This window comes from Pelobates fuscus, chromosome 10, assembly GCF_036172605.1.
Source record: "Pelobates fuscus isolate aPelFus1 chromosome 10, aPelFus1.pri, whole genome shotgun sequence".
NCBI lineage: Eukaryota > Metazoa > Chordata > Amphibia > Anura > Pelobatidae > Pelobates > Pelobates fuscus.
In genome coordinates, this window is record NC_086326.1 from 112376936 (window position 1) to 112521114 (window position 144179).

At 43.7% G+C, this 144179-nt stretch overlaps 1 protein-coding gene across 1 annotated transcript; it reads right to left on the reverse strand.

The window, feature by feature from the left end:
• Positions 1-15245: 15245 nt before the first annotated feature.
• Positions 15246-113902, reverse strand: CARNS1 (carnosine synthase 1). Its single transcript, XM_063434900.1, has 10 exons — positions 113853-113902; positions 113421-113436; positions 112830-113091; positions 55574-55663; positions 54928-55391; positions 20250-20454; positions 19517-19602; positions 19020-19251; positions 17711-17994; positions 15246-17038 (listed from the first exon to the last, which is right to left on the reverse strand). The coding sequence occupies exons 2-10, from the start codon at positions 113421-113423 to the stop codon at positions 15626-15628; spliced, it is 3039 nt and encodes a 1012-aa protein (XP_063290970.1). The 5' UTR covers positions 113424-113436; positions 113853-113902; the 3' UTR covers positions 15246-15625.
• Positions 113903-144179: the final 30277 nt, after the last annotated feature.

Genomic DNA, 144179 nt, shown 5'->3' on the forward strand with positions numbered 1-144179 from the left:
TATCATGGTCTCTGTGGACAGGGAACAGTCTCTATTCTGCTCTGTGTCAGTGTGTATCAGGGGCTTTGAGGACAGGTGTCAATCCATACCTGCCAAGTGACCCTATGTAGGGGGAACAGTCTCTATTCTGCTCTGTGTCAGTGTGTATCATGGTCTCTGTGGACAGGGAACAGTCTCTATTCTGCTCTGTGTCAGTGTATATAAGGGGCTTTGAGGACAGGTGTCAATCCATACCTGCCAAGTGACCCTATGTAGGGGGAACAGTCTCTATTCTGCTCTGTGTCACTGTGTTTAATGGTCTCTGTGGACGGGGAACAGTCTCTATTCTGCTCTGTGTCAGTGTGTATCATGGTCTCTGTGGACAGGGAACAGTCTCTATTCTGCTCTGTGTCAGTGTGTATCAGGGGCTTTGAGGACAGGTGTCAATCCATATCTGCCAAGTGACCCTATGTAGGGGGAACAGTCCCTATTCTGCTCTGTGTCAGTGTGTATCAGGGGTTTTGAGGACAGGTGTCAATCCATATCTGCCAAGTGACCCTATGTAGGGGGAACAGTCCCTATTCTGCTCTGTGTCAGTGTGTATCAGGGGCTTTGAGGACAGGTGTCAATCCATACCTGCCAAGTGACCCTATGTAGGGGGAACAGTCTCTATTCTGCTCTGTGTCAGTGTGTATCATGGTCTCTGTGGACGGGGAACAGTCTCTGTTCTGCTCTGTGTCAGTGTGTATCATGGTCTCTGTGGACGGGGAACAGTCTCTATTCTGCTCTGTGTCAGTGTGTATCATGGTCTCTGTGGACAGGGAACAGTCTCTATTCTGCTCTGTGTCAGTGTGTATAATGGTCTCTGTGGACAGGGAACAGTCTCTATTCTGCTCTGTGTCAGTGTGTATCAGGGGCTTTGAGGACAGGTGTCAATCCATATCTGCCAAGTGACCCTATGTAGGGGGAACAGTCCCTATTCTGCTCTGTGTCAGTGTGTATCAGGGGTTTTAAGGACAGGTGTCAATCCATATCTGCCAAGTGACCCTATGTAGGGGGAACAGTCTCTATTCTGCTCTGTGTCAGTGTGTATCAGGGGTTTTGAGGACAGGTGTCAATCCATATCTGCCAAGTGACCCTATGTAGGGGGAACAGTCCCTATTCTGCTCTGTGTCAGTGTGTATCAGGGGCTTTGAGGACAGGTGTCAATCCATACCTGCCAAGTGACCCTATGTAGGGGGAACAGTCTCTATTCTGCTCTGTGTCAGTGTGTATCATGGTCTCTGTGGACGGGGAACAGTCTCTGTTCTGCTCTGTGTCAGTGTGTATCATGGTCTCTGTGGACAGGGAACAGTCTCTATTCTGCTCTGTGTCAGTGTGTATCAGGGGTTTTGAGGACAGGTGTCAATCCATATCTGCCAAGTGACCCTATGTAGGAGGAACAGTCCCTATTCTGGTCTGTGTCAGTGTGTATCAGGGGCTTTGAGGACAGGTGTCAATCCATGCCTGCCAAGTGACCCTATGTAGGGGGAACAGTCTCTATTCTGCTCTGTGTCAGTGTGTATCATGGTCTCTGTGGACAGGGAACAGTCTCTATTCTGCTCCGTGTCAGTGTGTATCAGGGGTTTTGAGGACAGGTGTCAATCCATACCTGCCAAGTGACCCTATGTAGGGGGAACAGTCTCTATTCTGCTCTGTGTCAGTGTGTATCAGGGGTTTTGAGGACAGGTGTCAATCCATATCTGCCAAGTGACCCTATGTAGGAGGAACAGTCCCTATTCTGGTCTGTGTCAGTGTGTATCAGGGGCTTTGAGGACAGGTGTCAATCCATGCCTGCCAAGTGACCCTATGTAGGGGGAACAGTCTCTATTCTGCTCTGTGTCAGTGTGTATCATGGTCTCTGTGGACGGGGAACAGTCTCTATTCTGCTCCGTGTCAGTGTGTATCAGGGGTTTTGAGGACAGGTGTCAATCCATACCTGCCAAGTGACCCTATGTAGGGGGAACAGTCTCTATTCTGCTCTGTGTCAGTGTGTATCATGGTCTCTGTGGACAGGGAACAGTCTCTATTCTGCTCTGTGTCACTGTGTATCATGGTCTCTGTGGACGGGGAACAGTCTCTATTCTGCTCTGTGTCAGTGTGTATCATGGTCTCTGTGGACAGGGAACAGTCTCTATTCTGCTCTGTGTCAGTGTGTATCAGGGGCTTTGAGGACAGGTGTCAATCCATACCTGCCAAGTGACCCTATGTAGGGGGAACAGTCTCTATTCTGCTCTGTGTCAGTGTGTATCATGGTCTCTGTGGACGGGGAACAGTCTCTATTCTGCTCTGTGTCAGTGTGTATCAGGGGTTTTGAGGACAGGTGTCAATCCATACCTGCCAAGTGACCCTATGTAGGGGGAACAGTCTCTATTCTGCTCTGTGTCAGTGTGTATCAGGGGTTTTGAGGACAGGTGTCAATCCATATCTGCCAAGTGACCCTATGTAGGAGGAACAGTCCCTATTCTGGTCTGTGTCAGTGTGTATCAGGGGCTTTGAGGACAGGTGTCAATCCATGCCTGCCAAGTGACCCTATGTAGGGGGAACAGTCTCTATTCTGCTCTGTGTCAGTGTGTATCATGGTCTCTGTGGACAGGGAACAGTCTCTATTCTGCTCTGTGTCACTGTGTATCATGGTCTCTGTGGACGGGGAACAGTCTCTATTCTGCTCTGTGTCAGTGTGTATCATGGTCTCTGTGGACAGGGAACAGTCTCTATTCTGCTCCGTGTCAGTGTGTATCAGGGGTTTTGAGGACAGGTGTCAATCCATACCTGCCAAGTGACCCTATGTAGGGGGAACAGTCTCTATTCTGCTCTGTGTCAGTGTGTATCAGGGGTTTTGAGGACAGGTGTCAATCCATATCTGCCAAGTGACCCTATGTAGGGGGAACAGTCTCTATTCCGCTCTGTGTCAGTGTGTATCAGGGATTTGACTATCTTTATTCAGATTCAAAAATTACAATTCCAGGAAAAATTGAACAAACATTTACAAGAACATGTTATGCACATCATAGAAACAACGTGAACCTCTTTAAAGCCACAAACTTAAGACAAAAAGTACGTACACACAATGTGTAAGGGTTTGAAAGAATATTCTGAATCCTTACATGTTTACTTTATCGTTTGTTTGATTTTTGTGAACCATATATAAACTACAAGCAGCGTGAAAACTCAAGTGGCCATGCTGATCAAATTAAATAGTATGCTTTACACAGCGTATAAGGGTGATGTCACAGCACAACGGGAATCTAACAGGGGAAGAGGTGAAAGTCATCCTCCCCCTCCCACGACCCCGCCATATCTGCCAAGTGACCCTATGTAGGGGTAACAGTCTCTATTCTGCTCTGTGTCAGTGTGTATCATGGTCTCTGAGGACGGGGAACAGTCTCTATTCTGCTCTGTGTCAGTGTGTATCAGGGGCTTTGAGGACAGGTGTCAATGTTAGGTGATTTCTGCCTTTTATGGATTAAAAGCAGACTCTGCATCAACTGTGTAATTTTCCATGGGAGTTTTGCCATGGATCCCCCTCCGGCATGCCACAGTCCAGTTGTTAGTCCCCTTGAAACAACGTTTCCATCACTTTTGTGGCCAGAAAGAGTCCCTGTTGGTTTTAAAATTCGCCTGCCCATTGAAGTCAAAAATTTCGGGTTCGCGACAACACTAATGCCTAATATATCCAACCCCTTGTCAGGTGCCATTGTAACAATATAATCAATGTCAGTGGTTTAAATGTTGTAGCTGATCAGTGTATAGGGGGTAAGTCTTTAAGAATCCAAGAAAGTGACAATTCCCTTTGAAAGTACTTAACCCCTTAAGGACACAGCTTCAAAAGCTTGACTTGCACTTAAGGACACAAACAACATTTGCTGTTTGCGTTCAACTGCAATTTGCATTTTACTAATTTATGGCACCAACACATATTCTATACTGTTTTTTAAAGGACAAAAAAGGGCTTTAATTTGATGTCAAATATACATATATAAATGCTTATTTATTATAAAAAAAATGCAAAAAAAAATGAAAAATATTGCCACACAAAAGTATATATTTATATAAAGTAGAAATCACAGGCTATTTACCTAAGGTTGTTTTGACACTTTTTACGTAGCCATTTCAATGCCAATCTCTGCTAAATATTGGAGTAGAATTGCGTTTCTTTTGTTTTTTGACACATAAACTTATAGCAAAGATCTTCTCATGTGTATTTCGTAAAGTTGCTGTGTGCTACTTCTGTACAAAACTTTATCTTGTGTTCAGCTTCATCTGCTGAGTACAACGATACCCCCATTGTATGTCTTTGGCACTATTTTGTGAAGTTACAGTGCCATATAGGAGACCTGTCCATTCAGTATTTACAGTAGAATTTTGAGAGACAGATTTAATGGGTCTATGTTTCAATTTGGGGTATTATAGCAGATTGACTGTTCAAAAAAACCCACAAAGGCCTACCATTTGTAAAAGCAGATACCCCAGGGTATCTCATATCGTGCATTCTATGCCTTAACATGCCCCCATTTTTTCACCAATATATGTCAAAGTATGAGGTAAAAATTAATTTTTGGCATTTTTTACATATGGATTACATTTTTGCTGGGCATTTTGTATATTTGATATGTGCCACGAAGATCAAAGCCCCAAAATTATGCTCAACTAAGTCTTTTGAGTAAAATTATACCCCCAATGAATGTCTTTGGCACTATTTTGTGAAGCTACAGTGTCATATAGTAGACCTGTCCATTTCAGTATTTACAGTAGAATTTTGAGAGACGGATTTGATGGGCCTATGTTTCCATTTGGGGTATTATAGCAGTTTGACTGTTCAAACACCCCCCACAAAGGCCTAACATTTGTAAACGTAGACACTCCAGGGTATCTCATATGGTGCATATTGTGCCTTGACATGCCCCCATTTTTTCACCAATATATGTAAAAATATGTGGTAAAAAAAATAATTTGGGGCATTTTTTACATACGAATTACATTTCTGCTGGGCATTTTGTATATTTGATATGTGCCACTAAGATCAAAGCCCCAAATTATGCTCAGCTAAGTCTTCTGAGTAAAATGATGCCCCCAATGAATGTATTTGGCACTATTTTGTGAAGCTACAGTGCCATATAGGAGACATGTCCATTTCAGTATTTACAGTAGAATTTTGAGAGACGGATTTGATGGGCCTATGTTTCAATTTGGGGTATAGTAGTTTGACTTTTCAAAAAACCCACAAGGCCTACAATTTGTAAAAGTAGACACCCCAGGGTATTTCAAAAGGCATATTTTAAACCTTAGTGTAGGATCATTTTTTTGCTAGTTTGTACCAAGTCTAGTTGCAATTAACATTTTGTCTGCCTTTTTAACACACACTTGGAGATGTTATTGTATATTTTGCAATCCTTATATGTGCTACGGTAGTATAACACCTAATATGTTGCTTAGCTATGTCGTCTTAGTACAACAATACCCCCATGTTAACCTTTTTTCAGGGATATGTGGATGTTGAAGGGGCACATTGGAGACCAAGCCATATCAGTTTTTACCAAACTTTGAATTTTGACGCTGGGCCCATATGCAATTTTCGAGCATCTTAGCAGGTTTTTAATTCAAACTACCCTACAATGGCCTACCATTTCTTAAAGTATGTCAAGATGTTGAAGGGGCACATTTGAGACACACCAATTTAATATTTTTCAAAAGTGGATGCTGGGCCTAAGTCTCATTTTAGCAGATTGCAATGATTGCAAATTACCTCTCAAAGGCCACATCTATTTTTAACTACAAGCAGCTCATCAATTAAAATTAGGAACAAGTGCATACTATTTGCTGTCAAATGGGGAATATTTGGAGTAAACTTATCAGGGGGTAGTACCCAGTCATTTGTGTCAACGGGCAACGCTAGCATGGATTCCGTAACCAAAATACACAGACAAACCACAAAGAGAGAGAATCCAGAGAGAGAAACTTTTAATACCGGTCCTTAGAATGGCCAGGCTATACAAGCAGAGAACAGTCAAATTACAAGCCGAGTTTGAAGGAGTAAAGAGAAACGGAACAACGATAGGACAAGCCGAGGTCAAGGATCAGAGAAGACAGGATAAACAAGAGACAAAGCCAAGATTCGGTAACCAAACAATCAGACAGATGACTAGAATCACACCGCAAAACCGGTCTACTTATTCGGCCTTGGTGTGGAAAATTTTAAAACAGTGGTCAATATATAGGCCAGGCTGAGAGGGGCAATAAGGGCAGCAATAACTGGTCTCAGCTCTTACTTCCCTCTTGTAACACACCTTGCACCTTTTTTTTGCAGGGAGGGGGTCTTTTTGGGGGTTGATGGAATCCTGAAGCAGAAGTGCCCAGCCTCCATTCTTCTGCTAGGCTCCACTGATGGTCCCCCTCTGTGGAATTCAAGCAGCCCAGAAATGAGCTGAAACTAAAATGAAAGAAACGTGCATTTCAGCTCAGCATTTGCCTTTTTGAAACTTACAAAGGCATTGTGGATTGCCATTTTTTGTACCATCTTTCGTATGATCAACTATGGCTACATCAGTTGATCGGACAGGTCAACTCCCCCCATATGCCGATTGTAATGTTTTATGCAGACTGGCACCAGTTTAATTTCCCCTCTGTCACGAACTGCGACCCTGCGAGTGCATTCATCATGGATGGAGGTTAGGATGAACACCTCCTTTTTTATTGCGGTACTTTAGTCTTCCCTTAAACTTTATGAGGGATTCGTCAATAGAAATATGTTTTTGGGTGGTATAATTAGTGGCAATTTTTTTGTTAAAGTGGGAAATTAGAGGGCGTATTTTATATAGAAGATCATACTGAGGATTACCTTTTGGGGGACACTTCGTATTATCACTAAAGTGCATACATCGCAGTATGTCTTCATATCTGGGCTTACTCATTGTCTGGGAAAAAATGGGTGTATTGCAAATGGTGTTTTTAGACCAATACATTCTAATAGTGGGCTTTTTAATTATCCCTATTAGCATTGTCAGTGCCCAGAATTGTTTCAATTCTGGCCCACAAGTGGGGTACCATCTCTCTTTCCTGGCAATGAGAGACCCTTGATTGTGTGCCAGATACTGCTCAGCCTACAGATTAGTCTGGGTGACTATCTCCCCAAAATTCTCATCCAACCAAGAACAGCTGCATACAATCCAGCGCATTATAGCCAGACAGGTATGCCAGGATTGGCAGTAAACTTTGAAATGTCTGGTGAAAAATTATTAGGGGGTACCCAGTCATCTGCGCCATGTTCAGCATCAGGGGAATCAGGGATTTCTCTTGATGGTCCTGCAATATCTGGCACATAATCCCTGTCCCCTGCATCCCCTGCGTCCCCTGCGTCACTCCCTGCGTCACTCTCTGAGGCAGTGTCTGTCGCCTCTGGGTCGGCCACTAACAGGGCATAAGTCTCCTCTGCGCTACACTTCCTAAACATAATAAACTTTAACTAAACTTTAATTTTAAAAATGTTTTCTTTTTTTTTTACTTTTCACCCCTAACTAGCTTATCACTAAATTCACCAATTCCCACTAAAGTCCACCCACCCCAACTAACTAAAAACCACATTTATAAAATTACTAAAAAATCTCATTTAACACCTGAGGGTAAAAAAACCCACTAGATCACAGTAAAGTACTGTGATCTGTATTTTGATCACTGCTGGTAGTGATCAATCAGCAGAGAAAGGGTACATTTAGTTAACAGAACAAAGGATTAGTGAATTTGGAACCTCTTCAGACAACTCATTCTCTTCAGGGACACAATGTAACAACGACTCGTCTCTCTCCACTTCAAAAACCTACAAGAGGTGGAGGGAGGCGGATCTGATATCACAGCAGCATTGTTACCGCTGTGACTGGCTGGGACATCGTGATTTGCTGTTGCTGGTCTCCAACTGACTCGGAGGCACCCAGCAACAGCGTTAACCCTGTGATCGACTGCACCACGGCTATCTCGGGTTAATTTTAGCACATGACGGACCCAGTCCGTCATGCGGTGTTAAGTGCTTCCCCAGCATGACGGACTGGGTCCGTCATGCGTCCTTAAGGGGTTAAAATATAAAAGCGATCTAACACTCCTACATTTAAAAATGCACTACAGATCTGTGGTTAAAATGTAGCTTAAACATTTTGCAGTTTCTCCTATGCATAAATATATATGTATGTTTATTTTTCTTTGGGCTCAGTTGCTTATATCCCCCCCCCCCCCCATCTTGATGATGCTCTTCTCTAAGCTCACTTATGTTTGACACCGTATTCTAAGATGGGGTATTTAACTCCTATGTGTTGCATGCCCTTATAGGTTACTGGTTTGCCAGTATATATATTATACTTATATTCTTTCCTCCTTAATTATGAGTACCATTTACAAATTGTCAATGTGCTAACCGACCTGAAGCCTTTACCAAGTGTTTTATGTTTTACAGCAGTCAATAATAAGTCAGGATAGACCTGGTATATCATCATTTGATCCCTTTTGAGTGTCAGTATCTGCAAATGTCAGTATCGGCAAACATACACTGTATTTGCTTTTAGTCAGCATAAAGGAATTTTATAACATGACAGGAGGCTTCGTATTTGCCTAAGTCTCTCTTTACTAGAACTCCACAGCAGCACAGAAAAACAACCAATCAGAAAAAAAGTTGGGTCCTATAAAACTCCCCTCCCCATGCATATTTTCCTCTTTCTTTGCTTCTCCGCATCAGTACAGGTCAGAGAACCACTGCCTCCTGCTTCTAGTTGGTGGCTTTGGGATTTTATTGCTTATATATTCAGTTTTTTATTAGTCCTTGTAGGATTCTATTTTTATTATGCAGTATTATAATAGCCCTTGTAGGATTTTATGCTTCTTAATGCAGTATTATAATAGTCCTTGTAGGATTTTATGCTTATAAAGGCAGTATTGTAATAGCCCTCGTAGGATTCTATTCTTATCTATACAGTCTTGTAATAGCCCATGTCAGATTTTGTTCTTATAATGCAATATTCAGGGCCGGATTTTCCTATAGGCTAACTAGGCTTCAGCCTAGGGCCTCAAGATCAAGAGGGGCCTACATTTAAATTGTTAGCAAAATTAAAATTACACTATTCTAAAAACAGTGAACCGAAAATAAGGAGAAATTCTACGCATATGATATGACCAGTGGCATACTAAGGGGGGGCAGGGGGCCTGTTCGCCCCAGGAGCCACTTACTAGGCAGGTGCCCGGGGCAGCCTAGTAAGCGGGTGCCCCTCCTGCCGCGATCGCCGAGACCAGCGGTCTGCAGCTCCGCAATGTGCAGAGCTGCAGACCATGGATCTCGTGTGCACTGCCCAATCAGAGCGTTGCCGCGGGTTACCACGGCAACGCTCTGATTGGGTCTCGCGAGATCCATGGTCTGCAGCTCTGCGGAACTGAAGACCGGAAATGAGGGCCACTGGACCACCAGGCAGCCCCCACTGGACCACCAGGGATTTAAGGTAATTGTTTTAGTCACCCCCCCTCTCCTCATCACCCCCCTCCCTCTCACAATCACTTCCCCTCTCCTCATCACCTCCTCCCTCTCACAATCAACCCCCTCTCCTCATCAACCCCTCCCTCTCACAATCACCCCCCCCCTCTCCTCATCTCGACTTTTTTTTAATTTATTATCCGTGCCACATTTTTTATAAAGGTTAGTACCAATCACAACATGTTTATTTAACATATTGATATATATCATAGTAATTATGTATTTTATTGTCTCTCATGTAATTTACAAACTTAAAAATGGGAGGTGAAAGGGCCTCATAAGTGGAATAGCCTAGGGCCTCTTTTCATCTAAATCCAGCCCTGGCAATATTGTAATGTCCTTGTGGGATTTTATGCTTATAATGCAGTTTTGTATAGTCCATGGATTTGTGCGGGGCCTTGGGGTCCTTTATCACCTCTATCCCCTTGATCTTGTCCCCCTAGCCGTTATCACTCTGTGTATACCCCATTTTATTTTACTTTCTCCGCCTTGGTGGTTTTTGTGGCGGTGTAGGTGCTGCTTGGGGGCATCAGGAGGCTGACTACTTTTGCCTCCTCCGTTCCCCGAGCTCCAGGAATGCGGAGTTAAGCTCCGGTGGTCCTATGCATTTTTTACCGGTCGCGGGAGCACGAGATCCCGGCGGCTGGATCTCTTTTCTCCATGTGGCTGCTTCTCCGCAGTCCGAGTGGGTCCTGCGTGTTCTACCCGGTCGCAGGGGTACTTGCGGGCGAGCGCGAGTAACCGGCGGCCGGATCTCTTTTCTCCATGTGGCTGCTTTGCAGCGGCTGCAAATGTGTGTCCGACCAGGCAGGGGATGGTGCGCCTGCGTGCGGGCCCTCCCCCCCCGCGCCAGTACATTCACGGTTGAGGTCTTTTGGTAGGGCTTTCCCCTCCCTCCCCCCTGAGTCAGGGCTTAACTCAGACAACGGTCAAGTTTGCTGGTGGTCTGTGAGGGCCCCTCCACCCTGCTCAGTGTAGAGATATGGCTGCTAAGACGTCAAAGGATCAAACATTTTACACATACTTTAAGGTCAATATTGCTAAATATATAGTAATCTCATATATTATTTTCTGAGTTACCATATATTCTTATTATAGATACATATATTTTTTTACTGGGCTCGAGAGCAGCCTGTAGACAGTACTCCCTGTACTGCTCTGAGCTTAATGCAGCTTGAGAACTCAAGCCACAAACATTGAGGTCTACCAGTTTCCTGTATAACCTATAGGCACATTACTACTCTTTCTAGGGCTACTCCCTGTACTGCTCTGAGCTTAATGCAGCTTGAGATCTCAAGCCACAAACATTGAGGTCTACCAGTTTCCTGTATAACCTATAGGCACATTACTACTCTTTCTTTTTACGTATGGAAGTTATTTTACCCTTGGTTCCCATGTTTTCACATATAGGGGACTTTACACACGCAGATTGATTCCCTACGGCCGTCGGAACACAACACTGGCGTATGGCCTGCTATGTCTGTGCCCCATTGATTGGCCTGCTATGTCTGTGCCCTATTGATTGGCCTGCTAGGTCTGTGCCCATTTGATTGGCCTGCTATGTCCATGCCCTTCTGACTGGCCTGATCTACCTGTGCCCTTTGTTTGGCCTGAGCTATCTGGGCCCAAAACCCCCTTTTGGCCGCAGGCCTGGGAGGATATCACTGAGAAAAGCCCAGTGCCCACTATTGACAGGGACATAGGTGGGTGTCCAGGCAGGCACCACTGCCTTACTATCCAAGAGGACACCAGTATACGGGCACCTCAATATGATTGGAAGGGTGAAGGCCCTAAACCTCAGGCCCTGAGGGGTAAAGGTTTTTTATGAGGACCCCTGGTTTACACCAACCCGGTGGCGGCACATCTCCAAAGAGAATTTCACACAAGCAGGGACCAGTGCTCAGACACCAACAGGGAAGCACGGTTGCCTTACCTTCAGCAACTAACCATTTAGCTGCCTTCCCGGTATCCATCTTAGGTATTGGTAGTAAGTCCTACGTCAGGTTTAGGCTCCTGACCCTTTCAGTTTGAAGACCCTTTACTTGGCTTGCTGTTCTGATCTGCTATTTACCTTCTCTCTGAGGTTCGTATTTACCATTATCTACATTATTTGTAATTTCTTGGTTTTTGAACCTTCCAATTGTTCTATTGCTCAGGTCATCGAGAGGCCTGACTTGACCTCCTCCAACCTCCCGGGCTTTCATGGATTGTGGAGAACGTCTCCAGCTTTCCTCAGGCTACCGACGGTCATCCTGGACCCCACGCGCGTGCACGGGATCCGGGCGGTCAGTTGGTAGCTTCCCATCATTGTTTCCGAAGGTTGCATTTTCTTACCATCCCTTTCTGTTATTAAGGATGGACACGGCCCAAGGGGGTATACTATTCCATGTGCCCTGACTCCTACACGGACATCAAAGTCGGGCCACAACCTACCGCTGGAGTACGGCTCAGGATGTGTAATAGACTCGGATAGGGCTGCCGACATTCTCAAGCAGGACAACACATGATTCTGACGGTTGAAGCTAGACCCTTGTTTTTTTTTTTTTTTTTTTTTATATATCTGCTCTCTGGAGTCACCTGTCGTGAGCGAAGGGACTTTATGCCTTGCCTGCGTATTGGAGAATGTGTTCGCGGGACTCCAAGCTAAGAAGGGAGGTATCCCTCTATATCAGGGGTTCTCAACCCAGTCCTCAGGACCCCCTACCAGTCCAGGATTTGGGGATTACCTGGGTGTGCCTAAGGTGTTTAGAAAAAGGGAAAGAAAACACCTTAGACTCTAAGGTGTTTTTTTTTTCTTTTTCTAAACACCTTAGACACACCCAGGTAATCTCTAAACCCTGGACTGGTAGGGGGTCATTGAGGACAAGGTTGAGAACCCCTGCTCTATATGGAGACCTTGACTTCGGTTATCGAACCCACATTCCTGGGTCTCTTGACATAGGGCCTACTCTGGGAGATACTTGCCCGGACAGTCAGGGGTACAGGGACCTAGGGGTCTCACTATATTTTACCCTATCTTGTAGGTGGCGTGTAGACCAGGAACCCCTACACAAATTTTGACGGGTCGCGCTGGTACAGGATCGTACTACGGGTAATCAGATTATTTCACTCTATCGCTACAACATGTGAGGACTCTTCGTGGTTTTACAGGTCCCAATCACTATTGGATCCGTACATCTTATCACTCTTAGACGATGTCATCTCTGGATGGAAATCTAAACTCCGGTTTACGTTTCCCATCCCTTTGAATATTTCTGGGATTCACTATACCCAGAATAGTCGATCACCGTTCCACCACACAAGTTTGGGACCCTGGTTGGACGTCCTTTTGGAGTCTTTTCTCTACCGCAGCCGAGGATTACACAATCCATTTGGAATATTGGAATCACTTAGGATACGGCTAGTTTGAACACACTCTTGCCTACATAATAAATTTAGTCTCGGAAGAGACATCTCACCAGGTAGGCCAGGAGGTAACAAAACCTACTCGGTTCTATTACGGAATTGGTGGTAGACTTAGGCACATTACTTGAGATCTACCTGCAAGGCAACATCATCGGATGACCCTGGCACGATCGGAGGAGCCAACCTATACATCAAGAGTTGAGACATGGTGGCAGTTTCTTCTCGTGGCCCTAAGTCCGCAAATGACCTTCGACATTTTACAACTACAGGAAAAGGGCTAATAGGTCAGCTTGTCAGCTCACGGACCGACTGCTAGGAGACACGTACAATAGATCTATTAGTGGATGGTGTTTTTTTCCGTATTTGGGATGCTTCATCAGCTGGCATCTTCATCGATCCGTCTACTGTCATTTATCGCAGTTGGAAAGTCCATTTAGGATTGCTCTGATATCTCCCGGAATAGGTACCAGCGAAACAAACAGCGTTGAATTTGTTGACTGAACGTTGAAACAGCAAATATGAAGCCTCCTGTCATGTTATAAAATTGTAGATTATGCTAGCTTTAGTGTACCTATAATCTTAATTTTATTAATGACAGGAGGCAGGTTTTTCCCACCCATTCTTATCCCTCCCTTGTTTCATTTTAATAGTTTGGATTAATCAGATACGTATGCAACTCTGCTTGTTGTCTCTGCTACCTGTCACTTGTGTCTTATATCTGTTTTTCATAAGTAGGGTTGGGATATCTACCTATTAAGGTAATTTTGGTTGCTACATTGGGTACCTACATGTTTATTAAGAGTACATTTCATTGGATAATCAACCTGTTCGATTCTGTTTTTCTCTCGTTTCAGCTTACAGTCAATCAACACTACCTGGTGAGGCAGTTCTTCTTGGAGGGTGGACATTGTTGTATTCATCATATCTAGGACTTTGTTTCTTCCCCATTATGTTTTTCTGCCTTTATTCTGTTTTTGTCACAGCTTGAAAGAGGAAATGATGCATGGGGAGGGGAGTTTTATAGTACCTAACTTTTTTCTGATTGGTTGTTTTTCTGTGCTGCTGTGGAGTAAAGAGAGACTTAAGCAAATACTCACCTCCTGTCATTAATAAAATTAAGATTATAGCTACACTAAAGCTAGCATAATCTACAATTATCACTACATACTGTCATATGAATTTTATTATTTGTTTCCATGAATATGACGTACTTCTGTCGTTTGTAGATTGAGATGTTTGTAATTCACTGAAATATAAGTGACAAATGTGGGTAAACTGACATGTCCCTTATTTCCTGTATAATTTGCACTTTTAATTGTTGGACTAGAATTCATAAACACCTCTGGTAGACTAAATTGTTTCCACTATTATGTAAGGACTAATAAAAGAATGCTATTTTTTTTTGGATGACAGCTTAACAGACACATGCAATTTGTTTTGTATAAAAACTTTGAATTGTCAGAAACCAAAAATGACACTCGACTTCCCAAACACCTGCTTCCTTTTCCCGAACAGCCAGAAGAGCGCTGTTCTGTAGTTTTGTTCCCACGAACCAGGAGAACAATCGCTACTATGAGCCAGGGGGTGCAGTTCATGCATTTGTTCGTTTTTAAGACTTGTCGAAATAGACCGGCCGCACAGCCTAAACTCATGGAACTGTTTCTGGGCAGGAGCCTCGTATGCGGTCGGTTAAAATTGGACTTCCATAAAATTCCAAAACCCTTGACCTGATATGGGTGATTTTTGGATATGTTTGTCACCAAGATCACGGCTACCAGGGGATATGACATTTATGGGGATTTTGTGTGTTTTGGGGTACTTTTCAAGTTTTGTGGAAATGTTGTTGTTTCTGCCTGGAGATAATTAAGTTATTACAGTATCTGACTCAATTATCTCCAGGCAGAGAGGAGGGAATTATCTGTTTGCAATGGGAGTGTCACAGTTTGTCACTGTATTGTTATTGGCTGTACGCTTTGTGTCCCTGTCCCCCACAAGGGACACAAGGGAGTGCCCCTTGCATGAGGACTTGCATAAAAACCAGTGTTGCACCCATTAAAATCCTGTTACACCCTTTATCTAGTTTCGGCTGATGTTTTGGTACCTGTCTACTTTACTGGGAGAATCTACTTGGGAGACTGTCATTCGTATGGAGAATCGTTTGACTCAGCACCCGAACTGCGAGCTATAATTAGGCTCAGGCAGTTCGGGAGGAAATAGACGAACGGGTAGCTGTTATACCAGCGTTCGTTACAGTCAGCATTGCTCTTTCATACTATACTGCATTGCTATCAATGATGTCCACACAGTTATTATATATTATATTAATCCTTTATTACTTGATCAAAAAGTTCTTTTGCACTAAGCATTTATAATTGCATGAATGATATTGCAAACAATTGGTACCATTTACAATTAATGAAGACTGATAGTGTTAACATTGCTAAATTCTCAGTAAGTTCTATTCATATTTTGCATGTACAGTAACAGAGGTATCTACAATTGATAGGTATTTAAGGATATGTATTGATTACACCTCCTACTCTATGATTTACTATACTGCCTGCCTTACCAAAATATTTAATTCTGATTCTTTGCTCTCGAATTGCTGATACCCTTACATTTTTTTCCCATTACATTTCACACTGGAATATATATTCCTCTAAACAATTGCTAGCAATGTCTCCCAATGATATTCCATCACTGGAACTCCCCTGTTAGATAACGCACTGGATATGCTTCTGTGTCAAGTCCCAATACAGCACAGATTCCAAGCAGCTTTTCTCTGGCTTCTCTCTGGCCACTTCCTTCACAGGCAACACTTCCATATGGTTCCTGGTCTGGGCCACGCTCCCTGCTACCATCAAGTTGGTTGAATCTTATATATCCTGCATGGTGCAGTTCCGCCAATCTCTGTGGCTTTGCTGTGCTGTGCAACGCATCCTCATGATTTTCCCCAGTGCACATTACTCCAACTAGTACTGTCCGCTCCTGGACTCCTGTTGCAGGTAATGCAGGGTCTACGCCACAAAACAACGCCAAAGCCACAAGAACAAGGTCAGTGCCATACACATGGCGGATCCAGTCACGAAGATAGAATCCCCCCATTCGTGGGTTGATCTCCAGCAGACGTGGACCAGTTTCTGTCAGCTTCAGCTCTACATTGAAGACTCCTGGGTACAGTCCCAGTGATCGACAGCTGAATGCAGCAGCTTGAATAAGCTGGCAACGCTGTTCTGTGCCTAAGCGGGAAGGGAGAGCTGCTGCTGTTTCAGTAAAACCTGGCAGCAATGTTGGCCCATTGTCGGACACATAAGCAGCCAGAATTTGACCACTGGGACTCATAACCAAATCCACGTCATGTTCAGTACCCGTTATATATTCTGCCAGAAGAAGCAGAGGCCTGACATTGTTATTGCACAACTGGTTTTGTTCATTATCAGCATATGCATTCAATTGTATTGTTTTATTACAACCCTTTCCATCAATTTCTGACTTACTGGCTTCACCTTTACAGGTTTCTTCTAATCCTGTTTTACGATATACACCACTCTGAGAAATTCCTTCAATCTGCATAGCACAGTTTTCTCCATTTGGGTGTGTGTATAGTTCAGACCCTATCCCAATTTTTCTGATCACCCTTCTGCATTCTTCTGCATCTTGTATAAGTCGTACACCGACTGCCCCTGCTCCAGATTCTGGCTTCACAACAAGTGGGTAGGAAATAGTAGATTCAGCTTTCTCTATTCCTTCATCAGCAAGGCCTAAGGGGCAACAGGGCACTGCAAATGCTCCAGCATATGGGAAGGGTGGTGATGTTGAAGACATTGAAAGGAGAGATAGCTGTGTCTTGGTCTTTTGCTTGGCAAGTCTCACAGCACTAGCAGGTGGGCCAGGGAGCCCAAGGTAACTGCTCAACACAGCGGCAAGGATAGTGCACTCATCCCAAAATGCCATGCACCCAGAGAGGCAAAGGCCTCTGCCCTTGATTAACGTTAGCAAGTTCTGAGCATGCTTCTCTACATCACAGGATTGATCATCATAGTCATAATGGATAAATGAGGTCACAAGCGATGAGGCAAAATGTTTCGGGTCTGATTCAACCAAGTGGATCTAAGGAGGACATATATACATTAATGCAAGCATGGTAACAGTAATTTAGGCTATGAAAAATACTAATTCTATCAAATTCATCATCTTAGAAAAATTGTCATTGCTATTCATCCTAAAGACGGTAAAATTAAATTTACAGTTGTTTCAAAAAGCTAGAAAATTGTATTTTTCTTTCTTTTTCTTTATTTATTTAAATATATTGTTATTGTCTGTATAGCTCACTCTGCCTTTTAATGAATTCTACTGAATATGAAGACTCAACTTTGGGTAGGGAATTCCATAATTATTATTATTATTATTTTTTTTTAAAGTGGACCAACCAAATGTATTTGCATACAATGAAAACACATAATCATTAAAGTATGCTTTTTTGTTTTTACATACATAGACATGCATTTTAGTAAATAAATATGTAGTGTTATTGAGAATTTATATGGGAAATAATTCCTGAACTATTTAGCTGCAGTTATAACATATTTAGATTGGTTAAATCTATTTAATTTTGGCTCAGTTTGGTTTGATATGGTTTCTTTTTATGTAAATAAACTAAAATGGAAACCAATTGAAATAACTAAATTTCTTTCAATGCGTATATATTTACTATTTCTTTTTCACTTTTAAAGTTTTATAATCTCCAAGACAGCATTACACACAACATAAAATTACAGGCACCTTTATCCCATAGCTTTTTGCGGCCTCCCAGATGAATGCTTTGCTGATACCTCCAGATCCAACTACAAGTACTTCCTTTTTTTCCATTACATAGATAAGGGACCTTTGAAGCATTGTTTCCAACAATGGTGTTGATGCAGAAATAATGGCATTGGATCCACCAGCAACAAGACTCCCCTGCAGACACTCGTGAATCCCACAACTTTCCAAACAATAGTTGGATGTGAGACCAAGAATCACCGGGGTCACCATGTAGTTCACAACAGTTAGCAGGAAATCCACACCTAAAAACTCAGAAAAACAAGGAAATCATATCTTCATTTCTGCTTTGCTTCTCCCCATACAACTGACATATATAGAAGCAAGTTGTGGGTGCATAATAGGTTACTTTGGTAGGCACATACATTGTATGCATGTCAAAATAGTGTCCCAGCAAAAAATTATAACATGTGTTATGTGTGTGGTGCAACCATCATTTGTAAAATTATACTAGGGGCATACATAGACTGTTGGACTGGTTTTAATAGGTGGAAGTATTGCAAAAAATGTTATACTGACTAGGTGTAGCTGATATGGCTACTTGATATTAGTATATGATACTGTGTGCACGTACACAGAATAGTAATTTGCATGTTAAAGGGACACTGCCAAAATAACACATTCAATAAAAAGAACTGTTTAGTAGATATACCCCTAATGAAAACTTGCATGCATTTAATTATGTATTTCTTCAATGGAGTTATATATGAAAAGTTTGCAAAAACGGCAGATCTCTTGTCTGCTGCCTTTGCGAGCCTACTTCTTTTAGCCCCGCCCATACTTTATGTGTTCAATTACAGACTTCACAATGCAGCTCAATGAGAAGTCTTCACAAGGCAGGTGCTCTGGGCAATTGCTGCCTCTTGAGTTCAGTGCAAATAAGCTAACCAAACCAGGAAGTAACAGGAACTGTTGCCTGCTTGAAGAGCCAGGGGGTGTAACCATTTATAAAAGTGTCAATTTCTATTGAAATCTGCACTTTTTGCAGAATGAAAAAATACACACTCTTCACACATAAAGTTTTTCAGCAAGAGAAATTGTTTTAGGGAGTCTGAAATGTCCCTTTAACCCCTTAAGGACACATGACATGTGTGACATGTCATGATTCCCTTTTATTCCAGAAGTTTGGTCTTTAAGGGGTTAAACTGGAGTTGTTGAATTGTGTGGATGTCATTGAATTGTAATACTTTTCTATTGTATGAAAGTTTACAAAATCTATCTACTGAATCTTTATTTAAAAGTTCGTCTCTTTCCATAAAATATATCTTACCCAATAGGTCAGTTTGAGCTTTATATCCTCCACGTTCCTTTTGAGTCAGTTTTTTTTCCTCCTCCATAACTATTTTCATGACATTTTCTGCAGTCTTTTTAAGCTGGGCTAAAATGTTCTCCTTTTGATATTTGTCCCTCACTCCCCACAATTCCAATGTGGTTTCCAGGGACTGGGGCAAAGCAAAGCGGTGACAGAGAGGTTTCTCTGCCCGGCCAACAGAACATACCACCTGTGAGGTGGACAACACAGATGTTATGGGTGACACAATGCACTCAGCACAAAAACATAAATAAATATTAGGTAATCAAAAACATATTGTAACATCCTTTTTGGTAGTGAGAAAGCGGAGGACCAATAGTCCATGACACACATCTGAGAGAGCGAGAATTCATCATGAGAGATAGAACTATAGGGCTCATCTCTCCAGGGGACTTAGTACAAAGGGTTTGTAGATTGGGGTAACTGCCCCCGGAGGATGGGGCCAGCCCTGTTACCTTGCTTAGGATTGGTTGGTCTCCGCGAGATCGGCAGACAACGGCACAGAGACGGATCGTCAGCTCAGGGGGGCACACGGAGCAGCCTGGGGGGTTGGGCAGAGACAGTAATATAGGAAGAGAGAGGAAGGGAAAGAAAAGATGGAAGCAGAAGTCGAAGAGAGTGGAGAATGGAATAGACAAGATTATGGAGAAACAGGGAGAAATAAAGTAACTGCTTTCCCTCTGCTCTTTCAATATAGTGAAAATTGCATCTCACAATACTGAAAATATTTTGCAAAGGCATCTATTAAACAGTCTGATAAGTAAATCACCATGCTTTACAACTGAACACACATTGTTCAAATGATCAGCATAGGGTGAATCGTGTATTGTTTAAGAGTAATAGAGACAGAAAGGAGAGGAAAAATAGAACAAAGGAAACAGAGAGAGTGATATTTCAGGCAGAACATGAAAAATCTATATTGAAAAATTGTTATGTGTAGAGAATATGCGACTGTGTGTATTGTGGACTATGTTTCCCATCAAAGGAGCCATAGTCCATCTAAACTGTAATGCCAAAAGTTATAAATTGCTGGCACAGATGGTAGATGGACAGAGAAATTAGAATAGTCATATGAAACAGAGTTAAAGAAGATAAATTGAAGGAAGAGACAGCTAGGAAGACATTTTACATAAATGATGATCCTTTAGAGGAGAAGAACATCATTCTTTTAAGACCTTGTCTACTTACTTGCTATCACAGCTGGAGGTTTGGGTGGGTGTATCCTGCGTGGGGGCAAAGAATTTATAAAGCATTCCAGAAGAATTGCTTCTTTATCATGGAGATTTGAAATGAGGCCAAAGACAGTTTCATATACACTGCGAGGGTCACAGACAGAATAGAAGGTTGTAGGAAAGGAATGTCTTTTTTGTGGCCCACAGGCCTTAACCACAACCTAAAGAGAAAAATAAATTGTTAAGAAAGGGGAACATACACCAAGATAGCATTTTCATGTTGTAAACAAAGGCAGATGAAATATATAAACTAGAGACTGGGATTTAATCTAACATGCATAATATGTGAAAGAAAGGATTAGTGTATGCATAACTCCAATATAAACAACAGAGGAAATGATCAGATTTAACCCTAAGTTAGGATTGACTAGATCAAGAATTACATGCTGTCAATTTCTGAGCTATCTTAAAAATAAATAAACTAGTAATAGTTTGGCCAGTCAACTGTCTGAGCATTCAGCATGCAAAGCATTGAAAATAAAATCAATTCAATTTATTTATTTTTCTAAATTTTTATTTTTATCTTTATTGTGTTTTGATTTTTTTATTTGATTATATATTGTATTATTTGTGGAATCATATTATTAGTCCTTAAAAGTTAAGTTTGAATTTCATGTCCCAATCCCCTCCTCTTCATACACTGAACAAAATTATAAATGCAACACTTTTGTTTTTCCCCTATTTTTCATGAGCTGAACTCCACATTCCAAACATCACATTCACATAAAAAATACATATTCACAATCAATCCATTCAGGGGAACAACATATTAAAAATGGCATGAATCAGACCAAGGGTTCAAAAGTTAGTAAAATATCTTTTAGGCCCTATATCACATGGCTATCTGGCTCAGAACGGTTTTACAGAGCCCTCTTTCCTGGAGACAATGGGAAAATAATCCAATTATATCCAGGGATAGAGGCAGACTCCATTGAGCACATGGTTGCAAAAAGACATAAAATACAATAAAATACACAAGGTTACATTTACTACATAAAACATATACATGCAACATATCCCCAGATAGCTTAGGTCTGAGCGCATATTATTGAATGGCGCTCAGACCACACACATACAGTTCAATTGCCATGGAGCTAAAGTCTTTCCCATAGTCTTTCATTATATGAATGGGCTCCATGGCATAGCTATCTGGGGTATCACCGCTCACACAGGGCAAGTACCGAATGACCCCACTGTATTTAAAGGGCCAGAATGAGTGACATGCACTCTGTTAGGGCCGAATACGGTTTTTAAAGGGCCAATCTCCCAGGGCCATAGTCCAAAGGCAGCAGGCAGGCAACCAGGCTTCTCCAATGCAATGTGGCGAGATTGCTCTTGTCACAGCCAGCATACACACCGGACATGTCACCCATTGAGCATGTTTGGGATGCTCTGGATCGGCGTATACGATAGCGTGCTCCAGGCCCTGCCATTATCCAGCAACTTCGCACAGCCATTGAAGAGGAGTGAACCAACATTCCACAGGTCACAATCAACCACCTGATAAACTCTTTGTGAAGGAGATGTGTTGCACTGTGTAAGGCAAATAGTGGTAACACCAGATACTAACTGTTTTTTGCCCCCCCCCCCCCCAATACAGTAAAACTGCACATTTTAGAGTGGCTTTTTCTTGTGGCCAGCCTAAGGCACACCTGTGCAATAATCATGCTGTCTAATCTGCATCTTGATATGCCACACCTGTGAGGTGGATGAATTATCTCGGCAAAGGAGAAGTGCTCACTAATATAGATTTAGGCAGATTTGTGAACAATATTTGAGAGAAATAGGCCTTTTGTGTACATAGAAAAAGTACTAGATCGTTGAGTTCGGCTCAGGAAAAATGGGGGCAAAAACAAAAGTGTTGTGTTTATAGTTTTGTTCAGTGTATTTACACATGTTTTTAACATATATCTATAGATGTTAAATAGAGATGTCCCGAACAGTTCGCTGGCGAATAGTTCCTGGCGAACATAGCGTGTTCGCTTTCGCCACGGCGAGCGAACATATGCGATGTTCGGTCCGCCCCCTATTCGTCATCATTGAGTAAACTTTGACCCTGTACTTCACAGTCAGCAGACACATTCCAGCCAATCAGCAGCAGACCCTCCCTCCCAGACCCTCCAACCTCCTGGACAGCATCCATTATAGATTCATTCAGAAGCTGCATACATTTTTTTTTTTTTTAATTCTTTATTTTTGTAGTGCATGGAGGTATAACAAATGAGCATGTGGTACCCCAACGGCATTCTTCATGCTTTTCAAGTAACAATTGTAACAATAGGGTATATGTTAATACGTGCACATTTTATATGTTAAATTATTATGAGATTTGTCAGTCAGATTCAACAACCTGGTAGTGTTTAGACAGGCTTAGACAATTTAAGATCATCTTTGAATTTAAACAGGCTTAAGCTTATGTCATAGTGAATACGTTATATTAAGCAGTGCGTGAGTATATAAATCTACATACTGAGAACCAGGGTGAGGCTATGTCTGAGGTGGTTAACTATGATTGCCCCCGGCATGTTTGTTAGTCTGGCCTGCATGGTTGTCTGGCATGAATAAAAGTAGCATGTTTCAACTATATTAGTAGTTAGACTAGTTTGCACTAAAACATGGAAGACATCCTAGTATGAATCGTGATCAACCGCTCTCAGAGACTATGCATTCCGACATGTATATGATGTGGAAAGGTTAACTGTTGCCGTCTAGAGGCTGAGGAGTTGGCCTAACAGACCAGGACGCGGCCGCCATTTTATTTGTCTCGGTGCCGTTCCCATCGGCTCCCCGGGGGGATGGCAGGATGCGGTATAGTCGTGTGCTCTTGGTCGGTGGGGACCTGGATGACCCCCGCTGGTCCATGGGGGGGGGTGAACGGGGTTCCACACTGGCATGTTCAGCTTGGTGTGCTGGTCGGGGAGCGTCCGTCTCCCTCACACCATCCCTGCTGGTAGGCAGCGGCTTCCAAGTTCGTGGGTCCGGTGAGTAACACCACATGTTTGGTATCTACATATAGATCATCCCGGTCATCTGTCATTTGGGCTGCAATTTGAGTCCGGTTTTGGCCTTTGTCAGTGCGGATTACACAAGATTGGGCTTAGCAGTGCTGGAGCCCCAGACAAGCACGTCTGTTCAGCTCTGCAGTTAGGCCCCGCCCCCCGGAAGCTGCATTCTTAGTGAGAGGAGGGACAGTGTAGCTGCTGCTGATTTAATAGGGAAATCGATAGCTAGGCTAGTGTATTCAGTGTCCACTACAGTCCTGAAGGACTCATCTGATCTCTGCTGTAAGGACAGCACCCCAAAAAGCCCTTTTTAGGGCTAGAACATCAGTCTGGTTTTTTTTCTGTGTAATCTAATTGCAGTTGCCTGCCTGCCAGCGTGTGTGTCAGGCTCACAGCGTATACTGTGCCCACTTGTCCAGTGCCACCACTCATATCTGGTGTCACAATAGCTTGCATTTAAAAAAAAAAAAAACTTTTTTGAGTGTAATATAAAAGCAGTCCGTTTCCTTCACACGTGTGCGTTTCAGGGCCTGCCAGGGCACAGTGTCACACCAGTGCAACTCATATCTGGTGTAACAGTAGTGTACATTTAAAAAAACAACACTTTTTTGACTGTGAAATAATAGCAGTCAGTTTCCTTCACGCGTGTGCGTTTCAGGGCCTGCCAGGGCACAGTGTCACACCAGTGCAACTCATATCTGGTGTAACAGTAGTGTACATTTACAAAAAAAATACAATTTTGACTTTGTAATAGATTGAATAGCAGTTAGTTGTCTGCAAGCGTGTGTGTCAGGCCTACAGCGTCTACTCTGCCAACTTCTGCCAGTGCACAGTGCCACTCATATCTGTTGTCACAGTAGCTTGCACGCATAGTACCACTAATCGAAAAAAAAATGACAGGCAGAAGCAGGCCACCCCGCAGGGGCCGTCGTGGTCGTGGTGCTGTGATTCCCTTTGGCCCTAGAATAATGCCCAGTGTTTAGAGGCCACGTACCCTGAACTCGAAAAGTTCTGAGGACATAGTTGACTGGCTAACACAGGACACCCAATCTTCTACAGCTTCCGCTCGGAACCTTGACGCACCATCCTCCTCCAGCTTAGCTTCGGGCACCTCTCAAGATACCACTCACCTGCCTGCCGCCACCACCAACACTAGCACCACAGCCGCTACACTTGATCTGTCAGAGGAGTTATTTACACATCAGTTGGAAGAAATGAGTGATGCGCAACCATTATTGCCAGAGGATGTAGATAACAGGGATATGTCTCAGTCAGGCAGCATTAGACACATGGACCTATGGTGTGATGATGATGATGTTGGACCCGCTGCTGCTTCCTTTGCTGAGTTGTCAGATACAAGTGAAGCGGTTGATGATGACGATGCGTCCGTGGATGTCACGTGGGTGCCCGCTAGAAGAGAAGAAGAACAGGGGGAAAGTTCAGATGGGGAGACAGAGAGGAGGAGGAAACGAGTTGGAAGCAGGGGGAGGTCGTCGCAAGGAGCTAGTGGCACAGTCAGACAGCATGCATCGGCACCCGGGGTCAGCCAGACAGCACGCCAATCAACGCATGCTGTTGCCACCACCAGAATGCCGTCATTGCAGAGCTCAGCAGTGTGGCATGTGTTTTGTGTGACAACAGCTATGCCATTTGCAACCTGTGCCAAAAGAAACTGAGTCGTGTGAAGTCCGACACCCACCTTGGTACAATTGCTTCTATTTAACATTTTTATAAATGATCTTGAAGACAGCATTGAAAGTCATGTTTCAGTGTTTGCAGATGACACAAAACTTTGTAAAATAATACAATGTGAGCAAGATATTACTTTGCTGCAGAAGGATTTAGATAGACTGGAGGACTGGGCACTCAAATGGCAGATGAAATTGAATGTTGAAAAATGCAAAGTTATGCACTTCGGCGTAAAGAATACACAAGCAACGTACCCTTAATGGAAGTGAATTAGGGATAACAACACACGAAAAGGACTTGGGAATTGTTATAGACAACAAACTATGCAACAATGTGCAATGTCAATCAGCAGTGGCCAAGGCCAGTAAGGTATTGTCATGCATGAAAAAGGGCATTCATTCTCGGGACGAGAATATCATTTTGCCTCTCTATAAATCACTGGTAAGACCACATATTGAATATGCTGTGCAATTTTGGGCACCTGTTCTAAAGAAGGATATTATGGCACTAGAAAAAGTGCAGAGGCGGGCTACAAAATTAATAAAAGGAATGGAACATATCAGCTATGAAGAAAGGTTAACAAATTTAAACCTATTTAGTTTAGAAAAACGTCGCCTGAGAAGGGATATGATAACATTATACAAATATATTCGGGGCCAATACAAACCATTGTGTGGAAATCTATTCACAAACCGGACTTTACATAGGACACGAGGCCATGCGTTTAGACTGGAAGAAAGAAGATTTCGTCTAAGGCAAAGGAAAGGTTTTTTTACTGTAAGAACAATCAGGATGTGGAATTCTCTGCCTGAAGAAGTGGTTTTATCAGAGTCCATACAGATGTTCAAACAGCTACTAGATGCATACTTGCAAAGACAGAATATTCAAGGATATAATCTTTCAATGTAGGGTAATAACTGCTGGATTCAAGGATAAATCTGACTGCCATTCTGGGGTCAAGAAGGAATTTTTTGTCCTAGCTTGTTGCAAAATTGTGCTTCAAACTGGGTTTTTTTTTTATTTTTTTTGCCTTTTGGATCAACAGCAAAAAAACAAATGTGAGGAAGGCTGAACTTGATGGACGCAAGTCTCTTTTCAGCTATCTAACTATGTAACTGTGTAACTATGTAACTATGATCGCACATCACAAACGCCTATGGGATCAACACATGAGTACAAGCAGCACACAAACTCAAAGCCGCCATCCTCCTCCTGGTCCAGCATCTTCAGCCACGTCAACCACTGCTGTCCTCCTTGCCCCCTCTCAACCATCCGCCACTCCGTCTCTCGCCTTGAGCAGTTCCTGCTCATCTGCCCACAGTCAGGTGTCTGTCAAGGACATGTTTGAGCGTAAGAAACCAACGTCACAAAGTCACCCCCTTGCCCGGCATCTGACAGCTGGCTTGTCTGAACTCTTAGCCCGCCAGCTTTTACCATACAAGCTGGTGGAGTCTGAGGCGTTCCAAAAATTTGTGAGAGGCAACGCAGAGAGAGGAGTCTGAAGAAGAGGAGTCAGAGGAGGAAGGTGGCTTTGAGGAGGTGGAAGACCAAACACAGCAGGCTTCCCAGGGATCTTGTTGTCACCTTTCGGGGACCCTTGGTGTTGTATGTGGCTGGGTGGAGGAAGAGACCTTCAATGACATCAGTGAGGTCAAGGAACGGGACATGGCTAGCTTGGTATCCAACCTTGTGCAAATGGGGAGTTTGCGTTGTGCAAATGGACTGTTTGCGGTTGTTTGCGGTGCATTAAACGGTGAGTTTGGTTTGTCACTGTGAAGCGGGCGTAACCCTTACACTACCTGATCGATACAACATCATACCTGATGTTTTAAAGCACATTATTCCAAACAATTTAGGAATGTTAGGTGATTTATGCCCTTTATGGATTAAAACCAGACTCTGCATCAACTATGTAATTTTCCATGGGAGTTTTGCCATGCATCCCCCTCCGGCATGCCACAGTCCAGGTGTTAGTCCCCTTGAAACAACTTTTCCATCACTATTGTGGCCAGAAGGAGTCCCTGTGGGTTTTAAAATTTGCCTGCCTATTGAAGTCTATGGCAGTTCGCCCGGTTCGCCCGTTCGCGAACATTTGCAGAAGTTCGCGTTCGCCATTCGCGAACGGAAAATTTTATGTTCGCGACATCTCTAATGTTAAACAATAATCTGCACTCCAGTCAAGCCATAAGACTTGCTTTTCCCACCGGAATCACAAATTTGCAGTAATGTTACTACTGCAAAGGATTCTGGGTGGGCATATGCAAATTAGTTCAACAAAGAATCACATTTTTGCCTCATTCAATTTTAAACATGGATTCCTTTGAGTCTGTGTTTGCTGTATACAACAGCTTTGAAACACAACTTAGGAAAAGATGCAAAGCCAGTGAACCATTAACTAATCTATCTTTATCTAATTATCTATTCTAAATGTAAAAGTTGCAATGATTTTGTCCTTCTTTTTTTCACATTTGTGAAAATGTATCTGGTAATGCTTTTTTTATTTGTAGTGCCCAGATTGCCCTGAAAGCCTCTCCACTGCAAGTGATCAGTCTGTTTTAGAATGATTTGCTGGGTGCCGCTCTCCACCTCCACTACAGCTTAGTGAGAGCCAGAATATCTCTGCTTAAACTAAGCCTGGCTCACGACATACATTAATGAAACCAAACACATGCCCATAGTTGTATATATATAGATACATTCATACAGTGTCCATTAAATATATGCAGTGCCCATATCAGTTGATGTCAATTAATGCATCCCAGAATGGGCTTGCTTTTCTCTAAATGGCAATTCAGCTTTTCCTGCAGAAGACCAGATGTGACCACAGGTGCCTGGCAGGAACAAGGTAAGTTGTCAAACCTTACCAAAATGCTTTGATATCATACAGTGGGGCAGCAAAAAGGTAATACGGGTAACATAACTAATTAATACAACAGGCTGTCTATATTATGGCAATGTAAGTTGCCATAATACAGACATTGACTCAAGTATAAGTCGAGTTGGGTTTTTTCAGCACAAAAAATGTGCCGAAAAACTCGACTTATACTCGAGTATATACGGTATATGTTTTTACAGTGTGAATTAACCTGTCTAGTGTCCGCATGCCTTGGCCTCTCATGCTGCACTAGATCACCCACTTAAAACGGGCTACTTTGAGGACTGGCATACATGCACAATTAAGCTAAGGAAGGTAAGGGGACTGACATTACATGTCTAGTGAAACCTTTTTTTGTGCCATTAGACATAGGATTTATGTAAATAAATAATGATTTTAATTGGTGCTACCGTTCCCATGGTTTCCTTTAAAGCAATTTGTGAATGAATACCAGCTGGAGTAAGTCAAGCCTGAACTGTGGACACCCAAGAAGATACACAAGCTCATAAGACCCTGGGATGTTCCAAAAACTATACCAGGACTCCCTACAGTAAAAAAAAAAACAGTGACTGTGTGAAGAAATGTGGCATCAAGCAGGATGATCAAGAGACATGCCTTGGCATCCATGTCTTTTCAAGGAGCTCTCCTCCTTAGACAATTCATAAATGCAAAGGCACTGTGCAGATGAAGATATTGCTTGCAATGTATTGTTGAAGTAGAGACATCTTTGTACTTGTTTTGGCAGTGTCCGTTTGAAAAGGCTTTGCTTTCAACCTTGGAAAAGGAACTTTGTTCAATAGACATGATGATCCTGCCTTAGAAGCCAATTATGTATGACCTGTTTCCAGGCAGACACACACAATGGGCATGATTGAGGATGTTTGGCATGTGATGTACTGTGTACTTTATGTTGTGCCAGAAATCGTCTGGGTTTCGGAAGAAACAAGTCACTATTCAAGAGTGTCGTAGGCTGATTCACAGCACAATCAGGGTCTATTTCATAATCAACAGTCTAAGAGAAGACCCAGAGAATTAAGGGGTTCCCTCTGTCTCAGGAGAGCAATGTAATTGCCCACCCCTTTTTGCTGTCTCATTAATGTTTAACTACTGTGAAAATGCAATAAGGTCTGTATTAAGTCTATGTTAAGGCATTAATAAATATATTTTTACCCAGAAGAGTGCCATAGTAAGCAAGATGTTATTACACACTATTGATGGAATTTTACTCCCGCTTGTATAAACCCCACCTCCTGGTCTTTTGGACTTATTTGAAATATCAAAATAAAAATAATTTGTTCAACCCGTTCAGTGTCAAAGATATGACCAACAATATTGCAATATAAGTTTTGCTCATTATGTATGAAACTATTTACTATCCCTGCTCTGATAAACTAAATTATGCTGTAATAGGACATTATTATGGCTATCAGCACCGAACAGGTAAATTCAAAATTAGGCTTGAGAATACAGGACAATAATTATATGAAATGTACTGAGAAAACTTGTTTACTTGGGCAGCACACACAATCATGTTATTGGGGGAATATTTTCAACAGACACAGCTGGTATTGTAGCTAAACTTTGAAAATATATGACTAAGGATTTTGCTTTTAGCCCATGTAGCCAGTGTTCAATTCCTTGTATGTGTGTAAAAACAAATATTGGGATTTTTGTTAAATCAGACAAAACAAAATTTTTGAGGCATAACATATAGTGAATATATTATTTACATGGGCCAACAAATACATAGTAAAACTAATTCTAAATTCTTCTAAAGAAAGATATCATGGCACTAGAAAAAGTGCAGAGACGAGCTACAAAATTGATAAAAGGAATGGAGCATTTTAGTTATGGAGAAAGGTTAAAAAATGTAAATCTCTTCAGTTTGGAAAAACGGCGCCTGAGAGGGGATATGATGACATTATACAAATATATTCGGGGCCAATACAAACCATTGTGTGGAAATCTATTCACAAACCGGACTTTACATAGGACACGAGGCCATGCGTTTAGACTGGAAGAAAGAAGATTTCGTCTAAGGCAAAGGAAAGGTTTTTTTTACTGTAAGAACAATCAGGATGTGGAATTCTCTGCCTGAAGAAGTGGTTTTATCAGAGTCCATACAGATGTTCAAACAGCTACTAGATGCATACTTGCAAAGACAGAATATTCAAGGATATAATCTTTCAATGTAGGGTAATAACTGCTTGATTCAAGGATAAATCTGACTGCCATTCTGGGGTCAAGAAGGAATTTTTTGTCCTAGCTTGTTGCAAAATTGTGCTTCAAACTGGGTTTTTTTTTTATTTTTTTGCCTTTTGGATGGCACTAGAAAAAGTGCAGAGACGAGCTACAAAATTGATAAAAGGAATGGAGCATTTTAGTTATGGAGAAAGGTTAAAAAATTTAAATCTCTTCAGTTTGGAAAAACGGCGCCTGAGAGGGGATATGATGACATTATACAAATATATTCGGGGCCAGTACAAACCATTATCTGGAAATCTATTCAAAAACAGGGCTATACATAGGACACGAGGTCACACATTTAGGCTTGAAGAGGTGGTTTTGTCAGAGTCTATACAGATGTTTAAACTGCAATTGGATAAATACTTGCAAAAACATAACATACAGGGATATAATTTCTAATTAGTGGGGTAATAGCTGCTTGATCCAAGGAGACATCTGACTGCTATTTTGGGGTCAAGAAGGATTTTTTTCCTAGTTTGTTGCAAAATGGTAAGCGCTTCAGACTGGGTTTTTTGCCTTCTTTTGGATCAACAGCAAAAGCATATCTCTTTTCAGCTATGTAACTATGTAATTACTATTGCATACTCAAATGCCACTTTAATCTACAAAGCAACTACTTAGGAAAGTGAGAGAACTTTATTTTAAAATTGATTGTAATATTTTGCCTTTTGTTATCTTGTATTTATGAAAAAAATGGGGAGCAAGAGTAATTTCAAGTTAAAAATAGGGGATTTATCCAAAAAAGGAAAATAAAAAGTCAGTGCGAGATTGCCCACATGCTAACCCTTCCCATCTTGACAAGTACAAAGCTGTCCCACACATCTAGTCTGCATAAGCAAAAGGAGCAGGCTCTGCAAGACTCAGTTAGACAGGGCAAAATCACTACGGTGAAAGACATTTGAAAAAAGGAGGAACTGCAGCAACAGGAGAAACTTAATTCAAAATGTTATAATTCAACACCAGATTTTAAAATATTTTTACAAGTTTAGAAACAACTTTAAATAAAGAGGTGAATGACCAGTTAGATTTCAGCTAGCAGATGATGACACCTCAGATATCAAAGTGAAAAACGGGGGAACCCAACTTGGCAAGGTTGAACTTGAAGAAGGCTATTTTCTCCATCAATAGCGAGGACTTTTTAATCGTTGGAGATTTAGAATGTTCCCTATAACAGACAACACTCACATTCACTTTGGACAATGGTGGGTAGACATAAAAATAGTTGCTGAACAACCAGACAAAGAGTAGGCCACTCGCTCTTCTCATCCCAGTAACTCAGAGGCTCCTCAGTAGGATGCAAGTTAGGTCCAGACAGGTAAGCTCCAACCATTTTAGAGGCACTACTCTCCTTTTAGCTACTTCCTGCATCTCTTGCTCCCACAAAACTGCCAACAATATTAATTCAGCTGTCTTGGGGTTATGCTACTGCTGCTTTAAGTGGTAGACAATGGCAAAATGGTAGGTTCAATCTTCCTCAACCAGCATGCTTCTCTAACTGCAAATCACAGACCATGGCAATAAATCTGGCCTTCCTTTATGTCAGTGCCACTTTTCTCTTTATCCTAGGATCACACAGGGAATCAAGCATAATTTCAGAGCAAATAGCATCTCATTCGCTCAGACGATCATTGAGTAGATCTTTCAGCTTTCTGACCACTGTTACTATATCAGACAGGCATCCATCATACTTATGAGGTGGGTGAACATAGAGATGACCTGTCCCAAATTGGCATTACTCTATCTTGTAATGTAGCTTTATGTCTGTCGTGTTCATAAATGAAGTTAGAAGTGACACTAGCTGCCTTATTGTACAATCCCCACACACCAGTGGGAAGTCAACGTCAAGGGAGTGGTGGGAAGTTAGACTATGGATTGCCTTCTGATGTACCAAATTTATTTCCAGCAGGTCTAAAATGGAGTTCTAGAACATGCTGAAATCCTGTTGTAGACAGTTTGCGGAAAGCCCTCTTTTCTCTTGCTCCATGCAGCAAGAGTTTGTTAGCCCTCACATTACGGTGGAAATGTCCAGCAAACCTACAGCAATGCTTAAATATGGTTTGCCCCTTTTTACTGGCTTACTTAATTGCACCCTTCACTGCTTGATGTAGGGTGTGTGCAGAACAGCACACAACCAACAAAGAGCTTTGACCATGTTAATAGCTACATCAGAGGACGTGAACTCAGCATGCACATTGGTGCATACTTTCTAGAGGTGTAGAGAAATAATTTTTGCTTTTCGGTCAGTAATTTTTTTCTTTTAGGGTTGACTGACAGTTCGGCATAAATAAACTATTTTGGGGCATAATTTTGCTTCTTTTTTTTCACGTCATTTACTGACATCTGACCAACCATAGATACCCATGGAAATTGAATGAATAAAAAATAAATATATTACTTTCAAACCCTTTGCATGTATGCCCAAGTAAATAAGTGGCAGAGTAACAGGATGGCAGAAATGGGGGTTCACTCGCAGCAGCAGCACAGCCATTGCACTGGGGCCCAAGGAACGAACTGGCAGTGGCAATCACTTTTCTATTAGGTCCCTTCAAAAAACAAATTAATAGAAAAGCTGGACTCAAGGGCTTCTCTTGGTTCTGGAACACAGTTGCAGTAACAGCACTTCCTTACATACACAACCCACAAATATCCTGAGGTTGAGAACAGGATTATGTCAGGTTGGTGATGGCACTGGGGCTTTAAGAGCAAAAAGTAAAAGAAAACAAGAAAGTCCAAGGCAAGGTATCAGAGCAAGGGTCATGCAGTAATCAGGGTCAAAAAGTCCAGAGGCAGCTACAAACAGCAATGTCAGAAGGTAAGCAAACGTCTGGATACAAGCAAAGACAGGGAGCACTGAGTAAAAAATATTAAGAGTTCTGAGCCAGGGAACAAAACAACCAAGCACTGCTTGGTATGTGTGCTCTACTTATAAAGGGCAGCTGGATCACATGACCAGGTCTCACCTACAGGCAGGGGTCAATAAATTAGAATGTGGGACTCAGCTCCATTTTGGCCATATCATTGTTCTTGTTCCTCCTCCAGTTACGTCTCCTCCATCCTTTGACACGCTGGTTGGTTTCCCCACTTTGCAGCCACTATTTTGCTTAACAGAGCAACTCCTGCGAGTTCCCCAGTCTCAAATTGAGGGGCAGAGGCTGCTGACTGGTGTAAAGGAGCAACAGGCACCATAACCGCCACAGAACAACCTCTAGGGCATCGCGGCCACCTTAAGACAGGTAAGTAGCCATTTATGCAACAGGAGAAGGCTGTGACCTCTGGGGATTGAGGATGTTGCCAGCAACTAATTAGACGCTCTCACTTTGAACACTTGTGGGTGGGCATAACAACAGCAAGAACCTAAGGCCTGGCCACACCACTGTTTTTTCTCATTGCCAACTGCTGCCAACCCTCCCTTATCATACACCTCTTTCTCTGCATCTCATTACTAATTAGTTCAAGTTCAAGATGACCAAAATGAGCCGAATGATATTATGATGAAAAACTACATTTTCTGTCAGTTCTTTCAAAGATGAATGCACATATCCACTGCTTTCCCAATTTGACATTTTTTTTATTTTTTTATATTCTTTATTTTTGGAGTGCAGTGGTAAGTACATTTTCAAGACTTTAGATAAGTGTAACGGACCGTTTTGCTCACCAGAGGTTAAAAACCGTTTAGGCGATAATCCCCTTCCAGATAGACAAGCAGCTACTGCAATCACCAATCTCCCGAACTGCAAACTGCACGAATTCACCAACTCCCGAACAAGAGACACATGAACACTGGAAGCAGCCGAACAGGAAAAGCCCTATGAACAGCTTACACTCCTGGCAATTGGCATACAATCAAATCCCCCCCCCCCACCCCATGAATGAGACGACACTTCACTTTGAGGGTTAAGCAGGAACTGACTGTCCTAGCACATACAGTCTCTTTTATTCCCAATCCACAACCACAGTACAGCCCACAGGGTATTACAGAACAACCAATCAATACGTACAATACACACAGACACTCCCACACAAAATCCTCCCCTCTGCCTGTGATATGATTACTGAACACAATGGGTAATCTCATTACCACAGGCAGAGGAATACAGTTTTTACACAATATTTATAACTTCTAAAATATACATGTCACAAACATAAAACATACATTTTCATAAGCAGCATACTCCAAATACAAACATATGCCAAAATCATCCAAATTGGTCCATTGGTTCAAAAGATAGATCGAAGTCCTTTGTGACCAAATGAAGCATGGCTTTTCTGCCCAAAATCAGTTCCACAGAGTCTTCTATCCTGGAGATAATTGAGAAGTAATCCAATTATCTCCAAGGACAGAGGCAAAACTCCATTAGCCACATGGCAGACAAAGGACAATAAAAGACATAAAAAATACATACTGTTGCCCTCACTTTGTAATCCCAGGAATGGTGTTGCCCTGTAGCTGTCCTTATGGGCTGTGGAAATGATCCCGCCGCTTGCCACCAATTGTTGCGGACCGTTTCGCTCACAAGGGGATAAAAACCGTTTAGGCGATAATCCCCTTTCCAGACAGACCAGCAGCTACTGCAATCACCAACCTCCCGAACCCAAAACTGCACGTATTCACCAACTCTCAAACAAGAGACACACAAACCCTGGAAGCAGCCGAACAGGAAAAGCAATACAAACAGCTTACACTCCTGGCAATCAGCATACAGTCAAATTCCCCCCAAGAATGAGACAACACTTCACTTTGAGGGTTAAACAGGAACTCAGGTGCTGGGACACCCAGCCTGGTTTTTATTACAGTTGTTGCAAATACAGGACCGCCCACAGGGAGGGATAAAACAACCAATCATATCACAGTTACATCCCACATATTCCCTCCCCTTATCCTGAGAGGAAACTCAATTACACATACAGTTAAAACATACTTTCTACCCAACTTTCATAACTCTAAAACCATACACCCAATCTCCATAAAAATAACATATTCAGACTCAGCATAATTTAAACATAAACACTCTCAAAAATCATACCAATACCTTCAGTGGATAAAAAGTTAGACGGAAGTTCTTTTATGACCGACCGCAAGCACATTTTCTTGCCCAAAACAGTTCCATGGATTTGGGCTGTGCGGTCGGTCAATTTCCTGCATAAAAACGGCTAAGTCCCGTTCGAAGTGTTGCCGGTACTTAGACTTTAGTCGAAGTGTCGAAGTGGAGTCGATGGTAAGGGTCGGGGTATTCGAAGTTAAAATGGCCGCCGCCACGTGGTCCTTTGTCCGATGCCGGTCACTTCGACGACTTCGACAAGTTCGGTAACTTCGGCACTTCGGCAACTTCGACAACTGCGGCTGCATCCGAAGTGCCATATAAAAAGTGCCAATCCTTCTCCCACAATATTTAAGGGGCCAGAATGAGTGACATGCACTCTGTTAGGGCCGAACACTGTTTTTAAAGGGCCCAATCTCCCAGGGCCATAGTCCAAAGGCAGCAGGCAGGCAACCAGACTTCTCCAGTTCACAGTGGCGAGGTTGGTTTCGCCACAGTGACCTAATATACTGCACCATATATTCGTTTTTATTTAAGTCCCTTATCCCTGAGCTTGGTGTTAAGCTCAGGAGAATGTGAGTGTATTGTCTTATACTTATATAATAATATGTAATATAATACGGTATCACACTATTGGAGGTTTTGATTTATTCTATAGGTATATTCCTGAAAAAATATATTCACTCTGAAATTGTCATTGGGACGAGTATTCTCTGGTCTGGCTCAACAGAACCTTGCATATGTATGTAGCGCTACACCTTTCTTTGTATTAGGGTTAAATATAGTGCTAGCAAATTAAATTCCCTGAACTTTCGGCTTGGGTTGCCAGGCAGGTCCTGCAAATTGTAATTAATAAAATTACCTAATTATGTAAAATTATTACATAAATATATACGTAGAATTATTATATATATACATGTGTATATATATATATATATATATATATATATATATATATATATATATATATATATGTGTATATATATATGTATATAAATTTTTAAAATTATTTTTATTTATATATAGGTATATATATATAGTGATATATATGTATATACTTATGTATATAGATATATATATATTATTTTGTTCTACGTGTATTTTGATATCAATATATATATTAATTTTAAAATACTGTTAGAACAAAATTACAAATGTTAAATGTATATATATTTTTTATTTATTTATTTTTTTATTATTTTTTTATTTTATTTTTTAACGTATTTACATATATATTTATTTTATATTATATATAAATATATATATCATGATAATTATATATATATTTAGTCAATAACATTGTACGTGTACTTTGATATGAATATATATATAATTATATATACAATAATATTAATATACACTTAGACAATGTATGTATATTTATGTGTATGTGTGTGTATATATATATATATATATATATATATATACTTAGATCATATATATAATAAATATATATATGATCTAAGTATATATTATTTAATTTTACACTGTTTTAAAATGTTTTTTTTTAAGACAGCAGGAGGAGTACCTGTCATAACAGGCACTTCCCCTGCTGGCAATGCCTTGGACGGCTATGCCGTCCATGTGATCGCGAGGTCCTTGGCCCAGAGGGGCTGAAGAGGAAGGAGGGGGGACTCCCTGTGATTGCGAGATCACATGGCCCAGAGGGGCTGAAGAGGAAGGAGGGGGACTCCCTGGGCTCCCAGGTAAGTCCCCATACCGCGATCGACGGCGGGGGATTGCCGGTGACCGGGTTAGTACATAGGATGCCGGGGACATTCTATGCCGCTCTCCGGCGTTTAGAGCCGGTTCCTTAAAGATGGGGTCATGGTGTGTAGGAGGGGGAATACTGGAAGAGAAGGGGGTGATAGTGTGAGGGAGGGGGTAATACTGTGAGGGAGGTAATACTGTGAGACAGGGGGGTAATACTGTGGGGAGGGGGTGGGATACTGTGAGGGAGAGGGCAATACTGTAAGGGGGAAACTGGGAGGGAGGGTGTGATAGTGTGAGGGAGGGGAATACTCGGAGGGAGGGGTATACTGGGAGGGAGTGGGGTGATAGTGTGAGGGAGGGGGATACTGGGAGGTAGGGTGTGTTAGTGCAAGGGAGAGGGGAATAATGAAAAGGAGGCAGTAATACTGTAAGGGGGGAATACTGGTAGGGAGGGAATACTGGATGGGACTGTAAATGAACGGGGAATACTGGGAGGAAGGGAGGTGATAGTGTGAGGGAGGGGGGTACTGGGAGGGGGGATACTGAGAGGGAGGGGGTCATGGTGTAAGGGAGGGGGATACACGGAGGGAAGGGGTTTACTGGGAGGGGGTGATAGTGAAGGGGTTACTGGGGGGTTACTGGGAAGGGGTATACTGGGAGGGGGTTATAGTGAAGGGGGTTTACTGGGAGGGATGGGTTAATGGTGTGAGGGAGGGGTATACTGGGAGAAGGTGATAGTGAGGGGGTGATGGTGTGAGGGGGGGGGTATACAGAGAGGGGGATTGAGTGAGGGTGTATACTGGGAGGGGGAAAATAGTGAGGAGGTATACTGGGAGGGGGTGATAGTGAGGGGGATACTGGGAGGGAGGGGGTCATGGTGTGATGGAAGGGGGATACTGAGAGGGAGGGGTGATAGTGTGAGGGAGGGGGTATACTGTGAGGGGGTGATGGTGTGAGAGAGGAGGTATACTGTATGGGGGGATACTAGGAAGGAGGGTGTCATGGTGTGAGGGAGGGGGATACTGGGAGGGAGATACCTGTTTAAATTGCCAAACAGGAAAAGGGAATGGCAATTAGAATACGACGAAAGAACCGAACCCAGAAGTGAATGGATACGGATTATTCTACATTAAAGCGGCAGACATTAAAAGAACTGCTAGAAGCCAGGGGTAAGATAGCCAGCAACAAATCCAAAGCTGTGCTGATTGCCAAACTGATGGAGGGAGACAGAGCTCGCAGCGCTACACCCCCATCAGCCATGGAAGAGACCCTATACCAATGGGAAATGAGGACCAGGCTGGAATTTTTACCCCAGCCCGTACCACAGGACATGCTGTCCGTGGTGATGGCGGATGTGCAGGAGTACGTGATGGCACACAGTCCGTGGAATTCGCTCTCCCGAGCAGAATCCATTACTGCTTCGCTCAGCACCCAGGTAAAACCCCAAATCCCATACCATGCCTTTAAGATGTGTTGCGAGGAGAAGGATGAGATTGATGGGTATTTACAAGACTTTCAGAGGCTATGTGATTTACATGATTTGGAACAGACAGTATGGGTGCCGTTACTGGCAGGCAAGCTAGCCAGTCGGGCAGCAGAAGCCTATCGCGCTGTACCCAGAGAGGACAGCAAGGATTAAGCCAAAGTAAAACGGGCGATACTAGAGAGATATGCCATTACTCCGGAGGCATACCGGCGCAAGTTTAGAGGCTTGCGCAAACCGGAGAAAGATTTGCATGCCGAGTGGGCGCACAAGCTAGATCAAGCATCACAAGGGTGGATACAAACCAGCCAAGCTACTACTATGGAGGAGTTGCGACAACGGATGCTATTGGAGCAATTCTTTAACGGCTTGTCCCCAGAGGCACAAGAATGGGTGAGAGACCGAAAACCCCTCACCCTAACTAAAGCAGCCAGATTAGCTGACCAGCATTTTGATGCGAGAAGGCATCACCGGCACCTAACTAGGAGTTACCCTCGACCCACGGGGCAACCCAGTACTCTTCAGCCTACCGCTCCCACCGCAACTCAGTTTGGTCCATCTCAGGGGAATCCACCACCACCACCATCCCGATATAACAGCAGGGCTAACATACAATGCCACACCTGCAAACAGTAGGGACATTTATCACGTGAGTGCACCCAGAACAGGAGCAGGCAAGCATGGAACCAAGTCCGACAGAATCTGGCACCAAGGGCCGCTGCCCACCATTATCAAATGGAGCCAACCGCTCAAGAGATACTGCTCAAGCAGAAGAACCACTAGGAATCCTGCATGAGGTGACGTCGGTTCGAGCCACTGACAACCGACAGCATCATTGCCAGCTAGTGACACTGGAGGGGAAAGAAGTACAGGGGCTCAGGGATTCAGGAGCTACTTTAACCCTGATAGCACCCCATTTGGTTCCTGATTCAGCACACACCGGTGGATCAGTGGCAGTGCGAGTTGCAGGGGGTGTACAGACTACCCACTGCAAAAGTGCATTTGGATTGGGGTGCGGGGGAGGGGATGGTAGAGGTGGGCCTGATGCAGAAATTACCAGCGGATGTTGTGCTGGGGAATGACTTGGGCCAGATGACTTCTGCTTTTATACCCCAGGCTCCCCACCAGGAAGCCCACCCAGTGACCACCCGGCAGCAGGCTCCACAAGCACACTCTGAGGCTCAGGTAAGAGACCATGACACCCCCTTGACACGTATGACCTGGGATACCCCCACCAAATTTGAGGCGGAGGTGAAGTTAGACCCCAAACTGCAGGTGTATAGGGATAGAGTAAGCACAGATCAGGCCGGGCTAGAGGGGGAGCGGTATACTTGGGAGAAAGGGTTATTGTATCGCATTGCAGAAAGAGGAGTGGGGGGGTCAGTCACGGTAACAACTAAACAGTTGGTAGTGCCCCAAAAGTATAGACAGGAACTGCTTATCCCACTTGTTGCAATCGGTACTTAAGGGCTCTCCTAGGTGGCCGTTGTTCAACTGCCGACCACGTGGCGGTCGGCCATCTTGGATCCTTTGTCCCACCAGCGGTGTTTGGTCGTTGAGCGCCTGGAACTGAAAACGGCTACTCGACGACACGAACACCGCTGGACTTCCAGGCCGCTCGGGAGTTCCGCCCGTGTCTCATCAAGGTTCCCCATCGGTGTTCGGTAGTTTTAAACCGAACTCGATAACAAAGTGTATTTTGTGCGGCGTTCGGTAGTTTTAGCTGGGATCTGAGCGGTATTCCCACGAAATGTAACCCCAGACCCCAGCTATCTACCGAACATCCATTCGTGCCAATCAGGTGAATTATGTGGAAGTTACAGATTTAAATGTGAAATGCCGGTTCTGCTGCACAGAGGGATAATCCACTTAACGGTGTATTTCAGTGGGTATTCCCACGAAATGTAACCCCAGACCCCAGCTATCTACCGAACATCCATTCGTGCCAATCAGGTGAATTATGTGGAAGTTACAGATTTAAATGTGAAATGCCGGTTCTGCTGCACAGAGGGATAATCCACTTAACGGTGTATTTCAGTGGGAGTATCCCTCTCGTGCAGCAGTGCCTGATGGGAGAAATGCCCAGAATGTGAAGTCCCCCATGTAGTCCCCCACTGTATTACCCCTGTTATGTCTGTCTGGAAACCCCTTGCATGGGGACTTGCATAAATACTGGAAGCCTGTGAATAAAGCCTCAGTTGACTCCCAGAACTGTGTTTCGTCCGGTTACTGGGGGATTTGGGATATTGCCTTACTTTTCAGCGCTGACTGTGGATTACCTTCTTTACTAGCGGAGATCGTGGGATTTAATATTGCCGCTCCGCTACATTTTATAAAAACGTTTATTGTAAATTATATGATATGATGAAAATAATGGTATCTTTAGAAAAAACATTTAATGGCGAGAAAAACGGTATATAATATGTGTGGGTACAGTAAATTAGTAAGAGGAAAATTACAGCTAAATACAAACACCACAGAAATGTAAAAAGAGCCCTGGTCCTTAAAGGGACACTCCAGGCACCCAGACCACTTCTGCCCATTGGAGTGGTCTGGGTGCCAATTCCCACTACTCCTAACCCTGTAAGTGTAATTATTGCAGGTTTCTATAAACTGCAATAATTACCTTGCAGTGTTAACTCCACCTCTAGTGGCTGTCTACTAGACAGCCACTAGAGGGAACTTCCTGGATTATAGCACAGATTATCTGTGCTAGAGCGTCACTGGACCTCCAGCGTCGCTCATTTCCTCATAGGAAAGCATTGAAAATATTTTTCAATGCTTTCCTATGGGGAGCGCTTTGCCGCGCATGCGCATTAGGTTTCCCCGGCCGGTGGGCGGGATCAGTCTCCGGCCGACGGAGTCAGTAGGAGGAGCGGTGCAGAGGAGGAGACAGCGACGAGGGAGATCGTCGCTGCCTCAGGTAAGTGACTGAAGGGGTTTTCACCCCTTCAGTAACTGGGGATTGGGGGGGGTGAGGGAGAGTGAACCTGCAGTGCCAGGAAAACGGATTGTTTTCCTGGCACTGGAGATTCCCTTTAACGATAAGAACATTTAAAAATGGTCTGGTCACTAAAGGGTTAATAGTGGTTTTGGTCATAAGAAACATGTCCGGCAACCTTGTGCGCTGAGATGGAAGCAACCAAAAAATATATTGAATTACATGCGGAGAGAGTTTGCTAGCCTCCATCTCAAGCGAAGGGGGGCCGTCATGCTCTTGGTTGAACTTCAGCACCATTAGTTGCATGATAATAATGAATAAAATCTGGAAAACCTACACCCCCACTAACCCTGAGCTTTTGGAGTATGGATAATTTAATCCTAGATGTTTGTTTTTATTACAGATACATTTCAAGAGAGCTACTCTTCTGATATACTTCCAGCCAGACATACACATAAGGTTGTACCTCCTACACTGCCAACACCCTGCCCAGGCACTGGGGTCTGTTGCCTGTGCATCCAGGGCCAGATTAAGAGCCCAGTGGGCCTGGTGCTGACAATTATGACGGGCCTAATTACAGAATCATATCAACCAAAAACAGTAAAACACTCCCAAGCGTCATGTATCTGATGGAGATGGTGCTGGAGAGAAAGAAAACAGCAGATATAAGAAAACACATACCCTATGCTAATCTCTCTCTAATTTATGTTTTCATCTTTCAAGTAAATCCATAACCCCTAACAGCAGTGTCCAGTCAAGCAGGAAGTCAATGGGCGGAGTAAAAGGGTGTGCCACTGACGCAAATCACGTAATTTGCCAAAAGGGGCGAACATGCCCAAAAAGAGGACATGTCTGCCCAAAGAATTAGAAGGCCAGTCTGGCATGAATGCATATATGCAGACAGCACCCTGAGCTTCGTATAAATGCATCTAATGATGCGCTCGCTCAATGCTTTCTAAGGACTGTCCCCTAGCACTCGCTGGTCCACTTGTCTCCTTACCTTCTTACTAGCAGACTCCTGGTATATAGTCAGAGAAAAGCTGTATGTAGTGAGTGTAGAAGAACACAGAAGAAGGGAACATGCCACAGTGTTAGAGAGACCAAAGTCAGCATTACCTTAAAGGATCACTATAGGGTCAGGAACACAAACATGAATTCCTGACCCTATAGTGTTAACACCAACTAGCCCCCCTGGGCCCCTCATGCCTCCATAAATATAGTAAAAATCTTACTGTATTCAAGCCTGAAGCTGTAACTCTGCATGCTGTTAAACGTGTTAAAAACAAGCAGTCTGCTGACATCATTAGAAGTGGTAGCCTGATCCAATCACATTGCTTCCCCATAGGATTGGCTGAGACTGACAAAGAGGCAGATCAGGGGCAGAGCCAGCATGATTCAAACACAGCCCTGGTCAATCAGCATTTCCTCATAGAGATGAATTGAATCAATGAATCTCTATGAGGAAAGTTCAGTGTCTGCATGCAGAGGGAGGAGACACTGAATGTTTGGATGCATTTTAAGCAGCCATGACCCAGGAAGGATCTCTAACAGCCATCTGAGGAGTGGCCAGTGAAGTTATCACTAGGCTGTAATGTAAAGACTGCATTTTCTCTGAAAATACAGTGTTTACAGCAAAAAGCCTGAAGGTAATGATTCTACTCACAGGAACAAATTCAATAAGCTGTTGTTGTTCTGGTGACTATAGTGTCCCTTTAACTATATTCCTTGTCAGCCAGTCCACACAAGTTTTGTTCCCATACATCCCTCTTAAGTTTCCATACTTAAGTAAGAGTATGTGAAAAGTAGTTAGGGTTGCCACCTTTCTTGGAAAACATACCTTACTAATTTGCATAATTAAATATGTATAGATGACATCACATGATGTAAATCACAAGCAGTGACATAAGAGAAAATGCTGTAAAATCACCAAAAAACTACTTAGGTTGATTCTGCTGTATAGATGGATTCCTCCCAGTGCCCCCATGTCTCCCAGTGCCCTCATGACTCAGTGCCCCCATGTGTCAATTACTCCAGGTCTCAGTTTTCCTATGTATCAGTGTCTCAGTGCCCCATGTCTCCCAGTGTCCCCTAGTGTCGTGTCCCTGATGTAGATTAATTTAGAAATAAACAAATATGTTTGAATGACTATCTGTTCCTGTCCAAATCTGAGATGATTAAATTGCGTATACGCAGAAGCAAATTCACACTGACACATGGAGTTCAGGTTAAAAGCACTTCGAGAAAATTTAATGGCATCTGCTAAAAAACAGGCTTGCAAGCCCTTATAAGAGCAAAATTACATCATCATTGAATATCAAGATATCAGTAAATAAACATCATTAATTGGATTAAGTGTCAAGTGGTAGGTTAAATGCCCTCCCATCTGTATTAGTAATTGGCTCAGGGATTTGAGTGACTAGTGGGGCATCCTCCCATCATGGGATGTCGTAATTTCTGACCAGGATTCAGTCGCCATTGCTCTTTAGCACAAGGCTTTACTCGATGGGAGGGGGAATCTGGCAGCTAGCCATTTTGAGTACTTGGCACCGTTTTTGGGTAGTTAGTGATGTCAGACTCGTGGTCAGATTCAGTGTTCTTTTTATGAATAAGACATTTCATTAGGCCGGCTTTCCCATGGCCTTGACTATACTTTGTTGCATGTTACAGGAGCTTCAATAATTCCGGTGTTAGTCATATCTTTCTAGAAAATACAGTCTCTATTCATTATACTAAATGCTGTTAGGAAATTCTGTCATATAATGTAGTTAAAATGGAGAATCTGTCATGACATGAAGTTAAAATGGAGTTAGTACAACAATTCAATACATGTTTTAATATAGGTTTTTAATAATTCTACATCATCCCCAGGTCTCCCATTGACCCTATGTATCACAGTGTCTCAATGCCCCATGTCTCCCTGTGTCCTCCAGTATTCCCATGTGTCTATGTCCCCATGTATCCCAGGGTCCCCATGTCATTAGGAAGACGGGGAGACCTAGGGACACGGAGACACTGCGAGACTAGGGGACACTGGTTGGGACACATGGGGACACTGGGAAAATAGGGGACACTTGAAAACATGGGGACACAGACACCAGGGGCACAAACACTAGAGACACTGGCTGGGTACATTGAGACATGGGGGCACTGGGAGACATGGGGACACAGACACTAGGGACACTAGCTTGGAGACATTGAGACACTTGAGGCACTGGGAGACATGGAAGCACTAGGAGACATGGGGACAGTGAGACACTGGCAGACTGGGGGCACTGGGAGACTAGGGGTCACTGGGAGACTAGGGGGCATTGAGACACCAGGGACACTGTGTCCCCATGTGTCTGTGTTATAATGTCTCCCAATGTCTCAGTGTCTGCCATAATGTCTCACAGTGTCCCTCCTGATTGGTGGCTGTCTGGTGAAGCTTCGTAGAGAGCAATTAGGCACAACAAAAATGTAAAAAAATACTTCAGTGTTCAGGTAATATGTCCCCGCACACCAAACTCTCTAAAGTGCGAAGTGCAGCTCTAATAATTAATTGTAAAAGGACACTTACCCCATAATTCTTCTTTTTGGGGTTTGGTTCATATATAAATAGAAAATAGAAAAAAAAACACATGCAATATAGTATGTATAAATATAGTATGTCTCCTTGCAGCCTTTCCCCCCATCCCTCACTTCCCTGAGCTGTAGGGCGTCTCTGCAGGGTGGGAGTTGCTGTCTGGACTCTCTGTAGCTGCTCCCTTGTGGATCAGTGAGTAGAGCTGCACTATCCCTCCCTGTCTCCACACACAGCGACCCCTACTGGCCAGTGCTGGTATTGCATAGTAATCTCTTGTTTATACTGAGAAAAATACCAGCATTTGTATTGCCAGTATCACTGCAATATTGGCACCAGCCAGGCAGCCTCAAATACTGGCTGTGCCAATAAAATAAAAGCCAGGTGGAATCTCTAAGAGTAGTGAGTGAAAAAAAAAATGTAAAAAAAAAAAAATGTAAAAAAAAAAAAATTTTTTTTTTTTTTTTTTTAAATCAATGGGCCTATTCCATGGGCCTGGGCCTGGAGCTGCAGCTCCATCAGCCCCTATGTTAATCCGGCCCTGTGTGCATCCCCAAGGAGAAAAATGCATGTTGGCTACTCCATAAATCTATGATGAATAGCACTCATTGTGCATGCAGGAACTGTACAGTGATTGAACTATCTTACTGCTGAAAGTGAATAACAAGGGACATTTTGCAGAGCAAGGACCTGCATCAGCTTCTTCGAGGGCACCTCTTCTATCATGGAAAAAAAAATTGCAGGGCAATCAGGCATGAGCCTGCTGTTTTTAGATTCCAGTGGCATAAAATCCATCAACATGTTCAAATGAGGGCTGGCAGACATACCCCTAGGATAAAGTGAACTGGAAGTCTGTCTGTCCCTGTTGCCTAGTGGCACTAGGCTCAACACCCCCTGTTTTGCCTTTTGGTGGTAGTAGTAAAGACCGTACTGGTTATGGTAGTTGGTTGTGGCGAATCAGACACTGCACCAGTGGATCGGCTTCCTGCCCTAGTAGCTTCTATCTCTGCTTCTTCGTTCAGTAACACAGACAAGTGGTGCATTTACAGATGTTAATTCATAACAGCATTAATAAGATGGCACATTGCTGCACAAGAAAGCTGTCAAAGTAAAGCCAAACTGTGCTTGAATGCAATCTACTAGCCTCAGCCTTATGGCTAATTACGTTGTTGGTGGATTTGCATATTTAAAGTGTCACAACATTACCCTCTACACTAGCACTTGGTTGACGAATGCTAATGGGAAGAGAGGTGGTGCTGTTAATAATAATCTCACTGGGTAAGCTTCTTCTGGCACTGGTAGAAGATAATAAACCAAATTATATTCTGATGAAAAACAAAATTTTCTGTCAGGTCTTCCAAAGATGAATGCACTTTCTCAATTTTACATTTTTAATCTGTGATTCTACAGCAGACAGATGGATTTATATATTAAATAGTGGACTGCTGCCTCTGCTCTCCAGATTATACTATTCTAAATCCTCTGTATCATGGTCAATTTCTGGGAGAGATTTAAACAAATATCTGAAGTTGTGGGGGAAGAGTGATCAAAATAACTAGATTCCTCACCACCAACAAAACCAGACAATGGAAAGACTGCTTGGGTACTCTACTCTGCCTCTTCTGTAAAGATTGACTCTGATAGCATCACCAAAGTCTCTGCTGAGACTTCTTCTTTCTCATATGTTTTAGTAGATGAGTGTTTTTAACTAGTTGTAAAGTATTAATGGGTAGAATGGAATAACGTTACTGTCAGAGATATTTTGGAAAATGGCTCTACTTTCTCTCTATTTAATCCTAACAGAAAAAGGGTGTGAAAATAAAATGTTTATTCTGTTTATTTAAACTTTTGACTGATAGAACGGTGACCAAAATATTACAAAGTATTTTAAAAAGTACTCAAAAGGTATGAAACTGCTTAGTCTAACAAGTTACACTATTGTAATTTAAACTCCAAACGGAGGGAGTGTACAAAAGTATCAAAACAGCAGCTCAAACAAACACTCGTGGGGGAAAACGCTCCTTTCTATAAACCACGTTAAAATAAAATAAACATCTTCTTGTGACACTTGTGTAGTTTATGTAAATAGTGAAACTTGTGTAGTGTATGTAAATATCTATAATGGCATTCAGTAACATATATAAACAAAATAATATACACGGCCGTCTTTAAAGCGGGGCAACTCACTCCTGGGGGGCCCAAAGCAGCTACCCCGTGGGCCCCGCTGTCCGCCAATTTTTATTTTTTTATTTGCCCCCTGGGCTCGCCGGTGCTGCGGCTGCACCGGGAGCCCACACACTAAAAGGGCCCGGTTGTGCGCTGTGGCCCCCTTGTTTTACCGCAGCAGGCTGGGAGGTAGTGACTGCTGTGGGTCACTTCCTCCCAGATGGAACGAAGCCGCGTAGGATGGAGGAGGAGGAGGCCGTCAGGAGGGAGCTGGAGTGCAGGAGCCTCACACTCCCAACAACCTCAGCCTGCCACTGGACCCCAGGGAACCCATAAGGTAGGCTGGAGGGTGGCTTTATAAATGTAAACGTTGCATGTGTGTGTGTGTGTGTGTCTTACTATGTGTGTATGTGTGTGAGTATGTCTGTCAGGGTGTCTGTGTGTGTGTTTCACCATTTCTGTGTGTGTCAGTATGTCTGTCAGTGTGTCAGTATGTCTGTCAGTATGTCTGTCAGTGTGTCTGTGTTTGTCAGTATGTCTGTGTGTCTTAGTATGTGTGTATGTGTCTGAGTATGTCTGTCAGGGTGTCTGTGTGTGTGTGTCACCATTTCTGTGTGTGTGTGTGTGTCTTAGTATGTCTGTCTGTGTGTGTCAGTATATCTGTGTGTGTCTTAGTATGTGTGTGAGTATGTCTGTCAGGGTGTCTGTGTCACTATGTCTGTGTGTCACTATGTATGTGCGTGTGTCAGTATGTCTGTCAGGGCCTTTGTGTGTGTCAGGATGTCTGTCAGTGTGTAAAAATGTAAACTGTGCATGTGTCAGTATGTCTGTGTTTGTGTGTGAGTATGTCTGTCAGGGTGTCTGTGTGTGTATCAGTATGTCTGTCAGTGTGTATCTCTGTTGTCAGTATGTATATCGGTGTATCTGTATTTAGTATATCTATGTTTCTCTATGTGGTCTGTGTGTATCTGCATGTGTGTCAGGTTGTGTATCTGTACGTTATCATTGTATGTATATTTATGCTGTCAGTGTGTGTACCTGCGTGTGTATATCTGTGTGTGCATCTGTATATAGTCAGTGTTTTTATCTGTGTATGCATGTGTGTCAGTATTTGCATCAGTGTGTCTGAGTATCCATATGTGTCAGTGTTTGTATATATGTCTATGTATGTGTGTCAGGTTGTGTGTCTGTGTGTCTGTATGTGTTAGTGTGTGTATCTGTGTCAGTCTGTATCTGCATGTGTGTTAGTGTGAGTGTCAGTGTTTATGTCTGTGTATCTGCATGTGTTTCAGTGTTTGGCAATCTGTGTACATGTGCATAAATCTCATCAGTCAAATCGCCAACACTTCACACAAGTGCACCCCTGCATTCAACCTTCAACACTACATACAAACACACTCCTGCATTGAAACGTCAACAATACATAAACACCAAAAATATATAAAAACACACCCCAGCATTTAAAAAACAAGCAAACAAAACTACACATAGATGCATGCTTGCATTCAAACACCAACACCACATACAAACACACCCCTACATTTACACAAACATACTCCATACACAAACATGCATTCAAACACACAAACACAACTCAGTGCTAAATACGACTCTGCAAGCATGGGAAAATGGTTCCGCTACTGCGTTGGGAAGTGGAGAGCGTGATTGCATGTCAGGGAGTGGGGGGCAGGGGGCCCCATCAAATTCTTGCCCAGGGCCAAATCAATTTTAAAGACGGCCCTGATAATATACATATGTGGTATTGCAATATAAATCTGCTAATTCAATATATGTGAAGACATTAACCACTGAACCCAAAACATTAATGCCATCTGAACTCAGAATTAAACTTAGATTGAGCACTGCCCAACGTGCCCCTATCAACAAGCCATCATACTGCATAATGTGTGATTTGGCAGGGGTAACATCAGTAATATGCAGTTGGAGGTCTTTTCAGATCCAACAGGTAGAGATGTCCCGAATAGTTCGCTGGCGAATAGTTCCTGGTGAACATAGCTTGTTCGCGTTCGCCACGGCGGGCGAACATATGCGATGTCATTGAGTAAACTTTGACCCTGTACCTCACAGTCAGCAGACACATTCCAGCCAATCAGCAGCAGACCCTCTCTCCCAGACCCTCCCACCTCCTGGACAGGACCCATTTTAGATTCATTCGGAAGCTGCATTCTAAGTGAGAGGAGGGACAGTGTAGCTGCTGCTGATTTAATAGGAAAATCAATAGCTAGGCTAGTGTATTCAGTGTCCACTACAGTCCTGAAGGACTCATCTGATCTCTGCTGTAAGGACAGCACCCCAAAAAGCCCTTTTTAGGGCTAGAACATCAGTCTGCTTTTTTTTTTTCTGTGTAATCTAATTGCAGTTGCCTGCCTGCCAGTGTTTTTGTCAGGCTCACAGCGTATACTGTGCCCACTTGCCCAGTGCCAACACTCATATCTGGTGTCACAATAGCTTGCATTTAAAAAAAAAAAAAACCTTTTTTGACTGTAATATAATAGCAGTCAGTTTCCTTCACCGGTGTGCGTTTCAGGGACTGCCAGGGCACAGTGTCACACCAGTGCAACTCATATCTGGTGTAACAGTAGTGTACATTTAAAAAAAAAAAAACCTAGAAATTTGACTGTGAAATAATAGCAGTCAGTTTCCTTCACACGTGTGCGTTTCAGGGCCTGCCAGGGCACAGTGTCGCACCAGTGCAACTCATATCTGGTGTAACAGTAGTGTACATTCACACGTGTGCGTTTCAGGGCCTGCCAGGGCACAGTGTCACACCAATGCAACTCATATCTGGTGTAACAGTAGTGTACATTTAAAAAAAAATACAATTTTGACTGTAATAGATTGAATAGCAGTTAGTTGTCTGCAAGCGTGTGTGTCAGGCCTCCAGCGTCTACTCTGCCAACTTCTGCCAGTGCACAGTGCCACTCATATCTGTTGTCACAGAAGCTTGCACGCATAGTACCACTAATCGAAAAAAAAATGACAGGCAGAGGCAGGCCACCCCGCAGGGGCCGTCGTGGTCGTGGTGCTGTGATTCCCTTTGGCCCTAGAATAATGCCCTGTGTTCAGAGGCCACGTACCCTGAACTCGAAAAGTTCTGAGGACATAGTTGACTGGCTAACACAGGACACCCAATCTTCTACAGCTTCTGCTCGGAACCTTGACGCACCATCCTCCTCCAGCTTAGCTTCGGGCACCTCTCAAGATACCACTCACCTGCCTGCCGCCACCACCAACACTAGCACCACAGCCGCTACACTTGATCTGTCAGAGGAGTTATTTACACATCAGTTGGAAGAAATGAGTGATGCGCAACCATTATTGCCAGAGGATGTAGATAACAGGGATATGTCTTAGTCAGGCAGCATTACACACATGGACGTACGGTGTGATGATGATGATGTTGTAACCGCTGCTGCTTTATTTGCTGAGTTGTCAGATACAAGTGAAGCGGTTGATGAGGACGATGCGTCCGTGGATGTCACGTGGGTGTCAACTAGAAGAGAAGAAGAACAGGGCGAAAGTTCAGATAGGGAGACAGAGAGGAGGAGGATACGAGTTGGAAGCAGGGGGAGGTCGTCGCAAGGAGCTAGTGGCACAGTCAGACAGCATGCATCGGCACCCGGGGTTAGACCGACAGCACGCCAATCAACGCATGCTGTGTCCACCACCAGAATGCCGTCATTGCACAGCTCAGCAGTGTGGCATTTTTTTTGTGTGTCTGCCTCTGACAACAGCGATGCCATGTGCAACCTGTGCCAAAAGAAACTGAGTCGTGGGAAGTCCAACACCCACCTAGGTACAACTGCTTTGTGAAGGCACATGATCGCACATCACAAATGCTATGGGATCAACACATGAGTACAAGCAGCACACAAACTCATAGCCGCCATCCTCCTCCTGGTCCAGCCACGTCAACCACTGCTGTCCTCCTTGCCCCCTCTCAACCATCCGCCACTCCATCTCTCGCCTTGAGCAATTCCTGCTCATCTGCCCACAGTCAGGTGTCTGTCAAGGACATGTTTGAGCGTAAGAAGCCAATGTCACAAAGTCACCCCCTTGCCCGGCATCTGACAGCTGGCTTGTCTGAACTCTTAGCCCGCCAGCTTTTACCATACAAGCTGGTGGAGTCTGAGGCGTTCCAAAAATTTGTAGCTATTGGGACACCGCAGTGGAAGGTACCCGGACGAAATTTCTTTGCACAAAAGGCAATCCCCAACCTGTACTCGATTGTGCAAAAGGAAGTAATGGCATGTCTGGCACACAGTGTTGGGGCAAGGGTCCATCTGACCACTGATACCTGGTCTGCAAAGCATGGTCAGGGCAGGTATATCACCTACACTGCGCATTGGGTAAACCTGCTGACATCTGCCAAGCTTGGAATGCGTGGCTCTGCAGAGGAGTTGGTGACACCGCCACGACTTGCAGGCAGGCCTGCTGCCACCTCCTCTACTCCTCCTACTCCATCCTCTTCCATAACCTCCTCGGCTGAGTCCTGTTCTGCTGCTACGTCTTGCTCCACATCAACGGCACCCCCCAGCTCCCAGGTACTATTCCACATCCCGGATACGCCGTCTTGGGGTTGACTTGGGGTTGACTTGCCTGAAAGCAGAGAGTCACACCGGACCAGCACTCCTGTCCGCCATGAACGCACAGGTGGATCAGTGGCTGACTCCGCACCAACTGGAGATCGGCAAAGTGGTTTGTGACAACGGAATAAATTTTTTGGCGGCATTGAATTTGGGCAAGTTGACACATGTGCCGTGCATGGCACGTGTGTAATCTAATCGTACAACGCTTTGTGCATAAGTACCCAGGCTTACAGGACGTCCTGAAGCAGGCCAGGAAGGTGTGTGGCCATTTCAGGCGTTCCTAGACGGCCATGGCGCACTTTGCAGATATCCAGCGGCGAAACAGCATGCCAGTGAGGTGCTTGATTTGCGACAGCCCGACATTCAACACTCCTAATGTTCAACCGCCTGCTCCAACAAGAAAAAGCCGTTAACGACTATTTGTATGACCGGGGTGCTAGGACAGCCTCTACGGAGCTGGGAATTCTGGGAAACACAGACGTGTTGTTGATGGAGGACATGCGGACCTTTTTAAGTCCTACACATCGCCACAGCCCTTCGGGGTCCACCATCAGAGAACAGCTCGACCGACAGGTAGCAGACTACCTCGCCTTAACTGCAGATATCGACACTCTGAGGTGCGATGAACCCCTTGATTACTGGGTGTGCAGGCTTGACCTGTGGCCTGAGCTATCCCAATTTGCGATAGAACTTCTGGCCTGCCCTGCTTCAAGTGTCCTGTCAGAAAGGACCTTCAGTGCAGCAGGAGGTATTGTCACTGAGAAGAGAAGTCGCCTAGGTCAAAAAAGTCTAGATTACCTCACCTTTATTAAGATGAATGAGGGATGGATCCCGAAGGGACTGACAGTGGGCGATACATTCGACTAAAAAAGGCCTGATGAGGGGGACATAACAGGGATTAAACTGATAGGAATAGTACTACTTAACACACCACTCCTATCTGGTGGCACATTAGATTGCACGCGCAGTGCCCCAAATTTGAAGTAGGAAGACCGACCAAGCATCTTTTTCCATCTCCCGGTTCCTAAAATCGATGCCATATACACGTCCCCTGGTAGGGGACGTAATAGGGGTTAAACTGATAGGAATAGTACTACTTAACACACCTTATAATAATGCCTAGATAGGCAACGCAGAGAGAGGAGTCTGTAGAAGAGGAGTCAGAGGAGGAAGGTGGCTTTGAGGAGGTGGAAGACCAAACACAGCAGGCGTCCCAGGGGGCTTGTTGTCACCTTTTGGGGACCCTTGGTGTTGTACGTGGCTGGGTGGAGGAAGAGACCTTCAATGACATCAGTGAGGACAAGGAACGGGACATGGCTAGCTTGGTATCCAACCTTGTGCAAATGGACTGTTTGTGGTTGTTTGCAGTGCGTTAAACGGGGAGTTTGGTCTGTCACTGTGAAGCGGGCGTAACCCTTACACTACCTGATCGATACAACATCATACCTGATGTTTTAAAGCACATTATTCCAAACAATTTAGGAATGTTACGTGATTTATGCCCTTTACGGATTAAAACCAGACTCTGCATCAACTATGTAATTTTCCATGGGAGTTTTGCCATGGATCCCCCTCCGGCATGCCGCAGTCCAGGTGTTCGTCCCCTTGAAACAACCTTTCCATCACTATTGTGGCCAGAAAGTCTATGGCGGTTCGCCCGTTCGCGAACATTTGCGGAAATAAGCATTCGCCGTTTGCGAACGGAACATTTTATGTTCGCGACATCTCTACCAACAGGTACTCCTTTCATTGGAGGGGTACCTAACAACATTAGTTATGCAGAAAACCTACTCTTGGATGTGGACATAGATTTGCACAGTATTGTTCTTAAAAAGCTGATCAGACCTTATTGGTCAGTGTATGGCCATAAAGTGTCTCCACCAATAGAGAGAGTCTTAATTTGATGGAAGCTCAGACCTCTCAAACATCACCAGGGCAACACCCTCTGTTGGTGAGAAATCCTAGTGAGTAATCATTCTGTCATTAAGTACCATAAAGACAGGAACAAACGTTTATTATTACGAAGAAAGGCTGCATTAACCATGCAGGTGCATTAATATATTACTTTAGGTCAAGCATGTCAAACTCGCGGCCCACAAGGACCATCTTTGTGGCCCGGCGGGCTGCGAGTACATGCTGGTGTTATAGCAGAGCAGGCACCTGCTTTCCCCACATTGCAGGTGCCTACTCTGCTAACACTTAGGGAAGGAGGGCCAGCGAGGGAGCTCAGTGTTCCTGCTCCTCACAGCTCCCTCGCTGTGTGTCAGTGAGTATGTTTGTGTCTGTCAGTGAGTATGTGTGTGTCTGTCAGTGAGTATGTGTCTGTCTGTCAGTGAGTATGTGTCTGTCTGTCTGTCAGTGAGTATGTGTGTGTGTCTGTGTTTGTGTGTGTCTGTCAGTGAGTGTGTGTGTCTGTCAGTAAGTGTGTGTGTCTGTCAGTAAGTGTGTGTGTGTGTTGATCAGTGTTGCATTGGCTATGACTGGACAGTGGAGTACCTGGAGGTGCATGGAGGCACGCAACGCCACGTGACATCGACGTGCTCCACCTTCACGGGGTTTCAAGAAGTAGCGGGAGGATCAGATTTGGCACAGAATGGTAGAGGGGGGTGACTGGGATTTAGTAGGGGGGGATTCTGGTTTTTTTTTATACTGTACTTTTTAAAATAACCTGCGTTTATTATGAAAAAATAGGGGAGGCCTTACAGTAGTAGCCTGTGTCCACAGTTAGCATGTCTACTCCTCACTATCTGTGCTCAATTAAGTGCAGTTTAAGCAATCTGTTAATACTCTGTTAATATTCGTACTTCTACGCTATACTTCTACGCTACAGTTGAACCTAGCCCGTAAAGAAATGTTTCATGTATAACTTAGTTAAGCCATATAAATGATACTCATGTACCCTAAGCGTGTAACCTTAACAAAAAATTAAATGTGCTGATGTCTCTGCCATGATATTGTATACCAACGTATAGCTTGTACACGTTGTCGTTGCGCTACAAGCCTGTTTTGTAATCGTATGCACAAGAAAAAATAAAGAATTAAAAATAAAAATTCTGAAAAAATAAATATTTTTTTTTGGCCCGAATAAACTTAAACCTTGTTTATGTGGCCTGTGCCAGACTTTGAATTTGACATGCTTGCTTTAGGTGAATATAAAAAAGAAATATTCTCAAAAATACTTGGTAGCTATGGAATTTACACTTTTGCAAATGTACCTTCAAACTATGGTGTCCATGTTTTGCATATAAGCACAATATACTTACTTTAAAGTGGCAATATAATTTCTTATATTTTTAAAATTATTACATACCTTTTGGTGATTTTTCTTTCTCAATAATGCCAAAAATTCAGATATAGATTTCCTCACTCTTTCCTCCCATCCTTCCTTCCCATCCAGTTCTACCAGACTTGTGCTTCTTCCCTCCCCAATCTGGGGTTCCCATGAATCTAACCAATAAGAAGTGAGAACAAGAGCAGGGGCCAGTGGAAGTTCCATGCGATCAAGCAGAAGTCTCATTTCTAGTGTATTCGAAAGAAAGTTGGAGAGCTTAGGTGAGCCTCCAATTGGGCAGTCCCATTCTTGTCCAAACAAAACCTCATCACCTTCCATCCATGACAGATATGTCACACGTCGTGGGGGAGAAAATATGTCCAAAAATGTACGACCCCCAAGATCAAAGGTCACAGCCTGCCTAACATAGAGAGGGGGTGGGAGTGTAGAAGCAGGAGGTCGTGGGCAAAACCATAAGGAAGAAAGACAAAGTAGCATGTTTCCTATAAATGAATAAAGAAGAATTGTAAGGATGATGCATACACACCGGGTATTACCATTTATGAATTGTTGCCTTCTATCTTTCTGTTATAATTCACATTAATGCCCCCTCCCTTCTCTTGTACAATTACTTCCTTGTTATAATTCCAGGGCTTTTACAGTTTGGTAGAGGCAAATATCTTACCAGGACACTGTCTGGCTCCCTCCAGCAAAGTGGACATGGCAAAGCTGGGAGTTCCAAACACACAAATTGTTGTAGTATCTGCATTATGATCTAAGCCAGATGAAAAGAAATTAAAAGAGAAATATCAGTACAATAGTAATACTTCAAAACATATCAAATGTTATATCATACAGAATCTCATTCCTTGCCAAAGTTGAAAATGTTTACCAATTTTAGATGTCTTTAGTAGGGCACAACATTGATACTTTATTAGACTAGGCTCTATCAAAATATATTATATCTTACATACAAAAATATACTACCAGAACAAAACAGAATGTAAATATTTAAATAACAATGCAGTACTTGATGCATAACATAAGTTAACATAACAAACTTATTGATAGGGATGTCCCGAACGGTTCGCTGGCGAATAGTTCCTGGCGAACATAGCATGTTCGCGTTCGCCATGGATGGCGAACATATGCGATGTTCGGTCCGCCCCCTATTCTTCATCATTGAGTAAACTTTGACCCTGTTGTGGCGAAACCGACCTCGCCACATGTCCTTGGAGGGGGCTGCTTGCCCGCCTCTTGCCTTTGGACTATGGCCCTGGGAGATTGGGCCCTTTTACAAAATGTATTTGGCCCTAACAGAGTGCATGTCACTCATTCTGGCCCTTTAAACACAGTGGGGCCATTCGGTGCTTGCCCTGTGTGAGCAGTGATACCCCCAGATAGCTATGCCATGGAGCCTATTCATATAATGAAAGACTATGGGAAAGACTTTGGCTCCATGGCAATTAAACTGTATTTGTGTGGTCTGCGTGCCATTCACCTAATAATGTGCACGAAGACCTGAGCTATCTGGGGATATGTTACATGTCTGTGTTTAATGTATAAAAGTAACTTTATATATTTTAAAACATAATCCTGTATTTAGGTCCCCACATGTGTAATGGAGTTTTGTCTTTGACCTGGGAGATAATTGGATTACTTCTCCAATTATCTCCAGGGCAGAAGGGAGGAAACCAGGATGCATTGTGGGGATGTTTTTACTTTTACTGTTTGAGTCAGATTAAAATACTACCAGCCAGGGGGAACAAAAGATACTTTTACTAACTTTTGAACCCCTGGTCTGATTCAACCCCTGGTCTGATTATTTTTTAATATGTTGTTCCCCTGAATGGATTGATTGTGGATATGTATTTTTATGTGAATGTGATGTATGGTTTTAAAGTTACAGAGTATGTGTGAAAACTGTATTTTTACTGTATGTAGTAATTATGTTAATTGCTTATCTGAGGGGAGGGGATGTGTGGGTTGTACTGTTGCTTGATTGGTTGTTTTATGCCTCCCCCTGGGTGTGTCCTGTATGTGCACAACTGTAATAAAGACCAGGCTGGGTGTTCCAGACCTCAGATTCTGCTTGACCCTCAAACCGATGTGTCGTCTCGTTTTTGGGGGAATTGGATTGTATGCTGACTGCCAGGAGTGTAAGCGGATTATATGCTTTTCCTGTTCAGCTATTCCAGGGTTTGTGTGTTTCCAGTTCGGGAGTTGGAAGATTTGTACAGTTTGCAGTCCGGGAGATTGGTGCTTGCAGTAGCTGCTGGTCTAGGAAAAAGGGTATTATCGCCTAAACTAGGTTTTATCCTCTTGTAAGTGAAATGGTCCGTTACAATTGGTGGCAAGCGGCGGGATCGTTCCTACAGCCAGAAGGACAGCTACAGACAACACCAATTCCTTGGAGTTACAAATTGAGAGCAACGTTAGCACTCATGCAGCGCCCCTGGCAGCAGAGGTATCCAGCGACTTGGAGCAGACAAGTATGGAAGGCTCTGACGCTGAAGATTATGGGCTGGCCGAGGTGAGGCAGCGAGTGGCCCAGTATGGGGGTTATGTATCCAGGGCCGGCCTTAGGCAAATAGGCGCCCTGTGCGGAAAGTCTTCATGGCGCCCCCCCACCAACCACCAAGTTGCCTGAATACAGTAACACACACAGGCACCAGGGACGTGTATATCGTGAGGCAAACAAGGCATCTGCCTTAGGTGGCACTTTGCAGGGGGTGGCAAAAAAAGCCGCCCCCAAACCCCCAGGCAGATCCCTTGCTTGCCTCACGTCCTGGGGGGCTCAAGAGCTGGCCGGCTGGCCATGTTTGAGCTCCCCCCCCCCCCCGAGGCTGGCAGCGGGCAGCGAAGGAGCATACTCACCTGAGCTCTTCCTGCTCAGCTCCCTCTGCGCCGCTTAATGAAGCCGGGAGCCGGAATATGACGCCAGTCCGGCTCCTGGCATCACTAAGAGCCGCCTACTCAGTCTGTGCGCCCCCTGCCTGCCCGCCCAGCAGCCACACTGGACTGCAGGCAAGAAATCCACTCCAGCTCTCCCATGGAGGCTGGGTGGATTTAAAATAAAATTAAAAAAATATTAGTTTGTGAGTGTTAGTGGAAATGTCTGTGTGTGTGTGTGTCTGTGAGTGTGTATGTCTAAGTGCATGTGTGTGTGTGTCTGTGAGTGAATGTGTGTGTGTGTGTCTGTAGGTGTCTGTAAGTGTGTGTGTGTGTGTCTGTGAGTGAATGTGTGTGTCAGTCAGTGAGTGTGTATGTGTCAGTGAGTGAGTGTGTATGTGTCGGTCAGTGGGGGCGTGCGTCTTTCAGTGAGTGCATGCGTCTGTCAGTGAGAGTGTGCATCTGTCAGTGTGTGTCCAAGTAATAGTGTGTGTGTGTGTGTATGTCATTGTTTGTCAGTGTATATGAGAGTGTGTGTCTGTCAGTGAGTGTGCGTCTGTCAGTGAGTGAGCGTCTGTCAGTCAAAGTGCGGCCTTGACAGGAAGGGGTGGGGGAAATTTAAACTTGGTTACAGGCATGTACACACACACACACACACACTCAGTTAAAGGCAGTCACACATACAGGCACAGGCACACACAATGGCACAGCTACAGCGACACACACAATTAGAGTCACACACAGACAGTCACACACACACACAGACAGTCACACACACAGACAGACAGTTATACACACACACACAGGCAGTCACACACACACACAGGCAGTCACACACACACAGGCAGGCAATCACACACAGACAGTTACAGACAGACAGACAGTTACAAACAGACAGACACACACAGGCAGGCAGACAGTCACACACACAGGCAGTCACACACACAGGCAGTCACACACACAGGCAGTCACACACACACACACACACACACAGGCAGTCACACACACAGACAGGCAGTCACACACACACACAGACAGGTAGTCACACACAGACAGGCAGTCACACACACACACACACAGACAGGTAGTCACACACAGACAGACAGTCACACACAGGCAGTCACACACACACACACAGGCAGCCACACACACAGACAGGCAGTAACACACACACACACAGACAGGCAGTCACACACACACACACACACAGTCACACAGCCACATGGGACATGTGGGGGGGCTATAGAGACACATGGGGGCTATAATTAGACACATGGGGCTGGGGAGGGGGCTACACATGGGGCTATATGGACATATGAAGGGCTGGGAGGGGGTACAGGGACACATGGAGGGCTGGGGGGGCTATAGGGACACATGAAGGGCTGGAGGGGGGGTATAGGAGCATATGAAGGGCTGGGAGGGGGGAATAGTGGGACACATAGAGGGCTGGAAAAGAGGGCTAACAGGCAAACAGTCACACTTACCTCTATCCAGTGGATGCAGCTGGCTGATGGGGAAGCAGGGACTCCTTCCCTCTTCCTGTGCAGCAGGGGCTTCGGGAGGTATTAGCCCCGCCTCTGCCTCACGATAAGCCCCGCCCCCGCAGCTCGGTAAGCCCCGCCCCCTCTGCCGCGATTTTTTTTTTTTTTTTTTAATAGACCCTGACACCGGCCATGTGCGGGCTGTGTCGGCTGTCAGGGCGCCCCCTGCTCCATGGCGCCCTGTGCGGCCGCACAGCTCGCACACCCCTAAGGCCGGCCCTGTATGTATCCATGGAGATATTCCAGGGGATCTGGAACCAGGTCATGGCTAAGCGAAACTCAAGGATGGACGGAGAGTATGCTCAGCGGAAAGAGTGTTACAGCAGCAGAGTAGAGGCTGCATCCGAGGAGGTTAGCCGTCTTCCCCTGAGGCGGCAGTGTGTAACCCAGGGAGCTAAAGGTGCCGTCCTTCCTCCCCAGCGGCAGAGTAAGTCCCAGGGAGCTAAAGGTGCCATCCTTCCTCCCCAGCGGCAGATTGTATCACCAGGAGCTGAAGGTGTCGTCCTTCCTCGCCAGCGGCAGATTGTATCTCAGGGAGCTGAAGGTGCCGTCCTTCCTCCCCAGCGGCAGTGTGTGTCCCAGGGAGCTGAAGGTGCCGTCCTTCCTCCCCAGCGGCAGTGTGTACCCCAGGGAGCTGAAGGTGCAATCCTTCCTCCCCGGCGGCAGTGTGTATCCCAGGGAGCTGAAGGTGCCGTCCTTCCTCCCCAGCGGCAGTGTGTACCCCAGGGAGCTGATGGTGTTGTCCTTCCTCCCCAGCGGCAGTGTGTAACCCAGGGAGCCGAAGGTGTCGTCCTTCCTCCCCAGCAGCAGCGTGTACCCCAGGGAGCTGAGGGTGCAATCCTTCCTCCCCAGCGACAGTGTGTATCCCAGGGAGCTGAAGGTGTCGCCCTTCCTCCCCAGCGGCAGTGTGTGTCCCAGGGAGCAGAAGGTGCCGTCCTTCCTCCCCAGCGCCGTCCTTCCTTCCGCCACAGAGCAGTGTAGCCAGAGGGGAGACAGTCGGTCTCTCCCTCCCACAACCAGGCTCCAACCAGGCTACTTCAGGAGGTCAGATACCCTGTTAGTCTGGGGGTTAAAGGGGAGAAGTGTGGTGAAACCAACCTCGCCACGTGTCCTTGGAGGGGTTCGTGTGTTTCCAGTTCGGGAGTTGGAAGATTTGTACAGTTTGCAGTCCGGGAGATTGGTGCTTGCAGTAGCTGCTGGTCTAGGAAAAAGGGGATTATCGCCTATACTAGGTTTTATCCTCTTGTAAGTGAAACGGTCCGTTACACCTGTACCTTACAGTCAACAGACACATTCCAGCCAATCAGCAGCAGACTCTCCCTCCCAGACCCTCCCACCTCATAGACAGCATACAATTTAGATTAATTCTGAAGCTGCATTCATTTTTTTTTCTATTATTATTTTTTTTGTGTGTGTTTGTGTTTATTATACATTATCCTCCATAGCCAGTGACCTGTATTTATTATACATTATCCCCCATAGCCAGTAACCTGTGTTTATTATACATTATCCCCCCATAGCCAGTAACCTGTGTTTATTATACATTATCCCCCATAGCCAGTAACCTGTGTTTATTATACATTATCCCCCATAGCCAGTAACCTGAGTGTAATATAGAGATACTGAGTGTAATACAGGGATACAGTGTGTAATACAGGGACACTGTGTGTAATATAGAGATGCTGGGTGTAATACAGGGATACAGTGTGCAATATAGAGACACTGAGTGCAATATAGGGATACTGTGTATAATACAGGGATACTGAGTGTAATATAGAGATACTGTGTGTAATATAGAGATACTGAGTGTAATACAGGGATACGGTTTGTAATACAGGGATACTGACTGTAATATAGAGATACTGTGTGTAATACAGAGATACTGTGTGTATTATAGAGATGCTGTGTGTAATATAGAGATACTGAGTGTAATACAGGGATACTGTGTGTAATATAGGGATACTGACTGTAATATAGAGATACTGTGTGTAATTCAGAGATACTGAGTGTAATACAGGGATACATTGTGTAATATAGAGATACTGTGTGCAATACAGAGATACTGTGTGTAATATAGAGATAGTGAGTGTAATACAGGGATACTGAGTGTAATACAGGGATACTGAGTGTAATATAGAGATACTGAGTGTAATACAGGGATACTGAGTGTAATACAGGGATACTGAGTGTAATATAGAGATACTGAGTGTAATACAGGGATACTGGGTGTAATACAGGGATACTGGGTGTAATACAGGGATACTGAGTGTAATATAGAGATACTGTGTGTAATACAGGGATACTGTGTGTAATACAGGGATACTGAGTGTAATACAGGGATACTGAGTGTAATATAGAGATACTGTGTGTAATATAGAGATACTGAGTGCAATGCAGGGATAATGTGTGTAATACAGGGATACTGTGTGTAATACAGGGATACTGTGTGTAATACAGGGATACTGTGTGTAATATAGAGATACTGTGTGTACTATAGAGATACTGTGTGTAATACAGAGATACTGAGTGTTAGACTAGGCTCTATCAAAATATATTATATCTTACATACAAAAATATACTACCAGAACGAAAACAGAATGTAAATATTTAAATAACAATGCAGTACTTGATGCATAACATAAGTTAACATAACAAACTTATTGATAGAGATGTCCCGAACGGTTCGCTGGCGAATAGTTCCTGGCGAACATAGCATGTTCGTTTTTGCCACGGATGGCGAACATATGCGATGAGATATGAGATACTGTGTGTAATATAGAGATACTGAGTGTAATACAGGGATACTGTGTGTAATATAGGGATACTGACTGTAATATAGAGATACTGTGTGTAATTCAGAGATACTGAGTGTAATACAGGGATACAGTGTGTAATATAGAGATACTGTGTGCAATACAGAGATACTGTGTGTGATATAGAGATACTGTGTGTAATACAGGGATACTGTGTGTAATGCAGGGACACTGTGTGTAATATAGAGATACTGAGTGTAATACAGGGATACAGTGTGTAATAAAGGGATACAGTGTGTAATAAAGGCATACTGAGTGTAATACAGGGATACTGAGTGTAATACAGGGATACTGTGTGTAATACAGAGATGCTGAGTGTAATACAGAGATGCTGAGTGTAATATAGAGATACTGAGTGTAATATAGAGATACTGTGGCGAAACCGACCACGCCACGTGTCCTTGGAGGGGGCTGCTTGCCAGCCTCTTGCCTTTGGACTATGGACCCGACTTTATGTGAATGTGTTAACCCAGATAGCTATGCCATGGAGCCCATTCGTGTAGTTAAAGACTTTGGCTCCATGGCAATTGAACTGTGTGAATAGGATCTGCACGCTATTCGGTAGTTTTGTGCGCTCAGATCCCAGCTATCTGGGGATATGTGAAATGTCTGTGTGTTATGTGTAAAAGGTGACTTTAATTATTTTAAAGTGTTTTACTGTCTTTGTGTCCCCATGTGCTCAATGGAGTCTGTCTCTGTCCTGGGAGGTAATTGCATTACTTCTCCATCGTCTCCAGGAGAGAGGGCTCTGTAAAACCGGTCTGAGCCGGAAAGCCATGCTGGCAGGGGTTTTAAAAGATACTTTACTAACTTTTGAACCCCTGGTCTGATTCATGCCATTTTTTAATATGTTGTTCCCCTGAATGGATTGATTGTGGATATGTATTTTTATGTGAATGTGATGTATGGTTTTAGAGTTATGAAAGTTGGGTAGAAAGTATGTTTTAACTGTATGTATAATTGAGTTTCCTCTCAGGATAAGGGGAGGGAATATGTGGGATGTAACTGATGTGTGAGTGGTTGTTTTATACCTCCCTGTGGGCGGACCTGTATTTGTAACAACTGCAATAAAAACCAGGCTGGGTGTGCCAGAACCTCAGATTCTGCTTGACCCTCAAAACGAAGTGTCGTCTCGTTATTGGGGGAATTGGATTGTATGCTGACTGCCAGGAGTGTAAGCGGATTATATGCTTTTCCTGTTCAGCTATTCCAGGGTTCATGTGCTTCCAGTTCGGGAGTTGGAAGATTTGTACAGTTTGCAGTTCGGGAGATTGGTGCTTGCAGTAGCTGCCGGTCTATGGAAAAGGGGATTATCACCTAAACGGTTTTTATCCTCTTGTAAGTGAAACGGTCCGTTACAGATACTGTGTGTAATATAGAGATACTGTGTGTAATACATGGATACTGACTGTAATAGAGATACTGTGTGTAATACAGGGATACTGAGTGTATTATAGAGATACTGTGTGTATTATAGGGAGACTGTGTGTAATACAGGGATACTGTGTGTAATACAGGGATACTGTGTGTAATATAGAGATACTGAGTGTAATATAGAGATAATGAGTGTAATACAGGGAGACTGTGTGTAATACAGGGATACTGTGTGTAATATAGAGATACTGAGTGTAATATAGAGATAATGAGTGTAATACAGGGATACTGTGTGTAATATAGAGATACGGTGTGCAATACAGAGATACTGTGTGTAATACAGAGATACTGTGTGTAATACAGAGATACTGAGTGTAATACAGGGATACAGTGTGTAATATAGAGATACTGTGTGTAATACAGAGATACTGAGTGTAATACAGGGATACTGTGTGTAATATAGAGTGTGACCTTCATGGGCAAAGCATCACAGTCCTCTAGGGTAACAGGCATAGAACAACAGTCTCTTGTGCAAAAATGGTGTGGTTTATTTAGAGCGTGCACAAAATCCATACAGCAATCAGTTTGTTCAAAAACTGCAGCACAACAGAAAGGAAAATCTACAAAATAAATCCTAGCTCAAATTTGAGCACTAACTAAACATAAAGAAATGTCCCTTACTAACCAGGGTAATAAACTACACAAATCAAAAATAAGCATTGGTTTCACCAACCTTTAGCACTTTGTTTAGATGCTGCTCTGCACAGACCCGCTCTCTCTCTCTGCAGGTCAGATTGTATCTGACTTATTTCTGCTCTGAGACCTGCTAATTAAAGCCTCAGCAGTTGCTAATTGGGCAGGTGAATGTGTATAGACTATGGAGGATTCTGGGTCCTAGATACCTTCCTTCTATTACCCTCCCATAGACTCTGTCACATATCCCCCCTGCCAGCTTAGACCCATCGGTCGTAGCCACCTTTGACAACAAACAATGGACTCTGGATAAACCATCTGCATTCCCCTTGGTCTTTACCAGCTCTATGCTCCATAGAGAAATTATATGGCTGAAGACTAAGGAACCACCTAGTTACTCTGGCATTTGTTTCCTTGTTATGTCTCATCCACGTCAATGGCGCATGATCTGTGACAAGTTTGAACCTTCTCCCCAACAGATAAAACTTAAGTGTTTCCAGTGCCCATTTTATGGCCAAGCATTCTATCTCAACCACTGAGTATCTCTGTTCATGGGGATTCAGCTTCTTGCTCAGGTACATAATGGGATTGTTAAGACCTGCAGGGGAGATGTTACTGCGGTCCCTCGTTCCTTTTCCAGCTGCTGAGTATAAGTGACCATAGCTCCAGCAGGGGGTAGAGATGAACACAGCTTCACGACAATCCTTCCCAGTAGTTAGAGTATCCTTTCCCCAAACATGAGCCAAGACTTCATGAAGGGTGTAACAGAACTAAAGCTTTATTGAAACAGGCTGGCTTTTATGGGGGTCCTCATGCAAGAGGACCTCCCAAAACAAACAAACATATTACCAATCACTGTACAGTATTTTCTTACTACACGCCCCTTCCTCTGCCTGGAAGATAGGGAGATAAGTTAAAGGTTAAATCAATTATCTCCAGGCAGAGGGCACACATTTTACCCAAACATTGGAACACCCCTTTCCCCACAAGGTATCCCCACAAAATACATATCCCCTGATAGCCCCGATCTGGGAGGCAAACATATCCAAATTTCACCCAGATCGGTTCAGGGGTTCTTAAAAAGTGTGGAAGTCTTAGTTTACCGACCACACACGAGGCTCCTGCCCAAAACAGTTCCACGAATTCAGTGTGTGGGGTCGGTCAGTTGGGGAAAAGGGCGAAAACTGTCAAAAGTCCCGAAAATACCCTCCTGGCTCATAGGAGCGATTGTTCCCCTGGTCCATACGGATATAACTACCGAATGCCGCTCTTCTGGGTGTTCGGCAAGTGGGAGAACCGGCCGTCCGGTAGTTTTCAGCGGTACTTCGCACGGTCGAGTGTCCGATTTTAGTTCCAGACACTCGACGACCAAGTCCCGCTGACTCGCCTCGTGCGGACAAGATGGCCGCCGTTTTCTTTTCCTCGTGGCGTGCGGCTATACAAACAACGGCCACCCAGGGAACACTTAATTGTCGGTGCTCAGATCACAACAAGCAAGGAGGGAGGTCGTGGTTTGGTGATGCAAACTGCCGAACGGATAAGCTACTGTTGGCAGAAAAAAGGGGAATTAAACACAAAACATAGAAGAAAAGGTTAGCTGAGGTCTCTTTTCTTCACATTACTCCCCCTTAGTTCCATGGGTCGGCATACCCGCCTAGACCCTGCCGGGTTGGCTAGGGGATGTCCGGGTGGTAGCATTAAGAGTCCAAGTCTGTCTGACGGGAAAGTCCATCCGCATTACCGTTCTGTTTGCCCGGACGGTACTGCAGTGTAAAATTGTATGGTTGCAACGCTAAACTCCAGCGTAATAACCGGGGATTGTCTCCCGAGACTCGGTTGAGCCAAATGAGAGGGTTGTGATCAGTTAGTAGCGTAAAAGCTCGGCCGTAGAGGTAGGGTTGAAGTTTCTTTAAGGCCCATACCAACGCCAAGCATTCCTTTTCTACGGTGGCATAGCTGACCTCCCGAGGTAGTAACTTCCGACTGAGGTATGCCACCGGGTGTTCCATGCCATCTTCCCCCACCTGGCTCAGCACGGCTCCCAGCCCAAACATAGAGGCATCTGTGTGAACGAGAAATGTCTTATTAGGGTCTGGGGCCGCCAATACTGGAGCTTTGCTCAGAGCTGCTTTGAGACTTTGAAACGCTGCTGCACACTCCGGGGACCACAATACCTGCTTGGGTAGGGCTTTTTTGGTTAGATCGGTGAGGGGCTTGGCTAGAGTGCTATACTCGGGGACAAACTTGCGATAGTACCCTGCTGTGCCTAAGAAAGCTAGGACCTGAGTCTTAGTGCGGGGTTGGGGCCAATTTGCTATGGCCTCTATTTTGGCGGGCTCGGGCCTCTGTTTACCCGAACCTACCCGATGCCCCAAATACTGGACTTCTGCCATGCCCACATGGCACTTCTCGGGTTTCAGGGTAAGGCCGGCTTCCTGTAATTTGTGGAATACCAAAGCCAAGTGCCCCAGGTGAGCTTCCCATGTGCCGCTGTAGATGGCGATGTCATCCAAGTAAGCACATGCGAAGTCCTGCATTCCTTCCAGAAGTCGGTCCGCCATCCGCTGAAATGTAGCCGGGGCATTCTTCATCCCAAACGGCATAACCTTAAATTGGTATAGCCCGAATGGGGTGACGAAGGCTGACTTAGGGATGGCAGCCGGGTCTAGGGGAATTTGCCAATAGCCTTTACACAGATCTAAAGTAGTCAGGAAGTGTCCACTAGCCATGCGATCGAGCAATTCGTCGATCCGCGGCATAGGGTAGGCATCTGTGATTGTCCTGTCATTTAGTTTCCGGTAGTCAATACAGAAACGAGTGGTGCCGTCTCGCTTTGGTACTAACACTACCGGAGACGCCCAGGGACTTTGGGAAGCCTCAATAACCCCTAGTTCGAGCATTTCCTGGAGTTCCTTCCACATGCTCGTGCGTACTGCTGCTGGTATACGATAGGGCTGTTGTCTCAAGGGGTTTTCCCCCTGGGTCTCTACCCGGTGTACTGCGGCGGACGTGTATCCGGGTAGAGAGGAGAATAGCCCACCGTATTCCTGGAGCAGGTGCTTAGCGTCTGCCTGCTGAGGGGGGTCTAGCTTGTCTCCTAACCCCACTTGTTCTACTGTCCCGGGGTTAGCCGCTAGTAGGTCTGGTAAGGGGAGTCCCTCACTGTCGTCTGTAGATGGGGCGCATATGGCAGCCACATCTTCCGAGCGTCCGTGATAGGGCTTCAACATGTTGACATGAAAGGCCCGTCTTACTCTTTCATCCGAACATTTGGCCACGATATACGTGGTGTCACTAATCTTCTCGACTATTTTAAATAGCCCCTGCCAGGCTGCCTGGAGCTTGTTCTTTTTGGATGGTCTGAGGGCTAACACCCTTTGCCCTATGTCCAGGTTCCTATCTCTTGCCCCGTGGTCATACCATTGTTTCTGGCGTTTCTGGGCCGCCCGCAAGTTCTCCCGAACGGACTCGGTGAGAGCTTGCAGGCGGTCCCGAAACTCCAGCACGTATGGCAGGACTGGGACTCCCTCCTCTCCTGTGTTGCCCTCCCAGTGCTCTCGTATGAGGTTCAGGGGTCCCCGAACTTTTCTCCCGTAGAGGAGTTCGAAGGGGGAGAACCCAGTGGACGCCTGAGGCACTTCCCGGTAGGCAAACAGGAGGTGAGGTAGAAACTTCTCCCATTGACCGTAGGACTCAGTGAACGCCGTGAGCATTTGCTTAAGCGTGCCGTTAAATCGTTCACAGAGACCATTGGTCTGTGGGTGATAGGGGGAGCTGAATAAAGGTTTAACCCCGCAGCTCTGCCACAACTGTTGCGTTACAGTTGCCGTGAACTGGGTCCCTTGGTCGGAAAGTATTTCCCGGGGGAACCCTACTCGGGAAAAGATCTTGACTAGGGCCTCTGCCACCGTCTCCGCCTCAATGTTGGAGAGCGCCACCGCCTCAGGGTATCTGGTGGCATAGTCCACCACCGTGAGTATGTAGCGCTTTCCGGAGGAGCTGGGTTTGTTGAGAGGCCCCACCAGGTCTACTGCTACCCGGTAGAATGGCTCGTCAATTATAGGTAGGGGTCTTAATTTGGCCCTAGGGTGATCCCCCCTTTTCCCTACTCGTTGACAGGTATCACAGGTTCTACAGTAAGACTGCACATCGGTGGATATTCCTGGCCAGAAGAACGTCTGGGTAAGGCGGTCCTTAGTTTTCTTGATACCCAGATGTCCGGCTAGCGGGATATCGTGGCTGAGCCTTAGAAGCTCCGCCCTGTATTTCCGGGGTACTACCAGCTGCCTTTTTATCACTTGTGCTGCCCCCCTCCCCACTCCCCCGGTAACCCTATACAGCAACCCCTTATCCCATTGGAATCCCTCGTGGTTATTCCCTTCTCTGGGTGTCCCTACTGCCTTCCTGTAACCGGCTAAGGTGGGGTCTGTTTGTTGGGTTTGGCCAAAATCTTGGGGGGTACCCCAGAAGGGGATAGGGTTAGGGGCGACTACGGGGTTTTCAGTTCCTACCTGTGGTTCCTCGGAGTGTGTTGGTCCAGCTCGGCGGGCTTGCGCCCTAGTGGTCACTGCGCAGGTTCCGGCAGGTTCGGATTGTATCAGCTTTGAAGTTAGGCACCCTAAATCATTCCCCAACAAAACGTCGGCTGGTAGTCCCGCCATAATGCCTACTTCCATCGGCCTGTCACCCTGGCCCCAATTCAGCTGTACCCGAGCAGTGGGTATCTTGTGGATGGCACCCCCGGCCACCCGTACTGCTACAGTCTTGTTGGTGCGAGCCTTGGCAGCTACGGTATGCGGCTGTACCAGTGTAAGGGTGGCGCCCGTGTCTCGGAGCCCCTCTGCTTCTTGACCGTCTACGGTGACCAACTGTCGGTGGTGGACTCGATTGTCTAGTTCAGCTTGGGCTAGGTCTACCTCATGTAGGACAGCCCACTGTTCGGAGTCGGGTGCTGGCTCGCCCACCTGGGTGTGCTGATAGTGGTGAGCGGCCGCCCTTGGGGTTTGTGGAGGCCGTTCCCAGCTGGTTCGGCTCCGCTGAGGACAATGGATCTTGAAGTGCCCGGGCTGATTGCACTGGTGACATACCGGTGGAGGTTTCCGGACAAAACCAGGTTGGGGTGTGGGTGGTCTGGGGTTGGTCACAGGTCCTGGTGGTGGAGCACTGGACCTTACCAGAGGACGGTTCCCACTAGCTTCCCCCTTTCGGCCTTCATGATGCTCGTCCGCCAGCTTGGCTGCGGCTTCGATGGTAGCCGGCTTTCGGTCTCTGACCCAATCCCTGGTGTCTGCCGGGGTGTGCTCAAAAAAGTGTTCAAGTAAGAAGAGCTGTAGTACCTCTTCCAATGTGGTGGCTAGGCAGCCTTGTATCCAGTTTTGGGCCGCTCGATACAGCCTAAAAGCCCACTCAGTGTAGGAGTCTCGGCCACCTTTCCGTAAGGCCCGAAATTTCTTTCTGTAAGTCTCTGGGGTCACAGCATATCTAGCTAGCAGAATTTCCTTTACCTTGGCATAGTCATGTATGGCTGTGTCAGGAACTGCTCTGTAGGCCTCGGCTGCACGGCCCGTGAGCTTGCTGCTTAAGATCGATGCCCATTGCTCTGATTCCAGACCCTCCAAAGCGCATTGACGTTCGAAATCCTGCAGATATGCGTCAATCTCTGTTTCTCCGTCTGCAAAGCTTTTAAATGCAGCATAGTTAATTTTCTTTCGCTGTCCTCCATTTATAGATCCTGTTAGTGATGCGTTGTCTGCTTGGTTCAAGCTGGCCTGTAGGGCACTGCGTTCTGCATTCACTTGTGCCAGGATTTGCGTTATCGCCTCCGGTGGTGGGTTCGGCCCATATAAATTTAGCCTCCACATCACCTTCCGCTGGAACTCCGCTTCCTCTCGGCTGACGTCCGTCACGCTGCTGGTTTGGTCGCCCTCCATTAGTTCGGCTATGAGGGTAGCTTTTCTCTTGTTGCTTGCCACCTGGCCTCGGGCTTCCAGTAGATCTTGTAGCGTCGTCTTTTTTAGTTTCTCGTACTGCTGGGCCATTCATCAGTTGTCTTTCTGCGTTCCATTCAATCCCGTCGCTTGCCACCAGTTGTTAAGACCTGCAGGGGAGATGTTACTGCGGTCCCTCGTTCCTTTTCCAGCTGCTGAGTATAAGTGACCATAGCTCCAGCAGGGGGTAGAGATGAACACAGCTTCACGACAATCCTTCCCAGTAGTTAGAGTATCCTTTCCCCAAACATGAGCCAAGACTTCATGAAGGGTGTAACAGAACTAAAGCTTTATTGAAACAGGCTGGCTTTTATGGGGGTCCTCATGCAAGAGGACCTCCCAAAACAAACAAACATATTACCAATCACTGTACAGTATTTTCTTACTACACGCCCCTTCCTCTGCCTGGAAGATAGGGAGATAAGTTAAAGGTTAAATCAATTATCTCCAGGCAGAGGGCACACATTTTACCCAAACATTGGAACACCCCTTTCCCCACAAGGTATCCCCACAAAATACATATCCCCTGATAGCCCCGATCTGGGAGGCAAACATATCCAAATTTCACCCAGATCGGTTCAGGGGTTCTTAAAAAGTGTGGAAGTCTTAGTTTACCGACCACACACGAGGCTCCTGCCCAAAACAGTTCCACGAATTCAGTGTGTGGGGTCGGTCAGTTGGGGAAAAGGGCGAAAACTGTCAAAAGTCCCGAAAATACCCTCCTGGCTCATAGGAGCGATTGTTCCCCTGGTCCATACGGATATAACTACCGAATGCCGCTCTTCTGGGTGTTCGGCAAGTGGGAGAACCGGCCGTCCGGTAGTTTTCAGCGGTACTTCGCACGGTCGAGTGTCCGATTTTAGTTCCAGACACTCGACGACCAAGTCCCGCTGACTCGCCTCGTGCGGACAAGATGGCCGCCGTTTTCTTTTCCTCGTGGCGTGCGGCTATACAAACAACGGCCACCCAGGGAACACTTAATTGTCGGTGCTCAGATCACAACAAGCAAGGAGGGAGGTCGTGGTTTGGTGATGCAAACTGCCGAACGGATAAGCTACTGTTGGCAGAAAAAAGGGGAATTAAACACAAAACATAGAAGAAAAGGTTAGCTGAGGTCTCTTTTCTTCACAGGGATGTTCTTCTCCCCTGTGTACATGAGAAAGAACCGCTCCTAGGCCCACATCAGACGCATCTGTCTGTACCACAAATTCTTTTGTAAAGTCAGGGGCAACCAAAATTGGGTCAGCACACAAAACCTCCTTCAGGGTACTAAATGCCTTCTCTACCTCGGGAGTCCACTTGATCATAACTGGGCCTTTTTCCTTAGTTAGCTCTGTCAACGGATTTGCGATCGTAGCAAAGTTAGGTATGAATCTACGGTAGTAGCCCACTAAGCCCAGAAATGCCCGAACTTGTTTCTTTGTCACAGGACGTGGCAAATCCACAATAGCATCTACCTTACTTTTCTGTGGTTTCAGGAGACCCCTCCCAATAGTGTAGCCCAAATACTTAGCCTCCTCCAAACCTATCGTACATTTGGATGGATTGGCAGTTAGACCTGCATCTCGTATAGACTTTATTACTGCCTGAACTCGGGGAAGGTGTGTTTCCCAATCTGTACTGTGTATAACCACATCGTCAAGGTAGGCAGCCGCGTATTCACTATGGGGCCTAAGGATTCTATCCATCATTCTTTGGAAGGTGGCAGGTGCACCATGCAACCCAAAAGGTAAGACTTTATAGTGAAATAAACCATCTGGTGTGGAAAAATATGTTTTTTCTTTGGCCCGCTCCGTTAAGGGAACTTGCCAATAATCTTTAGTCAGATCTAATGTAGTCAGATATCTGGACCGTCCTAATCTCTCTATTAGGTCATCAACCCTAGGCATGGGATAAGCATCAAATTTTGATATCTCATTTAATTTTCTGAAATCATTACTGGCTTGGGTACCAACACTATAGGATTACTCCATTCACTTTGTGATTCCTCGATAACCCCTAGCTCAAGCATCTTTCAGACCTCTGCTTTGATGGCTTCTTTTCTGGCCTCTGGGATTCGGTAGGGTTTTAAGTTAACCCTTTTTCCAGGTTCCGTAATTATGTCATGTTCAATAACATGAGTCTTTCCTGGTAATGGAGCAAACACATCCCGATTTCTAAGAACAAACTCTCGGACCTCATTTCTCTGATGAGGTGCTAGAGTGTCAGCAATGTTAACCTCTGGTACTTTGTCTACTTTGGTCAGAGGAACTTTGTCTGTCATGGCCATCAAGGCCTCTCTGTCTGTCCAGGGTTTAAGTAAATTTAAATGGTATATTTGTTCAGGCTTTCTTCTACCAGGTTGTCTCACCTTATAATTAACCTCATTGACTTGTTCAATGATCTTGTATGGGCCATGCCAGTTTGCCAGGAATTTACTTTCTACTGTGGGGATTAGTACCATAACCCTGTCTCCAGGTTGAAAGACCCTAAGTCTAGCATTCCTGTTATAACTAGCTTTCTGGGCTTCCTGAGCTCTCTCCATATTTTCCCTGAAAATTGGCATTATGGCCTCAATGCGATCCTGCATTTGTGCCACATGTTCAATAACACTCCTATGAGGCGTGTGTTCCTGTTCCCATGTTTCCTTCGCAACATCAAGGAGACCTCTAGGATGTCTGCCATATAATAATTCAAAAGGTGAGAACCCTGTGGAAGCTTGGGGACTTTTCTGGTAGCAAACATTAGATATGGGAGCAAACGATCCAGGGCCGGACTGGGAATTAAAAGCAGCCCTGGAAAAAAAATATTTACCAGCCCCATAATGCGTTGCGCCAGCATAGTGTGCAGATACAGAGTCAGAAAAGATAACTTAAAATTAAAAATTATTACTCCAACGTGGAAAAAAAGCACACATAAGCTTAAAAAAAAAGAGTGCAGATTTATTTTAAGCATTATTGTGCCTTTGCATGTAATCAATGTTTCAGTCCAACTACCATGACATATTAAGGGAACCTTGGTAATGGGACTGAAATGGTGAATGTATGTAGGGCACAACTGTGAAAAATTGACGTTCTCTTGTTTATTTTGAATCCTGTGGGTGCGCTCTTCACTTTAAATATGTTATTGTGCTGGAGTATGCACCTAGCAACAAGACTCGGCCAATATCTGCTCATTACATATAGTACATATCAATGACATTTCTCGGTGTATTTTGCATATATAAATGTACATTAATATATGTGTAAATATTAAAGGCATAATTATTTATATATATATATATATATATATATCTTTCTCTCTCTCTTGTGTCTCTTTCTCTCTCTCTCGTATCTTTCTCTCTCGTGTCTCTTTCTCTCTCGTGTCTCTTTCTCTCTCGTGTCTCTTTCTCTCCTTGTGTCTCTTTCTCTCTCGTGTCTCTTTCTCTCTCGTGTGTCTCTTTCTCTCTCTTGTGTCTCTCTCTCTCTCTTGTGTTTCTCTCTCTTGTGTCTCTCTCTCTTTCTGTGTCTCTTTCTCTCTTTCTGTGTCTCTTTCTCTCTTTCTGTGTCTCTTTCTCACCTTTCTGTGTCTTTTCCTCTCTCTCTTTCTGTCTCTTTCTGTGTCTCTCTCACCTTTCTGTGTCTCTTTCTCACCCTTCTGTGTCTCTTTCTCTTTCTGTGTCTCTTTCTCTCTCTGTGTGTCTCTTTCTCTGTCTCTCTCTTTCTCTGTCTCTTTCTCACCTTTCTGTGTCTCTTTCTCTCTCTTTCTGTGTCTCTTTCTGTGTCTCTTTCTCACCTTTCTGTGTCTCTCTCTTTCTGTGTCTCTTTCTCTCTCTTTCTGTGTCTCTTTCTCTCTCTCTTTCTGTGTCTCTTTCTTTCTCTTTCTCTGTCTCTTTCTCACCTTTCTGTGTCTCTTTCTCACCTTTCTGTGTCTCTTTCTCTCTCTCTTTCTGTGTCTCTTTCTCCCTCTCTTTCTTTCTCTTTCTCTGTCTCTTTCTCACCTTTCTGTGTCTCTTTCTCTCTCTTTCTGTGTATCTTTCTCTCTCTTTCTGTGTCTCTTTCTCTCTCTTTCTGTGTCTCTTTCTCTCTCTCTTTCTGTGTCTCTTTCTCTCTCTCTTTCTGTGTATCTTTCTCTCTCTTTCTGTGTCTCTTTCTCTCTCTTTCTGTGTCTCTTTCTCTCTCTCTTTCTGTGTCTCTTTCTCTCTCTCTTTCTGTGTCTCTTTCTCTCTATCTTTCTGTGTCTCTTTCTCTCTCTCTTTCTGTGTCTCTTTCTCTGTCTCTCTCTTTCTCTGTCTCTTTCTCACCTTTCTGTGTCTCTTTCTCTCTCTTTCTCTCTCTTTCTGTGTCTCTTTCTGACCTTTCTCCTACCGCCCCCCCCCCCCCCCCCCCCATTTACCCGAGAAGAGTCAGGGAGGCCGGCCGTGCTCCACGCTGGAGCTCCTGGGCTGCAGCCTCGCCGGTCCGGCTGCACTCTTAATGCTGAGGACTGAAGGAGGAGGGAGCATGTCTCTCTACCATGCTCCCTCGCGGTTCCCACAATTCACAGCAGCAGCTGTGAATTGTGGGAACCACGAGGGAGCATGGTAGAGAGACATGCTCCCTCCTCCTTCAGTCCTCAGCATTAGGAGTGCTGGCGAGGCTGCAACCCGGCTGCTCCAGCGTGGAGCACGGCCGGCCCCCTCTAAGTGTGCCACCGGACCGGCCACCCGGTGGCACATACCTGCGCAGCCCCCAGATGCCGCGGCCCACCGGGAAATTTCCCAGTATCCCGGTGGGCCAGTCCGGCCCTGAAACGATCCCAATTCTTACCATCTTTATCAATTACCTTACGGAGCATTGCTTTTAATGTTTTATTAAATCTTTCCACTAACCCATCAGTTTGTGGGTGATACACTGAAGTTTTCAATTGTCTAATCTTCAATAAGTTACATAGCTCTTTCATCACTCGTGACATGAGAGGAGTACCTTGGTCTGTAAGTACTTCTCTAGGTAGTCCAACCCGGCTGAACATAAACATTAACTCTCTGGAAATGGTTTTAGCTGAGGTATTTCTTAAAGGTATAGCTTCGGGATACCGGGTAGCATAATCTAGTACTACCAATATATATTGGTGCCCCCTGGCGGATTTAAGTAAAGGACCAACCAGGTCCATAGCAATTCTTTCAAATGGGACTTCTATAATGGGAAGAGGAATGAGGGGATTACGGAAAGTTTGGAATGGAGCCTTTCTTTGGCATTCTGGGCATGACTTGCAAAATCGCTCTATAGCAGAGGAAATTCCTGGCCAGTAAAATCTTCTTAGTACTCTCTCCCTGTTTTTTTCAATCCCAAGATGCCCCCCTAATACATGGCTGTGAGCTAGTTTTAAGACTAGGTTTCTGTGGGATTGAGGTACCAGTAATTGCTCAACCTCTTCAACCCCCCTCCTCTCTACTCGGTAAAGTAAATTATTTTTTTCTGCAAAATAGGGAAGGGACAATTGGGTTTCCAGGTTAACAGGAGTACCTTCCACTACCTGAACATTGTTACGGGCAGCTACCAATGTTTGATCCTCCCATTGGGCAGTCCTAAAATTTCCTGAACTAATACCTAGATGATGGAACTCTACCTCTTCCCTTAGATTTTCTACTTGGGAGGAATCACTTTCATTGTGTTCCCCTTCCTCACCCAAACATACGACAGTGGGTTCATTTTCACTATATTGCTCCAAATCAAATCGTAGAAAAAGGGAAACCATTCTCTAACCCCACTGTTTCTGCCTCTACCTCTGTACGCTTATCCTGTTTTATTACAGTATCTTCCCAAATTTTCCGAAAGAGGAAATCCCGCCCCAATACAGCATCATAAGGCAATGATGGTACCACCCCAACTCTATGTTTTATCACCCCTACCGCGGTAGCAAATTCCACCTCGGCCGTGGGGTACGTGTGGGTGTCACCATGTATGCATATTATATCCAACACGTGAATTTTATCTACTTGCTCACTCTGAAGTAAAGATCTCTTTACCAATGAAACCTCACTCCCAGAATCTAAGAGTGCTTGCACACTCCTCCCCTCCATATTTACAGATTTGACATGATTAATACCACCAGTACTTGTTAAAGCAGACATTTGTGTGTATACCAACATTTCACCATGTTTCTCCCCCCTCCCCAAATTACATTCCATAGGTTCATCAGTCTGTGGACAGTTACGTGCAATATGTCCAATCTCCTGACATCTATAACACTTTCTCTCTTTCTCAGTCTGGCCTTGTGGCCGGGTTGGGAACCTGGGTACCCAATTTTCCAGGTAGTCAGTCTGTCTATGGGTCTGTACAGAATCTTTTTTCCCATCGGTTTTTTTAAACCCACCAGACTTCTTTGAAGGTATCCTGTTACCTTGCAATTTGGCGTTGAGGTAAGGTTCTTTACTCTGAGTTTCATTAGCAAACCGGTATCTCTCTGTCAGGTTCATCATTTCTTCAGGGTCCTTTGGATCCGCTTGTCTGACCCATTTCCGTAACGCTATCGGCAGACTCCTGAGGAAGCGATACATAACCACCTTGTCAATGATTACTGCAGCAGAGTTGATTTCTGGCTGTAGCCACTTCTGGGCAAGTCTCAAGAGGTCATACATTTGTGACCTAGTAGGTTTCTCGGTATCATAAACCCAAGCATTATATCTTTGGGCTCGCACTGCAGGCGTAACTCCAAGCCGTGTTAGTATTTCCGCTTTCAATCGGTCATAGTCTTGTGCTTGGCTGAGAGGCAAATCATCATACGCTTTTTGTGATTCTCCACTGAGGCAAGGGGCTAATAATCCTGCCCACTGACCTGGAGGCCATCCTTCTTGGGTAGCAATCCTTTCAAAGGTTGTCAGGTAAGCCTCCATGTCATCAACCTCACTCACTTTATGTAAAAAGTCAGTAACTCTAATCCGGCGCCCCCTATCCATAGTTGGGGTAGTTACACTTGACAGCATGGTTTGTAGCAAAGCACTTGTTAGTTTGTCTCTGTCTTCCCGCTGAGTTTCCATAATGCAGTCTATTTGTGTGGCCAATAAGCGGTTTGTCTCTTGTTGGACCACAACAGCCTGTCGCTGTGTCTCCATAAGGCTACTGATCTGCGCCGCTGTTACACGGTTTGTGTCTTGCTGGGTAGTAGTAGCCTGTACCAAGGCTTTTACTAACTCTTCCATCTTGCTTGTTGTTTTTTTTTGTTCTTTTTAGCCACTTGGTAAATACCACACACACCACACCTGCAGGCCTCTGTTTCAAACAACCAGTCTCAGTTTGCAGAGTCGCAGTACCTTAGGCCCCTATACCCACAGACCGTATAAACAGGGCCGTCTTTAACGCGGGTCAAACGGGGCAGCTGCCCCGGGCCCTGTCCCTGCTGGGGGGCCCAAGACAGCTGCTCCATTTGCCCTCTGCCCGCAAACTATGGGGGCCCACCGGGTGGCCCATGCACTTAGGGCCACCCGGTGGGCCTGTGTCAGCAGGGGCCCGGTCGGGCGCTGTGGCGCTTTAACAGCGCGACCGGGCCCTTGCTTTTTGGCAGCCGGCTGGGAAGAAGTGACAGCCGCGCGTCACTTCCTCCCACAGAAAGAGGAGCCACGCGGAGGAAGGAGGATCAGCTGTTCCAGAGGGGGCCAGGCCGGGAGAGAGCGAGATCTTAACTCCCAGCCACCCCAGCCAGCCCACTGGACCCCAGGGAAGCCACCCTCCAGGAAAAGGTTAGAAACTGGAGGGTGGTTAGCAAATTTTGCATGAGTGTCTGAGTGTGTCAGTATATATGTATGTGTGTATGTCTGTTAGTGTGCCAGTATGTCTGTGTGTGTGTGAGTCTGTCAGTGTCTGTGTGTTTCAGTATATCTGTCTGTCTGTGTGTATGTGTGCCAGAATGTCTGTCAGTGTGTCAGTATGTCTGTGTGTGTTTGTAATGCGTTCATGTTCTCTTGCTTATGACAGGTGCCAATCACAGTATTGCCAAATATATAACAAATATTACAGAGGCATCAGACTCAATTGCATGTTTATGGTTGCTGATGAATTATTAACATAGTCAACAAAATCACAATCGCACACGTCCAAGTGTTTGTTTGTTTTTTTAACACTTTTTGCATTTGTAGTTTCACAAAAATTAAAGAACGATCTTACAGATCCTATATTTTGCGTTACGCAAACAAGCTTAATCTCAATAATTTTGGAAAAGATTTATTGACATATTTCTCTCTAAAATTCAACTGTCAAAAATCAGTTGATAACTCACTGATACTCTTTTCAACAAATTAACTTATATCTGAAAATGAACTAATTTAAAAGTTTTGCAGTACGTGATGATAGATTATCTGATTCGTTGCTGATAACCATTAACATGTGATGTTATCAAAAAGCCACCCAAAAACTCATTTGGACAATGATAAACATTAAACACAGTTATAAGTTCTGATGATTTTTAATTCTGATGCGTAACTTTGTCAGAATTAATGGTAGAACGCAATATGTTTAGATTTTGAAATAGGCAATATTTTCAGAATTGATTATCCACCCCAAAAAACTGTCAGTGTCTGTGTGGTTCAGTATGTATGTGTGTATGTGTGTTTCAGTATGGCGGTCTGTGAGTGTCAAAATGTCTGTATGTGTGTTTGTCTCTCAGTGTCTGTGTGTATGTGTGTTTCAGTATGTCTGTCTGTCTATGTGTATGTGTGCCAGAATGTCTGTCAGTGTGTCAGTATGTCTGTGTGTGCGTGTGTGTGTGTGTCTGTCAGTGTCTCTGTGGTTCAGTATGTATATGTGTTTCAGTATGGCTGCCTGTGAGTGTCAAAATGTCTGTATGTGTGTATGTCTGTCAGTGTCTGTGTGTATGTGTGTTCCAGTATGTGTGTATGTGTGACAGAATGTCTATGTGTGAGTCTGTCAGTGTCCGTGTGGTTCTGTATGTCTGTGTTTGTCAATATGTCTGTCAGTGTATGTGTGTTTCAGTATGTCCATCTGTCTGTGTGTATATGTGCCAGTATGTCTGTCAGTGTATCTGTATGTCTGTGTGTGTGAGTCCGTCAGTGTCTGTGTGGTTCAGTATGTATTTGTGTATGTGTGTTTCAGTATGGCTGTCTGTGTCAGTACGTCTGTCAGAATGTGTCTCTGTATCTGTATGTGTCAGTGTTTGTATCTGTATATCTGCATGTGTCAGGTTGTGTATCTGTGTGTCTGTATGTGTGTGTCGGTGTATCTATATGTAGTCAGTGTGTGTACCTTTGTATCTGCATGTATGTCAGTCTTTGTATCTGTTTGTGTGTGTGTGTCTGTGTGTATCTGTATGTTCTTGTGTGTATCTATATGCGGTCAGTGTGTATCTGCATGTGTGTCAGGTAGTGTATTTGTGTGTCTGTATGTGTGTCAGTGTATCTATATGTAGTCAGTGTGTGTACCTTTGTATCTGCATGTATGTCAGTGTTTGTATCTGTGTGTGTGTGTGTGTGTATCTGTATGTTCTTGTGTGTATCTATATGCGGTCAGTGTGTATCTGCATGTGTGTCAAGTAGTGTATTTGTGTTTATCTATATGTAGTCAGGGGGGCCCAAGTAAATGCTTGCCCAGGGTCCAATCAAATTTAAAGACGGCCCTGCGTATAAATGTGCTTTAAATGCCCGCATCCTCCACCATCTTGTGACCTTTATGGGCAAAGCAACACAGTCCTCTAGGGTAACAGGCATAGAACAACAGTCTCTTGTGCAAAAATGGTGTGGTTTATTTAGAGCGTGCACAAAATCCATACAGCTGTCACGTCTAAACATTTGTTATGAAGGAACACAACTGCAGATTTCTTATAGTTTGAATATTTATTATAAAAGGTAAAAGGTATTGACTTTAAGTCCAATTTACAGGTACTGTAGCTTTAATTAGTAAACGATAACTGAAGTCCACAATTACAGGCACTGTAGCTTTAAGTAGTAAACGATAACTGAAGTCCACAATTACAGGCACTGTAGCTTTAAGTCTTAAACTTGAAGTCTTCCAGTCCGGTCCGGTAACAGAGGGCTTTCACAACGATGTTGTAGCCGGTTCGTGAGTACGGAACGTAGTTCAATAATCCAGCGTCGATCAGCTTGTGCGGTCGGATTAAATAAGGAGACCGTGTCATAAAGGGGTGTGGCTAGGCTCCGTGGAACCAGGAAGTAAGAGGATACCATAGTTAAGGCATGACAGTACCCTCTCCTTAATGAGCAACCTCTGGGTGCTATTGACTTGGTTTAGAAGGGTAACGCTTGTGAAATTTGGAAATCAATTTGTCAGCATGAACGACAGAGGAGTTTTCCCATGTATCTTCATCAATTCCATATCCTTTCCATCTGATGAGGTATTGTAAAGAGCCACGATGGATCCTTGAATCCAGTATACTTTGAATTTCGTATTCTTCTTCACCCTGGACCAATATGGGATCAGGGGAAGTAGTGACATTTCTTTGGAAAGGGTCAGGATGATGAGGCTTTAGCAAGGACACATGAAAAACAGGATGTAGTTTCAAAGTAGGTGGAAGTTTCAATTTAACAACATTACGGTTGATAACCGATATTATTGGAAAAGGACCAAGAAAAAGGGAACTTAACTTCTTTGATGGACGGTTTGTAGAGATGTTCTTTGAGGAAAGCCAGACAAGATCACCGATTTCATAAGAGGGTGAAGGTTGTCTTTTTGTATCAAAAAACTTCTTTTGATTGGAGGAGGCCAATTCTAGATTTTCATGCAATTTCTTGAATAAAGAGGACATATGAGAGATTTGATTCGAATCGGAGAGGTTAGATGAAGAAACTGTCTGAGCAGGAAATGAGGAGGGATGAAATCCATAATTGGATAAAAATTGAGTCATTTTGCTGCTGGTATGAAAAGAGTTATTGTATGCGAATTCTGCCATGGGTAACCATGTTATCCAATCGTCTTGTAAGTGAGAACAATAACATCGTAGATATTGCTCTAAGCATTGGTTGACTCTTTCAGTTTGTCCATCTGTTTGAGGATGATATGCAGATGATAGTTTACGTTGGATATGAAGAGTAGCACATAATGCATTCCAGAATTTGGAGGTAAACTGAGTTCCTCGGTCTGAAATGATTTCGTCTGGCAGTCCATGAAGTTTAACTATGTTGTCAAGGAATATTTTTGAAAGTTCAGAGGAAGAGGGTAACTTCTTTAAAGGAATAAAATGAGACATTTTCGTGAAGCGGTCTACTACCACTAAAATGGTGGTATGATGGTGAGAAGGAGGTAGTTCCACCAAGAAGTCCATAGAAATGGATTGCCAAGGTCGTTCAGGAATCGGTAAATTCAATAATTGACCGAATGGTTGATGATGGACATGTTTGGATCTTTGACATATAGAACAAGATTTGACATAAGATTCAATAGTTTGGTCTTGACAAGGCCACCAATAGTATCTTTTAGACAATTCAAGGGTCTTTTTTATACCTGGATGACCTGCCAGAGGAGAATCATGAATAAATTCAAGTACTTTAATTCTGAAAGAAGGAGGTACATAAATCCGGTCTTTAAAATAGTAGAGACCGTTTTTCTTGGATAATTTAATTGATTTAGGAAGTTCAAGAGCATCTTCACTGAGATCTTTAATGTCGTCAATAAGAGAAGATAAGATTCCAATGACTGTAGGCGGAGGAGGTTCAATTATAGTGTCTTTATGGATCCTGGAAAGGGCATCAGCCTTTTTGTTTCTAGACCCAGGTCTAAAGACGATTTGGAAATTGAATCGGGAAAAAAAGAGATTCCATCTTACTTGTCGAGCAGACAGTGTTTTATTGGAGTGAAGATATTCGAGATTTTTATGGTCAGTATATACGATTAAAGGGGTCTGAGCACCTTCAAGAAGGTGTCTCCAGGTTTCTAAAGCCACTTTGATACTTAATAATTCTTTTTCCCCTATAGGATAATTCTTTTCGGCAGGAGATAATGATCGTGAGAAGAAGGCGACAGGATGAAGAGGTTCTTGAGGAGTTTTATGTTGAGAAAGGACAGCTCCAATTGCAAATTCCGAAGCATCCGTTTCAAGGACATAAAGATATGAAGGATTTGGAAGTTGAAGAACAGGAGCTGTTATAAACTTTCTCTTTAATTCATTGAAGGCAGTTTGAGCCTTCTCGTTCCAATTGAAGGGATGTTTTTTACTGTTAAGTTGATTGAGTGGGTGAGCTATCTCAGAGTAGTTTTTAATAAATTTTCTGTAGAAGTTGGCGAACCCTAGAAATCGCTGCAATTCTTTTACTGTAGAGGGAACAGGCCAGTTGATGATACAATCGACTTTTGAATTATCCATACTTATTGAATGAGGGGAAATAACATAACCTAAGAAGGTTATTTCATTGACATGAAAAATACATTTTTCGGGTTTAGCGAATAGTTTGTGAGTTCTGAGTCTGGATAACACCCATCTGACATGTTTTCTATGTTCATCAGGAGTGTTGGAGTATATGAGAATATCATCTAAATAAATGATAACACAGACGTCCAATAGGTCTCTAAAGATATCATTTATGAAATGTTGAAAAGTTGCAGGGGCGTTGCAGAGGCCAAAAGGCATCACCAGATATTCGAAGAGGCCATATCTTGTTCGGAAAGCAGTTTTCCATTCATCATTAGCCTTTATCCTGATGAGATTATATGCCCCGCGAAGGTCAAGCTTAGTATCGATGGTAGCAGTTTTCAATCGTTCAACCAGTTCATTGATGAGGGGAAGAGGATAACGATTTTTAACTGTTATTTTGTTTAAAGCTCTGTAATCAATGATAGGACGTATAGTCTGGTCTTTGTTTCTCACAAAAAACATACTTGAGGCAGCAGGTGAACTAGAGGGTCTAATGAACCCTTTCCGTAGGTTTTCATCCAGATATTCTTTGAGAATTAGTAATTCAGCCTCAGAGAGAGGGTAGATGTGCCCAAAAGGTACTGGGGCACCTGGTATGGGTCTATAGGACAATCGTAGGAACGATGAGGTGGGAGCGTTTCAGCTTCTTTTTTACTGAATACATCTGAAAAGTCTGAATAACAAGAAGGTATAGTTGGTTCTTTGGAGATCTGAAGAATAGGAATTTGTTGTAAACATGTTTCTTTACAATAATGGGAGTTAAAGGTGAGAGAGAAAGGAGAAATTTGAGGGTTCCTTAACCAGTTGATCCCTATTATAATGGGATAGAGAGGTGATGGAATAACATCAAATACTAGAAATTCAGTATGAATATGATTGGTGGTTACCTTTAGAGGGATGGTTTCATGAAGAATCGGTCCCGAGGAGATAAGGGAGCCGTCAATCACTCTAATAGGAACAGAAGTGTTTTTTCGAACACAAGGAATTTTATTCTTTGTTACAAAGGTTGAATCGATGAATACTCCATTTGCACCAGAATCGATGATAGCTTCAGTCATAATTCTCACCTTATCCCACTGTAGTATGAGAGATATAGGAGTGAACTGAGTGGTTGGTGTAGAAGGGAGTGCACTGAAGATAGCAGAGGTATAGGCTTGCCTACCGGCCTTTGTCCGTTTCAATAAGGGACAATCAGGAACCAAATGATCTTGAGAAGCACAATACATGCATAGGTTTAATTGACGTCTTCGGTTCTTCTCTTCAGGAGTGAGAGGACTTCTTATTACCCCTATTTCCATAGGTTCGCTTGGTAAGGAAGTCTTTTCAGGAGCTTTTGAGGGAGTGAAAGGTTTGCGGTCTTTAGAATGTAAGAGGGCTTTTTCGGCCTTTCTTTCTCTTAATCTTCTGTCAATGCTGATTGATAAGTGAATTAGAGCGTTCAAAGTAGTAGGGAGTTCTGTTCTAGATAGTTCATCTTTTACAGCTTCAGATAAACCAATTCGAAATTGGTTGCGCAATGTGATGTCATTCCATTGCGTTTCTACTGCCCATCTTTTAAATTCAGCAATGTAATCTTCAACGGGTCTATGTCTTTGCTGTAGAGTTCTGATTGTTAAATCAGCTGTTGCTTGTTTGTTAGGATCTTCATAGAGAAGAGACATGGCTTCGAAAAATGCATCCAGTGAGTCTAAGATGGGGTCATCGTTTTCCAGAAAGGAATGGGCCCATGACATAGGTTCACCTCTTAGAAAGGAAATAACCGAACAAACTTTAGTTCTTTCTGTAGGATAAGATCTAGGTTTCAAAGCAATTAATAGTTTGCAAGAGTTAAGGAACTCCCTGTATTTAGAACAATCTTTAGAACAATCTTCAGGGTTACATACAGCAGGATCACTAGCCGAGTGCAGAATAGTATGAGGAGTATGAGTTTGTAGATCTCTGACATAAGTGAGAATTCTTTCGTTAGTAACTTGCAGGTCTTGCACACCTTGGGCTAGTGTATCAACTCTTTGATTCAGCGTAGTCCACAATTATAGGCACTGTAGCTTTAAGTAGTAAACGATAACTGAAGTCCACAATTACAGGCACTGTAGCTTTAAGTAGTAAACGATAACTGAAGTCCACAATTATAGGCACTGTAGATTTAAGTAGTAAACGATAACTGAAGTCCACAATTATAGGCACTGTAGCTTTAAGTAGTAAACGATAACTGAAGTCCACAATTACAGGTACTGTAGCTTTAAGTAGTAAACGATAACTGAAGTCCACAATTACAGGCACTGTAGCTTTAAGTAGTAAACGGTAGTAATTAGCAGACACTGAATCAGAAAGAGTCTCTTAGTAGTGTTAATGAATTAGGTGATAAGAAGTTACAATAGCTGTTCCATAGGATTTAACTGAAGCAAGACAGATGCAGCTAACTGATATAAAGTATGAGTTGAAGTTAGCTGTAACTGGTTTGTTTTATCGAAGGACTTTGGAGACAGGAAATAACAGCTTTGAGATGCAACGCTTATCACAGAGGTTTTACTTATCTTCCGGCACATAGAACACTGGTTCCCGAGATCTCCTCAGAGGCGGTTATCATGAATGGAGAGAGTTCAGCTTTAGTCGTGGATGAGGAGAGGTGAAGGGAACTTGAAGTCTTCCAGTCCGGTCCGGTAACAGAGGGCTTTCACAACGATGTTGTAGCCGGTTCGTGAGTACGGAACGTAGTTCAATAATCCAGCGTCGATCAGCTGGTGCGGTCGGATTAAATAAGGAGACCGTGTCATAAAGGGGTGTGGCTAGGCTCCGTGGAACCAGGAAGTAAGAGGATACCATAGTTAAGGCATGACAACAGCAATCAGTTTGTTCAAAAACTGCAGTACAACAGAAAGGAAAATCTACAAAATAAATCCTAGCTCAAATTTGAGCACTAACTAAACAAAGAAATGTCCCTTACTAACCAGGGTAATAAACTACACAAATCAAAAATAAGCATTGGTTTCACCAACCTTTAGCACTTTGTTTAGATGCTGCTCTGCACATACCTGCTCTCACTCTCTCTGCAGGTCAGATTGTATCTGACTTCTTTCTGCTCTGAGACCTGCTAATTAAAGCCTCAGCAGTTGCTAATTGGGCAGGTGAATGAGTATAGACCATGGAGGATTCTGGGTCCTAGATACCTTCCTTCTATTACCCTCCCATAGACTCTGTCACAAGAGATACTGAGTGTAATACAGGGATACAGTGTGTAATACAGGGATACAGTGTGTAATACAGAGATACTGAGTGTAATACAGATATACTGAGTGTAATACAGGGATACTATGTGTAATACAGGGATACAGTGTGTAATACAGAGATACTGAGTGTAATACAGGGATACTGTGTGTAATACAGGGATACTGTATGTAATATAGAGATACTGTGTGTAATATAGAGATACTGAGTGTAATACAGGGATACAGTGTGTAATACAGAGATACAGTGTGTAATACAGAGATACTGAGTGCAATACAGGGATAATGTGTGTAATATAGAGATACTGAGTGTAATACAGGGATACAGTGTGTAATACAGAGATACTGTGTTTAATACAGAGATACTGAGTGTAATACAGGGATACAGTGTGTAATATAGAGATACTGTGTGTAATATAGAGATACTGAGTGTAATACAGGGATACTGTGCGTAATACAGGGATACTGTGTGTAATACAGAGATACTGAGTGTAATACAGGGATACAGTGTGTAATACAGGGATACTGTGTGTTATACAGAGATACAGTGTGTAATACGGAGATACTGTGTGTAATACAAGGACTATTGGAGAGGGGCAGTAAATGTAATATAATATAATTAAGGGAGGAAGACATGGAGAGGGGGCAGTAAATGTAATATAATATAATTAAGGGAGGAAGACATGGAGAGGGGGAAACTAAATGTAATATAATAGAATTAACGGAGGAAGACATGGAGAGGGACATGGCACTAAAAGACTGTGTCCACTCCGGGCAGCAGCCAGCTGACCCGTGTGAGTCAGGCTGGGGCTGCCGGGAGTGGACAAGGGGGAGATATGTCCACTAAGTGCCATGTCCCCTGAGTATTCAGAGGTTTGGTTTTATATTTTGTGTCTCCAATATGTACTGTGATGGTTTTCCCTTGTGCATGTCTTGCTATTACTGCATTGCAGAACATTTAAAAGTTGACAGTTGACAGTTAACTCCTGGAGCCGTGAATAAAAATTGTCAGTTGACTCCCAGACTATGTGTCGTGTGGTCCTTGGGAATGGGAATTATGCTGTGTGTCCTGCCTTCTGTATGATGAATGCTGAGTACCAGCGGAGAGCCCAGCTCACACCAGAGCAACTCATATCTGGTGTAACAGTAGTGTACATTTAAAAAAAAAAATACAGGGGGCTTGTTGTCACCTTTCGGGGACCCTTGGTGTTGTATGTGGCTGGGTGGAGAAAGAGACCTTCAATGACATCAGTGAGGACAAGGAACGGGACATGGCTAGCTTGGTATCCAACCTTGTGCAAATGGGGAGTTTGCGGTTGTGCAAATGGACTGTTTGCGGTTGTTTGCGGTGCGTTAAATGGGGAGTTTGGTCTGTCACTGTGAAGCGGGCATAACCCTTATACTACCTGATCGATACAACATCATACCTGATGTTTTAAAGCACGTTATTCCAAACAATTTAGGAATGTTAGGTGATTTATGCCCTTTATGGATTAAAACCAGACTCTGCATCAACTGTGTAATTTTCCATGGGAGTTTTGCCATGGATCCCCCTCCGGCATGCCACAGTCCAGGTGTTAGTCCCATTGAAACAACTTTTCTATCACTATTGTGGCCAGAAGAGTCCCTGTGGGTTTTAAAATTTGCCTGCCTATAGAAGTCTATGGCGGTTCGCCCGGTTTGCCTGTTCGCGAACATTTGCGGAAGTTCGCGTTCGCCGTTCGCGAACTGAAATTGTGTGTTCGCGACATCTTTACTTATTGTGTGTCCTAACCTACTTACCTTTGTGTGTGTTCAATCCCTTAACTCTCATATGCTGTTAAGAACCTCTACCAAATCAGTTTAACCAAGTGGGACCAGAGCAGAGGGTGAACATGTTTCTCTCATTGGTCTATCAGTACAAATCTTATCACACAACATGCGGTATCAATGGTAGAAAGTTAGGATATAGCACTAAGCCATATCCGTACATCCTCCACTAGCACTGCATGCTGTGCTTTCTAGCTGGGATAGTGCAGAGCAGGGATGTATCTTCCACGAGGCAAACAAGGCATTTGCCCAGCTAACGCCTTGTTAGCCTCGCTTTAAGAGGGCCCAAGAGCTGGCCAGCTGGCCACCTTTGGACCCCCCTGGGTAGGCAGCTAGCAGTTTATCTCCAGGCGGCCCGACCCGCAGTGATGCCGAAAGCCGGAATATGACGTCACATACTGGCTTCCGACATCACTCTGCGGTGCGCGAGGGAGCTGAGCAGGGAGAACTCACAAATCAGTGTTCCCTCGAAGGTAAGTGAACTCATGAGCCTTAGAAAGATGTCATGTTCTGCTTATATAACTTGAGTTGTTTATTTGAAGATCAATGTTAATAGTCACCAGCTGGTGCTGACTGTTTCATTCAGCCAGATAGGGTCTTTATGGCATATCAATCATACATCTATCAGGCTGTGCCAAACTCCATAGCACCCCGAAATAGTGACATATGTATGAGTATGTAATTTGCATGTAAATGCATATTTTGTAAGACTTTTTTTGTTGATAATTCCCCAAATATAGATTTTAGAAAAGTAATCTATCATTCTATCTCAATATAAACATTACACTTGCACACATTTTTATATGTGTGTGTCTGCTGGGGAATGTGTGTACTTCTGTCAATGTGTCTGTGAGTGAGTGTGTGCAGGGGCGTATTTGCCGCGAGGCAAACAAGGCATTTGCCTTGGGCGGCATTTTCCAGGGGGCGGCAAAAAAAGCCGCCCCCAAACGCCCAGGGCAAATGCCTTGTTAGCCTTGCGGCTAACAGACATCCTGGGCTGGTGGCTGCTGGGCTGGTTGCTGGGCGGGCGGGCGGGCGGGCGGGCGGCTGGCGAGGGAGCACTTCCTCTGAGCTGTCTGCTCAGCTCCCTCGCGCACCGCAGAGTGAGGCTGGGAGCCGGAATATGACGTCATATTCCGGCTCCGCCTCCCAGCCTCACTCTGCGGCGCGCGAGGGAGCTGAGCAGACAGCTCAGAGGAAGTGCTCCCTCGCCAGCCGCCCGCCCAGCAACCAGCCCAGCAGCCCGACCGGCAGCCCCACTAGACCCCAGGGAGAGGGAGAACCCCCCCAGCATTCCCAAAGGTAAGGAGGCTGGGGGGGTAAATAAAAAAAAAATGAGTTAATGTGAGTGAGTGTGTCTGTTAGTGTGTGTCTGTTAGTGAGTGTGTCTGTTAGTGTGTGTGTGTGTGTCTGTTAGTGTGTGTGTGTGTCTGACTGTGTGTGTCTGTTAGTGTGTGTGAGTGTGTCTGTTAGTGAGTGTGTCTGTTAGTGTGTGTGTGTGTGTCTGTTAGTGAGTGTGAGAGTGTGTGTGAGTGTGTCTGACTGTGTGTGTCTGTTAGTGTGTGTGAGTGTGTCTGTTAGTGTGTGTGAGTGTGAGTGTGTCTGTTTGTCTGTTAGAGTGTGTGTGTGTGAGAGTGTGTCTGTTAGTGTGTGTGTGTGTATGTTAGTGTGTGTATGTCAGTGTGTGTGAGTGTGTCTGTTAGTGAGTGTGTGAGTGTGTCTGTTAGCAGCTAACAGACACACTCACACACTCACTAACAGACACTCACACACACACTGACATACACACACTAACAGACACACACACTAACAGACACACTCACTAACAGACACACTCACACTCACTAACAGACACACTCACACACAGACACACTCATACACTCACACACACACACTGACAGATACGCATCCATTAGCTAACAGTTAGCTAATGGATGCGTATCTGTCAGTGTGTGTGTATTTAGAAGGCGGGGGAAGGGTTGGGTAGGTGGCGGGGGGGGGGGGGGTGAGGGGGGCGCCTGAGTTTTGTCCTGCCTAGGGCAGCACAAAACCAGGATACACCCCTGAGTGTGTGTGCCTGTGAAAATCACAGTGAGAAGACGCTGGAAGTCCATAGGAAAGCATTAAGTAATGCTTTCCTATGGGCTGTTTGAATGCGCGCGCGGCTCTGCCCATAGAGAGCCGAGCCTCCAAACTGCAGCTCCGCCGGGTGCAGAGCTGCAGATCACCTGATGTAGTTATCGCAAGTTCACAGAGTTTTGCCATGGGTTACCATGGCAACGCTCAGAGCTCAGACCGGAGCTTGTGAGAACGAGGTCTGCAGCTCTGCGCGCGGCGTAGCTGCAGACAGGATAGTTATCCCACCGGACCACCAGGGACTGCGACGACTGGACCACCAGGGACTGCGACCACTGGACCACCAGGGAATTACTGAAGGTATTTCAGTGTGTGGAGGCTTCTCACAGCCTCCCACACACCCTGACCACCACATACACTGCCCCCCTCCACTCTGACTCCCACACACTCTGTCCCAAACACTGCCTCCCTGCCTCCACACTGACTCCCACACCCCTTGCCCCTCTCACTGTCATACACCCTGTCTCCCACACTCAGCCCCCCACACTGTCATACACCCTGCTCCCCACACTGTCATACACCCTGCCCCCCACACTGTCATACACCCTGCCCCCCACACTGTCATACACCCTGCCCCCCCACAATGTCATACACCCTGCCCCCCCACACTGCCATACACCCTGTCTCCCACACTCAGCCCCCCACACTGTCATACACCCTGCCCCCCACACTGTCATACACCCGGTACCCCCACACTGTCACACACACGGTTTCCCACATACTCTGCCCCCCCACACTGCCTCCCACACGTCCTGCCCCACACTGAATCGCACACACCCTGCCCCCCACACTGTCACACACCCTGTCCCCCCACACTGACACACACCCTGCCACCCACACTGTCTCCCACACACAATGACACCACACATCATGCCCCCACACTGACTCCAACACACCCTGCCCCCAAACTGTCATACACCCTGCCCCGCACACTGTCACACACCCTGTCCCCCCCACACTGACTCCTACACACCCAACCCCCATGTAGCGGAGCGGTAATACTAAATCCCACGATCTCCGCTGGTATTAAAGGTAAATCCACAGTCAGCGCTGAAAAGTAAGGCAATATCCCAAATCCCCCAGTAATCAGACGAAACACAGTTCTGGGAGTCAACTGAGGTCTTTATTCACAGCTTCCAGTATTTATGCAAGTCCCCATGCAAGGGGTTTCCTTACTGCCGTAGCAGGGGTAATACAGTAGGGGACTACATGGGGGACTTAAAATTTTGAGCATTTCTCCCATCAGGCCCTGCTGCACGAGAGGGACACTCCCACTGAAATACACCGTTAAGTGGATTATCCCTCAGTGCAGCAGAACCGTAATTTTACATTTAAATTCACCATTCATACAATATTCATGTGATTCTGACGAACGGACGTTCGGTAGATAGCTGGGGTCTAAGTGCACTTTTCGTGAGAGTATCGCTCAGATCCCAGCTAAAACAACCGAACGCTGCACGAAATACACTTTACTATTAAAGTCGACTGAAAGTACCGAACACCGATGGGGAACCACAATAGGAGAAGACCGGAGCTCCCGAACGGCCTGGAAGTACAGCGGTGTTCGTGCTGTCGAGTAGCCGTTTTCAGTTCCAGGCACTCGACGACAAAACACCGCTGGGGAGACAAAGGATCCAAGATCGCCGACCGCTGCGTGGTCGGTAGTTCAACGACGGCCACCCAGGAAAGCACTTAACTTCCGATTGCAACAATATTGCAATCTGTTAATTGGTGCCACACGACCCTCAGTGTGTGGGCTTGGGTTCGGTACTTAATTCGTTTTACGAACAGCCGGTAAAGTTGCTGTTCGTGAAACAACCATGTAAATGCTAGCGGCTTTCGGCTGCTAGCATACGAATACTATAGGAATACAGGCAATCGTAAATTTCAATACAGGATGCAAATTACATTCAAACACAATATGGCAGCAGTGTTTAGGACAATCTTTATAGACACAGTTCTATAGTCTGAAGTGGCTAGGTTTTGCCACACCCCACACTGTTTTCCCCACACTTACTCCCACACACCCTGCCCCCACACTGTTTCCCACATTCAGCTCCCCACACTGTCATACACCTTGCCCCCCGCACACTGTCATACACCTTGCCCCCCCCGCACATTGTCATACACCCTGCCCCTCACACTGTCATACACCCTGCCCCCCACACTGTCACACACCCTTCACCCCAAACTGTAACACACATTGCTGTGTGTGTGTGTGCGGGTGCTGTGTGTGCGGGTGCTGTGTGTGAGGGTGCTGTGTGTGTGAGGGAGCTGTGTGTGAGGATGCTTTGTGTGTGTGTGTGTGTGTATGTATGTGTGTGTGTGTGTGTGAGGGTGCTGTATGTGTGTGGGTGCTGTGTGTGTGAGGTTGCTTTTTGTGTGTATTTGTTTGGAGGGACCGTTTAGGAAATAGCCCTCCTCCCTTCTTACCTTTTGTAGGGAGGGGGGACTACTGGGCTGCTGCCATCCCTGGTGGTCCAGTGGTGAGTGAACTCTAGCCCGTGGCAACGCTCCGACCTCACAAGAGAAACCCTTAACTCTTGATATACTTGCCTCACTCTGGATGTCCAGAGTGATATGTACGTCCGTTAATTCAAGTCAGTCTGTTTAAATCTTAACCAAGATTTATCGAACATATTATTATTATTATTATTATTATTATTATTGCCATTTATATAGCGTCAACAGATTCCGTAGCGCTTTACAATATTTTGAGAGGGGGGGATGCAACAATAAATAAGACAATTACAAGAAAACTTACAGGAATAATAGGTTGAAGAGGACCCTGCTCAAATGAGCTTACAGTCTATAGGAGGTGGGGTATTAGAAACATTAGGATAGGAAATATCAAGTAGGAGTGAAGCAGAGCTGGAGGAGAGAGCAAAGCACTATCCCATAGGAGAGCAAGAGACAGGTATGTAAGGGAGAGATTACTCTGGGAGGCCATACGCTTTCCTGAAGAGATGGGATTTAAGGCCCTTCTTAAATGATTGAAGACTAGGGGAGAGTCTGATGGCAGTAGGCAAGTTATTCCATAGGAGAGGAGCCGCCCGTGAGAAGTCCTGCAAGCGTGAGTTGGCCGTACGGGTGCGAGCAGCGGTCAGGAGGTGGTCGCGGGCAGAGCGGAGGGTACGAGGAGGGGCATACCTCTGGATCAGTGAAGAGATATTAAAACACAGTCTGTCTTAATTCGTATATGAAAATAGAGAAGAGGGGGAAAGTAGTGGTGTGCCGAAACCAACGTACGGGTAGGCCTGTATTAACCCCTTAGGGACACATGACATGTGTGACATATCATGATTCCCTTTTATTCCAGAGGTTTGGTCCTTAAGGGGATAAAGAGGTAATGTAATGCTGATAGTAAGTTATTCGAGGGAGTGGAGGGAGAGGTCGCTCTTACAGGAACCAGCATAGGTAAGCAGGGGGTAGAGCTTTTAAAGGGATAACTCCTCCCACAAATTCAGGCCTATTATTATTATTATTATTGCCATTTATATAGCGCCAACAGAGAGGGGGGGATGTAACAATAAATAGGACAATTACAAGAAAACTTACAGGAACAATTGTCAGGATCGGGACAGGGATCCAACACGCAGAGTACAAACAGTAGCCAGATACGTATACCGGACCTTAGAATGGCCGGACTAACGTAAGTAGTACAGTATAGAATGGTCAAAGACAAGCCGAGGTCGAGGGTAACAGAAGACAGGTAAGCGAGAGACAAGCCGAATCATGGGTAACAGAGATAAGCAGAGTAAGGTAAACAAGCCGGGTCAAAACCAAAAGGGATAATAGAATACACAAGCACTGAGTGACTAGAACAAGCTAGAACCACGACAGGGCCATGAGCTAATGAAAGAAGCTCTGTTAAATACCCTGTTCAGAGCAGTAACCACGCCTCCGAGGCGTCCTGATTGGTCCTGCAGCAATTGAGTGACAGGTCGTTCCGGAGGAGTGTCCTGATGACAACTTCCTGCCTAGATGCTGTAAAAGGCAGTCACTCCCTCGCGGCCGGCCTTGCATGACCGGATAGACCGTGGGGAAGGGAGCCATCAGGCCGTCTGGATGGAGGAACAGCTAAGTCTCTACCTCTTTCGGAGGTAGAAACCACAGGTACCCTGACAGTACCCCCCTCTCAGATACGCCCACCGGGCGGAATACACCAGGGCGAGAAGGGAATCGAGAGTGAAACGCCCTGCGGAGACGGGGAGCATGCACCTCCTCCTGAGGTACCCAACTTCTCTCCTCAGGACCATAACCCTTCCAATCGACCAGATATTGCAGTTTCCCCCGGGAGATTCGAGAATCAACGATGGAATTGACCTCATATTCCTCCTGACCCTCTACCTGAACTGAGCGGGGAGGGGCGATCGTGGAGGAGAACCTGTTACATATTAATGGTTTTAGCAAGGAAACATGAAATGAATTAGGAATGCGTAAGGCATTAGGCAACGCTAAACAATACGCAACTGGGTTAATTTGAGACAGTACCCTGTAAGGTCCAATATATCGAGGAGCAAATTTCATGGACGGCACTTTTAACCGAATGTTTCTAGTACTTAACCATACTCTATCGCCTGGAACAAACACCGGTGCTGCCCTTCTACGTTTGTCAGCGTGTTTTTTAACCAGCGTAGAATTGTGCAGAAGGATTTGTCGAGTTTGATCCCACAACTTTCGTAAATTGGCAACATGAACATCCACCGACGGTATCCCTTGAGAAGAAGACTCCGAAGGAAGGATGGAAGGATGAAAGCCATAATTCAAGAAAAAAGGGCTAGAATGCGTAGAATCACAAATGAGATTGTTATGTGCAAACTCCGCCCAAGGAATCAAACCGACCCAATCGTCCTGGTGTTCTGAAACGAAACAACGTAAATATTGTTCAACTTTTTGGTTAGTGCGTTCAGCAGCTCCATTGGACTGAGGATGATAGGCAGAGGAGAAATTCAATTTGATGCCTAGTTGGGAGCAGAATGATCTCCAAAAACGGGAAACAAATTGGGAGCCTCTGTCAGAGACAATTTGGGAAGGTATCCCATGCAAACGGAAAATCTCCCTGGCGAATATCTCCGCTAATTCGGGCGAAGATGGGAGTTTAGGTAAGGGAATGAAGTGAGCCATTTTAGTAAATCTGTCTACCACAGTGAGGATGACAGTCTGCTTTTTAGAGATAGGCAAATCAACAATGAAGTCCATTGCCAGGCAGGACCAAGGCTTTTCAGGAACCTCTAAAGGGTGCAGAAATCCGCATGGAAGCGAATGGGGTAGCTTGGTCTTGGTACAAACTTCACATGCCCCGATGAATTCTTTAATATCCTTGCGTAAGTCAGGCCACCAAAAATCTTTAGAGACCAGCGCATAAGTCTTGCGGATGCCAGGATGCCCAGCCACCTTGCTGTTATGAAGACAGCGTAGCACCTCCAGTTGGAGAGCGGCAGGAGCGAAGTGTCGATCCCCAGGGGTCTGTTTGGGTGCCAAATGCTGAAACTTCATGATCTCAGAAAGCAATGGAGAGTGAATCCTGAGATTCGTGTTCGCGATGATATTCCCCTTAGGAACTATGGAGGACAGACGTGGTTCAGTTATAGTGGATGGTTCATATTGACGAGACAAAGCATCGGCTTTAGAGTTCTTAGAACCAGGTCTATACGTAAGTACATAATTAAAGTGAGTGAGGAACAAGGCCCAGCGAGCCTTGCTGGCGGACAAGCGCTTAGCCTCCCCAATATAAGACAAGTTCTTATGATCCGTTAGAATAGTAACAGGGTGTAGTGTCCCTTCCAGTAAATGTCTCCACTCCTTTAAAGCCTTAATGACCGCTAACAGTTCCCTCTCCCCGATGTCATATCTGCTCTCAGGCCCAGAAATTTTTTTAGAGAAGAAACCACAAGGGTGTAACGGTTTATCCACCCCTAACCTTTGAGACAGAACAGCCCCAACTCCTGTTTCAGAAGCATCGACCTCGAGCAAGAAAGGCAGAGTCGTATCAGGATGAACTAGAATGGGAGCTGAGGCAAAAAGTTCCTTGAGAGTCTTAAAAGCACCAAGAGCTTCCTCAGACCAGAACTTAGTATCAGCCCCTTGTTTGGTCATATTGGTAATAGGCGCAATGATAGAGGAGTAACCCTTAATGAAGCGCCTATAGTAGTTGGAAAAACCAATAAACCTTTGGATAGCCTTGAGTCCTTTGGGCAAAGGCCAGTCTAAAATAGATTGGAGTTTACCAGGATCCATTTTAAAACCTTCCCCAGAAATCACGTACCCAAGAAAGTCTACCTGAGACTGATCAAAACTGCACTTCTCCAATTTGCAGTATAGACCATGTTGCAGAAGTTTGTGTAACACCTTTCTGACCTGTCTATGGTGAGTCTCAATCTCCTTAGAGTGTATCAGTATGTCGTCCAGGTAAACAATAACACAATCATGCTGAAACTCCCTAAGTACCTCATTAATCAAATCTTGAAATACTGCAGGAGCATTGCATAGTCCAAATGGCATAACAGTGTATTCGTAATGGCCATACCGGGTATTGAATGCCGTCATCCACTCGTGACCTTGCTGGATTCTCACCAAATTGTAAGCCCCTCTGAGATCTAACTTGGTGAAGATTTTGGAGCCCTTAAGACGATCAAATAACTCGGTAATCAGTGGGATAGGATAGGCATTTCTGACAGTTATTTTATTCAAGCCTCGGTAATCGATACAAGGTCTCAGCGTGCCATCCTTCTTCTTAATGAAAAAGAACCCCGCCCCGGCCAGAGAAGAAGACCTCCTGATGAATCCCTTTTCTAAATTCTCCTGAATATACTCCTCTAGAACCGAGTTTTCCTGAACAGACAAAGGATATACATGGCCCCTCGGAGGCATAGTCCCGGGTAGAAGCTTAATTTTACAGTCAAATGACCTGTGTGGCGGCAAAGAATCGGCATTCTTCTTGTCAAACACTGCCCTTAAGTCTAGGTAAAGGTCTGGTATTTGTCTTTCTGTGGACTGAGTAGGATTCTCCTGTATGTTAATATTAGCTAATGGAGAAACCTTGCACAAACACCGATCCTGGCAGCCCTGGCCCCACGAGAGTATCTCCCCTAACTCCCAATCGATAATAGGGTTATGTTCTTTCAACCATGGATACCCCAGAACTATGGGAACGGAAGGAGATGAAATGAGCAGAAGAGATAACTTCTCCACGTGTAGGATACCAACATTTAAATCAATGGGTATGGTCTCACGAAAGATAACAGGGTCTAGTAGTGGTCTACCATCTATGGCCTCAACGGCCAAGGGTGTCTCCCTTAGCTGGGATGGGAAATTGTTTTTACTAGCAAAGGCTTGGTCGATAAAATTCTCAGCAGCACCGGAATCTATCAAAGCCATAGCCCTTACTACTTCCCTCCCGCAAGTTAAGGAAACTGGTAGCAGAAGCCTGTGATCTTTATAATTAGGAGTAGAGGACAAAATAGAAACACCCAAGGCCTGTCCTCTAGTGAGACTTAGGTGCGAGCGTTTCCCGGGTGGTTAGAACAGTTCGAGAGTAAATGACCCTTAGCTCCACAATACATACACAAACCCTCTCTTTTCCTGTACTGTCTTTCCTCCTCAGAGAGGCGGGTATACCCTATCTGCATAGGTTCAGGAAGCAAAGATACCGTGGAGTCAGGACTTGGAAAAGCGGGGGCTAACCTAAAAGAAGGTCTCCGGTTCCTCTCTCGAGTGTTCTGTCTCTCTCTTAAACGTTCATCTATACGTGAGATGAACGAAATTAAATCCTCTATATTCTCGGGGAGTTCTCTGGTAGCAACTTCATCAAGGATTACTTCAGATAAGCCATTCAAAAATACATCCATATACGCCTGCTCATTCCACTTGACTTCTGACGCCAGAGACCTGAACTCTAGTGCATAATCCACCAGTGTTCAGTTCTCCTGTTTCAGACGCAACAGTAATCTGGCTGCATTAACCTTTCTACCTGGAGGGTCAAATGTTCTTCTAAAAGCAGCTACAAAGGCGTTATAGTTATAAACTAATGGGTTATCGTTCTCCCATAATGGATTGGCCCATCTCAGAGCTTTCTCAATAAGTAGGGTGATAATAAATCCTACCTTTGCCCTATCTGTAGGATAAGAGCGAGGTTGCAATTCAAAGTGGATACTAATTTGGTTTAAGAAACCACGACACTTCTCAGGAGCCCCACCATAGCATACTGGGGGGGGTAATGCGAGAAGAAGCACCCACTGTGGCTACCTCTAGACCTGAACCGACAGGAGAAACAGGGGTATTACGTAACTCCTCTGGTGGGTTATTGGCACGAGATAATAGAGCCTGTAGCGCAAGCGCCGTCTGATCCATTCTGTGATCCATGGCTTCAAACCTAGGATCAGGAGAAGCCAGCTGACTGTTTGTACTTGCAGGATCCATTGGCCCTGTCGTAATGTCAGGATCGGGACAGGGATCCAACACACAGAGTACAAACAGTAGCCAGATACGTATACCGGACCTTAGAATGGCCGGACTAACGTAAGTAGTACAGTATAGAATGGTCAAAGACAAGCCGAGGTCGAGGGTAACAGAAGACAGGTAAGCGAGAGACAAGCCGAATCAAGGGTAACAGAGATAAGCAGAGTAAGGTAAACAAGCCGGGTCAAAACCAAAAGGGATAATAGAATACACAAGCACTGAGTGACTAGAACAAGCTAGAACCACGACAGGGCCATGAGCTAATGAAAGAAGCTCTGTTAAATACCCTGTTCAGAGCAGTAACCACGCCTCCGAGGCGTCCTGATTGGTCCTGCAGCAATTGAGTGACAGGTCGTTCCGGAGGAGTGTCCTGATGACAACTTCCTGCCTAGATGCTGTAAAAGGCAGTCACTCCCTCGCGGCCGGCCTTGCATGACCGGATAGACCGTGGGGAAGGGAGCCATCAGGCCGTCTGGATGGAGGAACAGCTAAGTCTCTACCTCTTTCGGAGGTAGAAACCACAGGTACCCTGACAACAATAGGTTGAAGAGGACCCTGCTCAAACGAGCTTACAGACTATAGGAGGTGGGGTATTAGAAACATTAGGAAGGGAAATATCAAGTAGGAGTGGAGCAGAGCTGGAGGAGAGAGCAAAGCACTGTCCCATAGGAGAGAGCAAGAGACAGGTATGCAAGGTAGAGATTACTCTGGGAGGCCATAAGCTTTCTTGAAGAGATGGGTTTTAAGGCCCTTCTTAAATGATTGAAGACTAGGGGAGAGTCTGATGGCGGTAGGCAGGCTATTCCATAGGAGAGGAGCCGCCCGCGAGAGGTCCTGCAAGCGCGAGTTGGCCATACGGGTGCGAGCAGAGGTTAGGAGGTGGTCACGGGCAGAGCGGAGGGTACGAGGAGGGGCATACCTATGGATCAGTGAAGAGATATAAGAGGGGCTGGAATTGTTCAGTGCTTTAAATGTATGGGTTAGCACTTTGAATTGACTCCTATAGGATACAGGGATCCAATGTAAGGACTGGCAGAGGGGCGAGGTGTGAGAGGACCGACTAGAGAGGAAAATCAGTCTAGCTGCAGCATTCATTACAGACTGTAGCGGGGCAATGCGGCTTTTGGGGAGACCAATCAGGAGAGGGTTACAGTAATTCATGCGGGAAATTACTAGAGCATGGACAAGCTCCTTGGTAGCATCTTGCGTAAGAAAGGGGCGGATGCGGGCTATGTTTTTGAGTTGGAACCTACAGGACTTGGCAACAAACTGGATGTGAGACTCAAAGGTGAGACCAGAGTCAAGTATGACGCCAAGACAGCGCGCTTGCAGGGATGGACTTATGTGGATATCACTGACTTGAAGGGAGAGCGAGAGAGGAGGATCAGTATTAGGAGGAGGAAAGACAAGGAGTTCAGTTTTAGAGAGGTTAAGTTTGAGAAAGCGTGACGACATCCAGTCAGAGATGGAAGAAAGGCAAGCAGTGACACGTTGCAGGATGGCAGGGGAGAGGTCCGGGGAGGAGAGGTATATCTGAGTGTCATCAGCGTACAGGTGGTAGTGGAATCCAAAAGAGGCAATAAGTTTTCCAAGAGAGACAGTATAAAGAGAAAATAGAAGGGGACCAAGGACAGAGCCTTCGGGAACTCCAACCGAGACAGGACAAGGGGAGGAGGTATCCTTGGAAAAGGAGATACTGAATGAGCGTTGGGAGAGATAGGACAGAGTCACAGAGATCGAGCAATTGAAGAGTTTGAAGGAGGAGAGCATGATCGTTGTCAAAGGCAGCAGAGAGGTCAAGGAGAATAATATGGAGTAGTGACCTTTGGTTTTAGCGGAGATTAGGTCATTCGTCACTTTGATAAGAGCGGTCTCAGTAGAGTGGAGAGGGCGGAAGCCAGACTGAAGAGGGTCAAGGAGAGAGTTGGAATTAAGGAAGCGAGACACAAAGCTTTCCAAAAGCTTTGATGAGAAAGGGAGCAGGGATATGGGACGATAGTTAGAGGGGGAGGATGGGTCAAGAGATGTTTTTTTTAGGATAGGTAATACAGTGGCATGTTTAAGGTCAGCAGGAACAGTGCCAGAAGAGAGAGAGCAGTTAAAGATGTGTGTTAGGGTAGGCACAAGACAAGGGGAGAGAGATCTGATGAGGTGAGATGGGACAGGATCGAGCGGGCAAGTGGTGGGGCGAGAGGAACGGAGGAGTGCAGCCACCTCTTGTTCAGTAGCCGGGGAGAAAGTCTGGAGGGTAGGGAAAGCATGATTTACGTGTGGTTGAGAAAGAGAACGGCAAGGAGGGGAGAATTGTTTCCTTAGCTGTTCAATCTTGTCAGTAAAGTAACATGCAAAGCTATCAGCTGTAAGGTTAGTTTGGGGGGTGGCCACAGCAGGGCGGAGAAGGGAATTAAAGGTGTCAAAGAGATGTCTGGGATTGCGGGAGCATGAACTAATGAGAGAGGAAAAGTAGGACTGTTTGTCGAGGGCAAGGGCTGTGCTGTATAAAAGCAACATGAATCTATAATGGAGAAAGTCTGCCTGGGTGCGGGACTTCCTCCAGGAGCGTTAAGCACAACGGGAGCAACTCTGCAGACTTTTTAGTTAGAGTTTTGTTAGCTGTGTTAACTGTATTAACAATGTTTAGAAAATATAGCGCAGAGGAGGCTTATGCCCTGTTAGCGGCCAACTCAGAGGCGACTGACACTGCCTCAGAGAGTGACGCAGGGACTGACGCAGGGGACAGGGACTATGTGCCAGATACTGCAGGACCATCAGGGGAAATCGACGATTCACCTAATGCTGAACATGGCGCAGATGACTGGGTACCCCCAAATAATTTTTCCCCAGACATCCCAGTGTTTACAGCCAATCCTGGCATACAGGCTGACCTGTCTGCCTATAGTGCGCTGGATGTTATGTAGCTGTTCTTGGGGGATGAGATTTTTGGGGAGATAATCACCCAGACTAATCTCTATGCGCAGCAGTATCTGGCATGCAATCCAGACTCTCTTATCTCCAGGAAAGAGAGATGGAACCCAACCAGTGTACCAGAATTGAAACAATTCTGGGCACTGACCATGTTAATGGGGCTAATTAAAAAGCCCACAATTAGGATGTATTGGTCTAAACATATTTGCAATACCCCCATTTTTGCAGAGACAATGACGAGGGAAAGATATGAAGACATACTGCGATTTATGCACTTTAGTGACAATAACAAGTGCCCCCCAAAAGGTGATCCGCAGTGTGATCTTCTTTATAAAATGCGTCCTTTAATTGCCCACTTTAACAGTAAATTTGCCACTATATATACCCCCAATAAAAACATTTCCATTGACGAGTCCCTCATGAAGTTTAAGGGAAGACTGGGGTTTAGACAATATATCCCAGCCAAAAGATCCCGATATGGGATCACATTTTATAAACTGTGTGAAAGTGGCAGTGGGTACGTATACACTTTCCATGTATACGAAGGAAGGGATAGCCACCTTGATCCCCCAGGTTGCCCAGATATAGTAGGGACAAGTGGGAAAATTGTCTGGGACTTAATAATGCCATTACTTAATAAAGGTTATCATTAATACATCGATAACTTTTATAATAGCATCCCACTGTTAAAAATGCTGCTTCGAGACCATGGCCTGTGGCACTATTCGGAAGAGTCGCACAGGTTTCCCAAAGGCTCTAGCGAACAAAAAAAATGAAATGGGGGGGAAACAGCAGCTCTCTGCCAGAATGAGCTGCTGGCACTCAAGTACAGGGATAAAAAGGATGTTTTCATCTTAACCACCATCCATGGTGAAAACACTCGGAGGGTCGCAGTTTGTGGCAGAGAAGAATGTAAACAGGTGCCAGTCTGCATACGGCAATATAATTGGCATATGGGGGGCGTTGACCTGTCCGATCAACTGATGCAGCCGTATTTGATCATGCGGAAGACCAGGGCATGGTATAAAAAAGTGGGCATATACCTGATGCAGATGGCAATCCACAATGCCTTTGTCATTTTTAAAAAGGCAAATGCTGGGCTGAAAAGCACTTTTCTTTCATTCCAGTTTGAGCTCACATCTGGGCTGCTAGAATGCCACACAAGGAGACCATCAGTGGAGCCTAGCATAAGAATGGAGGCAGGTCACTTCTGCTTTAAGATTCCACCAACCCCTAAAAAACAAAACCCCCAGAAAAGGTGCAGGGTGTGTTACAAGAGAGGCGTAAGAGCTGAGACCAGCAATTACTGCCCTGATTGCCCCTCTCAGCCCGGCCTATGTATTGGCCATTGTTTTAAAAAATTTCACACCCAGGCCGAATAAGTATACCAGTTTTGGGGTGTGATTTTTAGTCATCTGTCTGATTGGTTACCAAATCTTGGCTTTGTCTACCGTTTATCCTGTCTTCTCTGATCCTTGACCTCGGCCTGTCCTATTGTTGTTCCGTTTAAGTATACACTCAGGCCGTAGCACATATAAGGATAGCAAAATATACAGTAACATCTCCAAGTGTGTGTCAAAAAGGCAGAAAAAATGCTAATTGCAACTAGACTTGGTACAAACTAACAAAAAGGCGTAAGAGCTGAGACCAGCAATTACTGCCCTGATTGCCCCTCTCAGCCCGGCCTATGTATTGGCCATTGTTTTAAAAATTTTCACACCCAGGCCGAATAAGTATACCAGTTTTGGGGTGTGATTTTTTTACTTGATCTTCAATATTCCCCTTCAACATTCACATAACCCTGAAAAAGGTACACATGGAAGTATCGTTGCACTAAGATGACATAGCTGAGCAACATATTAGGTGTTATACTGCTGTAGCACATATAAGGATAGCAAAATATACAGTAACATCTCCAAGTGTGTGTCAAAAAGGCAGAAAAAATGCTAATTGCAACTAGACTTGGTACAAACTAACAAAGAGGCGTAAGAGCTGAGACCAGCAATTACTGCCCTGATTGCCCCTCTCAGCCCGGCCTATGTATTGGCCATTGTTTTAAAAAATTTCACACCCAGGCCGAATAAGTATACCAGTTTTGGGGTGTGATTTTTAGTCATCTGTCTGATTGGTTACCAAATCTTGGCTTTGTCTACCGTTTATCCTGTCTTCTCTGATCCTTGACCTCGGCCTGTCCTATTGTTGTTCCGTTTCTCTTTACTCCTTTGACCTCGGCTTGTACCTTGACAATTCTCTGCTTGTATAGCCTGGCCATTCTAAGGACCGGTATTACAAGTTTCTCTCTCTGTGTTCTCTCTCTTTGTGGTCTGTCTGTGTTTTGGTTTCGGAATCCATGACAGCTTTGCCCGGGACGCAGATGACTGGGTACTACCCCTGGATAAGTTTACCCCAACTATTCCCCCTTTTCACAGCAAATAGTATGCACTTGTTCATAATTTGAATTGATGAGCTGCTTACACTTAAAAATATATGTGGCCTTTGAGAGGTAATTTGCAGTCCTGAGCTGCTAAAATGAGACTTGGGCCCAGCATCCACTTTTGAAAAATATGGAAGTGGTGTGTCTCCAATGTGCCCCTTCAACATCCACATAACCCTGAAAAAGGTACACATGTGGGTATCGTTGCACTAAGATGACATAGCTGAGCAACATATTAGGTGTTATATTGTACAAACTAACAAAAAAATTATCCTACACTAAGGTTTAGAATATACCTTTTGAAATACCCTGGGGTGTCTACTTTAAGAAATGGTAGGCCTTTGTGGGGTAGTTTGAACTTAAAACCTGCTAAGATGCTTGGAAATTGCACATAGGCCCAGCGTCAAAATTCAAACTTCGGTAAAAACTGATATGACTTGATCTTCAATATTCCCCTTCAACATCCACATAACCCTGAAAAAGGTACACATGGAAGTATCGTTGCACTAAGATGACATAGCTGAGCAACATATTAGGTGTTATACTGCCGTAGCACATATAAGGATAGCAAAATATACAGTAACAAGTGTGTGTCAAAAAGGCAGAAAAAATGCTAATTGCAACTAGACTTGGTACAAACTAACAAAAAATGATCCTACATTAAGGTTTAGAATATACCTTTTGAAATACCCTGGGGTGTCTACTTTAAGAAATGGTAGGCCTTTGTGGGGTAGTTTGAATTTAAAACCTGCTAAGATGCTTGAAAATTGCACATAGGCCCAGCGTCAAAATTCAAAGTTCGGTAAAAACTGATATGGCTTGGTCTCCTATATGGCGCTGTAGCTTCACGAAATAGTGCCAAAGACATACAATGGGGATGTCATTTTACTCAGAAGACTTAGCTGAGCATAATTTGGGGGGTTTGAACTTAGTGGCACATGTGAAATATACAAAATGCCCAGTAAAAATACAATCCATATGTAAAAACCGCACAAAATTATTTTATACCACATACTTTGGCATCTATTGGTGAAAAAATGGGGGCATGTTAAGGCACAGTATATACCTTATGAGATACCCTGGAGTGTCTACTTTTACAAATGGTAGGCCTTTGTGGGTTTTTTTTGAACAGTCAAACTGTTATAATACCCCAAATGGAAGCATAGGCTCATTATATCCGTCTCTCAAAATTCTACTGTGAATACTGAAAAAGACAGGTCTCCTATATGGCACTGTAGCTTCACGAAATAGTGCCAAAGACATACAATGGGTGTGTCCTTTTACTCAGAAGACTTAGCTGAGCATAATTTGGGGGGTTTGAACTTAGTGGCACATGTGAAATATACAAAATGCCCAGCAAAAATGCAATCCATAGGTAAAAAACGCACACAATTATTTTTTACCACATACTTTGGCATTTATTGGTGAAAAAATGGGGGCATGTTAAGGCACAATATGCACCTTATGAGATACCCTGGAGTGTCTACTTTTACAAATGGTAGGCCTTTGTGTTTTTTTTTTTAACAGTCAAACTGTTATAATACCCCAAATGGAAGATAAGGCTCATTAAATCCAGCTCTCAAAATTCTACTGTGAGTACTGAAAAGGACAGGTCTCCTATATGGCACTGTAGCTTCACGAAATAGTGCCAAAGACATACAATGGGGGTGTCCTTTTACTCAGCAGATGTAACTGAACACAAAATAAAACTTTGTACAGGAATAGCACACACCAACTTTACAAAATACACATGAGAAGGTCTTTGTTATAAGTTTGTGTGCCAAAAACAAAAAAAAAAACACAATTTTACTCCAATATTTAGCAGAGGTTGGCGGTAAAATGGCTACGTAGAAAGTGTCAAAACAACCTTAGGTAAATAGCCTGTGATGTCTACTTTATATAAATATATACTTTTGTGTGGCAATTTTGTTTTCTTTTATGGCTATTAAGCTTACAAGACAGACATCAAATTCTAAAATCGCTCCACATTAAAAGTTTATTTTACTCCTTGTGCTTTGTGACCTGTAACTACCACAAAAAACTGAAAATCCCAGACACATTATATATTCTGTAAATCAGAACAACTAAATGAATGTATTTTTAATTACTTTCCTTAACCTGCACTAATTATGTACACATTATTATTGCAAAACTGTAAAAAAAACACAAAAGAATTCATTTTTGTTGCATATTTCTGTATTTTGTTTTATAATAAATAAGCATTTATATATATATATATATATATATATATATATATATATATATATATATGTGTGTGTGTGTGTGTGTGTGTGTTACATCAAATTAAAACCCTTTCTGTCCTTTAAAAAACGGTATATAATATGTGTCAGTGCAATAAATTAGTAAAATGCAAATTGCAGTTGAACGCAAACAGCAAAAAATTAAAAAAATGCCGTTGTCAGTAAGTGAAAGACAAGCTTCTGAAGCTCTGTCCTTAAGGGGTTAATGTGACAAGAAATTGCTGGGTCATTCCCTTATCATTCCACACATGCTGCAAAAAAAAAAAAAGCTGTATGGCTCCTAGACAAGTTTGAGAGCTATCCTTCCGCCCAAATAAGGCCTATATTATTTAAATATTTATATTTAAATATTTGCATCTGCACTTTATGTGGCACTTGCACATTAGTGTGGATATTTTATTGTGAGTTTACATACTGGTGCTTTGTTTTATATTTTTATGTATGATTCTGAAAGCACAATCACACAAAGTTATCCTTTGGCATTGTCACTTTGTTGAATAAGGAGATTGGCATACCCTTGTGAAAAGTTTTTATTATCGCAAAATAATGCGATAATAGTGTTTAAAGGTAACACTGTATTGTGTACAGCAGCTTATTTAATATCTGCACAAGTGCACTTTTTATATATTAAAATATTTTTGGATATATTGAAATGCTTTTCCGATACCTTCTTGTTTTTTGTATTTATTAATGTTCTTCTGACAGTTATGTGTTATGTGTTGTGTTCTTGCCCTTGTTTTCCCATACAAATAAGTTTTATGTGTTATTTTAAATTTCTTACCATGAGTCAAATTTAAAATTCGTGAAAAAATTTCTTACCATGAGTAAAAAAATAATAATAAATAGTTACAATTCTTATAGGATCAGCAATCTAAGATCAGTGGGTGGGTGTCAATGTTGGTTTTGACCTAAGTATGCTTCACTTTATAAAAGTGTGTATGGTATTAAAGATTTTTTTTCAACTGAAAAAAGGTGTGTGTATGTGGAGAGGCAGAGACAGTGGGAATCTGCTTCAAAGTCCGAGAACCTTTTGGCATAAAACCAGACATCCCAAGTCTCCCGGTAGTTCCGGGAGACTCCTGCATTTTTAATGCAGCTCCCTGACACCTGAAAATCATATACAATATCCTGGACATTACATGTGTGTGACTTCCAGGATATTACATATGATAAATGCCTTTAATATCCACCCAATGAGTGTTGTTTCCGAACAGGGGCCGGGTCGAGTGCAGGCCCTTTAAGAGCCTGACCGGACCCCTGTAGTATCTGTTGGCTGGGAGGAAGTTATAGCCTGTCACTTCCTCCCTGCTTCACAGAGAGCTGTGCGGGAGGGAGGAGGCTGGGAGAGGCACCACCACAGGTAGCATGGAGAGGAGTGACTAGAGTGAGCTGCCGCATGCTCACTCCCATCAGCTTCAGCCAGGACCCTAAGCAAGTCACCCTGCAGGATACAAAGGGTAAACTAGCAGGAGGATTCCTGCAAATTAAATTATTATAACTTGTCTACGTATGTCAGATTGTGTGCATTTATGTATGTGCCAGTGTGTGTATCTGTGTATCAGTGTGTATGTGGCTGTGTGTATGTGCCAGTGTATGTGTATGTGCCAGTGTGCATATCTGAGTGTGTGTGTGTGCCAGTGTGTGTTTGTATGTGCCAATGTGTGTATCTGAGTGTGTGTATGTGCCAATGTGTGTATATGTGTGTATGTGTCAGTGTGTATATATGTGTGTGGGTGTGTGTATGTGCCAGTGTATGAGTATGTGTATGTGCCAGCGTGTGTATCTGAGTGTGTGTGTATGAACCACTGTGTGTATCTGTGTGTATGTGTCAGTGTGTATCTGAGTGTGTGTATGTGCCAGTGTGTGGTGTATCTGAGTGTGTGTGTGTATGCACCAGTGAGTGTAACTGTGTATATGTGTCAGTGTATGTGTCAGTGTATGTATGTGCGTGTATCTGAGTGTGTGTGTATGCACCACTGGGTGTATCTGTGTGTATGTGTCAGTGTGTATCTGAGTGTGTGTATGTGCCAGTGTGTGGTGTATCTGAGTGAGTGTGTGTGTGTGTGTGTGTATGCACCAGTGTGTGTAACTGTGTATATGTGTCAGTGTATATCTGTATGTGTGTGTGTATGTGCCAGTGTATATCTGAGTTTGTTTGTATGTGCCAGTGTATATCTAAATTTGTGTGTATGTGCCAGTGTATATCTTTGTGTATGCGTCAGTGTATATATGAATGTGTGTGTATGTGCAAGTACATGTATTTGAATATACAAGTATTTGTGTGCAAGTGTGCATATATGTGCAAATGTGTGTGCATGTGTCAGTGTGTTTATAGTGTATGTAAATAGTTGTAATATGTTGTATGAAATAATAATAAAATATCATGTACTGGTTCATACATGTTTGGTGGCTGTGTGTACGTGCGTGTGTGGGGGAGCGTGTGTGTGTGTGGGGGGGGATCACGTATGTAGGGGTACGTGTGTGTGGGGGGGTGCAACTGCTGGGGAATCCACCTCCCTGAAATTAGTTTTTGCATGTTGGGATGTCTGTAAAGCTAAAATAGTTGAAAGTGCCCTTGTAAAGACTATGGTTAGAGGAAGCAGGGGAGTGATACATACATAGAAAAGAAGGTGGAGGGGAAAATACCAAGCGGTTTAGTGGGTGCAGGAAAATAATTGATTCAGTAATCCCTAGTGCCACAGGAGATAAGTCATATGATACTGCAGGACATGTCAGGATCCCAAGCTCCAGACCTACTGTCCCCCACTACATGTACAATGGAAAATTATTTTAAAACTTTCTTACTTACAAATACTGTACCTTGGAGGCTGAGTCTACTGTTTTTGCCTCTCAGCCTGTTTACACATACATTTGGTTGCACGCATGCATTAAAAAGCCCAGCAGTAAAGCATCATGCACTTTACTTTGAGGATCCGTGAATTACGCACTGAATGACAAGTATACAATGAATTATCAGAAATTGAACAGGCTTAGCTGCAGTATACATTCCATACATGTAATGTTGCACCAGGATGAGAGAAAATGATTCCATAACATTTCTTTTTCCAAACCAACCATGCCGGCATGTTTCAGATAGAAGGGACAGTTGTTAGCAAGAGACACTTTGAGTATTGTCCTAGACTTACATGAGTGGGATTGTGTTAATAAAGGGATCTGATTGTTTTAGTTCATCATACAATGTGGCCATTTTAGTTTCTTTCTTGTATTCAGGGACGTTTTAGCCGCGAGGCAAACAAGGCATTTGCCTTGGGCGGCATTTTCCAGGGGGCGGCAAAAAAAAGCCGCCCCCAAATGCCCAGGGCAAATGCCTTGTTAGCCTTGCGGCTAACTGACAAGGCAGGCTGCTGGGCGGTCGGGCAGCACTGGCAGGAGGGCGGCTGGCGAGGGAGCACTTCGTCTGAGCTGTCTGCTCAGCTCCCTCACGCGCCGCAGAGTGAGGCTGGGAGCAGGACTATGACGTCATATTCCGGCTCCCAGCCTCACTCTGCGGCGCGCGAGGGAGCTGAGCAGACAGCTCAGAGGAATTGCTCCCTCGCCGCCCACCCAGCAGACAGCCCAGCTACCCGACCGGCAGCCCCACTAGACCCCAGGGAGATAAAGAATCCCCCCATCATTCCCAAAGGTAAGGAGGTAAATTAAAAAAATATATATATATATGTTAATGTGAGTGTGTATGTCTGTCTGTTAGTGTGTATCAGCCTGTTAGTGTGTGAGTGTGTGTATGTCTGTTAGTGAGTGTGTGTATGTATGTCAGTGAGTGTGAGTGTGTCTGTTAGTGTGTGTGTCAGTCTGTTAGTGTGTGAGTGTGTGTATGTCTGTCTGTTAGTGAGTGTGTCTGTTAGTGTGTGAGTGTGTCTGTTAGTGTGTGTGTGTATTTCTGTTAGTGAGTGTGAGTGTGTCTGTTAGTGTGTGAGTGTGTGTATGTATGTCAGTGAGTGTGAGTGTGTTTGTTAGTGTGTGTGTGTGTGTGTGTGTGTGTGTGTGTGTGTGTGTGTGTGTGTGTGTGTGTGTGTGTGTGTGTGTGTGTGTGTGTGTGTGTGTGTGTGAATGTATGTCAGTGAGTGTGAGTGTGTCTGTTAGTGTGTGTGTGTGTATGTATGTTAGTGAGTGAGTGTGTCTGTTAGTGTGTGAGTGTGTGTATGTATGTCAGTGAGTGTGAGTGTGTCTGTTAGTGTGTGTGTGTATGTCTGTTAGTGTGTGTGTGTGTGTGTGTGTATGTCTGTTAGTGAGTGTGAGTGTGTCTGTTAGTGTGTAAGTGTGTCTGTTAGTGTGTGTGTGTATGTATGTCTGTGAGTGTTAGTGTGTGTGTGTGTATGTCTGTTAGTGAGTGTGAGTGTGTCTGTTAGTGAGTGTGTGTGTGTGTCAGCTAATGTATGCGTATCTGTCAATTAATGTGTGTGTGTGTGTGTGTGTATTTAGAAGACGGGGCGGGGGGACGGGTTGGGTGGGGGGTGGGGGGCGCCTGAGTTTTGTCCTGCCTAGGGCAGCACAAAACCAGGATACACCACTGCTTGTATTTTGCCGAAGATTTCACACATAATGGTTTGTCCAGAACTAGTACACACGGCCCCACACATAGACTCATAGTTTCAGATCAGAAGCGGTTCATATAGCAAGGAAAAAAATAAAAAATGACCTCTCTTATGAAGTGTCCTTGGTGCAAGACAAATATAAGCGTCATTGTAATTGGGCCTTCCCCCCATGCTGTATAGTCCCAGCCAAGATTTTAAGTGAAGAAAATAAAGGTATTTGTTTTTATAATTTACTGCACATTTTGGGTGTATAATTTTCCTCGCCGTGTGAGCTTCTGAGCTAATAGAGTTAGTGTCACACAGGTTCAAATCCAGTGTTAGCCCAAGTGCATATCAGTGTATGAAAATCCTCACCAGCCACCCTAAACACACCGTTTTTGTATACAGACTCGTAGTATAACTCGATATATTAAAAACATAAAGTTACTGACAACCACATATTAAATACAACACACAGATTCACAACTACCCATTAAAACGTACACAGCGACTAACATGTAGCAAGTGAAACATTGTCACTTTCACCCACTCAATAAAAAATCCACTACTGATAACCATATACTAAAAATAGGCTAACATAAATCACAACTTATTGGCAGACACTTACATGAAGAAAATCAGTGACACACTAAAGAACTCTCACATATGAACACTAAAATAAACTGAACAACTACAGTCACATATCAAACAAACGGGCTCACAATTACAGCCACTCACTAAAACAGTAAAAAGTACACTGTCAAAAAACAGACCCTCTCTCAACCAAAGAGTAAAACCACGATTCACTCACAGCCACAGTGGTAGCAAAAGTGACCTGTTTGCTGCGAGCTGGTCTATCCTATGTGCCATGGTCCACCCACAGCAACAGACACATAGCAAATGCCATCTTACAAGTATTCATGAAATAACACTCAACTCATAAAGTTAATATATTACAGGATTCTACTTGCCAGCTGCTCAAGTGTATGTGAATGCATACACATATTTTTGCAGGATGTCAGTGGTTAACATGCATGGGCAATTCTGTATGGACAATTACAGGATGTGAATCCATCTTACAGAGTATGAAACCAAGGGTTTATCTGTTTGCAGTTCCTGTGTATTTAGGCTGTATGTGAACTGAGTGTCAATGTGTCTAAATGCAGGAGTATATTTGTGTAGAGTGTCAATGTTTATGTATGTGTACATTTGTGTGGAGGGTTAGTGTGTGTGGTTTTGTGTGTGTCAATGCATGAGCTTATCTGTGAAGAGTGTCAATGTTTATGTATGTGCGGGGTATTTGTGTGGAGGGTTAGTTTGTGTGTTTGTGTATGTGTTTGTGTGTGTGTGCATGTATGAGTAAGAGTGCAGATGTGTATTTCATTTCTTCTTTTAGACTTCCTGGTCTCCCAACTATTTATTCATCTCTTCTTGATACTGTATATCTCTCCTTTTGTCCCCTGTGTCTTTCTATCTTCAATGTTGCACTGTATATATTTCCCACTTATGTCTCTTTTTGTTCTACCCACTTGTTTTCATCTCCCATCCCTCCCACTTGTATTCCTCTCTCCATCTCGCCAATTTGTGTGTCTCTCTCCATCATCCCCCAAATGTCTCTCTCTTCAAGCTGGTTTACATTCACATAAAACACAGAATTAGGAATATACACAATACCATTGTTTTTTAATAGATTAATAACATGACACAAAATGATGTCTAGGACAATACCCAAATTGGACATATGGTAACAGCTGCCCACGACTGCCCACTGCAAACCACACGATTTGGGAACTGGAGAGCTGTTTTAAAATTATTTCCAGGGCTGTTTTTTTTATCCCTAGTCCAGACCTAGATGTCAGCCCCCATGTGAAGATGACATTTAAATACAGAGTTTACTGCCTTAAGCCTGGCAACCTCTCTGTAAATTGGCATCAGTCCACACTGCTCAGAAAAACACATTTTAAAACTGAAAATCTATAAAATGGAACTATTTACGAAGCTGTGTTATGAAAGCATTTAAGTAGGTGGTAATCAGTAATTATTCGATTGTCCTGTAAACTCGTAGGAATATACTGTACTTTTGGCACTCCTTGAGTTGTATACTGCTGGCATGAACAGCTACATTTCAAACCAGAGGGAGACATTGCTGAGGATCTGGGAGCCTTATTGAACTATCAGCAGATTCAATTTGCACTTAGCACTTTCTCACTAATACCAGTGTAAATGCACAATACTTGTGAGTACCCTTCCCTTGAGAGTGGGGTGGGGGTGGGGGGGGGGGGGAGGAGATTTAAAATACACATTTTATGATTGATTTAATAAATACTGCACTGTAAAGGTTATCTGAGTGCACTTCATTCCATATTTTTCAGGTTTTTATTATACATATTGGAGTGTGAAGGATGCACAAGTAGGAAGAGCTCCTCGTGCGACATTGTGTATAATAATATATCTACATATTGTTCAGTTTGTGTAGCAATGTATCTGCTAAGATACGCTTTGTTAAGATGTGTATGTATTTTGTGTCATAGAATTGTATTTGTATTACCTGTGCGGGGTTGTTTGGTTCTGTCTTCGGTTTCTGGCAATCCTGCACTGATGAGAATTTTTTGCAAATCCTCATACTTTTCGGTGATATCAAGTCGGCCTTCAATTTTATCCCCCTTTTTACAGTCATCTAATGGAGTATAAATAGATGGGTCCCTTCCCCATGGGGTCCTATGGCTCAAAACCCCAGGAACCCATACTTCATTTAAGTCTCCATCCTTGGAGTATATGGAAGGATCCATTATTAGCTGGTCCAGTGACAACTGAAAAATAGACATGAACATAGGTGGAAGATAGAACAACAACAACAACAACAATAATAATAACAATAATTATCTATCATCTATTATTACACACACAGAATAAAAGAAATCGGCAAAAGGATTCTGCAGTCTACAAGAACGTATCCTCTGCCTAGATATATTTTTCTGAGAAGCACTTATTAAATGGTAAACTGAAGCTGACAGAGAGGCACTACCACTTAATCAGCTTAAGAGAATGAACAGATAGGTTGAAAACTTAGACACAGAGCGACAAATGTAGCAGAGACAAGGTGAATGAGAAAGACATACAAACAGCTGTTGTTACTCACCATTACAGCTCTTCTCCTGAAATACAAGCAAACACTAGTTATTATCACTTTATTGCTGATAACTCAAATACTCTAGGACTTTGTGGAATTTACTAAACATAGTAAAAAAAAACTAGACATTCTATAATAATCTACACATGGATGATTATAAAGAGAAACACACACATATTCACATTTTTATGTGTTTATTTTTTTGCCAACAAGCAACTTCTCTCCACATACACACACAGTATGATGGATTCCCTGTACCACAGTTAACCTCTAATAAACAAAATATTCAGTTAAACTAGAACTGGATGGGTGAATGGCGATTAATTTCTGCGAAAATAACCAGATTTGTACAGCATCCAAGGAAATGAAAAAAAAAATGAGATATGTTAAGAGATTTCCACTTTATAACATACCAACATAAGAATTAAATATTATCCTCACCTCAACGAGTATGGAAAAATAACAGCAACAGGTATATGGAGTTCGCTGAAACAGATTCCGACAGAAAGAGCTCTCAAGGATTAGAACGTCTCTTTAAATCCTGCTCCCTCTCCAAACCCTCCCCCTACAGGCTTTCGTTGAGCTGCTCCCAGCTGTCACTCAGCTACTAGCATATCTATGGATAAGCTGGCCAGCAGTCCCCATCAATCACTCTATGTGTGTAACAGGGTTATGACTTATTCCATTGCGCCGTTGCAATTTTTATTTATTTTACTGGACTATGTGCTGTTGCTGCGGTTGTAAAACATTTATCGGACGTGTACTAGCAATTCCTGTAGCAGTGGTACAATCCTACAATACTATTTGTTTACTGTACACAAGACCCCTGCAATAAAGAACATTATGAATACTGTACATAAATAATACTTCTTGGACAAAGTGCATAATGAGTATTAATCTGGAGAAATATTACCTGCCTTAAATTTATTTCAGAATAAGCAAGTATTATGATCGGATCTGCTTTGTATACATGTGGCCCTCTTTTGTATTTTTTGGGTCTTGGCTAGAATTCTGTATAAATATGGTTTGCCTAGATTTTTTTTCTCAATAAGTGTTATGACCTGATTTATTGTTTATGCTTATGTCCCTCGGTTATTCTTCATAAAGGGTCAAGCATGCATGTGTAGCCTTAGAAATTAAAGGCTTGCTTGCAAGGTTGTCAGTGAATATCTGCTGAGGCTGTGTTATTAAACAACAGTGTATAGATATTAGCAGCATCAAAATGCAGATACATTTTCAATCCTGCCATTGTTTATTTGTGATCCTGCCTAGCACTTTTTTTTTTAAATCACAACTTTTTAAAACTTTAAAAAATAAAAGATTTTTAAAAACACTGATAGCTATTACTAGTGTACTTCAATCAACGAAAACCAAACCAAGTGGTACACACAATACTAGAAACGTTTGTGAGAAAGTAGAGGGCTCTTTGTTAAAAATAATGCACATATTATGCATATATTTATAGCGATTCAGAGAGTACAGACAGTGAGAATTTTAGAACAGGACCCTAGATTTCTAGGATTTTTTTTAGGTAGAGTCAGGCCAAAGAGAACCCAGAGTGGCAGGAGGAAACTCAGGGGCAACCATAACAGAGACATCCAGGACGTATATGTTGGCAGAGACAATAGTGGTTAATATTTCATCTAAAGTCCTAGCAGACGTCCAGGAGCAAGTAAGACAGAAAGGTATGGGGTGATTGGAAGTTTTTAATGGAGATAAATAAACAGTGGACACAGAGCTAAACAACTTCTTTAGAACACTAATATTAAAAGCTTTTTTGTTGTTGTGGGCTGATACTACCACCCACCACCTGGCCGGTTGATTGGACCAGATGTAAGAAGGTGAGTAATTTCACCCCACCACAGTCTAACATATCAGATGATGCATACATAAAGCTTGTAGAGAAAGACAAAGATAAATTGAATTGGACCAATCACAACAAAATGTTTAATCTTACAAAGGCAGTAAAACAAGCTCTTAAATCCCTGGAGAGGGATGTGTCCATAACAATGAAGTCAGTCAATAAAAGCGAGGCTTTGGTTGTTTTGGATGCTCATGATTATGATTTTGAGGTTTAAAGACAGTTATCCAATAAAGGTACTGTGGCAAAAGCATGACAGCGTGACAAACAAAAGCCCGGTACTGTAGAGCGTTGAGCGTATGAGAGAGCCGTGCTCTCTACTAAAGTGATCGCATACCGTAATAGCGTCCGGCTGCTAGCCTGAGTGGGCCGCACCCATTAATAACCAACAGCAGAGTCTACCTCCGTGACCGGTTCTCACCATGAGAATGTGGCCTCCAAACCTGTCCTCTGTATCCAGCCCAGTATCTTGATGAGGTTAACCCCTTAAGGACCAAACATCTGGAATAAAAGGGAATCATGACATGTCACACATGTCATGTGTCCTTAAGGGGTTAAAGGAGGGGCTGTGCCCCCTAATAAGAAATCAGCATCCGGATCTGTATATGAGAGAGTTCGCCCTCTTTTCCAGAAAATAAATATACTCGGATCAAGGTGATGGAGGGCCGCACCCTCCTGTGATGCAAACCAGAGTCCCTAGAGACTCAGGGCGACCAAACTGAAGGGCACACCACTTATTATGTCAGCATAAGGCTGAGGGCAATCTACGCAAACAACGATGGAAAACTATCAACGGACTATCCTAAACCCGTGCGCTCGCGCGGTGTCCAGGTAGACCGTTGGTAGTCTGAGGAAAGCTGGAGACGTTCTCCGCAATCCACGAGAGCCCGGGAGGTCGGAGGAGGTCAAGTCAGGCCTCACGACAATCCGAGCGAAAAGGAAAAAAAAAAAGTAATGAAAAAAACAAAAGGCAACAATTAACGTAGATAAGAGAAAAAAACACAATTTCTATCTCGGCTAGAAGGCAAATAGCAGGCCGGGAGGTAGAAAAAGTAAGTCACACTGGGCAGGGCCAGGAGCTAACCTAACACAGGAAAAAACTACCGACACCTATAAGGAGTCCGGGAGGCAGATACGGAGTAGCTGGTAAAGACAAGGAAAAAACACTGCATTCTCCTGTAGGTGTCTGAGTACTGGTCCTTGCCTGTGTGAAGTTCTCCTTGGAGATGTGCCCACGCCGGTTTGAAGTAAACCGTGGATGTGTCCGGATCTTCATAAAAAACTTTGCCCTTCAGGCATGAGATTTAGGGCCTTCACCCTTCCCACCATTTACAGATGGCCGTATACTGGTGTCCTCTTGAACACTATGGCAATGGTGTTTGTCTGGACACCTGCCCATCTCCATGTCACTGGTGGGCACTGGGTTTTCCTCAGTGATATTCCCCCAGGCCTGCGGCCAAAATAGGTTCGGTACCAATAGTGTAGGCCCGTCAGTAGGGCACAGGCCCAGCAGGCCAAACGAATGGACACAGAATGGTTCGCCAAGCAAATAGTCACAGACATAGCAGGCCATTCAATGGGGCACAGATATAGCAGGCCAATCAATGGGGTACAGATATAGCAGGCCGTGTTAATGGGCACAGACATAGCAGGCTGATTTAATGGGCACAGACATAGCAGACCGTTTTAGTGGGCACAGACATAGCAGGCCGTTCTAATGGGCACAGACATAGCAGGCCGATCTTATGGGCACAGACATAGCAGGCCGTTCTTATGGGCACAGACATAGCAGGCCGTTCTTATGGGCACAGACACAGCAGGCCAAACAATGGGGCACAGACATAGCAGGCCAATCAATGGGTTGTGTATTACCATTATATTATTATTTCATGTATTTATATATAGCGCCTTCCGATTCCATAGCGCTTAACAATGGGTATTGAATGTGTAACGGGGACCTCTGAGTTCGGATAGAGGTCCCTACAATTGTAGATCCTCAGAGCATCCTGCGACATAGGACCCATAGACATCAACCCTTTTAGACGGCGTAATGCCGTGTGAATAACCTGCACCGGGACTGGCAGTCCCAAAATGCCCAGCAGGCAAATACTTGCATACCAGCTGTACTGGGTAGAAGCGGAAGTTGTTCCAGTGCCAATCACGTCCATGAATGTAACATACACTGAGCGATAGTCTCCTTAAACTGTGAATTGGCATGTACATGCTCACACAGATCTGTTTGAAATTTCTTATCGTTATTATAGATTACCAGCATCATACCGGCTGAAGGGTAAAGTAACCATGGACACTTCCAGGAGTAGGGCGAAACGATAACCACCTCAAAGACTCTCCCCAAGAACCTGAGAAAATTGTATAGTATCAGCGTAGACTGGTCTCCCATATCAGTGTGAGTCAGAGCCAGGTCTGTTAGCCTATATATCTGCCATGGACAGAGAATCCATACCAGAGCAGTCTCATCTGAGATTCCATCGCTGGACCAGAAAAATATATACTGAGAAGCACATGAATCCTAGAGTTAACTGAGTTTCCAATATACCTGTAACTCCCAGCAATCCGCGATATACACTGTCAGTAGAACTCGCAGTAAACTGTAATATAGACTGTCAGCAAAACTCACAGCAATCTGAGTGACATAATAGGTCCTGGTGTACCATGTAATAATGGGCCAGACGCAGGCCTCTGACATAGAAGACCTGGTGCATACAGGGTACAGGCTCCCACTGGAAGTAAGCGTATGAAGTACGCCTACAGTGGCAAAAAAAAAAGGTGTAACAGACAGAGCAGTACATGGAATACTGACAATAGGTTGTTCTCCAGCCCAGAAAAGTAAACCTATATATACACACACATCTCAACATCTATAGACACACAGGCACACAAATCTACATACATATATATATACACCAATACATACACCCACAGATACATATATCAGGATATAGTAATCTCATAGGAACATTGCCATTATAATGTCCCCATAACAGAAGGTGTAATCACATAGCTGCATGCAGCCACCTAAGGAAAAACAAACTGACATGCAGCCGGGAGAAGCTGAACTGGGTGGGGGCAGACCTCCAACGAGTAATGAAATGCACCGACAGGGGAGGGGCCGCGAGCGGTCGCACTCTCTCCCGGTCGGACTCTCCCCCACCCGGTCGGACACACGCGGTCCGCGCACGGAGGCGGCCGTGGCTAAGCGGCCAAGAGGGGAAGAAGATCCGGCCGCTGGGTACTTGGGCGCGCAAGCGAGTACCCCCGCGACCGGCAAAGTACATGGGACCGCCGGAGATGAACTCCGCGGTCCCGGAGCTCGGGGTCGAAGGAGGCAGATGTAGTCAGCCTCCTGAAGCCCCCGAGCGGCACACACACCGCCAGGCAAAGGGGGAAAAAAACAGGTACAACAAGAGAAGGAAAAAACGGACAGGGGGTGGGCACAAGTCCAAGGCAAAACAGCAAGGACCCCAAAGACCCCCCACAAATATATATGAAAATACAGTGAGCCTGAAGTTACAGGGAACTAATAAAATCACACAAAGATAAATAACCTCATAATTGGAACAAAATCCAACAAGGGCAGAAACAATACTGAATACATAAGAATAAAATCTCACAAGTCTAAAATAAATAAATTACTGAAGATAAATATAACTATGACTAAATTCCACAAGTGCAATCTACAAAATAGAATCTAAAATACTGAATATAAGCAATAAATCCCAAAGCCACCCACTATAAGCAGGAGGCAGTGGTACTCTGACCTGTACTGTCTGCGGAGCAGCAAAGAAAGAGGAAATGATGCATGGGGAGGGGAGTTTTATAGTACCTAACTTTTTTCTGATTGGTTGTTTTTCTGTTCTGCTGTGGAGTAAAGAGATACTTAGGCAAATACGAAGCCTCCTGTCATGTGATAAAATTTAGACATTAATGGCTGTGTGTTGAGTTATTTTGTGGGGCAAATTTACACTGTTATACAGGCATAGTGTAATTTCTTCAGTGTTGTTACATGAAAAGATATAATAAAATATTTACAAAAATGTGAGGGGTGTACTCACTTTTGTGAGATACTGTATGTATTATTTATTTTGTTAAATCACTTTTGTGGATGAAATATATGTATTACCTATAATTGTTTTATGATTGTGATATCACAGTTATGATTTATTGAATACAAGAGTTGTGACTCATTATATATCTATGTGATCATTGTATACTGTTTGGTATTGATTCACTCTGTTCTACATAAACTGTATTAGGTTTATGTAGAACAGAGTATATGTATTACCTATATTTTTTATGTTTGTGATCAGGGCTGGTGCAAGGATTTTTGGCTACACAGGCGAAGATGAATTTTGCTGCCCCCTCCCCCCCCCCCCCCAGGGCCGGCCTTAGGGGTGTGCGAGCTGTGCGGCCGCACAGGGCGCCATGGAGCAGGGGGCGCCCTGCGGCCGCACAGCTCACACATGGCAGGAAAAAAATTAAGAATAAATATGTGGCGGGGGCGGAGCTTAGCGTGCGGTGGAGGCGGGGCTTAGTGTGTGGCGGGCGGTGCTAAAATGCCGTCTAATTACTGCAGGGGAAGCAGGAAGGAGTCCCTGCTTCCCCCAACAACCAGAATCCAGGAGCTGCACTGCCTGTCTGCCTCCACAAGGAACAGAGGTAACTATGTGATTGTCTGCTTGTGTGTGTCTGTATGTGTGACTGTCTGCCTGTGTTTGTGACTGTCTGGATTGGGGGAGGGGGGGCGCTGTGAAGATTTTTCACACAGGGCGCCTAAAGGCCTAAGGCCTGCCCTGCCACCCCCCCCCCTCCACACACACACGAATAAGATGTATCTTTAGCGGTGTCTCATATCCAGCCTTTTGAAATGTATTGTACCCCCCTTTAGTGTGTCTTACACCCCCTTGTATGTCTCTTACAACCCCCATGTGTATCTCCTTTCCCCCCAGCCCCTTTGTGTGTCTTTCTTTCCCACAGCCCTTTTCTGTGGGTCTCTCCCCTCAGCCTGTTTGTTGTGTGTCCCTCTTCCCCTCAGGCCCCTTTGTGTAACTTTTCCCTCCCAAGCCATATAGACATAGATATATAGCTACACACACATACAGGCACATAGTCACAGAAATATACAGGCACACAATCAAACAAACACAGCCATACAGGCACACAGTCATACAATCAACACATACAGGTCCACAGACATACAGTCATACAGACACACACACACAGACATACAGACACTGGCATATAGATAAATAAAGACACAGTTATACAAACACAGACATACAGAGACATGAAGATGCAGGCATACAGAGACATACAGAACAAGGCATACAGATGCATACAGGTATGCATAGACATACTTACACAGGCATGCAGGGACATATATACACAGACAGTCACACAAAGATATACAGAACAAGGCATACAGAGACAGATGGATACGGTCATACAGAGACATACAGACACAGGCATACAGGGACATTCAGAAACACACGGACACAGTCATATAGAGACATACAGACACAGACATACATACACTTTCATACACAGACAAGCATAGTCATACAGAGACATGCAGACACAGGTATACAGAGCAGGGGCAGATCCAGAACCTAATCTTGGGTGGGGGGGCTGGTAGTGAGTTTTAGTGGGGTAATAGGGGCTCTAATTGAGGAGTTAGTGGCTGTAGTAGGGGGACAGGGGCTGTAGTTGAGAGTTAGGGGCTGTAATTGGGGGCTTAGGAAATGTAGTGGGGAATTGGGGCTGTAGTAGGGGGTTAGGGACTGAAGTAGGTTGATGGCTGCAAGTGGGAACAGAGGCTGTAGTGTGGGGGATATGGGCAGTAATTGGGGGAGAGGAGCTGTAGTGGGGGTAAGGACTGTAGTAAGGGAATAGGGACTGTACTGGAGTTATGTGGTGTAAAAGGGAGTGGAAGGGATGTGAAGCAAGGGAGTTAGGGGCTGTAGAAGGGAGTATAGGGGCTGTGGTGGGAGCAAAGGGGCAATGCAGTTGGAAACGGGCAGTATGGTGGGAAACAGGGGCAGTAGAGGGAGACACAGGGGCAGTATGGTGTGGGCACAGGCTGTAACGAGGGACACTGAGGCAATAAAGTGGTGTCACAGGGACAGTATGGTGGGGTAAATGGGAAGTAGAGGGGGGGACAGGGGCTGTATGGTGGGGTAGGGGAAGTAGAGGGGGGAGACAGGGGCAGTAGAGGCGTGTGAAAGGGGGGCAGAGGCAGGGTCTGTAGAGGGAAATAGAGGAGGCACAGGGGATAAAGAGGGGGGCACAAAAGCAATAGAGGGGGGACATGGGCAGTATAGAGGCAAGGGGCTATGGAGGGAAATAGAGGTGCTGTAGAGTGGCACATGGGGCAGTAGAGGAGGACAGGGTCAGTATGGTGGGGGCAGGGGCTATAGAGGTTCTGTAGAGAGGCACATGGGGCAGTATGGTGGGGCAGGGGCTATAGAGGGACGTAGAGGGGACATGGGCAGTATGGTGGGGGAAGGGTCTATAGAGGGAAATATAAGTGCTGGAGAGGGGCACATGGGGCAGTAGAGGGGGGCTGGGGCAGTATGGTGGGGACAGAGGCTATAGAGGGGCTGTTAAGGGGCAGGGGTAGTGTGGTTGGGCAGGGGCTGTAGAGGGGGCAGGGGCAGTATAGTGGGGGCAGGGGCATAGAGGGGCTGTAGAGAGGGCAGGGGCAGTATGGTGGGGCAGGGGCTATAGAGGGACATAGAGGGGCAGGGGCTATAGAGGGGCTGTAAATGGGGCAGTATGGTGGGGGCAGGGGCTATAGAGGGACGTAGAGGGGACATGGGCAGTATGGTGGGGCAGAGGCTATAGAGGGAAATAGAAGTGCTGGAGAAGTGCTTAAAAACAAGAGTAAATTAGCCTCATCTGTATCTTAAATAAAATGAAAAAGAGAGCGCACAAAATAATGATATACTAGTATAGAATGGTACAAAGTACCTCTAGATAACAGCTGCTAAACAAAAAAGAATTTCCCAAATTGTAAGCATGAAAAAAAAAATTTTTTCCTCCCCGCAGATGTACTCCGCAGATGTATTTCCCTTTACCCCGCAGATGTATTTCCCTTTGCTAACCGGAGTACATCTGCGGGGAGGAGGGTTTTATCCAACATCCAGCTTGCCTCAGTGCACGAGGCGAACGCTGCCTTCACCTGCAAGCCGGACAGTGTTCTTGGAACGGAGGAAGACTGCAGCCAGATAAGCTTTTACGTGGTTCTTAGAGATAAGCACCACAACTTTTTCCTGTAAGGGTTTCTATGTTGGGTAGGGGGATTCTCTTTTTATGTTAAGACATTAAATGCAGTATTATACTATGTTTATTTTCTGTCTTTTTTAAGGGATTTCCAGCATCAGTGTATGTTTCCAACGATTTTGTGGACCTCCTTACATTTCTTTGGACCTTGTCATTATACCACACACTTTGGACTACTATATTATTAGTATTATTATTTAGCTTCACATTGTACCTTCATTGTTGTAATTTACAGCATTGATACTTTTATGTTCTACTTTTATGTTTTACATTGTATCATATAGCTGTTACTAACGGTTGCAGACACATTTATGCAAGTGCATACCCCTCATCTGTATCTTGTTCAGTCCCTTCTGATGTCAACCTCCATAACCCAAGTGTGAAATCATCATGTATTCCAACGTGTCTTCTGAAATCGTTGCGGCCAATCAAAATGCACCTTTGGAAAGATAAATGGCCCAAGAGGGATATTGCATGTATCCCTCTGTTGACCGCTTTTCACTAATGCATGTACAATGACTAGAAGTGTCCAAAAAGCCTCACGGTGTATTGCGCTCTTTCAATACCATAGACATGCATTTAAACATTCCAATAACGATCCTATCCTGCCCATCCTATTTTAAATAAAAAACAGCGCCGAAAGAGAATAATGAATACCTATAAATCCATCGAGTGCATTGTTAATAACCATATCCATTTGTGGACCCAGGACATACTTGAAAACAAGAGAAATCTCAATGTATCTTTTCTGGTCAAATATTTTATAAATAAATAATATACATAAAGATATTAGGCATACAGATGAATAAGCCATACACAACCTATGCAAAAGAAAATACCTAATACAGTTTATGTAGACTAGAGTGAATCAATACCAAACACTGTACAATGATCACATAGATATATAATGAGTCACAACTCTTGTATTCAATAAATCATAACTGTGATATCACAATCAGGGCTGGCGCGTCCATCAGGCGGCCGCCTTAGGGCGCCAGAGGAGGGGGGGGCGCAAAAATCCGAATCCCCTGCCTCTGGCTGGAGAATCGGATTTTTAAACTCACCTCTCTCCCTGCAGCCAGCACACAGGAGCAGGGCAGTGAAGTCAGCCGTCCTCCTCTGATGATGTCAGAAGGGGGCGGGACTTCTACTGCTCCCAGACTCTCCAGCGGTCCTGACTGCAGCTTCAGCCTCCAGTGTAGCCCGTCCCAGCCGACCACCAGCGGTAAGGTTCTCCAACCTCGCCCAAGGTAAGAGGTGGGGGAAGAACTTTTAGTATGATTTATTTTATTTTTTTTTAAATCAAAAGTTTTTTTGCAGCCCCTTTCTACAGCCCCTGCCCACACTATACTACCCCTGCCCCACAATACTACCCCTGCCCCCACTATACTATCCCTGCCCCCACTATACTACCCTTGCCCCCACTATACTACCCCTGCCCCCACTATACTGCCCCCACTATACTACCCCTGCCCCCACTATACTATCCCTGCCCCCATACTACCCCTGCCCCCACTATACTATCCCTGCCCCCACTATACTATCCCTGCCCCCACTATACTCCCCCTGCCCCCACTATACTCCCCCTGCCCCCACGATACTCCCCCTGCCACCTCTATAGCCCTTGCCCCACCATACTACCCCTGCCACCTCTATAGCCTCTGTCCCCACCATACTGCCCCCTCTACAGCCCCTGCCCCTCTAAACTGCCCCACCATACTACCCCTGCACCCTTTACAGCCTCTCTATAGCCCCTGCCCCACCATAGTTCCCCTGCCCCCTCTACTGCCCCATGTGCCCCTCAACAGCACGTCTAGTTCCCTCTAGAGCCCCTGCCCCCACCATACCGCCCCCTTTACAGCCCCTCTATAGCCCCTGCCCCTCTATGTCCCTCTATAGCCCCTGCCCCCTCTACAGTCCCTGCCCCACCAAACTGCCCCACCATACTACCTCTGTCCCCTTTACAGCCCCTCTATAGCCCCTGCCCCTCTATGTCCCTCTATAGCCCCTGCCCCCTCTACAGTCCCTGCCCCACCAAACTGCCCCACCATACTACCTCTGTCCCCTTTACAGCCCCTCTATAGCCCCTGCCCCTCTATGTCCCTCTATAGCCCCTGCCCCCTCTACAGTCCCTGCCCCACCAAACTGCCCCACCATACTACGTCTGCCCCCTTTACAGCCCCTCTATAGCCCCTGCCCCCACCATAGTGCCCCTGCCCCCTCTACGTCCCGCTATAGCCCCTGCCCCCACCATACTGCCCCCTTTACAGCCTCTCTCTAGCCCCCGCCCCTCTATGTCCCTTTATAACCTGCCCCTGCCCCCTCTCCAGCCCCTGCCCCACCATACTACCTCTGCCCCCTTTACAGCCCCTCTGCAGCCCCTGCCCTCACCATAGTGCCCCTGCCCCCTCTACTGCCCCATGTGCAGTCAGACAGTCCCCCTGCTGGTGGGAAGTAATAAAAAAAAATATTAAACACGTGTAAAAATAAATGTAAAATATTTTTATATATATATATATAAGATGTATCTATATTATATGTATAATATAGATACATATTATATATATGTAACGTCATACAAAGTGTATTTTAATATTAATATTAGTATATATATTAATATTAAAATACTCTTAGAATGACTTTACATATATATAATATGTATGTATATTATATATATATAATAAATGTACATATATATATTATATATAAATACGTATAATTAAAATAATAAATAAATAAAATAATAAAATAAATAAATAAAATATTGAAACAAAATTTAATATAAATTATATATGCATATGTAATTTCATTCTAACTGTATTTTGTTATTAATATATATATATATCGGTAACAAAATACACTTAGAATGACATTCTATATATATCTATCTATATATAAAATACAAATAACCACAAATATATATATATAGATAAATACATATAATTACATAAAAGATTACATTAGTATACACGTAGAATTTAAATACCTACAAATGCATATATATTAAAATTCTACGTGTATATTTAAATAATCTTTTAACATAATTATGTGATTTGATTAATTAAAATTTGATTGCCATGCCTGACAACACTGGGAGAAAGTGCAGAGAATTTAATTCGCAAGCACTATATTTGACCCTGTAACTCTCCAAGACACCATAAAACCTGTACATAGGGGGTACTGTTTTACTCGGGAGACTTCGGTGAACTCAAATATTAGTGTTTCAAACTGGTAAATTGTATGACAACGATGATATTTTAAGTAAAAGTGACGTTTTTCGCATTTTTTACAAACGAACGGCACTTTTATGGTCTATATTATTGTTGTAATATGTTTTACTGTTTTAAAACACTAATATTTGTGTTTAGTGAAGTCTCCCGAGAAAAACAGTACCCCCCATGTACAGGTTTTATGGTGTTTTGGAAAGTTAGAGAGTCACATATAAGGCTTGCATTTCATTTGTTTTTACATTGAAATTTGCCAGATTGGTTATGTTGCCTTTGAGAGCGTATGGTAGCCCAGGAATGAGAATTACCCCCATGATGGCATACCATTTGCAAAAGTAGACAACCCGAGGTATTGCAAGTGGGGTAGGTCCAGTCTTTCTTAGTAGCCACTTAGTCACAAACACTGGCCAAATATTCGTTTTTTGCTTTTTTAACACAAAAACAAATATGAACGCTAACTTTGGCCAGTGTTTGTGACTAAGTGGCTACTAAAAAAGATTAAACATACCCACTTTCAATACCTTTGGTTGTTAAATGGTATGCCATTATGGGGGTAATTCCTGGGCTACCACACCGTGAATAGTGAATAGTTAATGATAAATTACAGCCCTGTTTCTCCTGAACAAAATGATATATAATAAGTGTGGGTGCATATAATTTGAAAGAGGGGAACTACGGGTGAACAGACATATAGCGTAAATTCTAGTTTTTGTTTACGTTTTGTTTTGATCAGAACGTGCACTATTGACTCCGTCCTGAAGGGGTTAAAACAAATGCGCTTTACAATGGGTATAAAATAGGAACAGTGACCAGAAGCTTTGAGATCCCCTTGAGGAAGGTTGATCGCTGAAATGTTGGGCCTTTGTGGTCTCCAGCTCTTGGTCAGTATACCTGGTAGTACACTTTTGGGTCAATGCAGTAGGCATTTTATGTGCTTATAGTAACTAGATTGTAAAACACTTTCTATGTTTGCACTTTATTTCAATTGTATTTATGAATCACATTTCTTTGTGCATAAAACGTCTTTGTGTGCAATATTTTGGTGTTCTCTGTGTTTATTTTTTTACATGGTTTCTGTGAACCTGATGGAGTAATGGGTTGTTTAATCATTTAGCACCCTCCACTTTAATAACTGCATGATTGACAAAGTTAACCGTTTACAGTAGAGTGCTTTCTATTACCATTCCAACTTACAAATTTGAGAGATATTCTGGGTCGTCCAGATTTGAGGCAGTGTGCCAACCCAGGAAAGAAAAATTACCCACATGATTGCATATAGTTTTTTAAAAGTATGCAATCCAGTGTATTCCAGTTGGTATAATTTGAGTTGTTTGGTCTAGCCACTTTATTACACTGTTGGCCCCATATAGTGGTCATATTTTCTTTATGGTGTTTGTTCCACACACATGAAATCTATATTTACAGGAAATTGCATATCCTGATATGAATTAGTGCAATAAAGCCCTAGAATTTTTATTACACATTGTCACGCAAATATAAGAGTATCACCACATACCAGTTTTTCAGGTTATTTTGGTAAGTGACAGGGCAAAATATATCAGATGCCCTTTTCAACTTGGAAATTTGACAAAGGGATTTATTGAGCTTATGTAAGATCCATGAACTTGTGGCAATAATGGCAACTGATAGTGTAGATTTAGTCGCTGTTACTGAGACATGGTATAATGAGAAAAATGACTGGGACATAGCAATACCAGGGTACTCTTTATATAGAAAAGACAGGGAAGGCAGGAAAGGGGGAGGGGTGGCCCTGTATGTGAAGGAAAGCATAAAATCTAGCCTAATAAAAGTTAGTGAGGCGAACATAGAGTCCGTTTGGGTTACCTTCGAATTTGGTAATCACACAGTAACTCGTGTAGGTGTGATTTATAGGCCCTCAGGACAAATAGAAGAGTTAGATAATCTACTAGTTGAGGAAATAGCTAAAATGACAATGAAGGGGGAAGTTATCATCATAAGTGACTTTAATCTTCCTGATGTGAATTGGAAAACAAAAATAGCTGCTTGTGTCAGGAGCACACATATTCTAAACTCCCTACTGGGATTGTCTCTAAAACAAGTCGTTGAGGAGCCAACTCGTAAAGAGGCCATACTAGATTTAGTGTTAACAAATAGAGATTTGGTATCAGATATTACTGTAGGTGAAAGTTTAGGATCCAGTGATCATAAGTCAGTGTGGTTTAATATAAGAACAGTGACTCAGTCACACCACACAAAAACAAAAGTTTTAGACTTTAGAAAAACAGACTTTTCTAAAATTAGAATATGTGTAAAGGAGTCATTATCAGACTGTAGCAATTTAAAGGGAGTCCAAGAGAAATGGGATTATTTAAAAGTTGCACTACTGAAGGCAACAGAAAATTGCATTAGGCTTGTCAGTAAAAGCAAAAAATTCAAGAAACCACTGTGGTACTCCGCAGATGTGGCCAAAATAGTAAAAAACTAAAAGTTAGCATTTAGTAATTATAAAAATAAAAAAAAACAGAGTGAGGAAGACAGAATGATCTACAAGATTAGGCAGAAAGAGGCTAAGCAAGTTATAAGAGCTTCCAAATCACACACAGAAGAGAAAATAGCACAGTCAGTAAAAAAGGGGGAAAAACTTTTTTTAGATACATAAATGAGAAAAGAAAAGTAAAACAAGGATTAGTTAGATTAAAAACAAAAGAAGGAAGGTATGTAGAAGAGGATAAAGGTCTAGCTGACTGCCTCAATGAATATTTTTGTTCGGTATTTACAGATGAAAATGAAGGAAAGGGATCTCAGTTAAGAAAAAGGATAAATGAGTCATTTATTACACGTGAAAGACAAAGTAAAGACAAATAAGTCAATGGGACCTGATGGAATACACCCAAAGCTATTAAAAGAGCTTAGTGGTGTACTAGCAAAACCATTAACAGATTTATTTAACCAATCATTGATAACAGGAGTAGTCCAAGAAGATTGGAAGTTGGCGAATGTTGTGCCCATTCACAAGAAAGGTAATAGGGAGGAGTCGGGCAACTATAGGCCAGTAAACCTTACTTCAGTAGTGGGGAAAGTGATGGAAACCATGTTAAAGGATAGGATTGTTGAACATCTAAAAATACATGGATTTCAAGATCAGAGACAACATGGGTTTACTTCAGGGAGATCATGCCAAACTAATTTTATTGATTTTTTTGATTCGGTAACTAAAATTATAGATCAGGGTGGTGCAGTAGACATTGCTTACCTAGATTTCAGTAAGACTTTTGACACTGTTGCACATAGAAGGCTTATCAATAAACTGCAATCTTTGAGTTTGGATTCCAATATTGTTGAATGGGTAAGGAAGTGGCTGAGTGACAGGCAACAGCGGGTTGTAGTCAATGGAGTATATTCGAAGCTTGGGCTTGTTACCAGTGGGGTACCTCAGGGATCTGTACTTGGACCCATTCTCTTTAATATTTTTATTAGTGATATTGCAGAAGGTCTTGATGGTAAGGTATGTCTTTTTGCTGATGATACTGAGATATGTAACAGGGTTGATGTTCCAGGAGGGATAAGCCAAATGGCTATTGATTTAGGTAAACTAGAAAAATGGTCAGAGTTGTGGCAACTGACATTTAATGTGGATAAGTGCAAGATAATGCATCTTGGACGTAAAAACCCAAGGGCAGAGTACAGAATATTTGATAGAGTCCTAACCTCAACATCTGAGGAAAGGGATTTAGGGGTGATTATTTCTGATGACTTAAAGGTAGGCAGATAATGTAATAGAGCAGCAGGAAATGCTAGCAGAATGCTTGGTTGTATAGGGAGAGGTATTAGCAGTAGAAAGAGGGAAGTGCTCATGCCATTGTACAGAACACTGGTGAGACCTCACTTGGAGTATTGTACGCAGTACTGGAGACCGTATCTTCAGAAGGATATTGATACCTTAGAGAGAGTTCAGAGAAGGGCTACTAAACTGGTTCATGGATTGCAGGATAAAACTTACCAGGAAAGGTTAAAGGACCTTAGTTTGGAGGAAAGACGAGACAGGGGGGGATATGATAGAAACATTTAAATACATAAAGGGAATCAACACAGTAAAGGAGGAGACTATATTTAAAAGAAGAAAAACTACCACATGAGGACATAGTCTTAAATTAAAGGGACAAAGGTTTAAAAATAATACCGGAAGTATTACTTTACTGAGAGGGTAGTGGATGCAAGGAATAGCCTTCCAGCTGAAGTGGTAGAGGTTAACACAGTAAAGGAGTTTAAGCATGCGTGGGATAGGCATAAGGCTATCCTAACTATAAGATAAGGCCAGGGACTAATGAAAGTATTTAGAAAATTGGGCAGACAAGATGGGTCGAATGGTTCTTATCTGCCGTCACATGCTATGTTTCTATGTTTCTATGTCGCATTTGAGACAGTATGGCAGACCAAGAAAATTACCCCCATGATAGCATACATTTTTTAAAAGTATGCAACCTGGGTATTCCAAAAGGTATAATTTGAGTAGGTTGGTCTAGCGACTTCATAAAAATGCTGACGCCATTTAGTGGTCATATTTTCTTTTGTGTTTTTTCACACACATGGATTCTATTTTCACAGGATACTAATCCTCATATGAGTCAGTGCAATAAAGCCTCATCATTTTTATTACACATTGTCTTCCAAATATAAAAGTACCCCAATGTTCAGATTTTTCAGTTTTGTTTTGTTAAGTAGTAGGGCCAAATATAATATATCACATTTTAAGCTTGCAAATTTAACACAATTATTTTCTGGGCCTATGTTGCCTTTGAGAGAACATAGCATGCTAAGAAAGAATATTGGCATACCCTAATAACAGAACATTTGACAGGTGTTTAAAATGTAGTATTTTGAGCTGGTTGATGTTGATACTTTATAATGGCTTGGTTTAACATGATCAAGGACAGGCAAAGATCAGGGAATCCAGAAGTCAGAGAAGTCGGTATAACAAGCCAATAAGTTGGTACAGGCAAAGTGTAATCAAGACAACCTGAGGTCAGAAATCCAGAAAAATTAAATAAACTGACAAAGTCCCATACAGAGTGTTTTTTCTTTTTATTTCACATTCTTTATTTATCTTTTTATATTATTTACATAAAGTAACAAAGACCATACAAACATATATAACAAACAAGTAAGACAAAGAAAGGGTAACATACTAAACTTTGAAACAGTGCCAATTGTTCTATTCAAATATGGCAAACAATGAAGTTTATTAACTATATAAAATATTAAGCTGCCAGGATTGTAACCTCAGGTCAGAGTCAGTCAAAAATATTTATATTATCCTTAAGTACGCCAAATTATAAGAAAAATTATATTCTACCAAATATTTGGTTTCTATTATGAATCCTCATGAAACACAGTCTACTCAGATACTTTCTAGCGTATGAATCCACTTAATGTAGTGCTGTTGTTTATTTATAAAATAGGATGAAGAAACCAAAAGGTCTTTTTCCATACGAAGCTGAAATAATAATTGGTCTGTGAAGTGTCTTCTTTGAAAAGGAAAATGGGACTTCCACTGTCTCGCAATTACTATCTTGGCAGCTAAGAAACAGTGAATTACCAAACATTTAGATAAGGAGGGAGATATATTCCAATTTAGATGTAATAAAGCTGTATCAGTCCCTTTTTTAATTGAGATATTAAACAGAAATGTAAGAATTTCAGGGCCATTTACATAGGCTTTTAACTAATTTGCAATACCACCATATGTGGATGAGAGACCCATCCAAACATCCACATCGCCAGCAATGAGGGAATTAACCAGGATACATCTTACTTATCTTATCCAGTGTCAGATATCATCTATACATGAGCTTCTACTGGCATTCTATTAGATTCAAACAGTGAATATTTTTACGAATATCTATAAGAATAAAACACCATTCATTATCAGTAATATCAATGTCTAGTTCTTTTTTCCCATTTATTAATCTTATTCAATGGGTATGGATCTAGGGCAGTGATGGCGAACCTGTGGCACGCTGGGCCCTCTCTATGGGCACGCGGCCATAGGTTCGCCAGCAATGCAGAGTAGACACCTGCCTGCCTAAAACGGCAGGCGCCTACTCTGCTTTATTGTCGGCACAACCGGAAGCAGGGGGGAGGGATCGAGGAAGCAGCTCTCCTGTCCTCCCGCGAGCTGTGTGGGGTGTTGCCGCGCATTACCAGGGCAACGCTCCACACAGCATCGCACGGGAGGACAGGAGAGCTGAAGGATCCTGTCCTCCTGTCCTACATACTTACCACCACCGGACCACCAGGGATGGCTGTGTTCCCCCCTCCCCTTCACAATAGGTAAGAAGGGGGGGTGGGGGATACTGAATCAATATGCTTTGAAAAAAAAAAGTTTTTAATGCATCTTCAACCCCCCCAACAGAGCACCGCTTTCCCCCAACACAGAACCCCTCCCCCTCCCCAACACAGCACCCCTCCCCCCTCCCCAACACAGGTCAGAGTCAGTCAAAAATATTTATATTATCCTTAAGTACGCCAAATTATAAGAAAAATTATATTCTACCAAATATTTGGTTTCTATTATGAATCCTCATGAAACACAGCCTACTCAGATACTTTCTAGCGTATGAATCCATTTAATGTAGTGCTGTTGTTTATTTATAAAATAGGATGAAGAAACCAAAAGGTCTTTTTCCATACGAAGCTGAAATAATAATTGGTCTGTGAAGTGTCTTCTTTGAAAAGGAAAATGGGACTTCCACTGTCTCGCAATTACTATCTTGGCAGCTAAGAAACAGTGAATTACCAAACATTTAGATAAGGAGGGAGATATATTCCAATTTAGATGTAATAAAGCTGTATCAGTCCCTTTTTTAATTGAGATATTAAACAGAAATGTAAGAATTTCAGGGCCATTTACATAGGCTTTTAACTAATTTGCAATACCACCATATGTGGATGAGAGACCCATCCAAACATCCACATCGCCAGCAATGAGGGAATTAACCAGGATACATCTTACTTATCTTATCCAGTGTCAGATATCATCTATACATGAGCTTCTACTGGCATTCTATTAGATTCAAACAGTGAATATTTTTACGAATATCTATAAGAATAAAACACCATTCATTATCAGTAATATCAATGTCTAGTTTTTTTTTCCCATTTATTAATCTTATTCAATGGGTATGGATCTAGGGCAGTGATGGCGAACCTGTGGCACGCTGGGCCCTCTCTATGGGCACGCGGCCATAGGTTCGCCAGCAATGCAGAGTAGACACCTGCCTGCCTAAAACGGCAGGCGCCTACTCTGCTTTATTGTCGGCAGGATCGGAAGCAGGGGGGAGGGATCGAGGAAGCAGCTGTCCTGTCCTCCCGCGAGCTGTGTGCAGTGTTGACGCGCATTACCATGGCAACGCTCCACACAGCATCGCACGGGAGGACAGGAGAGCTGAAGGATCCTGTCCTCCTGTCCTACATACTTACCACCACCGGACCACCAGGGATGGCTGTGTTCCCCCCTCCCCTTCACAATAGGTGAGAAGGGGGGGTGGGGGATACTGAATCAATATGCTTTGAAAAAAAAAAGTTTTTAATGCATCTTCAACCCCCCCAACAGAGCACCGCTTTCCCCCAACACAGAACCCCTCCCCCTCCCCAACACAGCACCCCTCCCCAACACAGCACCCCTCCCCAACACAGCACCCCTACCCCCTCCCCAACACAGCACACTTTAGATCTCCTAAGCTATAATAAGCAATATTATTAATTATAGCAGTTGGTTTAGATACGTTTAATTTGTAGTTAGATACTTTTGAGTATTCATTTATTTCTAATATAACGTGAGGTAGCGAGATTTCAGGGGCCGTGAGTGTTAATAATATATCGTCAGCATACAATAATATTTTTGCTTTGAGATTTTTTGTTAAGATATTTAGATTGGACCTAATATTAATTGCTAGTGGTTCCAGAGTAAGAACATAAAGAAGAGGGGATAGAGGACAGCCCTGTCGTGTACCGTTATTCAAATTAAACTAATTAGACAAAATATTAACTCCTACGGTTCTTGCTGTAGCTTCGGAATAAAGGGCCATTATAGCATCGTGGATCCATCCCACAAAACCAAAGGAAACCAGTACTTCGTCGAGGAATCCCCAGCTGACCCTGTCGAAAGCCTTCTCCGCATCCAATGACAGGGCCAGCAAGGGGATCCCCCGACGATCCACGGCCTCCAATATATGTATAATTCTTCTAGTGCAGGTCTCTGAAGACCTACCCTGAACAAATCCTACCTGGTCCGGATGAACTACTTTTTCCATATACGGTTTAAGTCTCTGTGTTAAAATTGCTGCGTATATTTTCAAATCTGTATTTATTAATGAAATTGGTCTATAGTTTCTGACGTCTGTTGGATCTTTAACAGATTTTAAAATTGGAAGAATGTTCGCTTGTAAGAGCTCTCTTGGTATTCTAGCTTTTTTTAGCCATTTCATTAAATAGAGCCGTAAGGGGCAAAGTTATTTCTTTCTTCATAATTTTATTAAAAGAGTTACTGAATCCATCCGGACCAGGTGTCTTTAGCAATTCCAGTCTGTCTATTTCCCTTTCTTCCTCAGTTGTCGTAAACTTACAATTGAGTTGAGCTAAGTACAAATGAGTAATTTTAGGGATATTTGTATTTGCTAAATAGTGTTCTATTTCATTTTTATTTGGAGGTATCAAGGTTATACAATTTACTATAAAATTTATTAAACAGGTAGCCAATTTTATCCGGAGAGGAATATGTAATTCCTTTATCGACTTATTTATTAACCCTATTGATTGTGTTTTGTTTCTTTAACCTCTTAGTTAATTTCTTATTAGCTCTATTACCTTGATAATAGGAATTTAATCTCAGCTTATTAATAGTTTTTTTTACTTTTTCTTCTAGTGTTACATTAATTTGCTTTTGGAGTTCTAATAACTTTGCACGTTGGGGCGAAGGGTTGCCATACAGAGTGATTTAATAGTTCAGCTCTGTTTTGCATAGGGCAGGTAGAGATGGGCAAGAAGGGCAGTAATAACTGGAGTCCTTTCGGAATCCTTTCTTGTAGCAAACACAACAGTTTCTCTGGGGAGACTTTTTACAGGGTGTGGGATTTGGGAATGAAAGTGCTTAGCACAAAGTCTTGGACCTCTCTTGATTCCAAAGTGGATTGGAGGACTGGGTCATTAACATATTGGACAAAATTTTCAACATAAATTCAAGAAGTGGGTATGGCTTAACAATGACTTCTTTTTTTATAGCACAAAGGAATTGAAAATTGCAACCTGGCTTAGATAGATTGCAATCTTCTTGTACCAGGTTCTAATTTTTCTGTACACCAGATAAGACTGTATTGATCAGTCAAGTCTACTCCCATATATACTTGCTGTAGTCTACAATGCACTTTGTTTTTTCTAGCTGCTCAGTTCTTCCTCTGACAGACACCGGCTTGGTACTTTCATTGTGCATTGTAGACAGCATGTATACATATTTCTTATCTGTGAATCGAAGGTCCAGCACCTCATCCTGGTCTAGAGATGAAGAGAAGCCTCTACAGCTTCTGCCGCTTGTTTGGATTTGGGGTAAACCGCTGTGATTCTTATGCGCTGTGTCACAAGCTATGGTTTCAAAACAAAATAATTTTTTAGATAAATCAATACTGGTATAATAATTATCAACCCTCAAGCTTATAACCCTTATTTAACAAAGCAATGTCAGATCCCACACAATCTTGCCATTTGTGCCAACAGAATCAGGCAATCTTGGTGGGTCAAGATTGTTATCATCTAACATTAAGTATTTCACTAGCTCACAAGCATCTACTGTTACTGTGATTTCAAGTATAGACATGAATGGGAGTATTTACTTGATAAAGACTCAGAGATGAGCCAAAACGTTGTCTCCACTTTTTTGTTCCTAATAAAAGACTGCCCTTTATAAGAAACCTCCAGGGTGCCTGGGTATTTATCTTTTCTTCCATTTGATGTCTTCAGGGTTTGGCCCTCCCTTTCTGGAGCACCAGTAATCCCCCCTTTTCTAGTTTGTGCATTATACTCTTGTTTTCTTGTCTACCACACATCCTGTCACATTAATCCTTTTTAACCTGCAACAGTCACCACCCCTGACTCTGCCACACAGTCTGTCACATTCACCCCCTAACTGTCACACTCATCCTGATAACTGTGTGACAGGGTAAAGTGGTTGAGTGTGACACTCACCCCCGTAACTCTGTCATGCTCACCTACCCTCACCCTGTCACATCTACCCCCTCTTACCCTTTTACACTCACACCCTCACGTTGCCATACTAAGACTCATCTTGTCATCTTTTACCCCACTTGCCCAGCCACAGTCACCCCCTACACACCCTATCACAGCCACCTAATACACATGAAACATCTGCACACAGCAGAAACACAACACATAAAGTCTACAAGTAGCCCCCTTACACAGTACACAATTGGTTTAGATGCAGCGTTGGCTGCTGGGAAAGGCAGCTGATGGATGCATGCTGGGATCTCACTGATGCATGTGAAAGGAAAAATAAGGAGTGCTTAACTGTATCTTTGCCCCAGGTGAAAATGTCTCACTTCTCAAATGGTAACTGATAAAACATCATATGTACTCCACGTTTACATTTCCTGCATGTATATACTGCTCCAATATTTAAGATGTGTCTATAAGCAGGTGACACCCCCCTCTTTAGCTGGATGAAGTCTCAGACACTCCAAGCCTTCTCATACATGATTTATTAAATTCCAATATTAAAACAGATATCACTGGAAAAAAGACAATAAGTGCAAATCCTAGCACCTTACTTGAACAAATGTGAGATCTCAGCATAAACCAAATCTCACTAAAGCGCTTATGTTTAAGCAAAGCTAGTTCCATCTCCCACATGGTGCCTCAATGACGTTGTGCTGTGTTACGCCCACCAGCAGACTTCTTCAGACAATTACCTTCATCCTGTCAGGATTACTAGTTGATCCAACACGCAGAAATGTATAACACCTAGGACTAAAGGTAACGTCTTACCGGGCCTTAGAATGGCCAGACTTAACGTACCAAAGAATAGTCAGAATACTTGCCAAGGTCAGGGATGCAGAATGAGACACAACAATGAGGGAAAGCCAAGAGTCAGGGATACCAGAATACAGGGAAATCAAAACAGGCCAAAGTCAATAACCAGAAATAAACACTCAGGAACACACTCTCGGACAACCACTAAGGGAAACCACAACAGGGCAATAAGGAAAAGGAAAAATGAGTTTAAATAAGCCTCCTTCAGATCCGATTGGCCGTACCCAGCCTTTGACCCCAGAACGTGCGTGTAGCGGATTGTATTTAGCCTGTCCTGTTTAATTCATGTAAAATGGCATTCGTTTAAATTGTATTGCTATGTATTGTAAACTGTATGTATTTCGGTAGTTTTCATACGAATGAAACTACCGAACCCCCAGACCACCCCAGTGAGAAGTGTGCGCCTCGTTAGGCGTTCACACTTCTCAAAACCGCAGGTTAATGAATGTGAATTAAGTGCCTGGGTGGCCTCTGTTCGGTATACGAACCACGCGCGGCGGCCATCTTACGCACAGAAATCTCAGCGGTGTTTGGTCGTCGAGTGTCTGGAACTCAAATCGGACACTCAAACAACCGAACACCACTGAGACCTCCAGAGTGCCATAACTCCCGAACGGAGGGACTAGACAGCCCCCCGTTCGGTTAAAACAAAGTACCTAACAAGGGAATCAAGGTAAAGGCATTAATATGTATGGATGGCAAGGATTTTCATGCAATTTAACTACCGAACGGAGACCGACCGCAGGGCCAAAACGCATGGAACCTTTTTCGGATACCACCTCATGTGCGGTCGGTCAAACTTCACCCTCCACCTAACCCCCGAACCCCTGGTCCGATCTGGGTGAATTTTGGATATGTAAGTCACCCAGATCAGGGCTACCAGGCGGTACCCTAAATATTAGGCTATCTGCTAATTTTAGGGTACATCCAGGTTTGGGGTAAATGTACAGTACAGTTAAGGGGATTACTCTGAGGGGAGGAGATGTGTGGGAGTTAACTATTGCTGTATTGGTTAATGTCTTAATGATTGCAAATCCCTCCCTTGCATGGGAGAATGTCTTAGAAGGAAGCTGTGGGAATAAACATCAGTTCTGCTCCTGATGCTGTGTGTCGTCCAGTCATTGGGATTGCTGTTGGGATATTATTGGATTATTTTGCCTGCTGGAATTACTACTCTATGGATTTATAATACTTGTTCCTGAGCCTCACTGGGATCTTAAGTGGAGATTAGCTGTGGAATATCAGCTCTCCGCTACAGTGCGTGCGAGTCCTTTACGTGACGTCACACGCACGCCAACGTCGTCAATACCGTGGGCGGACGTGGGGTTACAAATTGGTGTGGATCCGCAGTGGCCAGCGTCAACCAACATGCTGCAGGAGTCAGATACATTGACGCATGGCTGCTGAACAGCACTTCCGTACTTGTTAGGAAGGCAATTACTGCAGATACCACAAGGTGAGGATAAATATCTTAAGTTACCCCCCCACATGAAGACATGAATGTCAGAAGCTGGATCCCTAGAACGCTCGGCAGGCCAACTACCCGGTCCAATCAACCAAATACTGCAAGGAACCGCAAGAAATCCTAGAATCGGTTATGGAAGAGACCTCATACTCCTCCTGTCCAGAAACAACCAATGGTGGAGGGGGAATACTTGGGACAGTATACCTATTGCAAATAAGTGGTTTGAGCAAGGAAACATGAAAGGTATTGGGCATACGTAAGGAGACAGGAAGTGCCAGAGAATAGGAGACAGGATTAATTCTCCTAATGATACGAAATGGACCAATGAATCTGAGGGCAAACTTCATACTAGGAACTTTTAGTTTAACGTTGCGTGATGATAACCACACCCTCTCACCCACTTGGTAAACAGGGTTGGCACCCCGCCATTAATCAGCCTGAAATTTGAAATGAGCAGACACAGTTTTGAGAGTGGACTGAACTTTGGTCCAAGTTTCATGAATAGCAGCGAGGTGATCATCCAGAGCAGGAATAGCTGTGTCAGAGAAAACAGCTGGCAGCACAGTAGGATGATGACTGTTATTAATAAAGAATGGACTATGTCCGGAGGAGTAATTGGTAGCATTGTTCCTAGCAAACTCGACCCAGGGTAGTAGTTCGGATCAGTTATCTTGTGTGCTATTAACAAAACAACGCAAATACAATTGCAATGACTGGTTAGCCCTCTCAGCAGTGCCATTGGTTTGGGGATGGTAAGAAGATGAAAATGACATTTCAATTCCCAACTGTTTATTGAAAGTCCTCCAAAATCGAGACACAAACTGAGAACCTCTGTCAGAGACAATATTTTAAGGAATGCCATGTACTCTGACAATTTTTCGTTTGAAAATAAGAACCAGGTCTTGTGGGGATGGCAATTTATTTAGCAGAACAAAGTGAGCCATCTTGGAAAAGCGGTCAACCACCATAAGGATGGTGGTATTGCCATTAGAACTTGGAAGTTCCACAATGAAATCCATGAATAAGTGGGACCATGGAACGCTAGGTACAGGAAGTGGCTGTAACAATCCACACTGAAGTGTATGAGGAACCTTAGAGACTGCACACACAGAACAGGCCTCCACATATTCCTTGATATCTCTCCTGAGTGAATCCCACCAAAAATATCTAGAGACAGCGGAAACGGTCTTATTAATGCCCGGATGCCCCGCAATCACATTATTGTGGAATACCCTCATTACTTCCTTTCTGTCAGACAATGGAATTAACACTGTATCCAGAAGTTTATTGCAAGGAGCCTGGGATTGAGCTACCATAATAGCACAAAGGGGATGACAAGGAGAGAACAGTGGAAGCAATGATACACTCAGGAGGAACAATAGGGTACGTCTCTTGTTCTCGTTCTGATTCAATATCAAACGAGGGCATCAGCTTTAACATTTTTGGGGCCAGGTCTGTAAGTGATAATAAAGTTAAAGCGGGATAAGAACAAAGACCATCTGGCCAGTCTAGAAGACAATCGTTTAGCATCACCAATATATGCCAAATTTTTGTGGTCAGTGATGATCAAACGGGGATCCTTGGAACCCTCTAAAAGGTGTCGCCATTCTTTAAGCGCTAGTATAATGGCCAACAATTCCCTGTTGCCAATATCATAATTACGCTGGGCCAGGGACAACTTTCTAGAAAAGTACCCACATGGATGCAAAGGAGTATCCTAACTCTCCCTCTGAGATAGGACAGCCCCCACCACTGTTTCGGAGGCATTAACCTCTACTATCAAGGGTTTGCTGGTGTCAGGATGTATCAATATGTCAGCAGAAGCAAACCTTTGTTTAAGAAGTTCAAACGCTTCTCTTGCTTCCTTAGACCATATCGTACAACTAGCCCCGTTATGTGTCATATTGGTGATGAGTGCTATCACAGAAGAGAACCCTTTGATAAATCTCCTGTAATAATTATCAAACCCAATAAAATCTTTGGATGGCTTTTAGTCCATTGGGCAATGGACAATGTAGAACAGCCTCTAGTTTATGAGGGTCTATCTGAAACCCAGAGGCGGAAATATTATATCCCAAGAACTGTACCTCAGTCTGATCAAAGATGCATTTTTCAAGTTTGCAATAACATTTATTTTTAAGCAAGGTTTGCAGCACTTGTTTGACATGTTTGTGGTGAGCCTGAAGGTCCAGGGAATAAACAAGTATATCGTCCAGGTATACTAGGACAAAAGATTAAATATAGTCTCTGAGTACATTGTTAATAAAATCCTGAAATTCAGCCGAAGCATTGCATAACCCGAATGGCATGACAAGGTACTCATAATGTCCACTTCTAGTGTTAAATGCCGTTTCCACTCATGATTCTCCTCAATCCTTACCAAATTGTATACACTCCTGAGGTCGAGTTTAGTAAAGACCTTAGCACCCTGGAGTCTGTCAATCAATTTGGAGATGAGGGGAATGGGAGAGGCATTCTTTATGGTGATCTTGTTTTAATGCCCTGTAGTTAATGCATGGGCGTAATTCATCATCTTTATTAGATACAAAAAAGAACCCTGCAAAAACAATTACAAATAGCAACAGCAATACCAGGCAATGGTGTATTTTGGATTTGTGCTGCCCTAGGCACGACTAAATTCGGGCACCCCCAAAATCTATTTGACCCCCCAATTCGTGTCAAGGCCACTTTTTTGACTGACAGACAAAAATGCCCTCATTGATACATGTACTGATATACACTCACTGACAGATACACAGTCATTTGCACACACATACAATCATAAGCACACACTGTTTAATCAACACACACTTTCACTGACAGACACACACTGACACACCCATTCACTGACAGGTGCACATAAAATGACATACACACACTGACACACCCACTCACAGGCACACCTATTCTCACTGAAAGACACACACACTTTAACTCACTCACCGACACACACTGACAGCTACACTCACTCACAGTAAGGTGGACAGCCCCAGAATAGGAGCTTATGCTTATATTTTTATACTTATTTTATAATAAAGCAAATTTTTTTATTCGACTACCCTGTGTCTGACTCCGTACCTTCGGAAACAGGAGAAGTGGCTTTTACCCCCCCATCTACATCAGGCCAGGCCCCGTTGGGCGATATTCTTTCATCCATCCTGTGAGTGAGATTCTACACAGCGCATTTACACTTATTTAACAGTGTTATACTATTATTTGTTTTTTATTCATGTTGTAGATCTGCAGCTGTATCCTCCTTTGATTGTATGCATATGGTGTTTAAAGGGATTATTGCTGGGATATCCCTGGATGAAGCTGTCATCACTATCCATTGAGATAAGTGCTGTTTTTCACTTTCCTATTACATTTAGGTGTTAAGTGATTGTTTTTGCTTGTATATCAGATACCGTACTACAGGTGATGGCAAGGACAAACTCCGCCATCACCGTCTGTATCAAAACCCAACAATTTACATTGCACCCCCCACCAACAGCACCTGTTCAATACTCGATTGAAGACCCAGACTGAAAATGTCTAAACCAATTACATCGAGGCGGATCACATCACTCCTCATGAGGTCCTTATTATTTTCTTCCAACTCCACATGGCAAACTACAACCCCCCAAGCCTTCACACAAATTCCGTAATTCTTGCGCCTAGCACATTCCAAAGCTTTAATATTGCCAATTAATACCCAACTGAGGTGAAGAACAATCTCAAATCAACCCAGGGAAAAACAAGAGAAAAGCCACCTAGCTAAATCCTGTTTAATTTCCCTGATAAGATTAATAGTGCGCAACAGAGATCATTACCTCCGCATGCACTAAAAAAAAAAAACTCTGATTTGCTCATGTCACAGGCCCCATCACATTTTATAGGAACTGTGTGGAAATGGTGCTAGTTTTTAAAGTTTAGTAGGTATGTAAAATGCCTTAATTATAGCGAAATGGGAGTCTTATTGACCCATGCAGGACCTTTATTGTAAGTGAATGATAATTTGTGAGCCTACATTCTGCCGGATGCATTCGGTTGCCATGTGGTCGTTATTAAAAATATCTAATTTCTATGCTTTACATTGGTTTGAATGCAAAAATCATCAATGAATCACCTAGGAATTACCTCTGAAGTCTTCCAAATAAAAGTTACAGAATCAGTTGGACAGACTGAATATTGATCACATTTGGTTTTAGTAAATTGCAAAAAGGCTAATTCAGCTGTTTTGGAAAATTGGGGATTTTTTCACCCCATCTAGGCTAGGCTAAGTTTTACAATTTACGTTTATTTAAAGTACTGCAATAATTCTGATAATAAATGGTATCTTAAGTTATGCCTGTATATATTTATATATTCTTTATTTATTTCTATTAATATTTGGTGTTCATATGTCCATTCACTTAATTGAATTATAGGTCTAACAGTTTAGGGGTCTGTTTTGTGTTTGCATGACTAATGGGTTACTATTTACAGTGGCAATAAAATAATTCTGTGTATGATTGCCCATATAGCCATTGTACTCATCCCTTATTGGTTCACAACGTTTATAAGTTGTTCCTTTAATTGTACTAAAGCTACACAATACAGCCATAAGAATCAATCCACATACTTGACCTATATGACACAATTTGGACATTTCAAGGGTTAACTGTTAAGCTATGGATACTGTCCTTTAGACATTGTAAGTATCCATTTATATCTGTTCCGTGCGGGGCACTCAAAGGGTTAATTCCCTTCCACCTGATTACGCTCTCTTTTCCGTTCCGGCCACCTCTGACATAGAAATGCAGGCTGACACTATGGTGAGTTACACCACACCCCCACAGCCCCATTCGCAGGAGGACCAGAGCAGTTTAGACACAAGCACAGGTGATTACAATAAAGCTTATGAGCTTAAGGTATAAACTTCCCGCCCGGACATTCTTTGCTCACTGCTGATACCCCTGAGGACGGCGTGTGGTCACGCCGAAACGTACGTCGGGTTCTTCTGTGTCTTTAACACTCTCTGAGCACTTTGCTCTGAGCACCTTTTCATTTATGTTTTTCTAGCATGTGTGTGTAACCTGGGGCTTCAGATGTTATGACAGCATTTAGATTAGAACACCCACGAAGGTGTTTTATAGGAGATAGGGTATTAGCATAGCACTACTTATTGGTTGGGAGTGTGTGTTTCTCCCTTTCCCTGTTCTCTCCTACTGCTTTGTTACCTGAGTTATGTATGGTGGTACATATTGCCTTCCCTCCCCTCTCCGTTTTTTGTTAGAGTTCCTTTTGGCTATTGGGCTCTTGACTAGCCCTGTTCCTACCATACATATTTCTCCTTATATTATTCTGTCCATCACTGATAACCCAGGCTTTTTAATAGATTTCAATAAAGGCTTTTTTATTTTTGGCAACTACACTACTGTTGAGATTGGACTGGGTATTTACCCTCTGGGCGGTCTTTATGTAAGACATCCCTTTTTGGGTTTTTTCTCTTCCTTTTTTCTACAATTTCCAGGGTTACCCCCTTTTAACCAGTCCAGGTGACCTTTATACTCTGGAGGCTCGGCAGTGGGATACGGGAGTGTCTTTTCCTCTCCCCCCCCCCCCCCCCCCCACACACACTTTCCAGCCTTTTGAGTTTCCTTTTTCTTGTTAAGTTTTACAATTACATTGCCAATTTACCACAACTTACATTTTAGTTACTATAACTCTTATTTTATTTACTATAATGAGTTTTTTTTATTGATAGTCATGTTTTATTCAACGAGCATGTTTAAATTATTAAAATCTTTTTTATTTTTCCTTTTAAGAAAGAAAGTAGTCAATTACTTCATACAGTTGAGTAGTGTTTTTTTTTA

Bases quoted from the DNA above. Each gene is read 5' to 3' on its own strand.
- CARNS1 (XM_063434900.1), bottom strand. The intron at 55,664-112,829 runs GTAATACAAATA...CATCTGGCTTAG, and splicing joins AACCAAACAACCCCGCACAG to ATCATAATGCAGATACTACA. The intron at 19,252-19,516 runs GTAACAGGGCTG...TCCACCTCACAG, and splicing joins ACCAACCAATCCTAAGCAAG to GTGGTATGTTCTGTTGGCCG.